We start from the raw sequence: 126779 nt of genomic DNA, 5'->3' as shown, positions 1-126779 counted from the left end.
GGAACGAACCCCAACACCACAGACATACCTACTTATTAACAAAATTATGGAAGTTTCCTTTTAAAATTGTTCATAAATATTATCCTGCCAACCAGCATATGAAGAAATTTAAGGAAAACAAACTCACAAATGTAAATTTACAAACAAAACACCACATTTTCTTACCTTACAAAAAGAAATTGAACTATATTTTAAGACAATTAAATACTCTGCTAACAAAAAAGCTGTTAGAATTCTAAGTGTATATATGTCCCGTAACCTTTCTGAACCACCCATCCCGGATCCGGGATAATTGTCATCAGAAACACTGACTAGCATAGCCTAGCCTAGCGTGAACGGTATATAATAAAATATAATTTCATGAAATCACAAGTGCAATATTGCAAAACACAGCTTAGCCTTTTGTTAATCCATCTGTCGTCTCAGATTTTGAAATTATGCTTTACAGCGCAAGCAATACTTGCATTTGTGTAAATTTATTGATTGCTCGACAACACAATAAGAACACCTAGCGTCAGGTAACTTGGTCACGAAAATCAGAAAAGCAATCAAATTAATCGTTTACCTTTGATGATCTTCGGATGGTTTCACTCACGAGACTCCCAGTTAGACAGCAAATGTTCCTTTTGTTCCATAAAGATATTTTTTATATCCAAATACCTCCGTTTGTTTGCTGCGTTATGCCCAGGAATCCACCGGAAAGAGCGTTCGCGACAACGCCGGAAAAAATTCCAAATTATATCCATAATGTCCACAGAAACATGTCAAACGTTGTTTATAATCCATCTTCAGGGTGTTTTTCAAATATCTATTCGATAATATATCAACCGGGACAGTTGGCTTTTCACTAGGACCGAGAGAAACAATGGCTGTCTTTCACTTTTGTGCAAAAATCCCTCGGAGAGCCCCCACCTATCCACTTACGCAATGTGGTCGTTCACGCTCATCCTTCAAAATAAAAGCCTGAAACTATGTCTAAAGGCTGTTGACACCTTAGGGAAGACATAGAAAAAGAAGTCTGGTTGATATCCCTTTATATGGGCAATAGGGATTCATGGGAACAGAAGAGGTCTCAAGAACAGGGCCACTTCCTGAATGGATTTTCCTCAGGTTTTAGCCTGCAATATCAGTTCTGTTTAACTCACAGACAAAAAATGTACAGTTTTGGAAACTTCAGAGTGTTTTCTATCCTAATCCGACTATTATATGCATATTCTAGTTTCGGTGGCTGAGAAATAGGCAGTTTCAAATGGGTATGCCTTTTTAGCCAAAAGCGAAAACTGCGCCCCCTAGTCTTAAGAGGTTTGGTCCTTGTGTAATGTGATATTGTACCCCCTAGTCCAATTATCCTTTGTATATTATTTATATATACTTATGTTCCCACATGTACTTCCTGTATTGATTTGTTGTTATTATTGTTTTTTTTTTAAAGACAAATTAATTATACAGGCTTTTCTTCTATTGCCTACTTAAGTAGACGGTCTGACATCACCACTACACACCAAATCTTCCCCCCTGTGCCCGCATGTTCTGAACATGGCAAACTATTTACCTGCGCCAAATGTTGTGCAACAGGTAGTTAATATGTTTATCTAAGTAGTTAGATGGTTTGTCATTAAATGTATTAGATAGACATGCTTCTAAAATCCGTTTATTATTGACCCGTGACTGACAATTTTGAAGTCAGTCATGGGGCGACAGGTAACCTAGTGGTTAGAGCAGTCACGGGGCGGCACGTAGCCTTTGATCTAGCAACCAAAAGGTTGTTAGATCGAATCCCCGAGCTGCCAAGGAAAACTGTCGTTCTGCCCCTGAACAAGGCAGTTAACCCACTGTTCCAAGGCCATCATTGTAAATAAGAATGTTCTTAACTGACTTGCCTAGTAAAATTAAGGTAAAATAAAAAAAAGTGACAAATGGAAGGAATCACAAGATGTTACAGCTAGCCACTGCCAGCCGTAGTGAAAGATTTGTGTGTGAGAGGAAAGTGACAACCCTAAATAGTTATTCCAATACCTGAAGTCTAGAACAAATCTTGCCTGATACCAGCTGTTTGGTTGACATAATAAAAAATAAAATCTTATATTTATCAGCTCACTAGCAAATCAAGTGGCCTTGCCTCAAAAGGTAGTGCAGGGTCTCTTCAACCTATATAGTCTAGTCAATAATGAAATTGAAGAAACATGTGCCCCATCCATTGTTGTTGAGTTGGATGGCGAAATGGGACGTCTTAAACTGATTGTCAGAACAGCACCTTCGACAGCTGATTGAAATGGATCTGCCTGTACCTTGCAACTGCTTGGCATCTCAACACAAACTGACCAATGCAGGGATACGGTATCATGGTAAGGGGAACATACAGCCAAATTATAGACAAGGAGCTGGACAATCTGGTGGACACAATCAAGACAAGTTCACCACAATTAGGATGGTGAGAGAATGTCTGAAAGCACTGGGTCATCGAGTCCAGTGGACCCGAGTGTGAGACTCAGTGCATGGTGTCTGCTGTGGGAGTACAGGAAAGAATGGCACGACTTGGATGTGTTGTCAGAAGAACATACACTGTTCGGGGTCCTCTTTCCCTCATACATGTGGACACCAACCACAAGTTGATCAGGTAAGCTAAGACCCCCTTCAGCTCAGGGGTGCACATTTAGTTAAATAACTCATAGCCCATACAATGCTGCCTCTGTTGTATTGTACTGCAAGATTGCTGCTTTGGCAAGTATACAAAACTGTCAAACGGTCTTTCAACAGATATGGCTTCGCCAGCAGCATACCACCCTGCATACCACTGCTGGCTTGCTTCTGAAGCTAAGCAGGGTTGGTCCTGGTCAGTCCCTGGATGGGAGACCAGATGCTGCTGGAAGTGGTGTTGGAGGGCCAGTAGGAGGCACTCTTTCCTCTGGTCTAAAAAATATCCCAATGCCCCAGGGCAGTGATTGGGGACACTGCCCTGTGTAGGGTGCCGTCTTTCGGATGGGACGTTAAACGGGTGTCCTGACTCTCTGAGGTCATTAAAGATCCCATGGCACTTATCGTAAGAGTAGGGGTGTTAACCCCGGTGTCCTGGCTAAATTCCCAATCTGGCCCTCAAACCATCATGGTCACCTAATAATCCCCAGTTTACAATTGGCTCATTCATTCCCCTCCTCTCCCCTGTAACTATTCCCCAGGTCGTTGCTGCAAATGAGAACGTGTTCTCAGTCAACTTACCTGGTAAAATAACGGTAAAATAAAATAAAAATAAAAATATTTGGTGGTATAGACGGCTTCTGAAGAAAGGTAACCGATTGATCTCCCATGGTATTTAAAGTTTGTAATGTTTGTCTGACTCAATGTGGATAATCCAATGTTTTCTATTCAAAATGGGTTTGAATTATACAACAGCCCAGCTGTTTTTGTATACATGTGTTTATTGTTTTGTATTACACAATCCGTTTCATAATGATATCATATAGATCATGTACACAGTGCAGCAACCAACCACAAAGCATCAACTGCACTTGGTTTCTTCCTGGAGTCTGTAGAGAAGCTTGGCTTTCCATTAAGGTAACAGCATCATTCCCTCAGTAGTGCTGTGTGGAATCAGGCATTTGTTTGTAAACTCAGCAAAGAAAGAAACGTCCTCTCACTGTCAACTGCGTTTTATTTTCAGCAAACTTAACATGTGTAAATATTTGTATGAACATGAAATTCAACAACTGAGACATAAACTGAACATGTTCCACAGACATGTGACTAACAGAAATGGAATAATGTGTCCCTGAACAAAGGGGGGGTCAAAATCAAAAGTAACAGTAACAGTCAGTATCTGGTGTGGCCACCAGCTGCATTAAGTACTGCAGTGCATCTCCTCCTCATTGCCAGTTCTTGCTGTGAGATGTTACCCCACTCTTCCACCAAGGCACCTGCAAGTTCCCGGATAATTCTGGGGAGAATAGCCCTAGACCTCACCCTCTGATCACACAGCTCCCAGACGTACTCAATGGGATTGAGATCTGGGCTCTTCGCTATCCATGGCAGAACACTGACATTCCTGTCTTGCAGGAAATCATGCACAGAACAAGCAGTATGGCTGGTGGCATTGTCATGCTGGAGGGTCATGTCAGCATGAGCCTGCAGGAAGGGTACCACATGAGGGAGGAGGATGTCTTCCCTGTAACGCACAGCATTGAGATTGCCTGCAATGACAACAAGCTCAGTCCGATGATGCTGTGATACACTGCCCCAGACCATGACGGACCCTCCACCTCCAAATCAATCCCGCTCCAGAGTACAGGGCTCGGTGTAACACTCATTCCTTCGATGATAAACGCGAATCCGACAATCACCCCTGGTGAGACAGAACCGCGACTCTTTTTGCCAGTCCTGCCTGGTCCAGCGACGGTGGGTTTGTGCCGTTGTTGCCGGTGAGGTCTGGTGAGGACCTGCCTTACAACAGGCCTACAAGCCCTCAGTCCAGCCTCTCTCAGCCTATTGCGGACAGTCTGAGCACTAAGCACTGATGGAGGGATTGTGCGTTCCTGGTGCAACTCGGGCAGTTGTTGTTGCCATCCTGTACCTGTCCCGCAGGTGTGATGTTCGGATGTACCCATCCTGTGCAGGTGTTGTTACATGTGGTCAGCCACTGTGAGGACGATCAGCTGTCCGTTCTGTCTCCCTGTATCGCTGTCCTAGGCGTCTCACAGTACGGACATTGCAATTTATTGCCCCGGCCACATCTGCAGTCCTCATGCCTCCTTGCAGCATGCCTAAGGCACGTTCACGCAGATGAGCAGGAACCTTGGGCATCTTTCTTTCTGTGTTTTTCAGTCAGTAGAAAGGCCTCTTTAGTGTCCTAAGTTTTCATAACTGTATCCTAAGCTTTCATAAGCTGTTAGTGTCTTAACGACCATTCAACAGGTGCATGTTCATTAATTGTTTATGGTTCATTGAACAAGCATGGGAAACAGTGAAGATCTGTGAATTTATTTGGATTTTTAAGAATTATCTTTGAAAGACAGGGTCCTGAAAAAGGGACGTTTCTTTTTTTGCTGAGTTTATAATAATTTACAATCATTTAGTCCAGGGCATTTTTTTACTTTAAAAAGAAAAATCTCAATTTCACTGTAGATCATTTTTTCTTGGTTCCATTATGCAGTTTTATGGGACATTCACATGCTATCGGAGTTATCAGACCTTCGTAGTTCCAGCCGGAAGGTTTCATTCAACGACCCTGCATTCATGACCTGTCAGCACTAGGAAACTCTGAATGTCCCGAAGCTGATTGTAGAAAGGCTTGGAAACAATCCAAATCAACCAATAGGAAGCTCTACGCAAATAACTTACTTTCATTTCAACACAGAAATAAGAAGTTCTGACGAGCACATGAACGCCCCAGTAATCACAAACGGGAAACTCTGTTACACAAGTTGCCTAGTTGTGACATTTCACACTGACTTACCTTTTCAACAAAAAGATGACAACAAATCAGTTTTTGATAATCACCACCTTATCAATATGGATCATGTAGATAGGGTGACCATATTGTCAATGTTAAGCAAGCTAGCTAACTTTATTATGAGCAATGTTTGCTAGCTTATCAAGCTAGCTAAAAAATGTCTTACTTCAAAAGCACTTGAACACAATCTTGTTGGATGTATGACTTACGATACACTTTATTGTCCCTTAAGGGAAATTTGACTTGGACATTAGAGAGTGCTGCTGCTTCCACATAAATACAGTTTCAATTGACAGAACATACTGTGCATAGAATAACACCCCATCATACACCCATCCACACAAGAAGTTAATAAGTTCATGCCAGACAAGGCTGTGACTAGTTGGCCCTTCCACATGACGAAGGCCTACAGGACTTCCCACTTCTCAGTTTTCAACTTCCCACGAGCATGTGAATGCCCCAGTAAATCAAATGATACACGTGTGAACATCAAATGTTTATCAATTTATTTATTTTAATTTTTTTTACTTAAAAAAAAATGTAGAATCAAGCAAGAGTCCCAATATATTAGCACGCAACTGCAGTGTTCCCCCTGGATTTATTTTTTAGCAATGGTGGCATAGGTTGCAAAGGGCCAGGGCAGGGGGGTTCTGTTGGCATGCATAAGACATTCTATTCCAAAAAGAATACAAATAAAATGTTCCATTCCAAAAATGAGCCCATTGTAGCTCTAAAGCTCTACTGTCATTATAAGGCCTAGTGCTCATAAAGGCTATTCACAACTACTGAGTTTTGTTCAGTGGCTCATTAAAGGATTTAGGATATGGTTTTATAAGTGTCATTCGGTGGAAAAGTGGCAGGTTCTATGGTCTGGGTTGAGCAGGCAAAGCAGAGGCAGACAACAAAAATAGTTTCAAAATGTAATGCCTGGTTTTCAATAGTCACCGTTTCAACAATCAAGTTTAAACACATTCTCAATTCGTTTTCAGAGTTCAATTATAATGCTTCATTTCAGTAGGCATATACCCTTTTCTTTTAGAGGAACTGTCCAGTGTTTCCAGATTTGTATGATTTGACCATAATTAATTACAATATGAGTGAAATAGTTTCCCTTCCAAAAAATAGTAATTGAGCATGTTAAAAAGCAGCTTTTCTGTGTTGGAGTGGTGTGGGCATACCTAAAAAACAGAATGGTGCGGACGTATACCGGTCATTAAAAATATTAATGTGAGTAGACAGCTGATTTTAAATAGCAAGCATTTTTAAATGGTACGTATGTTCAAGATACAAGTTGAGGTGGAGATTTTTTATTTATTTATGCTTTGGCCACAAATATGAGTATAGGATGAGTCAACAACATTATTTGGGTGTGAGTTAACAGAATATGAACTTTTAAAATCATCAGACACACATAAAACATGAAGAAACAAAGGGGCACAGACAGTGACGCAGGCAAACAGGCAGGTATCCGTATTTTCTCAGATTTAGTAGTACAGCACAAAGTCCATTTGCCCTGTGCTCTCAAACATTTCAGCCATAATATCTAGTGTCAACGACTATCCACCATGCCTCTGGACTGCATCTCTTCCTGTGGGCGGCAGCCTGGAAACATTGAACCTCTTCTTCGTTGGGGTTTAATGGCGGTTGGCATCCAATATGTTGCATTACCGCCCCCAACTGGACTATAGTATAAATCCATTATACTTTGTGATAACTAACCCTACACTCATTAAAACCCACCACCCAATTCCACTATTCTACCTCTCTGATCCAACACTAGGCCAACGTTCTGGGAGGACAGAACACCACCACTCAGCACATCCTGTAACTCTTCTAAAGTCAAATCTCGTACACCCAAGTACTTTTCTGCAGCTGGCACCACAACATCTATTTTCTGTGACTCATGTTCCATCTCTGCAGTACAGCTGATAACCATTGCTATGAACGTTCAGAAGCAAACCTATCCCTTTGTGCTGGCAGAGATCTACTACTCACAGTGATCCTCTCAGAATCCCTCACCTTTGATCCATCCTCCTCAACTTTCTTCACTGCCTCAACATACGACACCTTCTGCACATCTCTGACCCTGGCCACCTCAACCTGCCTCTCTCACACCAGACACCTCCGATCCCCAGCAACATGGGCACCCCTACAGTTAACACACAACTTTTCCCACTGAAACAGGATAACTTATATATCCTAACATGACTTTGTTGGGTAAAGACTCAAAAGAACAGAATGTGTCACCTCTGTTTCAACAGGTGTCACAAACACTAGAAATCTTCAACATCAATTGCTCCACCTCCACACTTAACGCTACCCTAGAAATCACTCCCTTCAATGGTGCCCTGTTCCTAAGAGCAAAGCAAGATACAGATCTTGCCCAATGTTGTGTTGCACGGAGCGCCCGCACCCTCTGGGCAGAATGTACACAACAAACATCACAAGTCCACTAGTCCACCTTCACCGGCTCAACAGCACTCATCTTTTCCATCCAACCTGATACCACATATGGATCAGCCAAAAGGCTTGGATCCATTTTCTCCAAGAATCTCACTCCCACTGGGTCAATCTCATCTTAATCTTAACCACGTCCACCGATGCAAGGCTCGGGCTCCAAGCTCCTCACCACAACTTACACCTCACTTAAAATCTCCTTCATTCACTTCCATTTCACCTCCAGAACTCAGTCTGGCAGACATCTCACTCTGTTTTTACTTGACCCCAGTCTTCTTCGACACACCATCTCCCTTTTTATCAAAATCTTCATCAAATCCAAACTCTTCTTTCCTCATTCTCTTCGACCTCTTCTTTCTCCTCCATTCCTCCCCCGAAATCCACCTTTCCATGTCCCTGGCCCAATATTCCTCTTCTCCCAGCTTTGCTAGCGGCCCGGTGGCATCCCGACGTAACTCCATCTCATAATAATTTTTCCATCTTCTTGGGGAAGTTCCATGTCAGAAATACAATATTCATTTACCTCCAAATCTAGAACATTCTTCTTCTTCTTCTGTGATTTTTAAATGGCAGTTGGCAACCAAAAAAGGTGCATTCCCACCACCAACTGGACAGGAGTGTAAATCTATAGCACTTTCTGATACTAACAGGGGAAAAGGAAGAACATTGGCTGCCTGGGGGGGTGTCTTCTAAGAATTATACCATCCTACTGTACATAACTGTAATTGAATGCCATGGAGAGAGCCTTCACCAATTGTAGTCCTATATTACTCGAATGGTTGAGGGATAGCTATTGGGGAACTGTGGGGGGGATCTTGGAGGGTTCGGGTTCACGTTTTTTGGCCTGGTGGCAGATTTGTCAACGTGTCCTTGAGCAGGGCATTGAACCTGGATGCTTCTGTGTGTCGCTCTGAATGGGAAACTGTTGGATGGCTGGTATGATGTAGTTGTTGAGCAGCTACACTGCAAGTATATTGTATGTTTCGGATATTCATTAATTAAATAACAAAAAATAAAAAAATTATAAACTTGCTCACCGAGTCAGCGCATACATCAACGTTGTTGTCTGAGGCTATCCGGAACATATCCCAGTCCACGTGATCGAAGCAATCCTAAAGCGTGGAATCTGATTGGTCAGACCAGCGTTGGACGGACCTGAGCACGGGCGTTTCCTGTTTTAGTTTCTGTCTATAGGCTGGGAGCAACAAAATTGAGTCATGGTCAGATTTGCCAAAGTCAGGGCGGGGAAGGGCTTTGTATGCATTGCGGTAGTTAGAGTAGCAATGATCCAGAATGCTAGCAGCCCGTGTCGCGCATTCGATATGCTGATAGAATTTAGGAAGTCTCGTTCTCAGGTTAGCTTTGTTAAAATACACGTGATATACACGGGTGTGACTATAATCGAAGAGAATTCTCTTGGAAGATAATGTGGTCGGCATTTGATTGTAAGGAATTTTAGGTCAGGTGAACAAAAGGACTTAAGTTCCTGTATGTTGTTGTGATTACACCATCAGTCGTTAATCATAAGTCATACATCCCCGCCCTTCTTCTTACCAGAAAGATGTTTGTTTCTGTCGGCGCGATGCGTGAAGAAACCAGGTGGCTGTACCGACTCTGACAACATATCCCGCGTAAGCCATGTTTCCGTGAAACAGAGAATGTTACAATCTCTGATGTCTCTCTGGAAGGCAACTCGTGCCCTAATTTTGTCCACCTTGTTATCTAGAGAATGGACATTGGCGAGTAATATGCTTGGGAGCGGTGGATGGACTGCTCGCCTTCTGAGTCTGACCAGTAGGCCGCTCCATTTGCCTCTCTTGCGGTGACCGCGTTGTTTTGGGTCAGCCTCTGGGATAAGATCCCATGTCCAGGGTGGAGGTACGAACAAAGGATCCGCTTCGGGAAAGACGTATTCCTGGCCGTGTCGTTGGTAAGTTGTCATCGCTTTTATATCCAATAGTTCTTCCCGGCTGTATGTAATAACACTTGAGATTTCCTGGGCTAACAATGTAAGAAATAATACATTAAATAATACATTAAAAAACAAATAACTGCATAGTTTTCTAAGGACCTGAAGCGAGGCGACCATCTCTGTCGGCGCCATCTTGCATCAAGAAGAGTGCATGTGTGCGTGTGTATGTGCAGTGGTGTAAAGTGCTTAAGTAAAAATACTTTCAAGTACTACTTAAGTAGTTTTTTGGGGTATCTGTACTTTACTATTTATATTTTTGCCAACTTTTACTTTTACTGCACTACATTCCTGAAGAAAATAATGTACTTTTTACTTCATACATTTTCCAGGGCACCCATAAGTACTCATTACATTTTGACAGGAAAATGGTCCAATTCACACACTTATCAAGAGAACACCCCTGGTCTCCCTCTGATCTGGTGGACTCACTAAACACAAATGCTTCGTTTGTAAATTATGTCTGAGTGTTGGTGTGTGCCCCTGGCTAGCCATCAACAAAATACATTTTAAAATGGTTCCGTCTGGTTTGTATAATATAAGAATTTGTAATGGTTTATACTTAAGTATATTTAAAAACAAATACTTTAAGACTTTTACTCAAGTAAGATTTTACTGGGTGACTTTTACTTGAGTCATTTTCTATTAAGGTACCTTTACTTTTATGCAAGTACTTTTTCCACCACCGTGTGTGTGTGATGGGAGGACCTAGGCTACAGCCAGGGAGTGGGCGGACTCGTCATATCATCATAACAACCTCCTTATGATTTTTCTCTCTCTTACAACTCTCTGGAGGCAGAAGAGGAGAGAGAGGAGGGTTCTTCGAAAGCAGGGACAAACTACTAATCCAGATTAAATCAACTACGAGCTCCACTAGTGTGTTTGTTGAAAGTCTCTGTATGTGCAATAACAAAATAAGGTAAAAGAGAGGGAGCGACCTGTTAACGCCGGGAAAAGCATCATTCGTTCGTTGTACCGAAGCCCCGTGGACATGGAGCGCTTATGCGGACCAAAGCTCCCGTTCTGGGTAAGTAGGGCTTGTCGGTGGCAGTCAGTTGAGTTCGCGGTTGTGATCACCTCGTGCATATCACAAGGATCTGAAACAAGGCCATTGCCTTGGCCACAATGTTTACTCTGTGTTCCTCACCTCAGATATAAGAATATTTGTTTCGCTTTAACAACCCCTTTATATAGTTGACTTCTAGCAACGTTTCATGGTTCTTGGGTTTTTAGCCTAAAGTTAGAGTATAATACCCCTGCGTTGGCGATTTAAACATGACAACGAGCGCAGCTGAAAAAATAGATATTATAAGACAAGGAAATAAATAGTCGGTCCTGGATGCTTTCATAAACTCAACCTGGAGCCCACCTACTAAGCAAAAGTATTTTGAAAATTTGTTGAAAATACGTATTTTGCAGACATTGAGAAGACATTTGCTTTGGTCGTTGTTTCTAGGGCCAAATTTCAACAGTAATAATTTCACTGTAATGTTCATGTCAATGAAGAGAGCATTATTCCACATTCAACAGTTTTATTTCCTATTTAAATAGCCAAATTGAGTTAATGTTCCAAGTTTGCTGGCAAACAGAACACTAACTACAACAACATTTTCAGTAATGGTTACAGAAATGTTTTACATCCTATGTAGTTGTTTGTCTACCAGTTAAATCCACTGACTGTAAATCAGTCTGAATAAAAGCGTCTGCTAAATGACCAAAATGTAAAAATGAACACTTGCAAAGCACACTGAGTATTATTTAAATTGGATTTGCCCCCAAACAAGACCAAATTTGAACCAAACATATTTGGACCAATTATAGATGTCTATGTTAGGTCCATATCAAGGCCTGTCCAGAGCGGTCCAAAAAGCGTAATATCAAAACGTAATTGTTACAATGTTGATGAACATGTAACCTACCCTTTTAAATCAATTAATCTCTGTGTGAAACCACACAGTGACCTCAGTCAACCTGACCTTTTTAAAGTTCACAGCGCATGAGCACAATATAGGTCAATTGTGCTTGTCTGTTTTGGTATGAGACTAGGCACCTGATTTCCCTCACTCTGGTGCTTATTCCACAAAAACGCTTTGGTTATGAGGTCAAGAGAGAAGAAGACCTCAAGTGTTTGTGCTGCCTGCCTTTGCTTGGTCTAGGTTACTGAAAAATGCCTTGTAATCCCCCTGGACTCAGGGTCTAGCTCTCATGGTATGAGAGCAACACATCACTGACAGATCTTCACATTCAAGGACCCGCCTTACATTTGGTTCCTTAAAATATTTTGGGTCTTGGCAGTTGGTTGCCAGTGTTCTGCTCCCCAAAGTCAACAGGAGAACACATTTCTGGTCCAGAGATTGTTGACTTTAGAGGTCTCAGTCAAGGTTAGGACTCTAATACTGTACCTTACAAGTTCAACTAGTTCAAGCTAAATACACCCAGCCTATTTAGACTCTTTATTGGTCTGTGTGTGTCTGACAGATAGTGGCATTGACATTTCTTGGACTACTTTTATTTTTATTTATTTGACCAGGTAAGTTGACTGAGAACACGTTCTCATTTGCAGCAACGACCTGGGGAATAGTTACAGGGGAGAGGAGGGGGATGAATGAGCCAATTGTAAACTGGGGATTATTAGGTGACCATGATGGTTTGAGGGCCAGATTGGGAATTTAGCCAGGACACCGGGGTTAACACCCCTACTCTTACGATAAGTGCCATGGGATCTTTAATGACCTCAGAGAGTCAGGACACCCGTTTAACGTCCCATCCGAAAGACGGCACCCTATACAGGACAGTGTCCCCAATCACTGCCCTGGGGCATTGGGATATTTTTTAGACCAGAGGAAAGAGTGCCTCCTACTGGCCCTCCAACACCACTTCCAGCAGCATCTGGTCTCCCATCCAGGGACTGACCAGAACCAACCCTGCTTAGCTTCAGAAGCAAGCCAGCAGTGGTATGCAGGGTGGTATGCTGCTGGCTATATGCTGCTACTGTGCTGAGGGACAGTTTTTGCTTATATTGGGAATGCTCTCAAAAGGCCGTTTAGAAATACCTTGATTGCCTCTTTCACACAACTCCATTCATTATACCCCTCAGCTGGGTTAGAGACAGACTTTTGTTTATTATCTACTTCACTTGTTTTGGCAATGTTAACATGCCAATAAAGCCCTTGAATTGAATTGACGGACAGGGAGAAGGAGAGGAGAGTGAAAGGAGAGTGAAAGGGGGATGGGGTTGGCTGGGAAGTGAGAGAGAGGGATTTAGAGAACATGATTTCGGCCTCGATCACACCTACAGCATCATTGCGTTTAAGTACACCAGATGTACATTCATTTCCAAAGGAACGCTGCGTTTGCCTTGCAGCATTGCAGAGCGTTCAGTGTGGTGCATTCAGGAAGTATTCAGACACCTTCACTTTTCCCCATTTTGTTACTTTACAGCCTTGTTCTAAAATGGATTCAATTGTTTTCCCCCCTCATCAATCTACACACAATACCTCATAATTACAAATAAAACAGGTAAATATATTTTTGCAAATGTATTAAAAATAAAAAACATACTTTATTTACATATGTATTCACACCCTTTGCTACATTACTCGAAATGAGCTCAGGCACATCCTGTTCCCATTGATCATCCTTGAGATGTTTCTACAACTTGATTGAATTTTCCACAGGTGGACTCCAGTTAATTGGACATGATTTGGAAAGGCACACCTGACAGTGCAAGTCAGAGTAAAAACCAAGCCATGAGGTCGAAGAAAATTGTCCGTAGAGCTCAGAGACAGGATTATGTCAAGGCACAGATCTGGGGAAGTGTACCAAAAAATGTCTGCAGCATTGAAAGTCCCCAAGAACACAGTGGCCTCCATCATTCTTAAATGGAAGAAGTTTGAACCCACCAAGACTCGAGCTGAAGCTGGCCGCCCAGTCAAACTGAGCAATCGGGAGAAGGGCCTTCGATAGCCACTCCTCAGTAAATGGCACATGAAAGCCCGCTTGGAGTTTGCCAAAGGGCACTTAAAGGACTCTCAGACCATGAGAAGCAAGATTCTCTGGTCTGATGAAACCAAGATTGAACTCTTTGGCCTGAATGGCCTCTTTGGCCTGAGCATCTAGAGGAAACCTGGCACCATCCCTATGGTGAAGCATGGTGGTGGCAGCATCATGCTGTGGGGATGTTTTTCAGCGGCAGGGACTGGGAGACTAGTCAGGATCGAGGGAAAGATGGACGGAGCAAAGTACAGAGAGATCCTTGATGAAAACCTGCTCCAGAGCGCTCAGCACCTCAGACTGGGGTGAAGGTTCACCTTCCAACAGGACAACGACCCTAAGCACACAGCCAAGACGGCGCAGGAGCAGCTTTGGGGACAAGTCCCTGAATGTTCTTGAGTGGCCCAGCCAGAGCCTGGACTTGAACACGATTGAACATCTCTGGAGAGACCTGAAAATATCTGTGCAGCGACGCTCCCCATTCAACCGGACAGCGCTTGAGAGGATCTACAGAGAAGAATGGGAGAAACTCCCCAAATGCAGGTGTGCCAAGCTTGTTGCTTCATACCCAAGAAGACACGAGGCTGTAATCGCTGCCAAAGGTTCTTCAACAAAGTACTGAGTAAATGGTCTGAATACTTTTGTAAATGTGATTTATTTTTATATATTTGCCAACATTTCTAAACCTGTTTTTGCTTTGTCATTGTGGGGTATTGTGTGGTGATTTGATGAGGAAAACAAACAATTTAATCAATTTTAGAATAAGGCTGTAATGTAACAAAATGTGGAAGAGTCAAGGAGTCTGAATACTTTCAGAATGGATAAATCAAAGCTATGCGTCAAATTGTATGCGTAGACGGCTTGACAGAAATGGTAGCAGAAGGTGAATGTTAAACTTTTTTTGCACACATATCCAAATGATGCTGTGTACCGTTTTGCCCAATAACGCTGTAGGTGTGTTTGAGGTGTTAGATTATTAACACAGAAGCACACAGGGCATATAAGGTTCTCCCTGTCCTGCACTCCTCCCCTTCTCACCTTCCTTCCCTCGGCTTTCTCTGCTCTCGTTCTCTATCGATCTCAGATCTTAGATGGAGTCCTGCAGAGTGTGTAGCATGTGGCATGTGCTCATCATACCAATGATGTTCTCAGCAAACGAACAAGTATGATGTCTGACCAGAGAATTTCTGTCTCTTTCTCTCCCCCCACTCTCCTGTTCTCTCTCTCTCTCTTTCTCTGAGTGTGTGTGTGTAAAGTCAATATACAGTATGTTACCTCCTCCTTTATTCAGTAGACTAACCTAGTTCTTAAGAAACCTTATGCTATGAGAACAGACGGAGAGGAGCGAAAGATAAATAGAGTGCATGTGTGTGAGAGGGAGATCTGAAGGGCTTTAGTACAGTGCAGTAGTGGCTGCTAAGGCCTAATTTGAAACGAGTTCAAGGTGGTTTTAGGCTTGTAGGCTAGGAAGGATTACAGTAATGTCTTTGACACAGGAGGACAGCGTGTAACTCCACACCTACAGCTTAATTTTACAGCTACGTAGTATGGTTTCAGTTTTTCATCACTTTAATTCCCTATATGCTGCAACAGGTGTACTGTTGACATGCGGTAAAGCTAATCCTTTGGTTCACTCATCTCACAATTTGTAAAATTGTGAGCCTTAAAGTAACTGTCCAGTGAAAATCTCACTTTTAAAAGTTCATATTTTGTTAACTCATACCCAGATAATGTTGTTGACTCATCCTATACTTGTATTTGAGGGAAAAACGTTTTTAAAAACCCATCTCAAACTTGTATATCAAACATACTGTTAAAAAATGTTTTCTATTTCTTCAGAAGAGGATGTCTGGCCAATCAGCGTTAAACTCACGTTAATATTTTTAATGACCGGTATACGCCCACACCATTCCAACCAGGGTTTTGACTGGCAACATTTTAATTTACCGGAAATTTGAGAAATTTACCTGACAGATATGCATTGGGTGTGTAACCTAATCAAATCAAATTTTATTGGTCACATACACATGGTTAGCAGATGTTAATGTGAGTGTAGCGAAATGCTTGTGCTTCTAGTTCTGACCGTGCAGTAATATCTAACAAGTAATCTAACAATTTCACAACTACCTTATACACACAAGTGTAAAGGAATGAATGATTAGGGTGACCAACCAGTGGTGAACATGTTAGAATAACTGTGCACAGTTACTTTTCATCAGCCAACAAGACAAGTAACAAATAGAAAAATCACTAGCCTATGTCAATCTACTAATGTAAAAAAGTCCTATGGATCAGCTTGTCAAAAAAGAAATGGCCTATTCCGAACAGACTCTGGGACAGTTGTGGGACGATAGATCACACTTTCATAAAACTAGTAGGCCTAGGCTACATTTTCTTTTTAAAGTTCAAAAGCAGAGTCTGATGCAACAGATGAGAAAGTTTAGCTTCCAATGTTGATAAATGATTATTTCTTCATATTATAAGCTCAGCAATGTGCACAAGGCAGTAGGCTACGTACAAATGTTCATTCCATAATGCAGTCAGCGGGAAAACACTGTTGTCAAAAGGGCACTGCTCATGCGAGCGGTTTCATGTGACCGAGATGAAAATATTCATTAGAAATGTAGAAAGAGAGGAGATCTAATAGGCAACTTTGAAGCAAGGTAAGGCCTCGTATGTATTAAAACGTCCAGGTTTCAAACAATGAATTATGCGTTTCAAAATGCATACTGCCTCCAGCTCATTGCAAAGTGTTCTGTTGCTGAAGCCTGCCTTCCATTGCAGTTAGATGCCGTGTTCAGAACAACTGGGAACTCGGAAATCTGACTTCTCTATTTTTTTGGAGGCCAAAAGACGGCTATTACTGACTCACGGAAACCCTGATTCCAACACAGAACATCTGCTTTTTAACACAAGTGTTAGGGAGCTTTTCTGAAAATATAATTTACCAAGCTACCAATTACTTCACAATGGAATAAGTTAAGCTGCACTAAAGTTACCCTTAAGAAAAATACAGTTTACTAGTAACTTTGAAAAAGTAGTTCACAACATCCATACTTAATAAAACATTTTTGGATGGATAACAATTTCACTCGTATTGTAATTAAAGGCCCAATGCAGTCACATTTTATTTTACACACATATATATGTATGTTTCAGCTCCATTAACTTTGTAATGTATTTAATTAAGGGAAATAGTTTTCTGAGCAGCAAATAATATTACATTTACCTTCTTTCTACAACACTCATCCATTTCATCAGGTATAGAAAGACTGCTGGTCAATTGAGATTATGTATAACCGCAATCTTACTGTAATCTTTTGTAATTCTAAAGTGACCCACTTATTCAGTCCTGACTGGCAATTTGTGGTTGTTGAGTTATTAAATATATATTGTGTCATGAAGGGCCAGTTTCTCAGACACCATGGAGCATGGCTTTTAGTCCATAAATAGAGGCTTAATCTATGTCCAGGAAACCGGCCCGAAGAGTACACCATGGATGTTTTAATTGGTCATTTGTTGATTTTTTTGCAAATGTTCACCTTACTTTGATGAAAATATTTTGTCAAGTATACATCTTGTCATGTAGAGTACACCATAGATGTTTCTTTGGTTAATTAATGACCAGTGAAACATCCATGGGTGTTGTCATGGTAATTTCCTGTATTACTCAATAAAGAGAGACAGAGAGAGAGCCAACCACACACAAGTCAGAGTTAAATTATATATATTCCATCTTTAATATATATACAAGCTTCACCAAAGCCCTTTTTTGACTCTCAGATCAATTCAGTGTCTATAAATGAATTTTCTGAGAGTGCTTATGAAACAATTCTTAGTTTCATTTATAGCCAAGATACACCCCTCTCAACTTACAAAGAATCCATTGCCCGAAAGAGGAGTATCCTATCGCTAGACGGCATCAGCTATAAATCATTGTTCAGTTTGATCTCTCAAGACAAGGTTTCAATCTCGTGCTTGATACTTCACTGTCTACCAAAACATTACCTCATCCAATGGCATATATCAATTGTCATTTCTAGATACTCCCAAACCTGGACAAACTCAAAATCAGACAGTGAGCCTCTTAGGTCAAATACTAGGTCAAGATAAGGGCAACCTCAGAGGGGAAATACAATGGTTCCAAACACTGCCAAACTCCTTCCCCCAATGAGAAAAGTAGGGAGTGACTGGCGTACAGACATTGTATGAGATAACTAACTGGTTCCGCATTAATAACGCCATCCCGTCACATGATTTAAGAATAGTTACAGATACATTGACTTATGAAGACAAGCCTCACCTCTCCCCTCTGGCCCCAAGTTACTAAGCCCTATCACAGAAGGGGAAAATGCACTGCCAACCCTATATTCCAAAGGGCACCATTCTAATGACAAGTATCTCACAAGCATATGATGAAAATAGCATCTTATCTATCTATGTTACTTAGCTAAATCTGATTCTGCCACGACAGTGTGTCCAGTTAACCTGGCCTTTATTACACAATGGGGGACCAAGAGGTACTATTTCTATTGTTAGGACCCTGTTAATGTTGCTCACGTCTATATTTTATTTGTGTTATTTTCATTCATTCATTCATCGTTTCTGTCTTGGGAGACAAAGCACTGAAAATAAACTAACAAAGGATGTTTTCTAGAAAGGAAATCAGCCCTGTGCTGATTAGCTCAATGACTCATCTAATAACTGCCAGCTCCCTGCTCCTAACCTTCCCCCTATGGACGGATCGTATTATCATTCAGTCACTGTATGTCATGTAAGTGTGCTATTTTTCCTTTGATGATGTCCAAACGCTAATCTTGTCTATAATTATATTTTCACATTTATTTTCTATTGTTGAGAAATGTCGACTTTCCAGTCTTGCTGTTTCTGAAATGTACATTTTTTACACCCTCAGTTTACACTTCCTCGCCGTGGCTTATTTTCTTTCGTCAATAGCAACGTTTTCTGAACTCTTGAGATTCTGCTGATCTGGAAAAACATCAGGAAATTAGATTTGCTGACGTTACAGTCATACTCATACCTCCAGAATGACCACAGTTTCACTGGGTCATCTTCTCATGAAAATACATATGAAGCACGCATACATACGTTTTACTATCCTTGTGGGGACCAAACAGTTGTTTCCTATTCAAAATTCTATTTTCCCTAACCCTAAGTCTAACTCTAATTGCCCTTCTAGCAGTTATGCCTCTTCTACCCGGCCCCTACTGTATGCCTGCAGCCAGCTCTCAGACCCAAACCATACAAACAGCCAGCATGGCGACGGGCAACTTCCTCTATTTTATCAGGGCCTATGTATAGTGGTCCTCCTTAGACATACAGTTGAAGTCGGAAGTTTACTTACACCTTAGCCAAATACATTTAAACTCAGTTTTTCACAATTCCTGACATTTAATCAGAGTAAAAATTCCCTGTCTTAGGTCAGTTAGGATCACCACTTTTATTTTAAGAATGTGAAATGTCAGAATAATAGTAGAGAGAATGATTTATTTCAGCTTTTATTTCTTTCATCACATTCCCAGTGGGTCAGAAGTTTACATTACACTCAATTAATATTTAGTAGCATTGCCTTTAAATTGTTTAACCTGGGTCAAACCTTTTGGGTAGCCTTCCACACGCTTCCCACAATAAGTTGGGTGAATTTTGGCCCATTCCTACTGACAGATCTGGTGTAACCGAGTCAGGTTTGTAGGCCTCCTTGCTCTCACACGCTTTTTCAGTTCTGCCCACAAATTTTCTATAGGATTGAGGGCAGGGCTTGGGATGGCCACTCCAATACCTTGACTTTGTTGTCCTTAAGCCATTTTGCCACAACTTTGGAAGTATGCTTGGGGTCAATGTTCATTTGGAAGAACCATTTGCGACCAAGCTTTAACTTCCTGACATTTTTTTTAAATGGTCGAATTAATAAACTAAAGATGTCTTGAGATATTGCTTCAATATATCCACATACTTTTCCTCCCCCATGATGCCATCTATTTTGTGAAGTGCACCAGTCCCTCCTGCAGCAAAGCAACCCCACAACATGATGCTGCCACTCCCGTGCTTCACGGTTGGTATGGTGTTCTTCGGCTTGCAAGCCTCCCCTTTTTTACTCCAAACATAATGATGGTCATTATGGCCAAACTTCTATTTGTTTCATCAGACGAGAGGACATTTCTCCAAAAAGTACAATCTTTGTCCCCATGTGCAGTTGCAAACCGTAGTCTGGCTTTTTTATGGTGGTTTTGGAGCAGTTGCTTCTTCCTTGCTGAGGTGCCTTTCAGGTTATGTCGATATAGGACTCGTTTTACTGTGGATATAGATACTTAAAAAAAGAAAAAGAATTATACTTTGTTTTTATTGTAGGAACACAAAGAAAGTACAAATAAAGTAAAATAAAATAACAAAAAAGATCTGGCAGTTACAGTTCACTTCATACCTTCATCATCATATTAGTTACATTGGCATCTTTGAATTAGACCTTTTCCAAGTACAAAACCCATTTCTCCCAGTATTCCTGACCTCTCTCCTGTTGAGTTCTTAAAGCAAAGGTCATACGCTCCATGTGGTGTATTTCTTCTACAATGTCTATCCATTGTGTCACTGTGGGAGGGTCTTTTTGTAGCCATTTCCTAGTGATAGCCTTTTTACTGGCTGCCAGTAGGACCTTCAAGAGGTACTTTTCTCTATTGTGCAAGTTATCAGGTATTTCACCCAAGTACAAAGAAATTAATGTTTGTTCTATGTCAAATCCCATTATTTTTCCAATGTTAGATCTTAATTCTCCCCAGTAAGTTTTGATTGCGGGGCAGGACCAAAAGATATGAGAGTGGTCCGCCCTCAATAGACCGCATTCTCTCCAACAAGGGTGTGGCGAGCCAGTCTGTTTTGATTTCAGTTTAGGTGTTATGAAGAAACGTATAACATTCTTCCAACAGAATTCTCTCCATGACCTTGAGTTGGTGGAGCTTTGTTGAGGATATAGATACTTTTGTACCTGTTTCCTCCAGAATCTTCACAAGGTCCTTTGCTGTTGTTCTGTGATTGATTTGCACTTTTCGCACAAAGTACGTTCATCTCTAGAAGACAGAACGCGTCTGCTTCCTGAGCAGTATGACGGCTGCATGGTCCCATGGTGTTTATACTTGCATACTATTGTTTGTACAGATGAATGCGGTACCTTCAGGCGTTTGGAAATTGCTCCCAAGGATGAACCAGACTTGTGGAGGTCTACAATTTTTTTCCTGAGGTCTTGGCTGATTTCTTTTGATTTCTTTTGATCAGCCACCAATTGTGCAAGTTCTCCCACTTAAAAAGATGAGAGAGGCCTGTAATTTTCATCATAGGTACACTTCAACTATGACAGACAAAATGAGGGGAAAAAATCCATAAAATCACATTGTAGGATTTTTTATGAATTGATTTGCAAATTATGGTGGAAAATAAGAATTTGGTCACCTACAATCAACCAAGATTTCTGGCTCTCACAGACCTGTAACTTCTTCTTTAAGAGGCTCCTCTGTCCTCCACTCGTTACCTGTATTAATGGCACCTGTTTGAACTTGTTATCAGTATAAAAGACATCTGTCCACAACCTCAAACAGTCACACTCCAAACTCCACTATGGCCAAGACCAAAGAGCTGTCAAAGGACACCAGAAACAAAATTGTAGACCTGCACCAGGCTGGGAAGACTGAATCTGCAATAGGTAAGCAGCTTGGTTTGAAGAAATCAACTATGGGAGCAATTATTAGGAAATGGAAGACATACAAGACCACTGATAATCTCCCTCGATCTGGGGCTCCACGCAAGATCTCACCCCGTGGGGTCAAAATAATCACAAGAACGGTGAGCAAAAATCCCAGAACCACACGGGGGGACCTAGTGAATGACCTGCAGAGAGCTGGGACCAAAGTAACAAAGCCTACCATCAGCAAGGGCATTGGAGATGAAACGTGGCTGGGTCTTTCAGCATGACAATGATCCCAAACACACCGCCCGGGCAACGAAGGAGTGGCTTCGTAAGAAGCATTTATTTTTTTTTTTTTTACTTTTTGTAAAAAAAAAATATCCCCTTTTCTCCACAATTTTCGTGGTATCCAATCGCTAGTAATTACTATCTTGCCTCATCGCTACAACTCACGTACGGGCTCGGGAGAGACGAAGGTCGAAAGCCATGCGTCCTCCGAAGCACAACCCAACCAAGCCGCACTGCTTCTTAACACAGCGCGCCTCCAACCCGGAAGCCAGCCGCACCAATGTGTCGGAGGAAACACCGTGCACCCGCCCCCCTTGGTTAGCGCGCACTGCGCCCGGCCCGCCACAGGAGTCGCTGGAGCGCGATGAGACAAGGATATCCCTACCGGCCAAACCCTCCCTAACCCGGACGACGCTAAGCCAATTGTGTGTCGCCCCACGGACCTCCCGGTCGCGGCCGGCTGCGACAGAGCCTGGGCGCGAACCCAGAGACTCTGGTGGCGCAGCTAGCACTGCGATGCATTGCTCTAGACCACTGCGCCACCCGGGAGGCCCGTAAGAAGCATTTCAAGGTCCTGGAGTGGCCTAGCCAGTCTCCAGATCTCAACCCCATAGAAAATCTTTGGAGGGAGTTGAAAGTCCGTGTTGCCCAGCAACAGCCCCAAAACATCACTGCGCTAGAGGAGATCTGCATGGAGGAATGGGCCAAAATACCAGCAACAGTGTGTGAAAACCTTGTGAAGACTTACAGAAAACGTTTGACCTCTGTCATTGCCAACAAAGGGTATATAACAAAGTATTGAGAAACTTTTGTTATTGACCAAAAATCCTACAATGTGATTTTCTGGATTTTCTTTTCTCATTTTGTCTGTCATAGTTGAAGTGTACCTATGATGAAAATTACAGGCCTCTCTCATCTTTTTAAGTGGGAGAACTTGCACAATTGGTGGCTGACTAAATACTTTTTTGCCCCACTGTACATCCACAGGTACATCTCCAACTGACTCAAATGGTCTCAAATGGTATCAATTAGCCTATCAGAAGCTTCTAAAGACATTTTTTATTTTTATTTTTTATTTTTTTATTTTCTGGAATTTTCCAAGATGTTTAAATGCACAGTCAACTTAGTGTATGTGAACTTCTGACCCACTGGAATTGTGATACAGATTATTTCACTTATAATTAATTCACTGTATGTAAACAATTGTTAGATAATTACTTGTGTCATGCACAAAGTAGATGACCTAACCGACTTGCCAAAACTATAGTTTGTTAACAAGAAATTTGTAGAGTGGTTGAAAAACGAGTTTTAATGACTCCAACCTAAGTGTATGTAATTTTTCGACTTCAACTGTAGATCTAGGATCAATTTACCCTAGCCAAGTCTTACCCTTAACCATTAAGGGGTGGAATGTAAAACTGACCTTAGGTCAGTGTCTACGGGCAACTCCCGGTACAGTAGTTAATAGCCCATTTCCCCAGCAGAGAGCTCTCTGGTCTAACACAGAACAGATGGTGCCGTGCACAATTAATTTTTTTACAACCTCAGACGATTTCATAACATCCAGCCTAAAGAATGTTGCCCCTAACACCACGTACTCACGAGTAGAAAAGTGAACGTTCAGAGATGATTCACATTTCTTTGATTACTTTATTATTATTGAAAACTTCCAGTTTTTCAGATGATGACTTCAGATGAATTCTGTAAGTAACCAGAGTACAACATCCATTGGAGGGTTCTACTTTAAGTAGAAAAGTGAGCTTTAAAGACACGCTTCAACATTCTTTGATTCTAAACTCTGAAAAACATAATCTGTGAACTCCACCTGACCCGGGGTTGTCAGTGTTTACGGTGTAGTGCTAACCATCTGGTAGGGCTTACAGAACCCCCACACAACACATCTGATTAACAAAACGCCTCCGATTACATACTATCTGGTTATAATGTATGGAAGGGGGAGAGTGAGTATAGTCTGTACAGACAAGCTGGCATACATACAGCTGGCATACAAGCTGGCATTCAAACACCAATCATTATGTTCATGCAACATCATACTAAGTAATTATATGCCTATTGTTCATAACGTATGTTGAATGTTCATTAGATGCTGTAGAGACAATCCCTCTGAGTGACGGAACTCATAAGGGGCACATTTAACTTGAGTTGAGACAGAGATGCTGATAACAAGGCAGCGTTTTACTGTACTTCATATCAGATCCCAATCACACACATATCAGACAGATCAATGCTTTCTTCCAATGCCAACAAAACAAATACACTGAGTGTACAAAACATGCTATTTGCATGAGACTGACCAGGTGAATCCAGGTGAAAGCTTATTGATGTCACTTGTTAAATCCACTTCAATCAGTGTAGATGAAGGGTAGGAGACAGGTTAAAGAAGGATTTTTAAGCCTTGACACAATTGAGACATGGATTGTGTATGTGTGACATCCAGAGTGTGAATGGGCAAGACAAGAGATTTAAGTGCCTTTAAACAGGGTATGGTATTAGGTGCCAGGCTCACCGGTTTGCGTGTGTCAAGACCTGCAACACTACTGGGTTTTTCACACTCAACAGTTTTCAATATTAAGAAAGTGTCCACCACTCAAAGGCCATCGAGCCAACTTGACACAACTGTGGGAAGCATTGGAGTCAACATGGGCCAGCATCCCTGTGGAACGCTTTTGACACCTTGTAGAGTCCATGCCCAAATAATTGAGGTTGTTCTGAGGGCAAAAAGGAGAGCAACTCAATATTAGGAATGTGTTCCTAATGTTTTTAATGTCATCATCTCCAGCTCCACCACAAAATCGACGTGTGAAAATGGCTCGTTTCTATATTTTGTAGTAAAAAAGATAGGGAAGATAAGTGTTTCCATTCCAATGACATCAACCAATGAGTAGGCAGTTAGTGGGCAATGCCTACTCATAATTGGTAGAAGAAATCGTCACGATGCGCACTAATGATGTCATTGGAAAGCAGAGATCTATATATAATGACGAGATGCACGTCTTCTCCCTAACAATGGTAGTCCTTGTCCCAAAGGTGGGAAGACAGGCAATGAGCTTCCGTACAAAATAAGCCCATAGAATCGCATTGGCCTTATATTTTGGACAGATTTGAGCTCTTTTAGGTCTTCGTCTCTTCCTCTATGGTTTACACACACACCAAGCCCCTGCCTCTCTCGCCAACAACGTTGAGAGAGATCACATCTTCCTCTCTGACAAGTGGTTTCAACTCGCTATTTGCATTTGAGGTTTAGGCCAACAGAATCGGTCAAATGGACACCAAAACACATTGAGACATTATTTTACTGTAATGGAGGAGAAGTTAACCTTTCCAACGATATCCTTTTATGTGTCAACTCTTCAAATTGCACACAGAGCAGACACTACTAAAACAAGAGTATCTATGAACATTGATTCTGGAAAATGAATGATCAGTTTGTCGCGCAGGGCATTGGGATACCACGTACCGCTAGCAGCATTTCAACCAAATACTGTTATACTAGCAGTCTAGTTTGTGTTTTAGAAAGGTGCAATAAGCATAAAACACAATTGTATAAGGAATTGGCAACTTGTTTTCAATTGGCAACTGATTTCAACATCAGAACAAAGTGGACAGGCTAACATGCTTTTCTAACAGTCGTAGACAGACAGAAGGGCGTGTTCATAGCAATTCAACTGTTCAACCTTGTTAGCTAGAAAATACTGTAGATCCAAGTTGGCTACACTTGAAATATAAAGATTAACTGGCTAATCACTAGCACATGGGCTTGAGAGGTTGTTGATGAAACCTGTGTTTAATTTTCTATAGCCTAATGCCTGCTACAAGAAGTTATCATTAGTGAATGTGCATTATGCATGGTTCTAGTTAAATTTATAAGACAAAAGGGCATTTTCATAGACAGACTTGAAAGCCAGATCAGCGATTATTGCAGCAAAAGAAATGCAGGTTAAACCTATTTGGATAAAACAATTGAGTTATTAGTGGGTCTTATGGTTGTGGAATGCTTACATTTAGCCTAGGTGTAACTTCACAAGCCCTGCATTCATTAGATTATTGCTGGCTGTTTGAAATGCAGTATATGTGACCTTTAATTTTACAACAATGCTTATTTAGAGATTATTATTATTTTTTTTTTTTAGATATACACTACATGGCCAAATTAATGTGGACACCTGCTCGTCGAACATCTCATTCCAAAATCATGGGCATTAATATGGAGTTGGTCCCCCCTTTGCTGCTATAACAGCCTCCACAATTCTGGGAAGGCTTTCCATTAGATGAACATTGCTGAGGGGACTTGCTTCCATTCAGACACAAGAGCATTAGTGAGGTCGGGCACTGAGGTTGAGGGATTAGCCCTGGCTCGCAGTCGGCGGTCCAATCCCAAAGGTGTTCGATTGGGTTGAGGTCAAGCCTCTGTGCAGGCCTGTCAAGTTCTTCCACACTGATCTCAACAAACCCTTTCTGTATCGATCTCGCTTTGCTCACGGGGGCATTGTCATGCTGAAACAGGAAAGAGCCTTCCCCCAAACTGTTGCCACAAAGTTGGAAGCACAGAATCATCTAGAATGTCATTGTATGCTGTAGCGTTAAGATTTACCTTCACTGGAACTAAGGGGCCTAGCCCGAACCAAAAAAAACAGCCCCAGACCATTATTCCTCCTCCACCATACTTTACAGTTGGCACTATGCATTAGGTCAGGTAGCGTTCTCCTGGCTTTCGCCAAACCCAGATTTGTCCGTCGAACTGCCAGATGGTGAAAGGGAATTCATCACTCCAGAGAACGCGTTTCCAATGCTCCGGAGTCCAATGACGGCAAGCTTTACACCACTCCAGCCGACGCTTGGCATTGCGCATGGTGATCTTAGGTTTGTGTGCGGCTGCTCGGCCTTGTAAACCCATTTCATGAAGCTCCGAACGATCAGTTCTTGTGCTGACGTTGCTTTCAGAGGCCGTTTGGAACTCTGTAGCGAGTGTTGCAACTGAGGACAGACGATTTGTTACCCGCTTCAGCACTCGCGGTCTCTTTCTGTGAGCTTGTGTGACCTTCTACTTCGCGGCTGAGCTGTTGTTGCTCCTAGATGTTTCCACTTCACAATAACAGCACTTACAGTTGACCAGCGCAGCTCTAGCAGGGCAGAAATTTGAACTGATTTGTTGGAAAGGTGCCATCCTATGATGGTGCCATGTTGAAAGTCACTGAACTCTTCATTAAGGCCATTCTACTGCCAATGTTTGTCTATGGAGATTGCATAGCTGTGTGCTCGATTTGATACACCTGTCAGCAACGGGTGTGGCTGAAATAGCTGAATCCACTAAATTGAAGGGGTGTCCACATACTTTTGTGTGTGTATATGTAGTTTATATCCTGAATCGCACGTTTTACATTTTTTAAAGATTTTTAGGCCATGTCGCCCATCCCTAATCTTAATGCGGATTTTAGAATATGCGCATGAAGAAAATATGCGCATTTCCCCACCAGTAGTGTGTTTCTACCAAAGTCAGTGGGTTATGACGTAGTGCACACAAAATTTACTTTTTCGCTTAAGTTTTCATGTACTGAATAAAAATCTAAAGTTCAATGTTATTCCACCACATTTTCAAATATACTAATAGTTTTGTCACAAAATGTTGCATTAAATATAACATGTGCCTACTCTGGTTTTGGCACGTACACTCCCGAACTTGGTCCTAGGGCCCCCAATGGAGCACGTTTTGGTTTTTGCCCTAGCGCTACACAGAGGATTCAAATAGTCTAAGCTTGATGATGAGTTGGATATTTGACTCAGCTATCAATTTTAAGCTCTTTTCAAAGAACTGTGGTTGTGTCCTGAATGTATTTTCCACTTCATAGATGTGAAACAGCTACCCATGATAAGTGGTCTCATTCAGGATGTTCACATGAGAAGCACACTGCTCAGTGATCATAGCTATTTCTTCTGGGCATATACAGTATGCTTTACTTATTTTGTCATGTTTTGAAGATTGTGGTGGTCATTGTGAGGTTCAAATACATTTTTATCTCCCCATGAAACACCTTTAGTGTACTTATCAAAGGCCCATTATCAGCAACCATCACTTCTGTGTTCCAATGGCACATTGTGTTAGCCTTTTTAAAATTATTAACTTGGATTAGCTAACTCAATGTGCCATTGGAACACAGAAGTGATGGTTGCTGATAATGGGCCCCTTCACGCCTATGTAGATATTCCATAAAAATGTGTCAGTTTCCAGCTACAATAGTAATTTACAACATGAACAATGTCTACCCTGTATTTCTGATCAATTTGATGTTATTTTAATGGACAAAAAATTAGCTTTTCTTTAAAAAACAAGGACATTTCTTTAAAAAACAAGGACATTTCTAAGTGACCCCCAAACTTTTGAACAGTAGTGTGTGTGTGTGTGTGTGTGTGTGTGTGTGTGTGTGTGTGTGTGTGTGTGTGTGTGTTACTCCGCAAGCATTTCACAAAAAACTCTACATCTGTTGTATTTGGCAATTTTTTTAAACCTTTTATTTTACTAGGCAAGTCAGTTAAGAACAAATTCTCATATACAATGACGACCTAGCCCGGCCAAATCCTAACCCGGACAAAGCTGGGCCAATTGTGCACCGCCCTATGTGGGGTTTTGATATGGTGACAAATTAAATTTAAAGGAACTGTCCAGTCAAAATGTCACTTTTAAAAGTTCATATTTGGTTAATTCATACCCAAATAATGTTCTTGACTCATCCTATACTCATATTCGTGGCCAAAGCATAAATAGGAGAACCCCCCCACAGTGTACGCTCACACCATTCTGTTGTGGTACGCCAACACCATTCCACACAGAAGAGGGGGTTCAGATTTTCCATCTCACTGCGCAATCCACTGTCTTATCAGCCCAGCCAGGCAATTTATAAACTTGATCTCCACTATAAAAAGCATCTAGACATCATCTCACAATTGTTTTAGGCTAACATTTAGTATTCAACAGCGGAGATTTGTTTAAAGCTTGCTGTCTGTCTCTATGACATTTGTAACATTGTTTTAACATTCAAATTCGATCTCCAGCTGTCCCATAGTAATGCCAGTGTCGGGAGTCGGAACGTGACAGATAGGAAGGCAGCGTTTCTCAGCCAGCCAAAATCCTGAATCATCATTTTTATGGATATATACAAAGAAACGTCAACTGAAAAAAGGTACAACAAAACGAAGTGCAGCTAGTTTGCAGTCTTTCCAGCTTCAGTTTGCAGTGATTGTGTTAGCTGTGTTGTTGGATAGCTCCTCTGAACAACAGTGTCCTGACGAGAGAGCACATTTTCTACGCCAGGAAAAATCGCTCCTCATTAGCTCATTCTTATGGATGTATCCAAATAAATGTCACTAGAAAACAGCTTAAACGAATGCAAATGCAGCTACTTTATTATTCTGGTTGCACTGTTTGACGTGACTGTAAGTTAGCCGTAGTTGGCTCGCTAGTAAGCAAGGGATAAGAACGTTGCCAGTCAGTATGGCAATAGAACATTTAGAACGAATGACTGGGTCGCGTCCATAGATACAGAACAAAAAGACTGAACGACTGGGTCATGTCTCTGGCAACCGATTAAATGAACGACCAGCCAGCTTGGGTAGCAAACCTAGATTTGTGTTGGGACTATATCTTGTGGAAGGATGAAATGGTATGAATAAATTCATCGAAATAATGTTTTTAATGAAAATTTGTCAACCATTATTTGAATATGTTGGTAACCCGTTGTATAAATGCCCTCAAAGCCGGTGTTTGGAAGATCTATTGGCACGGTTTACTGGCCCTCGATTTCAGCTCGGGCCTAACAACACCTGTGCCAATATCCTCCAAACAGCGGCTTCTCAGGCATTATCACTTAAATAATCCACATAATCTTTCACGTTTGCTGTTGCTGCAGGTTTATTTCCCCCATCTCTCTCACATTTGAGAAATTTAGCAGATTCTCTTGTCCAGCGTGACTTTTATTATTATTAGTGAGTGCATACTACTCTTATCTGTTTCTGCCATTCTAGCTTTTGGGAGATGGGACTCGTGCTCCGCAAAAGCAATGCTACCTGCTACCCTTTTTTCCTCCCTGTCTCCTTTGCTTTACTTGTCAGCCCATGATTTATTTGCATACACTGCCTTTACAATGCAAAGTTATCAATCATGCTCACAGAGGGTGTTACATACATTAATTTCACTAGAGGGGGATGGGAGAAAAAAAGCCAGTTTATAGACTCACCATGACACTGCCAAGCTAGAACTCTTGACATTGTGATGTGTTGATGTCAAAGAACTATTAATGTTAATTACTACACAAAAATGTAAAGAGTTTGATTTCAGAAATGGTCCCAATGATAAAGTGAGCAATAATGACCGGCCAAACATTTGCATTCATTCTCAAATCAGCCTCGGCACTGGCATCAAAGAAAGGTGACCTTCCTTGGACAAACAGCTATTTATTTACATAATTCAGTATCACCCCCATAATGTAATATTTGTTCTCCTGGACAGACAGGGACACTAAAGTCATTAGCAGAGCGATGGCTGCTAGCTACCTCCCTCAAACTGGTTAACACAACCCAGCATGCCTGATTTTAGATGCAAAACATACAGTAAATACTGACCAGTGCTGCTAACCATCCGCCATCTGTACTGAAGGTTGATGAGACAGGCAGACTCTACAGAAAGGAATGGCTGGGGTATATCACACATGGACCAGCCGGTTACACACCACAACCTACCATCCAACCGTAGCTTCTACTCTACACACCACAACCTACCATCCAACCGTAGCTTCTACTCTACACACCACAACCTATCATCCAATCGTAGCTTCTACTCTACACACCACAACCTACCATCCAACCGTAGCTTCTACTCTACACACCACAACCTACCATCCAACCGTAGCTTCTACTCTACACACCACAACCTACCATCCAATCGTAGCTTCTACTCTACACACCACAACCTATCATCCAATCGTAGCTTCTACTCTACACACCACAACCTACCATCCAACCGTAGCTTCTACTCTACACACCACAACCTATCATCCAACCGTAGCTTCTACTCTACACACCACAACCTACCATCCAACCGTAGCTTCTACTCTACACACCACAACCTATCATCCAATCGTAGCTTCTACTCTACACACCACAACCTACCATCCAATCGTAGCTTCTACACTACACACCACAACCTATCATCCAACCGTAGCTTCTACTCTACACACCACAACCTATCATCCAATCGTAGCTTCTACTCTACACACCACAACCTACCATCCAATCGTAGCTTCTACTCTACACACCACAACCTATCATCCAATCGTAGCTTCTACTCTACACACCACAACCTACCATCCAATCGTAGCTTCTACTCTACACACCACAACCTATCATCCAACCGTAGCTTCTACTCTACACACCACAACCTATCATCCAACCGTAGCTTCTACTCTACACACCACAACCTATCATCTAACCGTAGCTTCTACTCTACACACCACAACTTACCATCCAATCGTAGCTTCTACTCTACACACCACAACCTATCATCCAATCGTAGCTTCTACTCTACACACCACAACCTATCATCCAACCGTAGCTTCTACTCTACACACCACAACCTATCATCCAACCGTAGCTTCTACTCTACACACCACAACCTATCATCCAACCGTAGCTTCTACTCTACACACCACAACCTATCATCCAACCGTAGCTTCTACTCTACACACCACAACCTATCATCTAACCGTAGCTTCTACTCTACACACCACAACTTACCATCCAATCGTAGCTTCTACTCTACACACCACAACCTATCATCCAATCGTAGCTTCTACTCTACACACCACAACCTATCATCCAACCGTAGCTTCTACTCTACACACCACAACCTATCATCCAACCGTAGCTTCTACTCTACACACCACAACCTATCATCTAACCGTAGCTTCTACTCTACACACCACAACTTACCATCCAATCGTAGCTTCTACTCTACACACCACAACCTATCATCCAATGTAGCTTCTACTCTACACACCACAACCTACCATCCAATCGTAGCTTCTACTCTACACACCACAACCTATCATCCAACCGTAGCTTCACCTCTACACACCACAACCTATCATCCAACCGTAGCTTCTACTCTACACACCACAACCTATCATCTAACCGTAGCTTCTACTCTACACACCACAACTTACCATCCAATCGTAGCTTCTACTCTACACACCACAACCTATCATCCAATCGTAGCTTCTACTCTACACACCACAACCTATCATCCAACCGTAGCTTCTACTCTACACACCACAACCTATCATCCAACCGTAGCTTCTACTCTACACACCACAACCTATCATCCAACCGTAGCTTCTACTCTACACACCACAACCTATCATCCAACCGTAGCTTCTACTCTACACACCACAACCTATCATCTAACCGTAGCTTCTACTCTACACACCACAACTTACCATCCAATCGTAGCTTCTACTCTACACACCACAACCTATCATCCAATCGTAGCTTCTACTCTACACACCACAACCTATCATCCAACCGTAGCTTCTACTCTACACACCACAACCTATCATCCAACCGTAGCTTCTACTCTACACACCACAACCTATCATCTAACCGTAGCTTCTACTCTACACACCACAACTTACCATCCAATCGTAGCTTCTACTCTACACACCACAACCTACCATCCAATCGTAGCTTCTACCCTACACACCACAACCTATCATCCAATCGTAGCTTCTACTCTACACACCACAACCTACCATCCAATCGTAGCTTCTACTCTACACACCACAACCTACCATCCAATCGTAGCTTCTACCCTACACACCACAACCTATCATCCAATCGTAGCTTCTACTCTACACACCACAACCTACCATCCAATCGTAGCTTCACCTCTACACACCACAACCTATCATCCAACCGTAGCTTCACCTCTACACACCACTACCTACCCGCAGACTTGGCCATTGTTCTCATCACGTAGAGTGGAAAGGCAAAGGCCACGCTTTGTGACTCACTGAGAGCAAAGTCAATGCGTTTTTTTGTTTTCTAATGCTCAGGGTGTGTGGCTGTTCCCTAGTGTGATATTTATTTGAGCTACTGTAGTGATGCAGCTAAATAATGGCCACACTGGGGAGGCGCCTAGCCTGACGCAACATCCCACGTGGTACAATGGAAAACTAGTAACCTGGTTATAAAGAGTTTGGGTTGTTAGCCAGGCTAGGGGCAAACCTTCACTTGATTTAGTCACACTTCATTCAGTTCAGTCCCTTTTTGATTTACACAACCATACTGTGTAGTCCTGTGTCCTGTCATGCTAATATGATTCAGTCATGATGTTCTGCTCTTTCAGTCATGGTCTGCTCTTTCATCCTGGCCATTAAGCAGATGGGCCAAATGTAAAGGCCAGTCATTCTATGTATAACTATTGTCCTACTGAAGACCAAAGTGCTACCTCCATTGTTGTCAACTGATTTATACTGGTTTAATTGGAAGGAATGGTATGGTTCATGTGTCTAACTGTATTTGAGTTCTTTGGCTTTAAAAGGGCATCTGAACATTTATCAAGTCTGGCAATGTGAATTGTCTCACATTCTCCATGTTGTTCTGAAGACTATTAGGAGGACACCTGGGATGTTTATATACATACATTACAGAAATGGAAACTGACAGATGGGATGGATCAGTCTGGATCAGCCCCCCCCCCCCCCCCCCCCCCCACACACACATCATACAGACACACGGCATGCACACACGTCCACACATACTCCCCTGATGGGTGCCGATAGGCAGAAACATGGGCAGCTGTGTTTATCTAGTCAAGTATCTGGGGTTGGGCCTCTTCTACTCTGTTCCACTGCCTGGTCCGGTCTTTAAAAGCACATTCACCACTGGCTGCCTGCCACACTGCCGATATGAAGTTTGATACGATATGCTTTCATCTCTCGTGTCTTTGAGATATGGCTGCATCCTTTAGCTATTCATGGTAAATACTTTCATAGATACTCTCACTGGCTTTTGGGATTGTTATCGGGCCTCACAGAACTGGTAGCACTTTAGTTGTGTTAGTGCCATGTAGGCATTATAGCACTAACTGTTATAAGACTGTCATAGCAGCTATCATTAGGAGTTATAACAGCTAATGTCTGTTTATGACTATGATGACTTACCGGGTCTGGTAACTTGACTGGGAAATAACCTTATTTGTATACTGTACAAATGCTAACCTGGAATATTATATATTCTCTTTTGAGCCCTAAAATGATAAAAATAAGTATGCCCTGACAGAAATGTAATTAGCAGTCATTTCTCATCATTATGAGTCCTTGCCTTGCTGTCCAGTCTTGCTGGCTGGTTAAATTAAAGTCTCAGTGCAGTCATACATGAGATTGTCCTGTTTTATATATATATTTCCACACTACTGTATGATGTTGGAATAATATTGTGAAAATTATGATAATGCCATTTTAGTGTAAGAGCTGTTTGAAAAGACTTGCTGAAATTTCAGTCTGTTTTGGTGTAATGGAGTTTTGGGCTGCCTGGTAACATCAGGTGGTAAATTAGTTAATACACCAATAAGAAAGAGTTCCAAACCTCTCTGCCAATAACAGCTAGTTTTCAGTTCTCCCCTCCCACTCAGACCACTCCGACAGTCCTATCAAATTCGTGCTTGAGAAATGGCTCTTTGCTAAGAAGCTGTTTTGATATTGAGCTGCATTGGACCTTTAACTTAGTTTTCTCCATTCTACATCAATAAAGCTATACATATATGCTAAATGGCATATACACTGAGTATACCAAACATTAGGAACACCTTCCTAACAATGAGTTGCACCCCCCTTTCCCCCCTCAGAACAGCCTCAATTCATTGGGACATGGACACTCTAAGGTGTTGAAAGCGTTCCACAGGGATGCTGGTCCATGTTGATTCCAATGCTTCCCACAGTTGTGTCAAGTTGGCTGGATGGCCTTTGGGTGGTGGACCATTCTTGAAACACACAAACTCTTGACATAGACCGGTGTGCCTGGCACCTACTACCATACCCCGTTCTAAGGCACTTACATCTTTTGTCTAGCCCATTCACCCTCTGGATGGCACACATACACAATCCATGTCTGAATTGTGTCATTTGTTTAAAAATCCTTCTTTAACCTGTCTCCTCCCCTTAATCTACATGGATAGAAGTGGATTTAACAAGTGACATCAATAAGGGATCATAGACTGACCAGGTGAAAGCTATGTCATGGAAAGATCAAATAATATTTTTATTAGTCACATGCGCCGAATACAACAGGCGTTCACCTTACAGTGAAATGCTTACTTACGAGCCCCTAACCAACAATGCAGTTAAAAAAAATATGGATAAGAAAAAAAAGTAACAAGTACTTAAAGAGCAGCTGTAAAATAACAATGGTGAGACTATAAACAGGGGGGTACTGGTACAGAGTCAATGTGCGGGGGCACCAGTTAGTTGAGGTAATATGTACATGTAGGTAGAGTTATTAAAGTGACGATGCATAGATGATAACAACAGAGAGTAGCAGCGGTGTAGAACGGGGGGCAATGCAAATAGTCTAGGTAGCCATTTGATTAGGTGTTCAGGAGCCTTATGGCTTGGGGGTAGAAGCTGTTTAGAAGTCTCTTGGACCTAGACTTGGCGCTGCGGTACCGCTTGCCGTGCGGTAGCAGAGAGAAATTTATGACTAGGGTGGCTGGAGTCTTTGACAATTTTTAGGGCCTTTCTCTGACACCGCCTGGTACAGAGGTCCTGGATGTCAGGAAGCTTGGCCCCAGTGATGTACTGGACCATACGCACTACCCTCTGTAGCGCCTTGCGGTCGGAGGCCGAGCAGTTGCCATACCAGGCAGTGATACAACCAGTCAGGATGCTCTCGATGGTGCAGCTGTAGAACCTTTTGAGGATCTGAGGACCCATGCCAAATCTTTTCAGTCTCCTTAGGTTTTGTCATGCCCTCTTCACCACTGTCTTGGTGTGCTTTGACCATGTTGGTGATGTGGACACCAAGGAACTTGAAGCTCTCAACCTGCTCCACTGCAGCCCCGTCGATGAGAATGGGGGCGTGCTCGGTCCTCTTTTTCCTTTAGTCCACAGTCATCTCCTTTGTCTTGATCACGTTGAGGGAGAGATTGTTGTCTGACCTCCTCCCTAATAGGCTGTCTCGTCATTGTTGGTGATCTGGCCTACTACTGTTGTGTCATCGGAAACTTAATGGTGTTGGAGTTGTGCCTGGCCATGTAGTCATGAGTGAACAGGGAGTACAGGAGGGGACTGCGTTGATCCTGTGTTGAGGATCAGCATGGCGGATGTGTTGTTACCTACCCTTACTACCTGGGGACGGCCTGTCAGGAAGTCCAGGATCCAGTTGCAGAGGGAAGTGTTTATTCCCAGGGTCCTTAGCTTATTGATGAGCTTTGATAGCACTATGGTGTTGAACGCTGAGCTGTAGTCAATGAATAGCATTCTCACATAGGTGCTCCTTTTGTCCAGGTGGGAAAGGGCAGTGTGGAGTGTAATAGAGATTGCGTCATCTGTGGATCTGTTGTGGCGGTATGCAAATTGGAGTGAGTCTAGGGTTTCTGGGATAATGGTGTTGTGAGCCATGACCAGCCTTTCAAAGTCTTACTCACATCGGCTGCAGAGAGCATGATCACACAGTTTTCCTGAAGAGCTGGTACTCTCATGCATGTTTCATGCCTCGAAGCGAGCATAGAAGTAGTTTAGCTCGTCTGGCATGCTCGTGTCACTGGGCAGCTCTCGGCTGTGCTTCCCTTTTGTAGTCTGTAATGGTTTGCAAGCCCTGCCACATCTGACGAGTGTCAGAGCCGGCGTAGTACGATTCGATCTTAGTCCTGTATTGATGCTTTGCCTGTTTCATGGTTCGTCGGCGGGCATAGCGTGATTTCTTATAAGCTTCCGGGTTAGAGTCCCACTCCTTGAAAGCGGCAGCTCTAGCCTTTAGCTCAGTGCAGATGTTGCCTGTAATCCATGGCTTCTGGTTGGGGTATATTCATATTCCAGTCTGTGCTAGCAAAACAGTCCTGTAGCTTAGCATCTGCTTCATCTGCTTTTTTTATTTTTATTGATCTAGTCACTGGTGCTTCCTGCTTTCATTTTTGCTTGTAAGCAGGAATCCGGAAGATATAATTATGGTCATATTTGCCAAATGTAGGGCAAGGGAGAGCTGTGTATGCATCTCTGTGTGTGGAGTAAATGTGGTCCAGTTTTATTTTTTATTCATTTTTATTTATTTTTATCTTTCTCTCTCTCTCTCTCTGGTTGCACATTTAACATGCTGATAAAAATGTGGAATGAAGTTTCCCTGCATTACAGTCCCCATCTACTAGGAGCGCAGCCTCTGGGTGAGCATTTTCTTGTTTGCTTATGGCAAAATACAGCTCATTCGATGCTGTCTTAGTGCCAGCATATGACTGTGGAGGTATGTAAACAGCTATGAAAAATACAGATAAACTCTCTAGGTAGATTGTGTGGTCTACAGTTTATCATGAGATACTCTACCTCAGGTGCGCAATAGCTCGAGACTTCCTTAGATATCGTGCACCAGCTGTTATTTACAAAATACATAGTCATCCGCCCCTTGTCTTACCAGACGCTGCTGTTCTGTCCTGCCGGTGCAGTGTATAACCAGCCAGCTGTATATTGATAGTGTCGTCATTCAGCCACGACTCTGTGAGGAATAAGATATTACAGTTTTGAATGTCCCGTGTGTATTTAATCTTCCGCGTAGGTCATCGATTTATTCTCCAAAGATTGCGCATTTGCTAGCAGAATGGAAGGAAGTGGGAGTTTATTCAATCGCATACGAATTCTCAGAAGGCAGCCCGCCGTCTGGCCCCTTTTTCTCCGCCTCCTCTTCACGCAAATCACAGGGATCTGGGCCTGTTCCCGAGAAAGCAGTATATCGTTCGCGTCGGGCTCGTCAGACTCGTTAAAGGGGGGAAAAGGATTCTGTAAGTGCGTGGTGAGTAATCGCAGGCCTGATGTCCAGAAGTTATTTTTGGTCATAACAGACGGTAGCGGCAACATTATGTACAAAATAAGTAAAAAAAAATATATATACAAACAACTCAAATAAACAAACAAAAATAACAATCGGTTGGGGACACGTAAAACGTCTGCCGCCTTCTCCGGCGCAGGTGTTCTTAATATTTTGTATACTCAGTGTATTTGTTTTTGAACTATTTCTATTTGATCTTTAATGCACTTTGAGCGTATTCTTGTATAATGAAGTGCTTTAAAAATGTCATTATTATAATTATAATTAAATATGATGTTTGAGAGTAGTGCAGTTTGTTTCTGTATCACAAGATGCTTCTCACTCTCTCGAGTTTCACTACTCAGTTCTTAGTGTCTGTGATTCAGCTCAGCCCCCAAGCTGTGGTTTTCCCCTCTACATTTGCATTGGAAGTTTACAGTATGAACACTGTCCCTTCTACGTAACTAGGCTACAGCAACAAGTACAGCAACAACCTATGGTGTGCCGGTCCCTCTCTCAGCCTCTAAGCCAGCTGATGTCATGCGACATTCCACACAGTTAGACAGCCCCAAATGACCTGGGGTCAGACAGGAGCAAGTGGCTTGACTACTGATAATGTTCAGTACTAATTTATATACAGTACTGGTGTTCTGTCAGAACAAACACTAGACCTGGGTAAGTTCATAATGACACACTATTCCCTAGGCCTATATAGGACACTACTTTGAGCCATATTGATGTCATGGGTTCTGTCCAAAAGTAAAGCACTGCACAGGGACTATAGGGCGCAATATCAGTTGGGCCCCACTGGATATGTGTTTGATGAGTTGACATTTAAAGTGTATTGGTCTCAATCCATTGGTATCCATCTTATTTGATTCCAGGTAGCCAATCAGACGCTCCACACAGACAGCCCAGACCTGCCGGAATGTTTCCAGCTGTCAGTGCTGTCATGGCTGCCTTGTGTGTACCTGTGGCTTGCTTGCCCTCCCTACCTCTTCTACCTCCAGAGGAACAACAAGGGTTATATCATGATGTCCATCCTTAACAGAGTGAAAACGGTGAGGGACCACACCACACACTGGGCTGCTGTATGCGGACATGCATACGCTGTCTGTCCAGTTGTCTCTGTCTCCGTCTTTCTCTCTCGATGCAATACTGTTTGTTGCCTGAGATTCATATCCTGTTTCGTAGCCCTTATTAGATTAGTTAGTTGATGCACGATAGTGGAAATGTTTATCAGACAGGCTAATGACCAGTACTGGAAAACGTACCAGACATTCAAGCTTGTTTAGATTGGTTTGATCAAATTACTCCTGCTCAGTTTTGGGTTTATTTCTTTCTCACCCCTCCCCTTTCATCCTCTAGGTCTTTGGGTTGGTGTTGTGGATTGTGTGTTGGACAGATCTTTTCGGCACCTTCCATGAGCTGCAGCAGGGGGACACAAAGCCACCCATCTACTTCGTCACTCCGCTGGTGGTTGGCATGACGATGGTACTTGTACACAACCAACAGGGCGTGGCGTTGTAAACATGCAGTACAGTCATACAGTACAGTGTTCAACTCACTTCCTGAAAAGTACCTTATTTTTGGGGTCTTGTTGCTTAGTGACCAGTATTTTGAATCCATAACTTGTTAATCAATCATGTATGTATTGTTGCACCATTTTGTGTAATGTCCCGGATGGAAGGAAGCACAGCCTCCGTGACGACCACGCTTCGAGTAGATGTACTGGATGGGTGGAAGCACGGTCCCAATTCATATGACATGTTACGAATTGCAATTAATACAATATGTTACAAATTTGCATTGTGTAGGATATGTTACAAATTCTAATTTGTTGTAGCTAGCATTAGCTAGGTTGCTAGGTGACGAACGTTAATGTTAGCTAGGTGGCTAACATTAGCTAAGTTGGGGTTAAGGTTAGGAGTTATGTTAAAGGGTTATTGGGAAGGGGAAGCTGAAATGCTAAGTAGTTGTAAAGTAGATCAAAAAGTAGTAAGAAGTTGCTAATCAGCTAAAATGCTACAGTTGTCCGTGATGAGATTCGAACACGCAACTTTTGGGTTGCTAGACGTTCGCGTTATACGCTCATCCATCCATAACGACCAACCACCGTTTTTGCCTTAAGTAACCTTCCCTCTTATGTAACCATACCAAGGTAACATATCATACATACTAAGTTGAGTGTCCCAGATTTTTGTTTACTATGTTACGTCTAGTCTATGAGACCAGCCTGATTGTTGTGTTTGTAGATGATTAGATTGTCATTGTATTCCATTAGCCTTTACAGTATGTTGCATGCTCTGAGGTGTAGAATAAGCCTAGTGAACATGCTGTTATTCACAGGCAGTTGCTATGCTGGTTCACAAGTTGTTGTTTTTTCTCTCACATTTCTCTCTCTCATGTCCTATGCATGAGTGAGCGAAGGAGAGAGTAGAGCTGAGATGCATGTTCACCTTTACATGCCCTGTGTGTTTCTGTGCTTATCTAAATCGTGTTCACTCAATGCCTCGCTCCCTCACTCTCCCTTTCTCCCTCCTCTCTTTCTCAGCTGCTAGCTTTGTTTCTGATCCAGTTTGAGAGGTTGAGGGGGGTCCAGTCTTCAGGGATTCTATTTATATTCTGGTTCCTGTCAGTGATGTGTGCCATAGTGCCTTTCCGCTCCAAGATCCTACAGGCCAAATATCAGGTGAGATCAGGGTTTCCCCTAACGTGTACTGTATAGGCGGAGGTGAAGGAGATGTTTAAAATGTATAGATGTCTCCATCTCCCTCAGCTCTCTCCTTCTTTTCCCTCTCTCAAAACATGGTTACCACCCCCCTCTTCCTCCTTCCTTCCTTCCCTCCCTCTCCTTCCCTTGCTAAATAACTTACGGTTGGTTTGTTTTGGAGGTTAGGCAGGGCCGAGGTTGGGTGGAGAGAGCGAGAGAGAGGAGAAATAGTAGGACTGTTGTCCTAGCGACCTGCAGGGCCTTAGCCGTCTTATCTAACCTAGCCTACTGAGGGCTGTCTAATACTCTAACATAGTCTAATGCCCCAACAGCTAGCCAGAGCTACACTGGGGCCAAGCCAGGTCAAACCATGCCAACATCAGTCCTGTGGTCTGCTCTGGCTATTTACTATCCCATTGATCCTACCAATTAGCCCCTAGTTGTGTTTTATATATTTTATTTAAAATGACTGAATGGCTTGTGGTCAGGGAGACAAAGCAATGATTTTGGATGACTTAGTTGTTTTTAGCTCAGCAGGGTTTGGGGGGACTGATCATCGATATGTAAGAGAGCGCTTTAGGAGACTAGGACAGTTAGTGCATTGTCTGTCAGCTTCCTTAAGAAATGGCTTTCATAACAAAATGTCCTCCAACAGGTCAATAAAGTCTTTCTCTGTTCTTGTTTCAGAGTGAGATTTCAGACAAGTTGCGTTTCACCACATTCTATTTCTACTTCAGCCTGATCGTAGCCGAGCTTATCCTCTCTTGCTTCAACGAGAAACCTCCACTTTTCTCCAACATAGACACAGACCCCGTGAGTCACACACACACACACACACACACACACACACACACACACACACACACACACACACACACACACACACACACACACACACACACACACTGTGACCTCTTCTTACTCTGCCATTTTCTCCTCAGAATCCTTGTCCTCAATCAACTGCTGGTTTCCTCTCCACTATGACCTTCTGGTGGTTCACTAGGTAACATGATTTCCCCCATACAACACATACTGTACAACAATTATGACTTGGTGCAGGATTGACTTATCCTATACATTTGTACGGCTTGTAGCTATTTCATGTTCAAGCATGTTATTCCCACAAGTAATCAGTACATTTGATCAATAATCAATGGAACCGCAAACAAGTCTTCTCTCTGTGCCCTGGTTTCCTGGACACGGATAAAGCCTTTTCCAGGATCTTGCACTTCATGAAGTTCCACTAATGTGTTGTGTCCCTCTGTCCCAGCATGGCCATCAAGGGCTATAAGAACCCTCTGGAAGCCAAAGACCTGTGGTCACTGAACAAGAGGGACAGCTCAGAGGTGGTCGTCCCCAAGCTACTGCGGGAGTGGGAGGTGGAGCAGGCCAAGGCTCACAGGTAGGGAGGGATTGGAGATGGAGGGAGGGAGCAATGGAGGGTGGGGGGGTAGAATAGGAAACTGAAAAACTATTATTATACTGAACACAAATATAAACGCAACATGCAACAATTTCATCAATTTTGTACTGAGTTACAGTTCATATAAGGAAATCTGTCAATTGAAATAAATAGATTAAGCCCTAATCTATGGATTTCACATGACTGGGAATACAGATATGCATCTGTTGATCACAGATACCTTTTTAAGAAAAGGTAGGGGCGTGGATCAAAAAAACAGTCAGTATCTTGTGTGACTACAATTTGCCTCGTGCAGATCGACACATCACCTTCACATGGAGTTGATCAGGCTGTTGTTTGTGGAATGTTGTCCCACTACTCTTCAATGGCTCTGCGAATTTGATGGATATTGGTGTAACTGGAACACGCTGCCGTACACATCGATTCAGAGCATTCCGAACATGCTCAATGGGTGACATGTCTGGTGGGAATGCAGGCCATGGAAGAACTGGCACATTTTCAGCTTCTAGGAATTGTGTACAGATCCTTGCAACATGAGGCTGTACATTATCATGCTGAAACATGAGGTGATGGCGGCGGATGAATGGCACGACAATGCGGCACAGGATCTTGTCATGGTATCTCTGTGCATTCAAATTGCCATTGATAAAATGAAGTTGTGTTCGTTGTCCGTAGCTTATACCTGCCCTTACCATAACCACACCGCCACCAAAGGGCACTCTGTTCACAACGTTGACATCAGCAAACCGATCGCCTACACAACGCCATCTGCCTGGTACAGTTGAAACCGGGATTCATCCGTAAAGAGCACACATCTCCAGCATGCCAGTGGCCATCGAAGGTGTGCATTTGCCCACTGAAGTCGGTTATGACGCTGAACTGCAGTCAGGTCAAGACCCTGGTGAGGATGACGAGCATGCAGATGAGCTTCCCGGAAACGGTTTCTGACAGTTTGTGCAGAAATTCTTCAGATGTGCAAACCCACAGTTTCAACAGCTGTTCGGGTGGCTGGTCGAAAACTGGACATTTTAGAGTGACCTTGTATTGTCCCCAGCACAAGGTGCACCTGTGTAATGACCATGCTGTTGAATCAACTTCTTGATATTCCACACCTGTCAGGTGGATGGATTATCTTGGCAAACGAGAAATGCTCACTAACACGGATGTAAACAAATTTGTGCACAACATTTTAGCAAAATAAGCAGTTCTGGGATCTTTTATTTCAGCTGATTAACACTTTACATGTTGCGCTTTATATTTTTGTTCAGTGTGTATTTCTAAGAAATGTAGATTTGAGACCAGCATCCACATTTCCTTTAATCTTTCCTGTAATGGACATATTCCATTTGGTGCTTCTTATCTCAAAGGCTTCCAATGTTTTCACAACTTCTTTTGTTAGAATACATTTTTTCACAGTTTGAAAATCAGTATCCTTATTTCCTTATTTTACTTGTTACAACAACATTGACCCAGCAGTATGACTGTGTAGAGAATGGTTTCCCTTGTTTAAGGTTACACAGCCAAATGACACAGCCTAAGTCAACAGTAGTTTGCCCTTTCACATCATTCCCAGTACTGTGGAGAGCTGAGGGAGGAAGTTGTCTTTATGGGATCTGAGTGTGCACGCTTGTGTTTGTACATGTGCACGTATGTGTGAGAAGGATAAAGTGTGTTTTTCATGTGGCGCCAGCCAGTATCGCTCATATCTGTTCAAAAACTTGTTAGGATAGTAAGCACTGGATTGTGCAGCACCTTTTGAGCATTTAATATGTTGAGTCAGTGTCTGCATCTTTGGTCTTGGGTCTTGGGTGGAAAACACAGTAGTAAAGCCAACATGCTAGTATCAAAGACAGAAATAGCACCACAGATCAGTAAGATGAGTTGGAGGGAAATCGTTACAAAACACACAGATGGAACATTGTGTGTTTTGATGTGTTTACATTAATACATGATGTGTTTACATCATACAGAGAATTCCAACAGGCTGCTAGTGAATTAAAAAAACTGGAATGTGACTGGAAAGCAGTGGAGTGAAAATCTGTCTGGCATAGCCTGGCTGGTATCCATATTAAGCCTGCTTTCTGCTCTGAACACAGAGTAGACGCTTTTTCTCTGATAAAAGACCATTTTATCATTCGTCCCAATCCTACGATATTAATAATTGATTGGATTTATATAAAGTTTCTCTTTGAAAATGTCTTGTCTTCCACTTTAACTTATCAAAGCAGGTGGCTACCACAAAAAACCTTTAACTAGAAAGCTTTCTGCTTAAACTTGTCAAACAAGCTTTCAAGAGCAAAAAACTTTTAGCTGAAACTGCTTTTTGCTTCAGCTTATTAAAGTGGACACACACTACCGTTCAAAAGTTTGGGGTCACTAGTAATTTCCTTGTTTTTGAAAGAAAAGTAAAAAACAATTGTCGATTTTTAACGGGTGTATTTGCTACAATAGTCATTTACAACATTAACAATGTCTACACTGTATTTCTGATCAATTTGCTGTTATTTTAATGGACAAAAAAATAGCTTTTCTTTAAAAAACAAGGACATTTCTCAGTAACCCCAAACTTTTGAACGGTAGTGTATATTTTCCAGGCAACATAGCCATGGGCCCCACAGTACCGTTGTAATTGTTGTTTCTTACCGGCACTGACTTCGCAGAGAGCTGCTTTATTGAGGAAAGTTTCGAAAACTGTGAGATGTGGTTGTTGTACGTAGCTACCTTAAGGTGAATACACTAACTGTAAGAGCGTCTGGGAAATGACAAAAATGTAAATATAAATCTTGTCCAAACACACTTGACACCAGCTTGGGAGTGTCTGCTGAATGCTGAACTCTAACCTCTGTCATTGTTTCAAACGTTCTCTTTGGCTCTCGCTCGCTCTCATGTTCGCTTGCTCTTTCACTACTCTTCAGTTTCTCTGCCAACTTCTGTCCGGTTTTCCTTCAGTGAACAGAAGAACCAGTAAAGTGATAGGAAAGAGAGACCTAAGCCTGTAATTGCTCAAACCTGTTTTAGAGGTGTGAGGGAGAGTTGTTTCATTGACTGTTGGAATCCAACCCCTCCACATTCCGATTGTGTGAGAAACTCATGTGTAAATATACAGTATTTCTGCTAACTTCATGTTCAAGGGTAGAAACTGGATGTGATGAATGCTTCTTCTACTTGGAACCTATTTCCACCCCTTCTCTCCACAGTGCTGAGGATCAGTCCACCCAGGCTCTGTACTCCAAACCTCCGCCAGCGGGAGAGTCCAACCATGTAGGGGGGGAGAGCAGTCCTGAGGAGGTGGAGGTGTTGCTGTCCAAACAAAAAGACCCCAAGAAGCCCTCCTTCCTCCGTTCCCTCATCAAGGCCTTCGGACCCTACTTCCTCATCGGATCTGCATTTAAACTCCTACAGGACCTCATCACCTTCGTCAACCCACAGCTCCTCAAGTAAATAGAGCACTATGCAGCATTATAAACCCTTATGAAGCCTTACCAAGTCTATATGTCAAATGCAGATGAACATGCTGAATGTGGTCTGAATAAAGATAAAGTTCTGAGTAAAGATCAGAATATAAAGCTAATTTAGTACAGCATCAGTATTTCCTGTATCAGACCTATCATAGGGGTGGGTGTTTGTTTCCTTGTAGCTTTACAGAGTGACAGAGTGTCTTTGAGCAGCTTTAACGAGTGTTAAAATACACTATTTTAAAAGAAAAGGAAAAGCTGCACACTCTAGTAGCTACGATGTAATAATGTTTTTACCAATGTGGGCAGGGTAGTAGTCTAGCGATTAAGCTGTTGGGCCAGTAACCCAGAGCTGTCTAATTGAAGCAAGGCACTTAACCCTAATGCTCCTGTAAGTCGCTCCAGATAAGATCGTCTGCTAAATTACTAAAATGTTGAAACAAATATTCTCACTACCACAGTGTTTCCACTACATTAAAAATGTGTCATGGTCTCTTATTTCCAGGAAAAATATGATTTGCATGTTGATTGGTCTACGTCCTTATGGTCCTCCTCGGCTGTTGTTTTATTTGTTTGCGATGTAAAGCCGACGTGCAAATGTGTTCCCTGTGTAGGTTGTTATGATAGTGTGTATTTGAATGATGGGATGCTTTCTGTGAAGCATAAACCCATCTACAGTACCAGCCAAAAGTTTGGGCACACCTACTCATTCAAGGGTTTTTCTTTATTTTTACTATTTTCTACATTGTAGAATAACAGTGAAGACATCAAAACTATGAAGTAACACACATGGAATGTAGTAACCCAGAAATGTTTTTATTTTAGAATCTTCTAAGTAGCCACCCTTTGCCTTGATGACAGCTTTGCACACGCTTGGCATTCTCTCAACCAGCTTCATGAGGTAGTCACCTGGAATGCATTTCAATTAACAGGTGTGCCTTGATAAAAGTTAATTTGTGAAATTTCTTTCCATCTTAATGTGTTTGAGCCAATCAGTTGTGTTAATGTATACAAACTCTTCCTGTCCCGCCCCCCATCTATTTGGTAAAAGACCACGTCCATATTATGGCAAGAACAGCTTAAATAAGCAAAGAGAAATGACAATCCATCATTATTTTAAGACATGAAGATGTCAATCCGGAGGACTTAGAAAGTTTCTTCAAGTGCAGTCGCAAAAACCATCAAGCTCTACGATGAAACTGGCTCTCATGAGGACCGCCACAGGAAAGGAAGACTCAGTTACCTCTACTGTAGAGGATAAGTTCATTAGAGTTGATTGCAGCCCAAATAAATGCTTCACAGAGTTCAAGTAACGCATCTCAACATCAACTGTTCAGAGGAGACTGCGTGAATCAGGCCTTCATGGTTGAATTGCTGCAAAGAAAACACTACTAAAGGACACCAATAAGAAGAGACTTGCTTGGGCCAAGAAACACATACAATGGACATTAGACCGGTGGAAATCTATCCTTTTGGTCGGATGAGTCCAAATTTTAGATTTTTGCTTCCAACCGGCGTGTCTTTGTGAGACGCAGAGTAGGTGAACGGATGATATCTGCATGTGTGGTTCCCACCGTGAAGCATGGAGGAGGTGTGATGGTGCTTTGCTGGTGACACTGTCTGTGATTTATTTAGAATTCAATGCACACTTAACGAGCATGGCTACCACCGCATTCTGCAGCAATACGGCATCCCATCTGGTTTGCGCTTAGTCCCACTATCATTTGTTTTTCAACAGGACAATGACCCAACACACCTCCAGGCCGTGTAAGGGCTATTTGACCAAGAAGTAGAGTGATGGAGTGCTGCATCAGATGGCCTGGGCTCCACAATCACCAGACCTCAACCCAATTGAGATGGTTTGGAATGAGTTGGACTGCAGAGTGAAGGAAAAGCAGCCAACAAGTGCTCAGCATCTGTGGGAACTCCTTCAAGACTGTTGGAAAAGCATTCCAGATGAAGCTGGTTGGGACAATGCCAAAGCTCTCAAGGCAAAGGGTGGCTACTTTGAAGAATATCAAATATAAAATATATTTTGATTTGTTTAAAACTTTTTTGGTTACTACATGTGTTATTTAATTAGTTTTTTTTTCTCACCATTATTCTACAATGTTAAAAATAGTAAAAATAAAGAAAAACCCTTGAATGAGTAGGTGTGTGCACATTTTTGACTGGTACTGTATGTCATGTTTAATGTGCTTGTTTTCCTCATCAGTCTACAGAATCTATGTATTTTGTATATACAGTACCAGTCAAAAGTTTGGACACATCTACTCCTTCAAGGGTTTTTCTTTGTTTTTACTGTCCCATCTTCCTCTCTCCTCCCTCCAGGTTATTGATCTCATTCACGAAGCAGAAGGGAGCTCCCACCTGGTGGGGATATGCCCTGGCCTTCCTCATGTTCTTTGCAGCCTTTCTCCAGACTCTCATTCTGCACCAACACTTCCAGTACTGCTTCGTCACTGGGATGAGGCTCCGCACCTCCATCATAGGAGCCATCTACAGGAAGGTACACACAAGCAGAAGCATGCACACACACACATGCACACACATGCACACACATGCATACACATGCACACACACACACACATACACACACACACACACACCCACACACACACACGCACACAGTGGTGAAAATAGTATTTTTGTCTTTCTCTTCTGTCCTTTCTCTCTCTCCCTAGTCTCTGATCATCACGAACGCGGCCAAACGTACAACTACAGTGGGAGAGATAGTCAACCTGATGTCAGTGGACGCTCAGCGCTTCATGGATCTCACCACCTTTCTCAACATGCTGTGGTCCGCCCCACTTCAGATCATACTGGCACTATACTTCCTGTGGCAGGTGGGTGGGTTCTTTCCATGGAGGTGGGTTTATTAGTCCACCATAGCCAAAGTAGTGCACTGTATGGGGAATAGATCTAATGAGATGAGATCCAGAATGATTGTGCCTGGAGCGTATTCATTAGTGGGATTCCGTTTGCAACAGAAAATGTTTTGCCAGGGAAACCGTTTACTTCAAAACGGTAAACATTTAGCAACAAAAACGAGTTTCTAGGTCCCTCCCTGTTTCATTTCACTCCGTTTGCTTCCGTTTGGTTCCTAAAGTTAACGGTTAACGTTTTGCAACTTAATCCGACTAATGATTACACCCCTGCTCTCTGTGTTGATTAGTCATACGTGGTCTTTCTGGGGTCCATCTCTGTTGTGTTGATTGATCCTGCCTTATCTCTGTGTTGTAGAATCTGGGTCCGTCAGTGCTGGCTGGTGTTGCTGTGATGATCCTGCTGATCCCCTTAAATGCTGCCATTGCTGTGAAGACACGAGCCTACCAGGTATACACACCTCCCTCTGCTTATTGTTTGTGATATGGCGTTGAAGTGATGGTGATGATCACGATTAGAAGGATGGTGTTGATGATGATTGTAATTAAGATGAAGAAGTCTCATAGATTGAACAAACGGCTTCTCATCCAAGTGTGTCAAAGTAGAAACGTGTGCAACTTTTTACCACAAAAATGCTCATGATCAAACACCAAAGCACTGTAAAGATCTCCTGTGAGTTTGTACTATAGTGAGCAGGCTGCTCTTAAAACTAGTTGGCTTGTGGGTGGAAAGATGAGTGAAGTGTTCTATACCTTTTTTTGCGCCTCTTTACTTCAAAAACTCTGTGGTCTGTCAGTTTGCTCGGAAATGTTTGTGCTTTTTTGTTTTTGAGCAGCTATCAAAGCCCCTTTTTAATGAGTGTTAAAGTAAGGTATTTTAAAAGGAAAAGTGACACTCAGTTTATTTATTTTTTTATTTATTTTTTCTTGTTTTTTTTGGGGGGTGGATCAGCTTAATATTGCGGAAAGAATGTTGCTTCCAATGTAATTGTCTGCATCATTTCCAATCCCCCATATTTTTTGGGGTAAATATATATATCCATTCACGTATGCATACATATACACATATATACATACACATACCTACATAGACATACATACTTTTTTAAAGAGTATACCTTTATTATTATTCCCCGCAAACCCTACCACCGATCCCCCAATTGGAGTAAACTGATAAACATTTCTGTTTTTACCTTCAATTTATACATCTTATACACATTTTACAGACACAGTCTACTTTATAATAGTTCTCTCTTGTTTGTTCTTAGTCCTTCCTCTATTTCTGTTGTCCATCCAGTTTGATTTCCACTTGTAACTGTGCTATTTCACAATAGCTCCGCACCTATACACATTTCACAGATCCCGTATGCCCTACATTGTTTATCTTGTTATTAGTCCCACCCTTCAGCTCCACTCAACCTTTCCCATCTATCTTCCAACATCATCCATTTCGGATTTTTATTTGCCATATATTTTTCAACTGTGCTGTGATGCTTCACAAAAGATTTGAATCTTCCTATTCTCATAGCTTCCACGGATTGTAAATTAAAAATAAACATTTTTGCTAAAATAATTATTATATTATTGATTGATTGACTATGGCTTTTCAAATCCCCCAGTATTGCTATCTGTAGCGTTAGTCCTACGCAAATGTTGCAATTCTTCAACCATTCCTGGACCTGTGACCAAAAACGAGCTACATGCGGACAATACCAAAATAAATGGTCTAATGACTCTGCCTCCTCACAGCAGAATCTACAGAGCTGGGAAGATTGTATCCCCCATATATATAACATTCTATTAGTTGCAAGAATTTTGTACAATAATTTAAATTGAAAAATTCGAAGTTTTGAATCCGGCGTTGTTTTGCGTATCAATTCATAAACCATGTGCCATGGAATGGGTACATCGAAAATCTCTTCCCAACTATTTTGCAATTTATATGGTAAAGATCTCCTGTGAGTTTGTACTATAGTGAGCAGGCTGCTCTTAAAACTAGTTGGCTTGTGGGTGGAAAGATGAGTGAAGTGTTCTATACCTTTTTTGCGCCTCTGTACTTAAAACTCTGTGGTCTGTCAGTTTGCTCGGAAATGTTTGTGCTTTTTTGTTTTTGAGCAGCTATCAAAGCCCCTTTTTAATGAGTGTTAAAGTAAGGTATTTTAAAAGGAAAAGTGACACTCTGTTAGATCCGACGCATTCATTTATTTACCAACGTAGACCGCTTGGCTGTCGAAACATCTCTAAACTAGCATTGTTTTGACATGGACAGAGGATATCTCCCACCTCCCCCCCCCTCTCTCCCCCCTCCCTCTCTCCACCCCCCTCCCCTCTCTCCCCCCTCCCTCTCTCCATCCCCCTCCTGTTGTCTCTTAAGGTGGAGCAGATGCAGTACAAGGACGCTCGCATCAAACTGATGAACGAGATTCTGAACGGGATCAAAGTGTTGAAGTTGTACGCCTGGGAGAGCTCCTTTAAAGACAAGGTTCTGGAGATCAGACAGAACGAGCTCAATGTGCTCCGCAAGACGGCCTACCTCGGTGCTCTGTCTACTGTGGCATGGACCAGTGCACCATTCCTAGTACGGGACACACTCCGGCACGCACACACACACACGCCTATATTATTATTGTTGTACGCGCTATATCACTTTGCATGGGGGAAGGAAGGTTAACTCTGACTATTAGCTAGCTATTTTATATGGACAGAGTATAACTGAAAGCTGCAGATCAATGAGCTGTGTAGAGGATCTATTTCCAAGCTTTTCTTTTTTTTTTATGTCTCCTCAGGTTGCCTTGACAACATTTGCAGTGTATGTGACTGTGGATAAAAATAACATTTTAGACGCGGAGAAAGCCTTTGTATCTTTGTCTCTGTTCAACATCTTACGGTTCCCTCTCAATATGTTGCCCCAAGTCATCAGCTGTATCGTACAGGTAGGCACTTCTCCTGCTCTATCGTTCTCTTACTCCTTCTTTTCTCTCCTTGTCTCACTCCTCTCAATTTTTTAATTCTGTCACTTTCTTTTCCCCCTACTTCTCTCATTCCCCTTTCTCTCACTCCTCCTCTTATTACTTCTTTCATTCCTCCTGTGGATGTTGTGCATGCTTTTGCGTTGTGTGCGTGTGTTGACTCTGTTGCTACTCCCAAGGCCAGCGTGTCCCTGAAGCGTATCCAGGACTTCCTGAGTCATGATGAGCTGGACCCAGAGTCTGTGGACCGGACTAACACTGCCACAGGTGAACATTGAACCAGCTGAAGAAGGGACCACCCCAAACTTGGCTGGGCTGGTTTCATTTCACCCCCTAGGCCCTTCCGATACCCCTTAGGTTTTCACTGACATGAAGGGGTGGTATAGAAGAAAGCTAATGGGACGGGGCCTCTGAGGCATTCTAATTGTCTATGTTTCTGCCATAGAGATCCTATTAAATTACTATTGTAATTCCTAGTTCTATGGTTACTGCTGAGTCATGCTTACATGGGCCGTTACCATGGCACCACTGCCTGCCATTACTGTAGGCGGTTAGGTTTTCAATAGAAACTATGAGGGATTATGTAATCAATTTCAGTTTTGCATCGTCATAACTCTTGGCTTTTGTAATAATAACATTTTAGACTCTTAAGTTGAGGTGACTTAAGGGATTTAGATGGACGGATTCCACAGTCATTGCTTTTCCTTCTGTAACTCCTTCTGTTTCTGCCAGTTTGGTAATGCTGTGTCATGGTTCCTGTTTTTGTAACTGCAATGCATTCTCCCCTTCAGATAGCTCAGTGACTGTTGTCAATGGGAAATTCACCTGGGCAAAACAAGATCCTCCTGCTCTACACAAGTATGTTGGCAAGTTGCATCATGCAAAGGACAATAACTATTCAAGGGAAAGAATGCACTGACTGTGTGTGTGTGTGTGTGTGTGTGTCCCAGTATAAACCTGATGGTGCCCCAGGGCTCACTGCTAGCGGTGGTAGGACATGTCGGCTGTGGAAAGTCTTCTCTGGTGTCAGCTCTACTGGGAGAGATGGAGAAAATGGAGGGAGACATCTCTATACAGGTATGTCCACTGAATTCAATTATGCTAACTGAAGGTTGGTTGATTGATTTGATTTTACTGGGGCATTTGCTCGATTGATGAATTGATTAGTGGGTCAATTGCTTTCATTGATTGATTGAACGATTGATAGACTGATTGTTTGGGTCCAGTTATAGTTTTCAGCTGTACTGAGTTTTCTCCCTCCTCTCCTTTCAGGGTTCGGTGGCCTACGTCCCGCAGCAAGCCTGGATCCAGAATGCCACTCTGAGAGACAACATCCTATTTGGCAAGGCCTACAACGAGCAGAAGTACCGCTGTTGTTTGGAGGCCTGCGCTCTGACCCAGGACCTGGAAGTACTACCTGGAGGAGACCTGACCGAGATCGGAGAGAAGGTAGGGAGATGGAATAGAATCTAACCTGGTTTGTTTTTTGGGGCTAAAGGTCATGTTAGCCCACAACTAAAGACATCAGTTCTGGGAGCTAAGATGAGTCTTCGAGTCTCAAACAAAGCAACTGATTTTGAGATCAGTGATTTGCTTGTGTCTGTCTCTCTCCTCTCTTTCTCTCTTTGTCTCTCTCTTTCTCTCCACTCCTTCTATTTCTCCTTTCTTTCTCTCTCTCTCTTTCTCTCCTCTCTCTCTCTATTCCTCCTTTCTTTCTTTCTCCTCACTTTCTCTCTTCTCTCCTCTTTCTCTCCTCTCTCTATTTCTCCTCTCTCTTTCTCCTTTCTCTCTTTCTCTCTCAGGGAATCAACCTATCAGGTGGTCAGAGACAGAGGGTCAGTCTGGCCAGAGCTCTGTACAACAAGGCAGACGTCTACCTGCTGGACGACCCTCTCTCTGCCGTGGACGCCCACGTGGCCAAACACATCTTCGACCACGTCATTGGCCCAGAGGGGGCGCTGCAGGGCAAGGTGAGTAGAAGAGTCACTCTGCTCTGTTCTCCATACACTACAGAAGAAGAGAGACACATGCTGAGTGGTAGCAGAGACATTAACTGGTTAGATATCTTGTCCATTATCAACAATATTTGGTGGTATGGCACTACATGGCCATGTTAAAAAGGACAACAGTGGGAATCTCCTCATAACTGACAAGTACATGAGCTATATTCTGTCTAGTTCACATAGTAAAACCCCATTTTGAAGAGTCCTCGCCTACAATAGAGGAAATGGTAGCTTATCTGTGGTTTATTGTTTTCAATCCTCTACTTGTTGGTTTAGTATCAAATGTACGACTTTATTGCGCTGATAAGAAACGTATGTACAGACTTGGGTGTGTAAATTCAATATCTGTAATACACATCGTCTTCGGTGGGGCTTTCATGTGCAGTGTGTTTGTGGTTGTTTCATTATTATAGTGAGTGTCACTTCCTATATTTGAATGTTCACTGTCCTGCTGCATATGCAACACTAAGAATAATTCAACTAACATGACAGTAAGTGATGGGGGGAAAAATGTATACAGTGTAGTATCACTATTTTTAAATCAAATCAAATGTATTTATATAGCCCTTCTTACATCAGCTGATATCTCAAAGTGCTGTACAGAAACCCAGCCTAAAACCCCAAACAGCAAGCAATGCAGGTGTAGAAGTACCTGAAGATGTTGTATAGATTCTATGACTCCAAATATAAATTCTCTAGCTCAGGTATTTCTCCTTCTATAGTTTGTTCTCATCTTCTTTTTAAATGGTGAGTCAACATGTTTTAAGCAGATTTATTAGAACATCGAATTGCAATAAAATCTCAGTATAGAATCGCAACACATATAGAATAGTGGAACTTATAGAATCGCAACACATATAGAATAGTGGAACGTATAGAATCGCAACACATATAGAATAGTGGAACGTATAGAATCGCAACACATATAGAATAGTGGGACGTATAGAATCGCAACACATATAGAATAGTGGAACTTATAGAATCGCAACACATATAGAATAGTGGAACGTATAGAATCGCAACACATATAGAATAGTGGAACGTATAGAATCGCAACACATATAGAATAGTGGAACGTATAGAATCGCAACACATATAGAATAGTGAAACATATAGAATCGCAACACATATAGAATAGTGGGACGTATAGAATCGCAACACATATAGAATAGTGAAACGTATAGAATCGCAACACATATAGAATAGTGAAACGTATAGAATCGCAACACATATAGAATAGTGGAACGTATAGAATCGCAACACACATAGAATAGTGAAACGTATAGAATCGCAACACACATAGAATAGTGAAACGTATAGAATCGCAACACATATAGAATAGTGAAACGTATAGAATCGCAACACATATAGAATAGTGGAACGTATAGAATCGCAACACATATAGAATAGTGGAACGTATAGAATCGCAACACATATAGAATAGTGGAACGTATAGAATCGCAACACATATAGAATAGTGGAACGTATAGAATCGCAACACATATAGAATAGTGAAACGTATAGAATCGCAACACATATAGAATAGTGAAACGTATAGAATCGCAACACATATAGAATAGTGAAACGTATAGAATCGCAACACATATAGAATAGTGAAACGTATAGAATCGCAACACATATAGAATAGTGAAACGTATAGAATCGCAACACATATAGAATAGTGAAACGTATAGAATCGCAACACATATAGAATAGTGAAACGTATAGAATCGCAACACATATAGAATAGTGAAACGTATAGAATCGCAACACATATAGATAGAATAGTGAAACGTATAGAATCGCAACACATATAGATAGAATAGTGAAACGTATAGAATCGCAACACATATAGATAGAATAGTGAAACGTATAGAATCGCAACACATATAGATAGAATAGTGTAACGTATAGAATCGCAACCAATATCGGCACCTAAGTATTGTGATACTTTACTATCACAATACTTTATTATCATGAGGTCCCTGGCAATTCCCAGCCTTAATGACAGATCCTCTTTTCTCTCAAGACGCGTATCCTGGTGACGCACGGCATCAGCTTCCTGCCGCAGGTGGATAACATAGTGGTGATGGTGGAGGGCAGGGTGTCGGAGATGGGCTCGTACCAAGAGCTGCTCAAACAGAATGGGGCATTCGCTGAGTTCCTCAGGAACTATTCCCTGGAGGACATCATCGAGGAGGACGAGGCAACAGGTAGAACTACTATAGTTACTATAGCACAGGGGTATTTGAATCTTACCCTACGATGCTGGTTTTCTGTTCCACTTCCACCTGGTAATTAATTGCACCCACTTGGTGTCCCTTAAAGAAAAACCACATACATTTTTGGTCACGTGAAATCATGTGAGAACATGTCTTTGGAATACTTCAAATGTTTTCTTATGTGTAGTTAAATGTTTTCATATTAACCCCCCCACCTCAATGGACATTTTACCCTGCCCCCACCCCAATGGACATGTATCATGCTGAATTGCCACCACTAGTCAGCGACCTGTTCCCCCCCCCCCCCGCTCCGACGGGCTTCCGTAAGTGGTCCCAGGTTTAAATTGGTCTCTGATTTAGAGGGGAAAAATGAAGAAAAGCGGTGGAACTGGCTTCAAGGTCCAGATTTGAATTTGAGGGCTAAATCAGAAGAGCAGATTCTATTGATGTTAATGCCCTTGGGGTTCCACTGTTCCCCCTACACCAGTGCGTGCCAACATGTGTCCTTGAAGGCTACTGGGTGTGCAAGCTACTAGCTGATTCAGGTTTGTTAGAGTAGGGTTGGAGCAAAACCCTAAATACCCAGTAGCTCTCTAGGAGGAGAGTTGGCTGTCCCTGTCTAACACCTATAGGAGTGTGTACACCTGCTACATAATTACCACGGTAACACTGTGACTCAACACCCACAGAGGCTTTGACTGACGAAGAAGAAGACTTCCCTGATGACGCCCTTAGCAACCATACAGACATGGTGGACAACGAACCAGTGGTCAATGAGGCAAAGAGACAGTTCATAAGGTACTTATAAGTCTCTGTAACAGTTCATAAGGCAGTCCCTCCAGGATTCTTCTGTGTTTTTTTTTTGTGTGATAGTTGCGGGCCAAAATGACTGATTTTGCTGCGGCAATTCGGACATTTTGCATGCCAATTTGCAATGTTTTTATAAAATGTCACAGTAGGGTCATTTAAAAAACAAACAAATGCGGGTCAATGGGGGCACCTCCCCCGGACAAAAATCCCCCTCCCGCTGCACTAAGCGAATGAATTGAAGTGCACCTCTTTTGCCTCGTGTAAAATGTGGTGATGCAAAAATGAGAGACCACGTGTGATTGTTATGAAAATCTAGGAATATTGGTCGAAGGAAATGTTTCTGGTTGGTCTCAGGGAATGTACAACATTTAGGAAGGGAGACTTTTAAAACGGGATTGAGTGAAGTAGCAGCAAATATGATGAATAAGCAACTAATGGAGAGCGTCACAAGTTAACTTATATCTTTCTGTCTAATACAGCTATTGACTTACTTTTTTAGCTCTTTGTTAGAGGCACACATTTTGTAAGTAGTTATAACTGTCCGCTGGAATTTAGCCTGAAAAGATTTGACAAATGTGACTGGTTGACGATATCACATTGGCGTCTCATCTTGCACTGTGCAGAATATCAGATCTCAACACAGATTGGGGAAGTGTTTAACATCATCAGTACCACATCCTTATGTTATATATCTTGTCATAAGCGCAATGTGACTACAAAAGAGACAGGTTGGAATGTCAATTCTTATCAAATGAATGGGAAGTCTGACTGAAATATGGGCCAAATCCAACCTTTTTTTGTAAATTTAGTTGCGTTTTAATTTGTTGATAAAATGCAGGACATGATTGTTTGGTTGTGGGCCAAAATGCAGGACTGTCCCGTACAATCCGGAACATGTGGTCACCCTAGCTGACAGGGGGAAAAGTTTGTTGAAGTGTTGTTTGATTGAACCATTTTATTGGGTAAAAATGCAGTGTTTCATATTGCAAGCCCTCGCTTAATATGCAGGGGATTGCTAATTTAGCTAAAAGTTCTACGGTATGTTTTACCTCTTTAATAGATAAATGCCATATTTTATGGGGCTTTGGACTTGAGTTGCTGTTAAGCATTTTTTTTAAATGTATGATATACACCACGATTGATTGACCAATCAATCACTTCCTCCCTCCCTGAAGGCAGATCAGCATCATCTCAGGGGACCTGGAGAACCCAAAGAGCAGGTCTGTCCGGAAGCGTCTGTGCAGCGAGAGGAAGCATGCCGAATCTGACTCAGAGAAGAAACTACCCAAGGTGGCGAAACTCATCCATGCAGAGACTGCTGAGACAGGCAGGGTGAGTAGAGCTATGGGCATATATAGTTTAGTAAACTTGATTGAAGATGTAGAATTCTACTCTCTCCTACCCCCAGGTGAAGTTGTTCCGGGTGTATTCCGAGAGAGTACGGCCTCTGATGTCTAACCTCTTAACCCTGACCTTTAACCTCTGTCTCCTCCCTCTCCTCAGGTGAAGATTAAGATGTTCTGGGAGTATTCCAAAGCTTTAGAGCCACTGATCATTAACCCCTGACCTTTAACTGCCCTTTCCTCCCTGTCCTCAGGTGAAGAGCAAGGTGTTCTGGGAGTATGCCAAAGCTTTAGAGCCACTGATCTCTAACCCCTGACCTTTAACTGCCCTTTCCTCCCTGTCCTCAGGTGAAGAGCAAGGTGTTCTGGGAGTATGCCAAGGCAGTAGGGCCTCTGCTGTCCCTCTTCATCTGTTTCCTGTACGGCTGCCAGAGTGCTGCTGCCATCGGAGCCAATGTCTGGCTGAGCCAGTGGACCAATGACGCAGCTCAGAACGTGACCCAGGAGAATGTCAGCATGAGGGTGGGGGTGTATGCTGCTTTGGGCATGGCACAAGGTGAGGAGACCTGCTGTTCTGTACCTTTAGGATAAGGATACCTATCCACCTTAAGATGACTAAAAGTACTCAATATTCAATCATACATTTTGTCTGTGGTGTTTGGATTATTTGTGCCAAAGAGGTTTTGTTGTTGTGGATTTTGCTGTGTATATGACAATTGTATGTTTTACTTTATTACTGTATGATGCTAACTATGAGTGGTTGGTCTTGTGTGAGGACCTCGGCCTCAACACCTCAGGTCCTTTTCCAGTAACACTGTGAGCTTGATTTGAATGAAATTGAAAAGGGTCTCTGCATTCATGAGAGCGGACACATACAGAACCCACTGCCTCCTCAACCCTCATCTCCCCGCTCCCTCCCTCTCTTCCTCCTCCCTCCATCTCAGGGCTCCTGGTCATGGTCTCCTCCTTCACCCTGGCCATGGGGAACATCGGAGCAGCCAGGAAGCTCCACTATGCCCTCCTGGACAACAAGCTTCACACCCCCCAGTCTTTCTTTGACACCACCCCCATAGGCAGGGTCATCAACCGCTTCTCTAAGGACATCTACGTCATTGACGAGGCACTGCCCTCCACCGTTCTCATGTTCCTCGGGACCTTCTTCTCCTCTCTCTCCACCATGATAGTCATAGTGGCCAGCACCCCCATCTTCGCCGTGGTCATAGCCCCGCTGGCTTTCATATACATCTTTGTCCAGGTATTGGTTCTCTTCTGAAGAGCTAATGGTTGGTTGCTCTACTCTCTAGGGCAGGAGTTTATGGTGTCAAGTAATACTTGTTTTTTCCCCCCTCCTTTTCATTTCAATTTCTGCCAAAGTGGGTTGCTTACGTTCCTGAACGCAGCATGCAGCACCCTGATTGTTGGAGCAGTTTTTGTGACCTTTGGCTTTTTGTTTCTCTGCAGCTTTTTGTGTTCCTGTTATCTGTAGAGCTTTTGCTCTCCTCCCTGTCTCCTCTCCCCTAACTATGCATTCACATCCTCTCTCTCCCTCTCAGCGGCCCTATAGCACTTCCTGCCCTGCCTGCAGCCTGTTTACCCACACGCGCAGACACACACAGCAGGGTTGGTTCACCCACAGCCGGTGCTGTGTACACACAGTAGTGAAGGAGGCTTCAGTTCAGCTGATCTTGTTGTTTGTTTACTCTGGTCCTCTTGAGGCGATCAAGCTGAGAGCTCAGAACACTACTGTGCTTTCTTTACCACCCAACATCCTTCTCAGGGGCACAGTGGAGAATGTATTGTAGCTGGAGAACATAGATTTAGACTAGAGTGGCGTAGGATGAAGTTGCCCCTAGACCTGATTTAAAGGCGAGGGTTTTAGGTTTGTGCTTACGGGAAAGATGAGAACTCTGGTGTGCTGCTGCCCTCTGGCGGTGAATGAATGGAAAGGCAAGTAGTAGTCTGATGCTACAGGTATCCATCCGCACATTAGAGAGTTTGAGGTTCTTTTGTTTCTTGTCCGACTCTATAGGGTATTGGTATGCAGGGTTTCCATGCAGTGCCTTTTAGTGTTTGACCCAGGAAGTGAATATTTGGGTCATTACTCTATACTGCCAAAGGCTTCTATACCAGTGAGAGAGAGAGATCCAATTAACAGTAGTGTGGTTGTCACCTGTGCCCCCCCCCTCTCCCAGGTGTGCTGTTGCTGGCCAACTGTCTGCTGTCCAAGGCCTACAGCATGCTGCGGGCAGCCAAACTCATGCACCTCTACATGCTCCAGGGGGTGCTGAGGGCACCCCAGGGCTTCTTCGAGAGCACCCCCACGGGGCGCGTACTAAACCGCTTCAGCAAAGACGTGGACATTATAGACTCGCACATCCCAGACAATATTGATATATGGATGCGCACTTTCTGGTACACAGTGAATGTGCTGATCGTATGCTCTGCCCTCACCCCTCTGTTCCTACTAGTCGTAGTGCCGTTAATGGTGTTCTATTGGTGGGTCCAGGTAAATAGGACACAACTCATTAATAACTCTAATACAGCGTGTGTGTGTGTGTGTGTGGGCTGGTAGATTTCTGCTGTTGTGTGTGCAGTTTGCTGTGGTAGATGTGACCATCATTCTCGGTGTCTTAGTGTTGCAGTGGGGTTTGCTTGGTGGGTAGATACAGTAGCAGACTAGCGAGTGGAGGTTTAGTCTGTAGGCTAAGGCTCCAATCTCTAGTTGTTTGGTTTGTGTGGAACGGCTGTTCTTCTAATTCACACCACCCCAAGGTATATGGATGTGGAACCTCAGCATATGGCATTAGAACCAAGATTGTTGATATTCCATTGACTTGGCTTCACTATGATAATTCGATGCACTGAATTTAGAATTTGACTGAATCAGTGCCGGTCAACAACTGGGGCTAGATGGTGAGCAGCCGTTCGGTATCTGTAGTGAATACTGTAGTGAATACTGTAGTGAATACTGAATGTTCATTCCGCCGTTTATTACTCATCCTAATCAGTTAAACTTCAAAACATCCATTTAGCATCCATTTGTTGTGAATAACTGTTTGGCTATCTTGTTATCTCTACTAACACACTAAGATGATTTGGCTTATTAAGGTCCCTATGACTTTGTAATGTGTTTATTTATTTTTTTTGCGTCTGGAGATTTGACCCACAAAATTACGACACTTGATAGGAGCCACAAGGCTTCTTCAAATTGCTGTTCAATGATAGAATGTGTTGAGCATCAATTGACATGACTGCTCTTGATCTGATTTTCATCAGTTTGAAATGCACCATGTCCTGGCTCCACGCACCTGCAGCACACTGATTTCATTTCAAGAAATCAACAAGCAATCACCTCCTTTCAACCTTCCAATCAGTTTGATTGAGAAGGTCTATTGAGATTACGTGATCCCGACCAAAAAATAGTTTAGTTTGTAGTATCTGCATTTGGATGTTTCCCTGAGGGCTATTGGGGCTTGTGCTTGGTCATAATTTCCTTTAACGATTGTACAGTAGCTAGCAGTTTCCAGACGTTGGAAAATTGATATATTTATAGAGCCCGACCGATATATCAGTTCACCAATATTATCGGCCGATATTGGCCTTTTACAGCTATATCGTTATCAGACGATAATTCAACCATCAACCAATATTCAGTAAAAAGGATTTTTACATCTCATGCTTTTCTGAACAAATGCAGTCATTCTCAGAACGAGGGGACATATTTGTATACATTCTTGTCACGATGTATGAAATCAACATTTGAAGCATAGTTATTGGACAATTGCACTTTTGAATGGCAATTTATGCAAATTCAGTGAGTAAAAATGTGACTTTTAAAAAATTTCCCTGCTGTAAAACAGTATATCGGCAGACATATCAGTATGTTTTGTCCCCTAATAAATCAGAATCTGACCCCCAAAAAACATTGGTCGGGCTCTATATATTTCTGTCGGTGAGACATTTGAAACTAGTTCTTTACGGTGAATGTAAGCAGGGTTCTGTGTGTTCACATGTGCCTCTGTGAGACGCCTGCTAACTGGAACTGCAGCGATGTTAACTGGGTCGCCATGATCTAACATCCGCATATATTCCTTCTCCTTTTTGATTTATCTGCATTGTCTTTCATTTACCTTCTCCATGTGTCTCTCAATCATTGAAAAAAGGGGTATTTCTTGCTCACTGGGACTTTAATTATTCTATATGTATGAATTTGACCATAATAATGTGTTAATGTTTAAAAGCCAAACCGTACACTGCAATATTATGATGGCATTTAAGCACTAATGGAAATTGAAGTGTTAATTTATAAAATGTAATCAAATGTGTTTAGTACTGGATAATTTATAAATTGATTTGATAATCAAATTAAATATACCTTATTTCGTAGAATGGGCCGGGTGGAAAGAGCATCCGCAGAGTTCAAGAACTGGCATTATGATAATTAATGTAAACGCTAGCTAAATATGAATATTAAATATATCTATCACTATGAAATGAATCTATTAGTCTGTCAAAGGAACTCTGCAGATGTTTTGTGAACCCTGACCTTACTATATATCGTGTGTTACTGCAGTGTGCGCTTCCTAGTTGCTTACTGTCACAGCTTTATCCCAGTGTTCAGTTACTATATAATGCGTTGCTCGTCTCTCTTCCCCACGGCTGTAGAGATTTTATGTGGCCACATCTCGGCAGTTAAAGCGTCTGGAGTCGGTCAGCAGGTCTCCCATATACTCCCATTTCTCTGAGACCGTCACCGGCTCTAGTGTTATCAGAGCCTACGGCAGACACGATGCCTTTGTACTAATGAGTGACATGAAGGTGGATGAGAACCAGAAGAGTTACTACCCTGGTATAGTGTCCAACAGGTAGGTGGTGTCTATATCTTACTGTACATTCACTATGGACTCTGGAGGACAGTGGCTGTGTTCCAATTGTCTTTGGGGCGGCAGGTTGCCTAGCCTTAAGAGTGTTGGGTCAGTAACCGAAAAGGCGCTGGTTTGAATCCCTGAGCTGACTTGGTGGAAAATCTGTTGATGTGCCCTTGAGCAAGGCACTTAACCCTAATTGCTCCTGTAAGTCTCTCTGGATAAGAGCGTCTGCTAAATGACTCCAATGTAAAATTCTTAATTTGCTTCCTTTCCTCGCTCCCTTTTTTGGCTACTGCTCTGATCTGAAGGGTCTTGGTAATAATCCCAAGGGTGCTAGGATTCTCTCTTCAAAATGACGGTTTCATTCAGTGTACAGTATTTGTCTGTCCATTGGATTTTGAGAATTGGAACATAGCCACTGACTGGTGCACATGTTGAAAGCATGCTCAACAGGCACACATACACGTTCCATCGCAAAGTACATAAAACATGAGTGTCCCACTTTCCAATAAGTGCTCCTAATACTGCATCGAATCGATGTATTTGCATGGTAATGTATATTGAACAAAAATATAAACGCAACAGTTAACAATTTTATTGGGTTACAGTTCATAGAAGGAAATCAGTCAATTGGAATAAATTCATTAGGTCCTAATCAATGGAAATCACATGACTGGGTAGGGACGCAGCCATGGGTGGGCCTGGGAGTGCATAGGCCCACCCACTGGGGAGCCAGGCCCAGCCAATCAGAATGAGTTTTTCTCCACTAAAGGGCTTTATTACAGACCAAAATATTTTTTAGTTTCATCAGCTGTCCGAGTGGCTGGTCTCAGACGATCCTGCAGGTGAAGAAGCCGGATGTGGAGGTCCTGGGCTGGTGTGGCTACACATGGTCTGCGGTTGTGAGGCTGGTTGGACACGTTCTGCCAAATACTCAAAAAGACATTGGAGGCGGCTTATAATAGAGACATGAACATTCAATTGTCTGGAAACAGCTTTGTTGGACATTCCTGAACTCAGCATGCCAATTGCACGCATGTGTGGTGTTTTGTGACAAAACTGCACATTTTAGAGTGGCTTTTTATTTTCCCAAGCACAAGGTACACCTGGCAAAAGAGAAATGCTAACTAACAGGGATGTAAACAATTTAAGAGAAATAAGAATTTTGTGCATATGGAAAATTCTATTTAATTTCAGCTCATAAATATGGGACCAACACTTTACATTAGTGGAGGCTGCTGAGGGGAGGACGGCTCATAATAATATCTGGAACGGCACGAATGGATTGGCACCAATGACATGGAAACCATGTTTGATGTATTTGATACCATTCCACTGATTCCGCTCCAGCCATTACCACGAGCCCGTCCTCCCCAATTAAGGTTCCATCAACCTCCTGAGCTTTACATGTTGCATTTCATATTTTCTTTCAGTATAAGGCAGGTTCGCTGCTCTAACTGTGTCTTGTGTGTGTGTGTGTGTGTAGGTGGTTAGGGGTGCGTATAGAGTTCATTGGGAACTGCATCGTACTGTTTGCTGCTCTGTTTGCTGTAATCGGAAAAGACAAGCTCAACCCTGGACTGGTGGGACTCTCTGTGTCCTACGCTCTACTGGTACAGTACAACATATCTACTGTCCGTTTAACTGTCTGCTGCAAATGGTGCCCATTGCTTGCCACTGTGATTCTGTAGTGCTAGTGTTAAGGACGTCACGCTGCTTGCTTGGCGACTACCGCTTCTTCCTAATTCAGCTCATACCGAGCCTGGAACCCACCGAAAGCTAGCTATTCAGCAACGCAAGTGGGGACACTTCAGACTGATGGCTAAATGGCGTGCGTGTGTTTTTTCCCATAAGCATCTCTCATGCTACTGTGTTTTCCTTGTAACAGGTGACCATGTCACTGAACTGGATGGTGAGGATGACGTCAGATCTGGAGAGCAACATCGTAGCCGTGGAGAGAGTCAAGGAGTACTCTGAGACCAAGACTGAGGTACAAAAAGTACATACACACGATGCTTACTTGAATGGTACATTACATATGGAAATGAACCAGGTCTAATCGCTCATAAGTACAAGGCAAAGCGACAGTGGAAATGTTGTTGTGGCCTGCTGTTTGTTAGTTACTGACCACCTTTTTTTTTTCTCTCATAAATTGGCGCTTGAAGTGTGTTTTATTTGCTCTTAATAGAGAAACATTGTTCATGCTGTTTTCCAGGAAAATAATCCATAAAAAATCTGGAATTTACACATTCCTTTGACTGTTTGGCTGCCAAGTCAAACTCACAATCACAGCCATAAGACTAATAAAAGTATAACTACATCTATATCTTGGATATGATGTGCCATATAAGGCCTACCTTTGATGTTGGGCGGCTGGGCACTAGTATACTGTACATTTCAGACTTTGTTTTTATTACACCCAACAAATATGTCACCCTCTTTACTGATCATGTGATTGAGTTTATAGTGTTACACTATGCTACAGTATGTGCATGTGTGTTTGTTTATTAAATATGGCTGTCCTCAACCTCTGCAGATGTGGACAGAATTTCAAGTGTGTATCAAGCTTATTGGTGTGTATAATTGTGTATGCTGCTAGGCCCCATGGGAGGTGGAGGACAAGAAGCCTTCGTCTGATTGGCCGTCCCAGGGGAACGTAGAGTTCAGTGACTACAGCGTGAGGTACAGAGAGGGACTGGAGCTGGTCCTTAAGAACCTCACCCTCAGTGTCAAAGGAGGAGAGAAGGTGAGCACAACAGACATATAGGCCTTGATTCTGTAGACTGATGAGGGAAACAAGCACATTAAACATGACATACAGTATCAGTCAAAAGTTTGGACACACCTACTCGTTCAAAGGATTTTCTTTATTTTCTACATTGTAGAATAATAGAAGACATCAAAACAACACTTATGGAATCATGTAGTAACCAAAAAAGTGTTAAACAAATCAAGATAATAGTTTTATTTGAGATTCTTCAAAGTAGCCCACCTTTGCCTTGATGACAGCTTTGCACACTCTTGGCATTCTCTCACTTCATGAGGAATGCTTTTCCAATAGTCTTGAAGGAGATCCCACATATGCTGAGCACTTGCTGGCTGCTTTTCCTTCACTCTGCGGTCCAACTCATCCCAAACCATCTCAATTGGGTTGAGGTCGGGTGATTGTGGAGGCCAGGTCATCTGATGCAGCACTCCATCACTCTCCTTCTTGGTCAAATAGCCCTTTCACACCTTGGAGGTGTGTTGAAAAACAAATGATAGTCCCACTAAGCGCAAACCAGATGGGATGGCGTATCGCTGCAGAATGTTGGGATAGCCATGCTGGTTAAGTGTGCCTTGAATTGTAAATAAATCACTGACCGTGTCACCAAAGCACCCACACTGTCAAAGCACACCTCCATGCTTCACGGTGGGAACCACTCATGCGGATATCATCCGTTCACCTACACTGCGTCTCACAAAGACATAGCGGTTGAAACAACCAAAAATCTCTAATTTGGACTCATCAGACCAAAGGACAGATTTCCACCAGTCTAATGTCCATTGCTCGTGTTTCTTGGCCCAAGCAAGTCTCTTCTTCTAATGGGTGTCCTTTAGTAATGGTTTCTTTGCAGAAATCTGACCATGAAGGCCTGATTCACGCAGTCTCCTCTGAAAAATTGATGTTGAGATATGTCTGTTACTTGAACTCTGAAGCACTTTTTTGGGCTGCAATTTCTGAGGCTGGTAACTCTAACAAACTTATCCTCTGCAGCAGGGGTAACTCTGGGTCTTCCTTTCCTGTGACGGTCCTCCTGAGAGCCAGTTTCATCATAGTACTTTATGGTTTTTGCGACTGCACTTGAAACTTTCAAAGCTCTTGAAATGTTCCAGAATGACCGACCGTCATGTCTTAAAGTTTTGATAGACTGTCAGTTCTATTTGCTTATTTGAGCTGTTCTTGCCATAATATGGACTTAGCCCTATTTGGTAAAAGACCATCTTCTGTATGCCACCCCTACCTTGTCACAACACAATTGATTGGCTCAAACGCATTAAGAAGGACAGAAATTCCACAAATGTACTTTTAACAAGGCACACCTGTTAATTGTAATGCCTTCCAGGTGACTACCTCATGAAGCTGGTTGAGAGAATGCCAAGAGTGTGCAAAGCTGTCATCAAGGCAACGGGTGGTTACTTTGAAGAATCTCAAATGTAAAATATATTCTGATTTGTTTAACACTTTTTTGGTTACTACATGATTCCATATTTACAATGTAGAAAATAGTTTTAAAAAATAAAGAAAAACCCTGGAATGAGTAGGTGTGTCCAAATTTTGGACTGGTACTGCAGATCCTGCAATAAGGCTTTCATTTCAGTCACACATGAACAGAGAAACTTGACACCAAGAAAACACCTGGCAGATGTTCATTTTGAGGTGAAAAACATTGCTTCATATGCCAATCAGAACAAGTTAAATGCTTGTTTAACACACTATTTTATAGAATGTAGCCCCATGAAAGAACGCTGTACTCCTGCCATCACATTTCATACACATTTTATACACAGATAAAGTTCTGTTAACTTTATCAGAGCTGGCACTGATGTGTGTGTCGAGCATGCAGATATCCAGAAAAAAAATATTTAACCTTTATTTAGCTGGAAGAAGTATTTGAATTGAGACTGGTGAACTACGATGAACTACACTGAGTATGGGAGCATCTCCAGCGTGCAGTTTTTTATTCATATCAAATGTATTTATAAATCCCTTTTTACATCAGCAGATGTCACAAAGTGCTATACAGAAACCCAGCCTAAAACCCCAAACAGCAAGCAATGCAGATGTAGAAGCATCTGCATTGTGGTTAGGAAAAATTCCCTAGAAAGGCAGGAAATGTTCAAGTTTTATTGTCACATGCACAAGTACAGTGAAATGCTTAACTTGTCAGCTCTACCCAACAATGCATTAATACTTATCAAAATAGTGTAACAAAAAAATACAAAATACATATAATAAAGAAAACACAAGAAAAAGAGAGGAGGCTATATACATATATGCAGGGATTATGAGAAAGTGACTGGTATCAGGATAAATAATAGTAAACAGTATGGCTGCAGCATAAGTGGTGGGTGGGTGAGTATGTGTGCAAGAGTGACAGTGTAGATATGATAGACGGATATACTGTACAAAATAGCTGTGCAGTGATGCTCCCATCCAACCTGACAGAGCTTGAGAGGATCTGCAGAGAAGAATGGGAGAAACTCTCCAAATACAGGTATGCCAAGCTTGTAGCGTCATACCTGAGACGACTCGAGGCTGTAATCGCTGCCAAAGGTGCTTCAACAAAGTACTGAATAAAGGGTCTGAATACTTATATAAATGTCATGTTTCCATTTTTTGTGTAGATTGATGAGGGGAAAAACAATTGAATCAATTTTAGAATAAGGCTGTAACGTAACAAAATGTGGAAAAAGTCAAGAAGTCTGAATACATTCTGAATGCACTGTATACATGTAAAGGGAGTAATAGTGACCCGTAGCAGGATAAATAGATACTAATGGTAATGGGAAAAAAATGGACAGTAGCGTAGTGGTAGTAAAACATCTCATCAATAATCATTATAGCAGCAGCGTAGGTGTGAGGGGGGGCAGTAGTTATTAGCCATTTAACAGTTGCCTTGTGTATGCCTTACAGATAGGTATCGTGGGTCGTACTGGGGCTGGTAAGTCCTCTATGACACTGTGCCTGTTTCGGCTTCTGGAGGCGGCAGGGGGAGAGATCACCATCGACGGGGTCAAGATATCAGAGATAGGACTGCATGACCTGAGATCTAAACTCACCATCATACCACAGGTAAACACACACACACGCATACATACACGTACACACACCCCACACACCCTACACCGTCCTCACCTCCACCTTCATTACCCTCTCTCCCTCCCCAGGAGCCAGTGCTGTTCTCTGGCAGTCTTAGGATGAACCTGGACCCCTTTGAGAAGTACAGTGACGGTGAGGTATGGAAGGCTCTGGAACTGTCCCACCTCAACAAGTTTGTCAGCAACCAGCCGGCTAAACTGGAGATGGCGTGTTCAGAGGGAGGAGAGAACCTTAGGTAACCTAATCCTAACCACTTAACAACTGCATGCTTTGATTTTCATTTGCATTCACACATGTTTGCACCTGTACAAGGCCTTTACCTGTATATTCAGGTGGGAATTAAACACTGAAAACATGTGGAATGCAAACATGTCTTTATTAGGATTTTCTCTTAAGAACGTATTCCTTCTCTGAATATTTCTTTTAGCTTTTTATGTCTTTCATATTTTACTCTTCTGAAAAATAATGTAATGCCTTTGTGTGTTCAGTGTGGGCCAGAGGCAGCTGGTGTGTTTAGCCAGGGCTCTTCTGAGGAAGACGAGGATCCTGATCCTGGATGAAGCTACAGCTGCCATCGACCTAGAGACCGACGACCTCATCCAGTCAACCATCAGGACACAGTTTGAGGACTGCACCGTCTTCACCATCGCTCACAGACTCAACACCATCATGGACTATACTAGGTAATGTACAATACATAACACATGCACACACGCATAAACCGACAGACAGACATAGAAATACATATTTTGATCTAAGATGACATGTTATTGTGTTGTGTTTGGTCTTATTCTCTCCAGAAACCTAATAAAGTTATGAAACATTCTACTAACCCCTCTTCACAGAGTGCTGGTCTTGGACAAGGGACAGATTGCTGAATTTGACACTCCTACAAACCTCTTATTCCAGAGAGGAATCTTCTATGGTATGGCTAAAGATGCAGGACTTGCACAATAGCACTGCCTCTCCTCTACACACCCAGCCCTGTACCTACATAAAACCTATAGTGCCTTGTGTCAGAACACAGAGCGCCAGTGAATGTATCCTTTTATACTCTGCAGTCCGCTGCAAAACCAGGATAAAAACTTTCGTTTTTTTAAATGTTACTTTTTCTAAAAAAGAAAAGACAGAAAAACTGTGTCACTGTAATTTCCACGAGTGAGTTTCAGGATGAATCCAGCTATTTTTGTACTGTATCATTTTTATTATTTAAGCTATACTTTTTATTATTAAGAGTTGTCTGATTGGGAAGTTTGCTCTGTTCAATGTGTGACTCCTTTGTGAACCAAATCTGTAAAAACTTGAATTCTGTACTACCAAAATATGAGAGATGGTGATGCCTTTATTAAAACAAGAAAGACATTAAGACTGCCTTCTAGATGTTTTTGTGAAGCATTTTATTTTTATATACATATAGATCATAGTACATGTTAACTACTCTGTTATAGCATACACTACAACCGCAACATAGTTAGCAATGTAGGAGGAAAACAATATTAAGAATGTAGAACATTTAGCTGAAAGATAGGAATTAACAGGATTTATGGTGTGGCTTAAGGTTTGATAAATATGGCCTGTCAACACAACAGAGCATACATACATAGAACGTATGGCCTAGATCTATTCAACTATATTCTTACGTGGGCCAGAGATTATTTTTATTTTGGAAGAACTGTATAAAAAAAGCAACACACCAATAAAGCACTTTTCTACAAATGAAATGTCGCTGAATGTTTTTACGAAAATCATAATTTTATCATAATTGAAAAAGAAGGCGCAAGGCTTGCATTATTTATTATTTCAACAACTATTGAAAGTTTCTTAAAACTAATTAGGTAATTTTAAAATCATCTGAAAACTAAGCATCTCAATAAATAACAAAGATATGTCAAATCAGGTAATGCCAAAGTCCAGTCTTAAGGAAGTATGCTTTGATTTCATTTCCCTCGGTCATTAGGTGCATTTTGTCAACCTCCCTTCTAAAGAGTCCGTGTCAGCATCAGAGAAGGGAACAGAAGGCAGGTCCATGTTCCTGAGAGTCATAGCTTTCAGAAATAATATTTTGTAGCTTACACCGTTCACACGCTAGAGACAAATTTATATGAAGGAAAAATAATCTGCACTAGAAAAAGCAAAACACTAAACTACAGTATAGACAACCACCAAAGTGCTTATCATTTTGGCACTGACTTTAGGATTTTGGCGGGGATTTTTTTGCAGATATTTTATTAATGTTCAGAATTGATCAAAGGGCCAGTCTAAATTAATAAACGGGGTGGATCTGGCCGCGGACTGCCAGTTGAATAGCCCTGGCCTAGATTAACATTGACATTTTAGCGAACCTATTAGCCTTCTGCATGGAATATCTCACTGACTAGTACAATGGACTCCTTGTTACAAGCAAAGTGAGAGGCTGTTGTCACTCAAAGGTGAGGTAGTGGTGCCAAAACCACCATCATAATTGATAGTTTGATTCATTTTAGCGTCAAAAGGTATTATCCAAGCCTTCTCACCTTGTAGCTCTCCGGAACCAGGGTTGGCGACCAGTGAGGTAAATACATGCATCTAAGCACTAGAGGGGGATCTTAAATCACGCTGCATCATTCCTCAGACTCAGGCTTCAGTACTGATGGGAGCTGGTGTTGTCTGAGTAAGGGAAAGGGGGATACCTAGTCAGTTGTACAACTGAATGCATTCAACTGAAATGTTCCCCCTTGGCATTGCTAGTGCCACGTGCTTTCCAACTGAGCCACAAAGGACCACATTTACCCTTTAAAGACTCCGTAGCAGTATTGTCGTGAATGCAGAAAATAACCCAATAAACATAAACAGTCATTTGAAATGTCAAGCATTTCATTAAGTATATTTGCGCAATGAAAGTGAATCTATCCCACAATCATCCTGAGAGCTCAGCTGCTATTTTTACTCTTTTATAATTAACCTGAGTCATGACTGCTGCAGTGTGATGGATGGTTGATGTGGTCACTCAGGATGAAGTTGCTTCCAGAGCTTCCCCCCTAATTGTTATGCTAAAGATTTGGGGAGAGTAAACTGATCCTAGATCTGTGCCTAAGGGCAGAAAAGCCGCACCAAACGCTGACAGGTGATTGGTTTAGCTGACGATGGATGAGCTCAGGGTGCCAGGAATCAGGATGCTGAGTAACGTCTCAGCCTATAGGGCAAAACCACATGAGAGAGAAGCTGGTTTGGAGCTCCACTCCTTGCTACCCACCACAGAGATTACACCTCGGGCACTAGAGTCAGAAGTGAGATCAAGATTGAAAACAACTCAAGTGAAGTGGTGACAAAGCAAGAAGTTTATCTGGGATCGAACAAAGCCAAGCTTGTTTTTCTAAGGCCTTGATTTCTCTGCTTTGTCAGTGTATTGCCAAATATAGGATGTCTGTGGTAGCAGAGAAATGCCAATATGTCAGTTTTGGCACGGTAGATATTTTCTGGGCTGCTTTTGGATCAAAGAGCTGCTTTCTGAAAGCCTCCCAGGTGGAGGTGGTGGTGTAAGGACACTGACAGTTGCAGACATATTGCTTTAGCAGGATCTGATATTGATAGGACTTATATTGCCAAAGGGGAAGTTGATGGATTAAAGTATTTATCAGAAGCTTGACAATTGAGTGAGTTGTGCACCATTGTCTGTGATAACTTAATCAGGTGTTCCAAGTATAGATCACACGTGTACTGTGTAGAACTCTCACTGTCAAGGAACGCAGTCAGTGTCTGGATTTTGATATTTTCTTTTATTGAGAGACTTAGTAAACCAGGTATATGCACGCTCTAGTCTAGGCAATCTGTCATTCATCGTTCAATTTAGGTCAGGGAGAAACAAAAATTGGCAGGATTGCGTTTTGGATTTTAAATCAAATGTTTGATATGAGGCAACAGTACAGAATGTCCTATTGTTAAACATATCTGTTTTACCGTTTAGAAATAAAAGCACTTTATGCATGTTCTCTCCCCATTTTTGAAAAAGTCCTAAGTATTTGGACAAATTCACCTATGCCTTTAGTGTATTAAAGTAGGCAAAAGTTTAGTATTTGGTCCAATATTCCTAGAAATGACTTCATCGAGCTTATGACTCTACAAACACTACAATCCGTCTGAGAGGATTACAATGGTTAGACCTACTTTAATTCTTCATACTGGCACGCAGCTAAGGCTTGATTAAATACACAGTAGGGCCGACTTTTGTTGCAGTAAAATGCACTCATGTGGCCCTTGTATCCTTATTAGAATGACTGTGTAGAAATTCAGCCTGAATAGTTGATACTTCTAAGGGAATTGAATGTGCATTCCTAGAACATTTATTTTACGTCAATGCCTTTGTTGGTGACAAGCATTTGTTGGTCATCTATATCTGAGTTGTGACTTCCTCCACTGAAAGAGACAGAACTCTACAAACTTGTTGGATGTATTTGCAGTTTATTTCGATTGTGTTTTGGGTTATTTTTTGCCCAATAGGAGCTGAATGGTGAATGATGACTGGAGTAATTTTCTTTGAGTGGATAAGATGTTTCTCAACACCTTTAAATGAATCCTAATAATGTCATGATTAAGAAAAATCCTGATTTTACTGGAATATAGAGCCACATTTAAGTATAGCCTCACTGTCCAAATGGAAGTGCATTCAGAAAGTATTCAGACCTCTTGACCTTTTCCACATTTTGTTACGTTACAACTTTATTCTAAAATGGATTAAATCGTTTTTTTCTCATCAATCTACACACAATACCCCATAATGACAAAGCAAAAACTTTTTATTTTATTTTTTTATTTAGATTTGAGCAAAAGTTAAAAAACAACAACTGAAATATCATATTTGCATAAGCATTCAGACCCTTGACTCAGTACTTTGGTGAAGCACATTTTGCAGTAATTACAGCCTCAAGTCTTCTTGAGTATGACACTACAAGCTTGGCACAGCTGTATTTGGGGAATTTCCCCCATTCTTCTCTGCAGATCCTATCAAGTGCTGTCAGGTTGGATGGGGAATGTCGCTGCACAGCTATTTTCAGGTCTCGCCAGAGATGTTCAATCGGGTTCAAGTCCAGGCTCTTGTTGGGCCACTCAAGGACATTCAGAGACTTGTCCCGAAGCCACTCCTGCATTGTCTTGGCTGTGTGCTTAGGGTCATTGTCCTGTTGGAAGGTGATCCTCAAATCAAATTGTATTTGTCACATTTACATGTTTAGCAAATGTTATTGCGGGTGTAGCGACATGCTTCAAATACTTATGACTTGAATCACCCCAGTCTGAGGTCCTGAGTGTTCTGGAGCAAGTTTTTAATCAAGGATCTCTCTATACTTTGCTCTGTTCATCTTCCCCTCGATCCTGACTAGTCTCCCAGTCCCTGCTGCTGAAAAACATACCCACAACATGATGCTGCCACCACCATGCTTCACTGTAGGGATGGTGCAAGCATTCCTCCGAATGTGATGACTGGCATTCAGGCCAAAGAGTTCAATCTTGGTTTCATCAGACCAGAGAATCTTGACCAGAGTCCTTTAGGTGCCTTTTGGCAAACTCCACGCGGGCTGTCATGTGCCTTTTACTGAGGAGTGGCTTCCGTCTGGCCACTCTACAATAAAGGCCTGATTGGTGGAGTGCTGCAGAGATGGTTGTCCTTCTGGAAGGTTCTCCCATCTCCATAGAGGAATTCTGGAGCTCTGTCAGAGTGACCATCGGTTCTTGGTCACCTCCCTGACCAAATTCCTTCTCCTCTGATTGCTCAGTTTGGCTGGGCAGCCAGCTCTAGGAAGAGTCTTGATGGTTCCAAACTTCTTTAATTTAAGAAAGGTGGTGGCCACTTTGTTCTTGGGGACCTTCAATGCTGCAGAAATGTTTTGGTACCCTTCCCTGTGCCTCGACACAATCTTGTTCCGGAGCTCTACAGACAATTCCTTCAACCCCATGGCTTGGTTTTTGCTCTGACATGCACTGTCAACTGTGGGACCTTAAATAGACAGGTATGTGCCTTTCCAAATCATGTTCAATCAATTGAATTTACCACTGGTGGACTACAATCAAGTTGAAGAAACTTCTCACGGATGATTCATGGAAACAGGATGCACCTGAGCTCAATTTTGAGTCTCATAGCAAAGGGTCTGAATACTTATGTAACTAAGGTATCTTTTTTAGTTTGAATACATTTGCAGAAATTTCTAAAAAACTGTTTTTGCTTTGCCATTATGGGGTATTGTGTGTAGATTGATGAGACTTAAAAAACATTTTTTTTTAGAAGAACGCTGTAACGTAACAAAATGTGAAAAGTGAAGGGGTCTGAATACTTTCCGAATGCACAGTTCTGAGCACCTTAAATAACCTATTCTAGCTGCTAGAGCGATGTCTAATGATTTTATTCTATTTAGAGTTTCATTCCATTTTAAAGCTGCCTGTGTTGACTTTTTCATGTCTTATAAAGAATCACCCTGTTATTATATACCTGTTTTAGCCTCAAGATCCATCCATCCTCACCTGTGTGACAGGAGTTTATTAATTTCGGCTCCAAATGAAACATTGCATTTGTCAATGACAGATGGAGTGGAGGAGGGCATGTAAGGTAAAAGATCTTTCCTATGTGGGGTACGTGACAGATTGTATTATGTTGTTCCTTCCTCTTTATCCATCAATCACACTTTGAGTTGCTTTGACTGGTGAAAGAGGGTGTTTCAGCACATCTATCCCCCCATCCAAACACACATACACATACACACACACACACCCTCTTGCTTCAGAAATGTGTCATATCACTGCTTTAGGGCATTCTGGCCTGAACTTGAACCTGCAGTGCTAGATGTTAGATTATCCAGTGACTAGACAGTACCTGTGGCCAAACTCATGAAATGATATGTGACCAGCCTAGGTCTGATTCAGAACACCAGACTGTAGATTAGAATTGTTAATTGGGAAAAACAAAATATGTTTGTTTGTTGGTTGGTTGAAAACATATTGTAAACGCTACAATCCGTCTGAGAGGATTACAATGGTTAGACCTACTTTAATTCTTCATACTGGCACGCAGCTAAGGCTTGATTAAATACACAGTAGGGCCGACTTTTGTTGCAGTAAAATGCACTCATGTGGCCCTTGTATCCTTATTAGCATGACTGTGTAGAAATTCAGCCTGAATAGTTGATACTTCTAAGGGAATTGAATGTGCATTCCCAGAACATTTATTTTACGTCAATGCCGTTGTTGGTGACAAGCATTTGTTGGTCATCTATATCTGAGTTGTGACTTCCTCCAGTGAAAGAGACAGAAACATTGTCCCCGTATCTTTCGGTTCGTAAATCAAGCTGTCCTGACGAAAGAGGTTCATCCAACTCAGCAAGTAGTCCATCGTATTTCCAGCCTCACCTGATGGCAATCACAGTACCAAAGTGCTATTCTACCTAGACTCCGACAGTAAGAATGATCATCTGTATTATGCAGACACCAGACTGCCTGATAGGATTATAGTAACACCTCTGTTGTTGTTGGGCTGTCACTGTCCATGTGTCAACTCTGAGCATCACAGATCAGACGTTTTTATATTTTCTCTCAGAAGTGCAGTAAGCTGTTTTTCAGAAAGGTGTTAAGAACAAGTAATGTTCCAGGAACCCCTGTAACGGGGACGGATGGGGTTATTTAGAAGCACGCCTGATCCACGGCACAAAGGCAGGTTTTGGAGGATGTGTTGTGTGTACTGTAAATTGGAGGGAGCTCAATGTTCTTGAGGGAGTTTCATCTCAAACGGCTAGGCAACGTGAGTCACGTACGGTCTGGCGCAGACACTAAACCCACAACACAGTACAACAAGTGCTATTTAACGGTACACAGCCGCATCTCCAATTAAACCCCTCAAATGATCATGATAATTCATTCTATTCACATATAAGACATCAAGGTTGTAGGAGAACATAATCATTTGCATGGCTAAACATCATTTACAAAACATTCAATATTACCTTATAAGGTCATAGGTTGGATATCATAACCAATCCATCAGTAAAGAAACAGACAAGACAGACACGGTGTACAAAGCACAGTAATCCCTTTCAAAAGGAGAGTCTAAAAAATATCCATTAGTAACAAGTATGGGCACCATCCAGTGTCCTCAGCAGAACTTTGCCTGTAGTCGTCCAGCTGGCTTGTTTTACTATCGTTGTGTGTACCCGAACACTCCACTAGTCCTCAGCAGAACTTTGCCTGTAGTCGTCCAGCTGGCTTGTTTTACTACCGTTGTGTGTACCGGAACACTCCACTAGTCCTCAGCAGAACTTTGCCTGTAGTCGTCCAGCTGGCTTGTTTTACTACCGTTGTGTGTACCGGAACACTCCACTAGTCCTCAGAAGGATGGTAAAACAAGGCCAATTATCCCTCCTGGGGACATTTCCCAGGTCTAATGATAGTCTATTTTAGGGTTAGAATTAGTGTTAAGGTTGGTTTAGGGAAATTTTGAATGGAAATACATTTTAGGTGTGTGTGTGTGTGTGTGTACTAATAATGCCAGCTCCTAGTGTTATACCTGATCCACACACATTTGAGTGCTGATATCCACCAGCCTCATACTTCTGGGCTTGGAGATGGAGATGAATGTGAAAAGCACTCAGGTTCCTCATAGAGATAAATGACAAGCACTATTAGTCCCTCTTCTCTCACCAAAATAAATCACAGTAGGCCTAGTCGATGCATTAAAACGGATTCAAGAAATGCAAAAAGTATGTCAATATGTTCTCTATTCAAATAGATAATTTCCACAAAGGTCATAATTGCGCATTGACAGTAATTGTTAGCCAAATGAATAAACGAATTCATCCCCTAATAATTTAATACAAAATAATTGACTATTTATATATCGCAGAAGTATTGGCATTAACGGTTAGAGGGGATGACGGTAGTTTCATGTAGACTTAGGCTATCTATCATCAAAACTCATCAAAAGCAGTCACACGCAAGAACAAATGGTCTACAAAACATATCAACAAAATGTATTTTATTTAGAAAATACATTTTTCACAGAGTGAATTTTTGTTAAGATTATACAAGTAGGCCTATAGTTTCAATCTCTCCAAGTAACTCGTGCGTATTTTTTCCTCCAGTGCGCAAGTCTGTATCCCGGTGCATACAAGGCGCATACTGGGTTAAATGGGGATACCAGCTCAATTCTTCTAACAGACAGGTGCCCCGCCAGTCCCAGCCCAGCTTTACCACTCTTTCAACATCTCATAAGCAATTCATAACTGTCACTTGCGAGCAAGGGCGAGTTATGTGGTCAGGAGATCGCCGGGGAAGAAGCCGATTGGATATTTTGGAGGAAAGTTCTGAAGTATAAATAGAGCATCTTCATCTCTCAAGACTTCAGATACCTGATCGAACAGGAACTCGACAGATTAATTTCACTCAATTGAACTTGTAGGTTACTGGAGACTTTTTTATTTTAAATCTTTTGAACTTTGAATTTCAAACCTCAATAATAGACGGAGACATTGAAAAATCTATATTTTTGCATCAATAAATAGGCTACATACATTTTTCTCTCTACATTTTTATTTGAAACTGGTACACGCTGGCGATGTGGTGGATGCTGTTTCCCCAGTGGATCTGGTTCTTGTTGGGGCAGTGCCTGGTTCTGTGGTTGGACCAGCGGGTCAGGGCCATGTCTGTAGCCGGAGTAGCCTACTCCCATGCCGGCATCTGCCCCAACGAGATGAACCCCAACCTTTGGGTAGACGCCATGAGTACCTGCATGCGGGAGTGCGAATCTGACCAGGTGAGTGTTCCCTGTCACCACGTCCTACTCTACTCAGTGAGAAATAACATATTATTGTTTTAATTCAAGTTGTTAAATTATAGGTTTTAAAATAATTAATTCATGATGGGATATGAGTAATTTGTAATTCTATATGATGTATAATTCAAAAAGTGCATTGCAATTTGTCTCTCAACACCTGCTTTTGTATTAAATGAGAATAAACATTATTATTATTCAAATAATTTTTAATACATATTTTTACGATTGCTTCTCTAACATGTAAAATTCTACAGTAACCAATCCTTTTAACCCCTCCCCTCTCCCTACAGGAGTGTGAGAAATTTGAGAAGTGTTGTCCCAACGTATGTGGGAACCAGAGCTGCGTGGCGGCACGCTACATGGACGTTAACGGGAAAAAGGGTCCAGTGGGCATGCCCAAAGAAGCTACCTGTGCCAGCTTCATGTGCACCCAACAGGGCTCTCAGTGTGACATCTGGGAAGGCCAGCCTGTGTGTAAGTGCAGGGACCGCTGTGAGAGAGAACCTCACTTCACCTGCGCCTCCGACGGCATGACCTACTACAATAAGTGCTACATGGATGCTGAGGCCTGCTCCAAGGGCATCGCCCTCTCTGTGGTCACCTGTCGCTTCCACCTCACCTGGCCCAACACCAGCCCCCCGTTGCCCCTGGAGACCACCCTCCGACCAACCACAGCCCCCCTCCAGGAGACGCCCCCACTCCCGACGGAACCCCAGCCGCCAGTCATGGCCAGCAGCTCATCACAACAGTTGGTTACCGTGGGAGACACGGCCAGCTTCCTGTGTGACGTCACGGGACACCCGCGGCCCGAGATTAGCTGGCAAAAGCACCAGGTGGAGGGAGATGGAAGGGAGAGGGTTGTGATGAGACCCAATCACGTGAGGGGGAATGTGGTGGTCACCAACATTGGCCAGCTGGTGATCTACAACGCCCAGCCTCAGGACTCTGGTGTCTACACCTGTACTGCAAACAACCCCTCTGGCTCGGCTCATGCCCACCATGCCCTCACCGTGGTGCCCAGAGATCCCCTAAGGAGAGAAGAGCCCAGGAACATGACCCACTGCCAGGCCGAGGAGTGCCAGAGGCCCCCTGACACGGTAGAGGAGTGTGGTGGGAAGGAGAGTGTGAGCTGGTACTATGAGCCCAAAAGGAACAGCTGCTTCTCCTTCACCCATGGCAGCTGTAACAGCAACAGGAAACCATTTGAGACGTATGAGGCGTGTATGTTGTGCTGTGGTCCAGAGGTGTCTGCCCTCTGTGGCCTGCCCAGCCTGCAGGGTCCCTGTAAGGCCTACGAGCCCCGCTGGGCCTACAGCAGCAGCCAGAGGCAGTGCCAGTCCTTCATCTACGGAGGCTGCAGTGGCAACGACAACAACTTTGAGTCCAGAGAGGCCTGTGAGGAGATGTGCCCCTTCCCTAAGAACCACCACTGTAAAACATGTAAACCCAGAGGCAAGATGGTGACCAGCTTCTGTAAGAGTGACTTTGTGATCCTGGGGAGGTTGTCTGGACTGATGGAGGAGAGGGACTCGGGCCAAGCCCTAGTCACAGTGGAGGAGATCCTGAAGGATGAGAAGATGGGCCTCCGGTTCTTCGGCAAGGAGCCTCTGGAGGTGACCTTCACCAACATGGACTGGAACTGCCAATGTCCCAACATCAGCGAAGGTCAGGTCATCGTCATGGGAGATGTGAGGGACGGCATGGCCGTGCTGCAGTCGGACAGCTATGTGGGAGCGTCGAACACACGCCGGGTACGGAAGCTCAGAGAGGTCATCACTAAGAACACCTGTGACATTCTCAAAGAGTTCCCCGCCATTCAGTAGACCAGGGGTAGAGGGATGGGGGTGCTTTGATGACAATTGCACACACACATACATTTATTTTTTATTTAAATGTTTTATCCTTTTTCCTACCCAAAAGATTGCATTCAACGCAGACGTCAAAGTTCAAAGCAGAAAGTAAATAAAACCGAAAAATGTAACACAGCTCTGTACATAATGTACCTTGCTCTGAGAGTTTCACTTGAACAAAACATTCTTAAAGCGCCCTGCCAGCCTGTCTGTTTATCCCAATGCTCTCTGTTGTGGTCTGACTGTTGGCTTCTAATTGAAAAAGCATGTATCAGAACAGAGGAGACATTCATCAAACCCTCTAGTTGTCTAATTCCCTATAGACTCGGGACTTTTCCTCCTCCGCCTCTCCTGGTGCATCTGGAAATCGACCAAGCAGACTTTTGCTCTTTGGAAGCACTGCACAGAAACAAAATGTTCTGATGTTTGTGTATATACTTTACTTTAAGATTGTTTTTGTTGTTGTGATGTTTGTTTTCGTGTTATTGATCTTTCACTGTGGATGATAAAGCTTTTTCCTTACCTCTCTGGTAGAACCGATGACAGTGTGTCTGTGTAATATACTGTATGATTAAGTTGTCAGTGCACCTGATTAAGTTGTAATATATTCTCTCAATGGTTGATTGCTACATTTTCCAAGAATCAGAATGATCTATTAACAATAAGGTACGTTAATGCTTCCTTTTGATATGTTGCTATTTATTGTACCGTAATCTTTTTGCTCTGCTGTTGACTTGCTTTTATACTTTTATCCCAAAGCACATTCTCTTAATTTGTTTTCTTGTTGGAATGTATGTTCCTTATTTGTATTTTGTGTAATATTTTATGATGTCTTGTATAAGATCAAACAGGGATATCCATATCCCTGCGTTGTCATGTAAGTATATAATAAAATATTAGATTCTGTCTCTACTTTGATATTTTACTGTTTCATAAAATGAAAGAAATGATTGGAATATACCGCAGGAAGTAATAGGGGGGGAAATTACAGGAGAGAATGAGGAAATACCTTCACACATTTCAGCTATAATTATACTGAATAAAAATATAAACGCAACATGTCAAGTGTTGGTCCCATGTTTCATGAGCTGAAATAAAAGATCCCAGAAATGTTCCATACGCACAAAAAGCTTATTTCTCTCAAATTGTGTGCACAGATATTTTAATTGCAAAACATTATGACATGGTTTGCTAGTGTGACGTCCCTGTTAGTGAGCATTTTTCCTTTGCCAAGATAATCCATCCACCTGACAGGTGTGGCATATCAAGAAGCTGATTAAACAGCATGATCATTACACAAGTGCACCTTGTGCTGGGGACAAAAGGCCACTGTAAAATTTGCAGTTTTGTCACACAACACAATTCCACAAATGTGCTGAGAAGTATTTCAATCTGTAATGAGGAAAAACTCACTCTGATTGGCTGGTCCATGGCCCCCCAAGTGGGTGTGCCACTGCCCAGTCATGTGAAATCCATCGATTATTTCAATTGACTGATTCCATCTATGAACTTTGACACAGTAAAGTCTTTTAAAATTGTTGCCAGTTGTGTTTATATTTTTGTTCAGTATACAGTACCAGTCAAAAGTTTGGACACACCTAGTCGTGGGGGGGTTTTTCTTTATTTTTACTATTTTCTAAATTATAGAATAATAGTAATGACATCAAAACTATGAACTAAGACATATGGAATCATGTAGTAACCAAAAAAGTGTCAAACAAATAGAGCTGACAGTCCATCAATACTTTAAGACATGACGGTCGGTCATTCTGGAAAATTCCAAGAGCTTTGAAAGTTATTTCAAGTGCAGTCGCAAAAACCATAAAGTACTATGATGAAACTGGCTCTCAGGAGGACCGTCACAGGAAAGGAAGACCCAGAGTTACCTCTGCTGCAGAGGATAAGTTCATTAGAGTTACCAGCCTCAGAAATTGCAGCCAAGTCCATATTATGTCAAGAACAGCTCAAATAAGCTAAGAGAAAGGACAGTCCATCATTACTTTAAGACATGAAGGCCAGTCAATGCGGAACATTTCAAGAGCTTTGAAAGTTTCTTCAAGTGCTGTCACAAAAACCATCAAGCGCTATGATGAAACTGGCTCTCATGAGGGCCAACACAGGAAAGGAAGACCCAGAGTATAAGCCTCAGAAATTGCAGCCCAAATAAATGCTTCACAGAGTTCAAGTAACAGACAAATCGCAACATCAACTGTTCAGACGAGACTGCGTGAATCAGGCCTTCATGGTCAAATTGCTGCAAAGAAACCACACCTAAAGGACACGAATAAGAAGAAGAGACTTGCTTTGACCAAGAAACACACAAGCAATGGACATTAGACTGGTGGAAATCTGTCCTTTGGTCTGATGAGTCCAAATGTGATATTTTTGGTTCCAACCGCTGTGTCTTTGTGAGACGCAGAGTAGGTGAACGGATGAACTCCGCATGACGTTTCCCACCGTGAAGCATGGAGGAGGAGGTGTGATGGTGTAGGGATGCTTTGCTGGTGACACTGGCTGTGATATATTTAGAATTCAAGGCACACTTAACCAGCATGGCTACCACAGCATTCTGCAGCGATACGCCATCCCATCTGGTTTGCGCTTAGTGGGACTATCATTTGTTTTTCAACAGAATGACCCAAAACACACCTCCGGCTTTGTAAGGGCTATTTGACCAAGGAGAGTGATGGAGTGCTGCATCAGATGACCTGGCCTTCACAATCACCCAACCTCAACTCAGTTGAGATGGTTTGGGATGTGTTGGACCGCAGAGTGAAGGAAAAGCAGCCAACAAGTGCTCAGCATATGTGGGAACTCCTTCAAGATGGTTGGAAAAGCATTCCTCATAAAGCTGGTTGAGAGAATGCCAAGAGTGTGCAAAGCTGTCATCGAGGCGAAAGGGTGGCTACTTTGAGGAATCTAAAATCTAAAATATATTTTGATTTGTTTAACATTTTTTTGGTTAGTACATGATTCCGCAAATGTTGTTTCATAGTTTTGATGTGTTCACTATTACTCTACAATGTAGAAAATAGTAAAAATAAAGAAAAACCCTTGAATGAGTAGGTGTGTCCAAACTTTTGACTGGTACTCTATATATACACTGCCACATGCATACATTGTAAAGGTGAAACGAGGTAGCAGTTAGACCCTGATACAGCATTTCTCCAGTTGTTTTTTCTCCACCGCCATGAGCCACTCAGACTGTAAAGTAACAGAGACCATGCGTGCGTCTATACAGTAAAAGTGCTGTACCTGGGTGGTTTGTCTGACAGGAGTGATGAAAGAGAGAGGGGAATAGCGTGTCCCCAGCCCACCCTGGTCGCTCTCCTCGCTCCTCTCCTTCGCCCCTCTTTCCGCCCTCTTTCCTCGACTCCCACCCTCCCCCTCAAACACACACACACAGCCCCCAGTGGCATAGTAAAAACTCCACTGTGTTTGTTTAGCCTCTCCAATTCCTGTGTAATTGGGTAGAGCAGCTAAGCCGTAAACCTCAGGTCCACTCCCATTCAGGAGTTATGTCTTCCAAGGTCTGCCAGAAGCCTGTTCTGGGCCTGGGGTTCGACAAGGGTGTTCCTCCACTGCTGCCTTCCTCTGGTTCTCCCATCTCAGCTCTGAGCCCAGAGAGGGAGGGAAGCAGTAGATATCCCCAGGTATGGTGCTCCAGTACAAGCTGAATCCCCTGGGACCTCAGGCCTACAGTGGAACTGCTTTTGTTGGTTTAGAGAAGGACAAGTAGATGGTGAGCTTTAGAGCTATCTATCAGGAAGATATATGCAGGATCTATTACCTGTTGCTTTATTTCATTCTCACCATTGACTTAATAAAAGATTGATAATTTTTTAGATGTACTGTGGTTCCTTCTGTAATTATTCTGCACACTATTCACAGCCCACTCAAAGAGCTGAGATTGAACCAGCAGTACGGCAGGACAAGCACATTACCTGATGTTCTGTGCCATAAAGGTCCAGACTTCTCTGCAAAGGCTGTAGTACACTTCCATAGACCCCGTCCATACACATTGGTGTTGGAATTCAGATTTACCACAAGTTTGACAGAACTGGACAACCAATGTTTTGACGAGTGTGTTTGCTCAAAAACAGTTGTGCAATGGTTCTGGCAAAACTAAAATATTTTACAAAATGTCACAAAGAAACAAACTTTTGCTTATTTCGTGTGTGTGTGTGTGTGTGTGTGTGTGTGTGTGTGTGTGTGTGTGTGTGTGTGTGTGTGTGTGTGTGTGTGTGTGTGTGAGAGAGAGAGATATTCACCCTTGACTGTCCTTGTATATGTGGTGATATACAGTGAACTCCAAAAGTATTGGGACAGGGATTATTATTATTTATTTTTTACTCTGTCCTGCATTTTTTGGGGGGGTATGATATTTGTGCAGCTGTAACTTTCTCACTCATCATTACTCACGATTCATGCAGGGCTATCCATAATCATGGTAGCATCCACATCAATGTAGAAGTGTTTAGGAAACTATTATGTTGTTATTTACATAAAAGTGACTCAAAGGACACAATACATTATTTACCATTCATTTCTATTGGGCACAAAATAATCTGAAACACAACCAAAACAAACAACAAATGCAACCAAAAAGTTTGTAGAGTCACACACTTGATGTAATCATTGAGTGCTAGGAATATGGGACCAAATACTAAACTTTTGACTACTTTAACACACAAGTGAATCTGTCCCAATACTTTTGATCCCCTAAAATGGGGGGGGGGGGGGGGGGGGACTATGTACATAAAGTGGTGTAAACGGTTCACTCGATATGGATGAAAATCCCCTCAAATTAAAGCTGACAGTCTGCACTTTCTGTATAATTTAAAATGCTGGAGTACAGAGCCCAAACAATGTGTGACTGTCCCAACACTTTTGGAACTCACCGTAATTAGCCAGAGTCAGTACTCTGTAGTGATCTACGGCCGCCCTCTGTACAGTGCTCAGTTCCTTACTCAAGGGCACATTTACTGTACAGATGTTTACCTTTTCAGCTTGGGGATTTGAACCAGTGACCTTTTGGTTACTGGCCCAACACTCTAACCACTAGGCCAGTGTTACCTAACTCTGGTCCTTGAATAGCCCCAACAGCACACATTTTTGTTTTAGTGACAAAAACACCTGATTCAAATGGTCAAGGACTTGATGATTAAATTACAATTAGAATCAGGTGTGCTTGTCAGGGGCCACAACTGAAATATGTACTGTTGAGGGTACTCGAGGACCGGAGTTGGGAAAGACTGCACTAGGCTATCTGTTGCCCTAACAAATCTCTCTGTGTGTGTGTGGACTTATTACAACGGATGTTGAGAATAGAGTGTCCTCTCCACCGTTGGGATGTGCGTTGGTATTACAATGCATGTACACCCGAATATCACAACCAATCTGTGTGGGGCCATATAAAGTTGCTACAGTAGCACTGAAAACACAGTTTACAGAAGCACCTGGATCTAGATGACAATATAAATACCACTTACTCAATGATAATGTCCCCCCTTTGGCAAATATCTCTCAATTCCATCAGCAAAACCATTAAAAGGATAGCCTATACATTGTGGAATGTCTTGGCAGACACAATTCCATGTTCCCCAAGGGAGAAATTTACAAGATGTACATATAATAAAATGTACGAAATGTACATATAATAATAGTCTGACAGCTTATGTTTGAAAGATATACTGTCTCTTTCCCTCAGTAATTCATATGCACCCTCTTGTGTTTAAATATACACTACCAGTCAAAAGTTTGGACACACCTACTCATTCAAGGGCTTATCTTTATTTTGACTATTTTCTACATTGTAGAATAATAATGAAGACATCAAAAATATGAAATAACACATATGGAATCATGTAGTAACCAAAAAGTGTTAAAACTAATTTTAAATTGTTCAAAGTAGACAACCTTTGCCTTGATGGCAGCTTTGCACACTCTTGGCATTGTCTCAACCAGCTTCACCTGGAATGCTTTTCCAACTGTCTTGAAGGAATTTCCACATATGCTGAGCACTTGTTGGCTGCTTTTCCTTCACTCTGCAGTCCAACTCATCCAAACAATCTCAATTGCGTTGAGATCGGGTGATTGGGGAAGCCAGGTCATCTGATGCAGCACTCCATCACTCTCCTTCTTGGTAAAATAGCCCTCCATAGCCTGGAGGTGTGTTGGGTCATTGTTCTGTTGAAAAATAAATTCTTGTCCTACTAAGGACAAATCAGATGGGATGGCATATCGCTGCAGAATGCTGTGGTAGCCATGCTGGCTAAGAGTGCGTTGAATTCTAAATAAATCACAGACAGTGTCACCAGCAAAGCACCATCACACCTCCTCCATGCTTCACGGTGGCAACTACACATGCAGAGATCATCCTTTCACCTACTCTGCATCTCACAAAGACACAGCAGTTGGAACTAAGAGTCTCAAATTTGGACTCATCAGACCAAAGGACAGATTTCTACCGATCGAATGTCCATTGCTCGTGTTTCTTGGCCCAAGCAAGTCTCTTCTTCTTATTGGTGTCCTTTAGTAGTGGTTTCTTTGCCGCAATTCGACCATGAATGTTTGATTCACGCACTCTCCTCTGAACAGTTGATGTTGAGATGTGTCTGTTACTTGAACTCTGTGAAGCACTTATTTTGGCTGCAATCTGAGGTGACGCTAACTCTAATGAGCTTATCCTCTGCAGCAGAGGTAACTCTGGGTCTTCCTTTCCTGTGGCGGTCCTCATGAGAGGCAGTTTCATCACAGCGCTTGATGGTTTTTGCGACTGCACTTGAATGCACATGTCTTAAAGTAATGATGTACTGTCGTTTCTCTTTGCTTATTTGAGCTGTTCTTGCCATAATATGGACTTGGTATTTGTAGAAAATAGTAAAAAGAATGAAAAACCCTTGAATGTGTAGGTGTGTCCAAACTTTTGACTGGTACTGTACAAAGGCAAAGTTTGGTACATTGTTTTATGTTACAAACGGTACAATTTAATCATAGCATGCGTGAAAAATAAAAAGGTTGTGGAAGACCATAAGAACACCTTCCTTCCCTTCCCATTCCAACCCCCACTCCCCAGCTTCCACCCGCCAGGAAGATAGTGAGATCCCTCCTGGCTGTCCCCCCACCACTCACTCTCCCTCACCTCTACCCGACACCCATCCTTCCTCCGCCCTACCCGCCAACCACCTATCCTCCCTCCCACCATTACAAGTTTCTTTCTCCCCCACCTGCCAAACTTAGACCATCGATTGAGCAACCCTCCATCCTGCCCCCCTCCTCCCCACTGCCCACCTTTCCCAAATGCAACCTCTTTAAGGATACATACCATTCTATAGAAACCACTTATTGTGTATACACTTCATCTCCTAACAAGCCAAACTTAGTTGGATCGACTCCAACTAATTAATTACATAGCATTTATGGGAATTTTGGAGAACATGTAGGGAACAACCCACTGGGAACAGATGTGAATTGAACATCTATTCCACGTTGGTTCAACATGATTTCATTGAAGTGACGTGGTAACAACGTTGATTTAACCAGTGTGTGCACTGTGGGAACCTATTGAAGGCTAAACCAGTTCAATGTACCCAGTGAGCCAGATAGAACAATTGTAAAACCACCACCAATTATGTTTTTATCCTTCTCTCTTTCCAAATCGGCAATTAAAACAACACTTTCAAAAACAAAAATGCATAGTTTGGATCTACAATAGCACTATTTATTTCCAATTAAAGGACGGCATATGAGGAACACGTGTGAACCTTGTTTTAATAGTGCCTCGTTTTTACTATTTTCTCTGCAGGTGATTTGTTCTACATCTGATTTAGTTATTGTTATGTTTTGGTATGCTAGGTTTGAAGTGTTCTCATTGTAATAATCATTAGCAACTCTTATTAGGTTGATTGGGTTCAAAAGCCCACTGCAACTCAAGCATAGGCACACTGGCTGTGTTTACACAGCCACCCTTAGAACCCAAATCTATATCCAATCTTTTTTTCTGACTGTCCACACTGTTTTAAATGGGACCTTTATCAGATTTGCGCATTCACATTGATGTAGCCTCTGAAGTAGCACACAGATTCAATGCTCATTTTCTGTCACTGTTCCTTTTGGGATGGTTGTCGTGGTAACAACAGGTCATGTGCAACAACAACAAAAAAACACAGAACAAAAAATCTGATCTGAGTGTCCAGACAGAGGTCACATATGGAGGATCAGGTTTGTATCAAGATTCAGATCCGCATATTGTGGTGGTATAAATAGGAAGTCAAAATATCAGATTCCATGGGTTTTACTCTGTTTACAAATTAGGGAAAAGATCTGAATTAAGCTGCCTGTGTAAACGCAGCCAATGTTGTTGCAAGTATCTGTGCATAGCCATGTGGCTGTAACAGATGCTCCTGCCCTGAAACAAACATTTCTAAAGCAGTATTTTTCAGTTCTGGTCCTGGGGATCCACAGGGAGGCTTTTGTTCCAGCCAAGTTCTAGGGTGTGGAGGCTATCTGAATTAGATTAGTTAGTGCGGGCTGGTACAAAAGCCTGCACACCCTGTGTGGGTTTACAGGACCAAGATGAAAGAACAGAACACTACCCCCAGGAGATTAATAAACTTGTATTGTATTCTAATTTAATGAGGCACATCACAGATAAAGATGAAACAAAATGTACATGATTGCCTGTCATGAAGATTTGATAGAAATATACAGGTCAGAGAGGACTATCTGCCTCTGCATTCTCCCCTGGGATATGTTAGTGTCTGCTGAACAGATCAACTAGCAGGGTGGTTTTGGCCCCCAAGATTCATCATCTACATCTGGTATGGCCATATTACTGACAAGTTATGTTGAAAAGATACTGTAGTTAACTCATCTGGTATGGCAATATTAGGAAATATTGAAAAGGTGCAGAAAAATGATGTTTACTGAGAATATACTGTACAGTGGCTAATGTTACTCAGGTGCAGTTTAAATTAGATTCAAATTGGATCCATTCCTAATCCTATTTGGTGGAATAATGAAGAATAAAAGAAAGGTTAGGGTTATGCTTAATTATAAACTGGGTGGTTCGAGCCCTGAATGCTGATTGGCTGACAGCCATTGTATATCAGACCGTATACCATGGGTATGACAAAACATGTATTTTTACTGCTCTAATTATGTTGTCAACCAGTTTATAATAGCAATAAGGCACTTCGGGGGTTTGTGATATAGGGCCAATATACCACGGCTAAGGGTTGTGTCCAGGCACTCCGCGTTGCGTCGTGCTTTAGAACAGCCCTTAGCCGTGGTATATTGGCCATATATCACAACCCCTCGGGACTTTTTGCTTAAGTATAATGTATTGCTGGTGCTGTTGTCTGACTATAGAGAGAGTTGGTTCCACAGCATCCTCTAGTGCAGGGGTCTCCAGCAGGTCGATCGCAAGCTACCAGTAGCTCTACCAGTAGCTCTACCAGTAGCTCGGCAAACAATTCCGAAAGTACATGCAATTTTTCATGTGTTCCATTGCAAACTGTCTGAAACAAAGTATCCAAAACCGCAAGGTTCCAGCTGCTATAATCAATGCATCATTGACATTATCCCACCCCTGGTTAGCCACTATTGGCTTAAAAAGCCAAACCTAACACAATATCTGCCTATTCATTTCCAGCAATATTGCCTTTGTCTGTCTGTGTGGTGAGTTTGTCAACCACTCAGCGTGTAGCCAGTTGACGTGATAACCTTCTTGTGGGTTGACAGAAATACTTTCTCCAAAACCTTCTCAATGAAATGTTAACTGCAATCATGAGTAAGTATATAATATGTATCTATTATTTGTTGTTTGGAAACTTTGCCATGAAATGAGCAGCAGCAGTACAGAACCAACATTAGACGGCACATTTCTCACGCAATTAAGGGCCAGATGCACAATTAAAGGGGAATTACAAATATATATTTGTTCGTTTTCCTCCAGACCAACAGAAAACAGGCCTTCTAGTGTGATTTATTTTAACTATTGACATGGACTCAGAACATCCAATCTCATCCAACATCAAATCTCAATCACGATGAACAATTGTAATTTTGGGAGTGAAAAATCAACAGCAGGAAAAATACAACTTTGGGAAATGTAAAACCTAATTTGAGAAAAAAAAATCACAGATTATAATTTAAAATAATTTGAATTAGAAAAAAAGAGTAGTTCACAACATGTTTCATTTTTTAAAAGTAGCTCTCATGTTAGAAAATGTTGGAGACTCCCCTGCTCTAGTGATTGTTGGAAAGGCTCCTAAAGAGTTTGGTTTGTAGAGAACTCCCCCCCGCCCCCCCACTCACCATAAATACGCATAAAATTCCTCTTATTTGCTGTGTATATTTAATTAACAATCAAACATGATCTATAATATTTTAACAGTATTACCTAAGTCAACTAAGTGCTGAATTCAATCCGTATCGCGGAAGATCCTCGTTAAACTGTAGAGGTAATTTCAAGATTGAGCGGACATATGCATGGTGTACTGTGAACGCAGTCTCCGCGAACGGCCGAACATTACCTTTACATTTCAATCGAGCTATAACGCAGAACCTTCTGACGTACAGTAGAGGGATGCAATGAGGATTTGTCTCCACTAGGTGTCAGTGTAGGACTGATGTATTCTGATGTATTCTGTGTACACAGACGATAGATGACACCATAAGGCTTCGTTTACACAGTCAGCCCAATTCTTAATGGGAAAATAATCAGAATGGGGATGCCTTTGTAAACTCAGCCTAAGGACCTCACTATTTAAGCCTTTTAAGTTAATGAGCCCATGGTCACTTCCACTTCACTGGTGTTGTCCTTATTATGGAATTATGTGATGACCTGGCATAACCTAAACAACACACTGTCTCACACATACATACACACACACACACACGGCGCACACACTTGACGCATACGCCAACACATTTACGGAGACACACACACACACACACACAACTGCCCTCGACCTTTAGTACTAGAAACAATGACCGGTGAAAACTTAGTCCGAGATTTGGACATCACTTTAACATGCCCCTATGCCATTTAGTTACTGTACAACCACATTAGTTAACCAGAAAAGGATTACAACTAAAGAAGTGAATTAAAATACATGTAAGACATTTGGTTTTATTTATGTAGTTAAGCTACTAGCTTAATAAAGCAAGGCATTAAAATCGCATGTCAAAATGCATAGTTGTGACGTTTCATCAACATCTGAAGAGCATTTTCAAGCATGAGTGAATCATAAAGCAGGCCTTGCATGCGTGGTGATCCACTGAACAGTCAAGGACTACATCAACAAAGCTGCTACAGTAAGCTCTATTACATAAACACATCACAGAAGTAACAGGGAAATATTTAAGTATGGGTGTTTATGAGAGCAGTAGAAATTAGAGAGTGAGTGTGGCTCTTAGTGGGATTTTTGCTTTAAGTTTGCGCTAAGATGCTACCTCAAAAGAGACCATTTCAATAGCACACAAAGTGTGTGTATGCGTGTGTGTGCATGTTCCTGCGTGTGTGCATATGTGTGTGTGTGTGTGTACCTGCGTGCGTGCATATGCGTGTGTGTGTGTATGTTCCTGTGTGTGTGCATATATGTGTGTGTTGTGTGGGTGCATATGATTGCTCTCGCTCTCCTCTATGGGGTTTATTTTTGGAGCAGTACACACAGAGGTTAGGATAGAACAGTCCAGCAGAGTGGAATGGACCGAACAGCTCGTACAACCAGCCATGCCTCTGGCCCTGGGCAGGACAAGGTTAATCTCGCTCGCTTCTCCCATAGCCGGAGCCTGTCCATTTGAGTGTCTGGTCTAATCAGTCACACCAGCACTCCACCCCTCGACCTGAATCCATCTCTACTCCTCTCTTACGTAATCTTTCCATCACAAACAGAGAGAGAGAAGCGGGGATGGAGGGAAAGAGAGAGAGATTTGCTCTAAATCTCCACTGCCCCTGTTCCTGTTCCATGCCTTGTGCAATCTGCTTTATCAGTTGTTGGTGTTGGTGTTGATGCACAAGATAAAGAGAGGGAGGGGGTCACAGAGAGAGAGAGAGAGAGAGAGAGAGACCGAAGATACAATTAATACACAGTAATCTATCTGTCCTGTTGTAGGTCCTGCTCAGTCTAATACAGACCAATTTTCCTCTACTTACAGTTCTATTGCTTCTGGATCACTTGCCTTGGAATTCACAGATGTGTTGTTTTGTTTGTCTCTTCAGACGAGAGCATTTTCATTACGTTGATTATCTGTCAGTCAAGCCTTAGAATGGAGAGAAATCTAGCACGTCCTAGCTACCACAACAATAACCTCCTAACGCTTTTTTGTGTTTTTATGCGTTTACAGTATCACCTCCAGGGACTCCTTGAGATCTGAAGTTAATTGATATGTGTGAAGCACAGGCATACCGTAGGTGTCGGCTGACCCCCTTGGTTCCTCTTGCTTTCTTATTGGCTTTCTTCTTTTTGGGTGACGGCAATGAATGTGAATTAGCAGTATACAGTATAATATAGCGTATTTGCTATCTTTGGTCTAGTGTCATAGGGTCTGATTTGAGGCTGTATGAATGAAGCATGAATAAGTAATACAAATGGAGTCTTAGTACCTATGTAACTAAACTTTTATGGATTTGCACAGTTATAATTGCATGACAAAAATCATTATTTATAATCAGTAATTATAATAGCAAAATAGATCCGAGGCAAAGGAATATGACATTTTTATCCAAATACAATTATAGGAGTAGGGCTCAGGCTCGGCTCTTAGCCTGTAAAATCCCTCATTGGTGTATCGTCTGTCTGAGAACTTCATTAATTCCTACATGGTCACATCTCGGCTGACTTCCCTCTCTCCCTCTCCCATTGTTTTGAGGCTACGTATAATTTGCTCCCTTTAAAGAACAGCAAAGCTCTTAAACCCTGATTTCCCTTGTTCATCCATCATTCATCCTCTCCCCCCTCTCTCTATCTTTCTATTTCACTCACTACCCTACCCCTCTGTCTCCCCCCCCCCCCCCCCCTCCCTATTAGTCTTGTCTAGGGACCAGAGAGTGGGCTCAGAGGAGGGAGAAGCATTCGGATCAGAAGCTTTGAAGTAGAATTACATAAGAATTCTGAACAGGTGAACAGCCTCTTTCTGTGTGATCACACTGAGCAGAGATACACACAAACACACACACACACACACACACACACACACACACACACACTCGCACGCACGCACACACGCACACACGCACACACGCACACCGAGGAGGGTATTGCCGGCTTTGAAGAACAGAGAGTGGTAGACTTTAGAGGAATCAGAAGCATGACTGTGGAATGGGGCTGAAAATGGACCAAAAACTTGAGGCGTCGCTTAGAGGTTCCATCCTAGTTGTTTCATGGCTTTTCTTTCCCTTTTTAACCTAGTTTATTTTGGGGATTGTCAGTTAATTTAAAAAAGGGGCAATTTGGGACTGTCAGGTAATTTAATACATTATAAAGACGCTTTATTCAAACAATTGACCACCCTTCTGGTTTCATGGAATTGGACCTTAAGTTTTAATATTGGCCTCCATACAGCTACATAAGTGTTAATACTTGCCTCCATATAGCTTCATAAGTGTTAATACTGGCCTCCATATAGCTTCATAAGTGTTAATACTGGCCTCCATATAGCTTCATAAGTGTTAATACTGGCCTCCATATAGCTTCATAAGTGTTAATACTGGCCTCCATACAGCTATATAAGTGTTAATACTGGCCTCCATATAGCTTCCTAAGTGTTAATACTGGCCTCCATATAGCTTCCTAAGTGTTAATACTGGCCTCCATATAGCTTCATAAGTGTTAATACTGGCCTCCATATAGCTTCATAAGTGTTAATACTGGCCTCCATATAGCTTCATAAGGCCATAACAGAAGGTACACAGATTGTACTCACCAACACACCTCATGCTCCCATGTTAGAGTCTGGTTAGACTACAACAGTGTGTTCCTTTCCCACAGAGTCCTTGGCTGGTGGAAGTTGTGCGTGCGTGAGAGAGAGAGAGCGAGAGAGCGAGAGCGAGCAAGATAGAGAGAGCGAGAGCGAGAGCGAGATAGAGAGAGAGAGCGAGAGAGAGAGAGCGAGAGCGAGAGAGAGATAGAGAGAGAGAGAGAGAGAGAGAGCAAGAGCGAGAGAGAGTGTGTGTTTAGGTTATGCCAGGTCTTCACATAATTGTGTTCGTGGGTGCGCACGTGCATGTGTGGTGTTCTGGTGGAAAAGTTTTAAGCATTGTTTCTGTGCTACCGGCGCCAGCCTGCAAGCTTGGCACAGCAAACGACATTCTCCTCACATGACCTATTCCACTACACCACTCAGATACTAGAGGACACGGCGGAGAGAGAACGAGATAGAGAGACAAAGAGGGAGAGAGAAGGCAAGATAAGTAGCAGGGGTAAGTAGAGGGGGATGGAAAAATTAAAGGTGGAGAGAGGGAGCAGGGGGTTGAAAGGGGTAACGATGGGGAGGCTGACAGAGGAAGGGGGAGAGATGGGGGAGAGGGGTGAGGACGTGAGTGTCGGTGACCCAGAGGCACATAGCTGCATGCAGACTCCTGTAGCTGAACACGGGCCAGGAAAACTGTCAGGGTACACCGTGTTCTCCCCCCTGACACACACACACACACACACACACACATCAGTGCAGATGATCGGGATGACTCACTCATCCCTCTCTCCTGCCCTTCTATTTTGGGATTTATCTCTAGGCTTTCAGTCAAACATTAAAATTGGGAAGAGGAGAGGAGTGGAGAGGTATAGAGATGGAGAGATTACTGAGCGTACACAGGGAAAATAGACATTTTACTCAACCAGCTATCATCAGGGTGTTCAACCCAGTGATTACGTCACTTGTTTGGCACAAAGCACTTCATGACAATGCTACTTGGTTTAGATATTTGTCTGGCTTTTTTGTGCGGTTATATTGGATGCATAGTTATCATAAAAAGGATTAGTTCTACTGTTTGTGTCACCAGGGGATTGTGACATACTGGTATGTACACAAGATTTGTCATATAAGTACAAATGTAGGATCTTAAATCGATAACCTTGTTGCAAGAGAACATTCCTGCATTGTAGGACATTTAAAACTTGTAGTGTATTTGAGGTTTAAAAAGGCGTCTGAAGTTAGTAATTTCCACTTTGAAAATTCAGACGTGAAATGTATCAACCCCTACAAAAATGTCCTTTAAGTATAATCCACATAACAACTCACATTTCCTGTTGCTGCAGGATTACTTTCCTGCTATAGCAAACTGGCTCAAATTAAGATCCTACATCTGTATATGAAATATGAAACATGTTCATAAGTTTTTAAATGATGACTAGCAACATATCAAAATTATGCTATGTTTTTTGTTTTCTTTATGCGTGTCTGCATGCTCTGTCTCTCCTGACACAGTGAGAATTTGATTATTTATCTGGTGCAAAACCAGTCGACAAAAAAAAGCTGTTTTCTTAACAACACCCAATGTTGATCTCCACAGCACTCAAACAATCGAAATGACCTTACACAATTTCACAACTTCCGTCTAAATTACACTGAGTTGAAACGTGTATGCACTTTGACTTTGCCTAATATAACAGCAATAAATGTATACGACAGAGATAAGTTGTTAGTTTTAATGTAGTATATGACACTATCGTTTCAACACAGTTGTAGAGAATGAGAGATAGAGATCATAATGAATGCTGAGTCAGTGACGTTCACATTCTTATTTGTGTGTGTCTCACTGTCCCACTGAGGATTTTCTATGAAGCTTTCCTCTGTAATGTCAGTGGCCAGTCAGACTGAACAGTAGCCATGGCTAACCACGCTCAGCTTAGCTCATTAACCCATACAGATTACTGACTTAGCTATATACAACTCACTGATCTACCTCACAGGCACTCTTGCTCTCTCTCTCTCTCTCCATCTGAGTGTGTGTTTCACTCTCTGCTTTTTCTTGCCATTCAACGTCACTGGTTACCGTGACGAGCACAGTGCTGACATCACAGACATTACACAATCTCATCAACAACTCCAGGAGGAGTGTTCCCTTTTATAGAACCCCTCCAGAAACGTGGGGTCAAATCAGGCTTCATTTCCAGTTCCAATGGATAAGGCTGTGCGTGTGTGTCCTTGTGTGTGTCTGTGTGTGCGACTGTGCGTGCATTTGTGTGTGTTTGTGTGTGCACATGCATGCATATGTGTATGTCTGTGTGCATATGTTTGTGTCTGTGTGTGTTTGCGTACGTGTGTTTGTGTACGTGTGTGTGTGTACGTGTGTGTGTGTGCCTGTGTGCATGCGCATGCGTGTGTGTTTGATATTAACGCTTGACTGAGCTTGTATTGTGTGGTGATATAATTAGCCAGTGTTTCCTCAAGACAGTCTGTACTCTGTAGTGACCTATGGCCGCCTTCTGTACAGAGTAAAGCAAAGGAGATGGTATACAACAGAACACTACACTTACACACACTTAATCTTCAACTCACAGTGGTTAAATGGAGTCTCAGGCTACAGAACAGTATATAAACATACAGTATGTGAAGCATATGGGAGCTGTAGCATCAACGAGAAAGATGCATAGTTCCGCCCCTGCATACTGCGTCGGTAAACTATGTTGTTACCATCCACAGTTTGTGCTGGTAAGTGGTATTGCGGCAAAGCCATGCTATAAATTGGACGATAAGAAATACATAAAGTTGCACTACAGAAACACAGAGTCCTTGGCTGTAATTATCAGACAGTTTAATCAATACAGTGAACGCTACTGATACTTCCATCTTGTTTGGGCGTATTAGCCATGGGACCCTGGGCTCAGCAGAACGGAAATACGATTTATGGAAAGATTGAGTGTTTATAGCTGATTGACTCTACCTGTTTTTCAGCTGGGCTGGAATCCCATTTCACTAAATGAGCTACACTGAAAGAATTCAAAGGCAATCTTTCCAGGCTTGTAAACCATATAGAAACCAATCTGCCTGAGGGAGAATTATGTGGAGTTTGTGTCTTTAGAGGTGTATGGTAGTTACGGACACAATCATGGTCATACCCTAGACCCGTCTACTGCAGCTACTTCTTATTTTACCCCTGTCATGTGATGACGCAGTGAAGTGGTGTCTTGGGTTCTTTTTTCCAGGGAGAGAAAGAGAGAGAGAGAGACACACACAGAAACAGAGAGGGGAGGGTTTGAGAGAGAGAGAGAGCAAGAGAGAGAGTTGATGTAAAACTGAAGGGAGAGCAGAGGGTGATTCATGGACAACTCTGGTCAACAACAGCAACTCTATTTCTGTACCTCTCTCACATTCACACACACACACACACACACACACACACACACACACACACACACACACACACACACACACATTTACAGCTGCTGTGGTGCCAGTGAAGAGCTGATGCCCCATGCCAGGGAGATCACTCTGGTTTGAAGTCAAAGTTAGACGTCCTTCCAGGTTCCAACAACGTCTAGAATTGCATTCAAAACCGGCACTAGGGTCAAGGGTGAGCGTTATTACCTTCAACTAGGTCGGCGGCTTGCTAGGGCGTTTTGGCCAAGCAGGCAGGCCCACGCAACCAACATTCCAAACTCCTCACACATGACATGCGGACCACAAACTGAGCCTCAGGAGGGGGGATTGTGTGAGGGGTTAGAGGGGACATCTTCAAATGTTTGCAAAGGAACTCAACAACAGTAATCCAGTGTACCCCTGATCCATCAGAGTAGGAAGACAAACTCTATATTTACTCTCTCCTCTTTATATCTCTCTCTATATCTCTCTTTCCCTCTCTCTCTTTCTGAAATTCCTCGCTCTCTCCTCTCACACCTTGCCCTAATAGACATATGGCTATATACAGTATGACTGTCTATATTTAACAGAAGATATATTTTCAGGATTTTACTGCCATTTCTGTGTCCATTACCTCACATGATCAAATTTCTGACAGTATCAGGTGTCATGTAACGATACGCCCTTATATGGATATATCGGAAACTATGGATCCCTTCTGCTACTAGTTGACATACTGTATTGTTTTCGGACTAGGTACTGTGTGTGTTGGTGTAAATGGGATCCCCTTTGAAACAGGATACACACACCACCTGCCAGTCAGTCACGAGACGGAACTGACAGCATATTCAGGCCCATGACTCATGAATAAAAACAACCTCTGTCGACCGCTGGCCTGCTGGCACTGCAGTCTGGGATAGCAGTCTATAATGGCCACCTCCAGGGCTAAAATACATTATACACTAACTGACTGTTGTACATGGAGCTGAGCGTGGCTGGTTTCTGTACGGAATGGTTGGTGGTAGAAGTGCTACTTAGCTCATAATGTTAGATGGTAGTAGAGAGGGTGCTCTTTGGATTCAAAGGCACTCCTTTATTGTTTTGGTATATCTTAATAGAAAGGGTTAACAGCCATCATTTTTCTCATAGAGAGACAAAATGTTTCTATTGTATATCCAGTGTTCCTAGAATAGGATATAACCCGATCGTGGCTTATAAAGGCAGTGTTACCGCATTAGTGGAGATTGCATTCACGGTAAAAAGCTGCAGATGTCAGCTCAATCGGAAAGTACCTTTAACCCTTTGGCGCATTGACTGTCACACGCAATCAGATTGAATCCCCAACCAACTGTGTGTATGGCTTGAAGCACCTGTGTCCTGCTGCTCAGTGTTCAGTTTGCATTGTGATTCGTTCTGGTCTCCCAACGCAGGAAAACAAACAGGAGGGTACAACATCTCTGTTTACAACCAGAAGCCTGTCTGTCTATCCACCAATTAATCACACTGCAGCCAACTGGCCTGCTAATATTACAGAGAGAGAGAGGAGGGAGGGAGAAAGAGAGAGAGAAATTACAGCTGCTACAGCAAATATGGAGCGTGTGAGGAAAGGGCAAGGGAGAGAAGGAGAATTGAAAAAAGGAAAGGGTACGGGAGTGAGAGATCGATACATAGGGAAAGGAGAAGGAAAGAGTACATCGAGGCAAGAAAGAACTGAGGGATAGAGGCTTCAGAGATGGTGTGTGAACCACCCTACAGCCCATGTCTTCTACCCTTAAAATAACGAGGCATTGAGGGGCGACACAAGTACAGTTCTATTTTGGGGAGCTTGAAAAGTACACAGGGTTATGTGAAGGACTCGCATGTGACATGCTCTGCCCCCCAACTACATCACACACGCACAGGCACACACACGCAGGCATAGACACCCACACACACACAGGCATATTTGTGCATGCGCCAGTATGTGTGTTGTTTTTTTCCACATGATGCGACTTCTGGATTTTCAAATGAACAATTATGAATTAGTACTTAATTGCCTCTTGCAGTTGAACTGTGGTGTGACATGTTTCAGTCACAGCCAGAATAATAACAGTCTATCAGGTCTGGAGGCTGTGTTAAATGTTAGCATCACTAAAGACAAAGAATATCTCAGTGTTAAAACTGCTGCATTCAGGTTATACTAAACTGACCATGGGACGAAACCCCAGGGCTCACAACCTGAATTCACCTGTTCCTGAATACATACTAACTAACAGGTGTACTGTCTGAGTGGAGGGCTGGGGCATGAGTGGAAACATTGACCTAAACAGCTGAGACCTGAGCTGGTGTCTGTTGAACCTGTTCTTCTCTGGTTACTTCCTACCTCACCTGACACCTACTGACACCTGACCTGCCTGGGCTAGCACTCAAGAGTGTTAGTAGAGAACGCTCCAGTGTGTGTGTGTGTGTGTGTGTGTGTGTGTGTGTGTGTGTGTGTGTGTGTGTGTGTGTGTGTGTGTGTGTGTGTGTGTGTGTGTGTGTGTGTGTACGTGCATGTGTGCGACTGTGTGTGTCATGCTAGACTCCTACATTCCACAGTATCCTCTCCTCTCATCACACCATGGCATGGGTCAACTTACTGTTGTTGTTTTCCCACCTGTGTCTGATGCTAGATGCCCTCAATCTCACACAAATTATCAAGGAACCTACCAGGTACAACCCCAAATCTGTAAACATGGGCACCCTCATAGATATCATCCTGACCAACTTGCCATCTAAATTTACTTCTGCGATCACTGCCTCATTGCCTGCGTCCGTTATGGGTCCACGGTCAAATGACTACCCCTCATCAGTGTCAAGCGCTCCCTAAAACACTTCTGCGAGCAGGCCTTTCTAGTCGACCTGGCCCGGGTATTCTGGAAGGATATTGACCTCATCCCGTCAGTAGAGGATGCCTGGTTGTTCTTTAAAAGTGCTTTCCTCACCATCTTAAATAAGAAAAATGTAGAACTAAGAACAGATATAGCCCTTGGTTCACTCCAGACTTAACTGCCCTTGACCAGCACAAAAACACCCTGTGGTGTACTGCACTAGATTCGAATAGTCCCCGCGATAAGCAACTTTTCAGGGAAGTCAGGAACCAATACACACAGTCAGTTAGGAAAGCAAAGGTTTGCTTTTTCAAACAGAAATTTGCATTCTGCAGCACTAAATCCCAAAAGTTTTGGGACACTGTAAAGTCCATGGAGAATAAGAGTACCTCCTCCCAGCTGCCCACTGCACTGAGACTAGGAAAAACTGTCACCACTGATAAATCCATGATAATCGAGAATTTCAAGAGCATTTCTCTATGGCTGGCCATGCTTTCCACCTGGCTACTCCAACCCCGGCCAACAGCTCTGCACCCCCGCAAAAACTGGCCCAAGCCTCCCCCCTTCTCCTTCACCCAAATCCAAACAGCTGATGTTCTGAAAGAGCTGCAAAATCTGGATCCCTACAAATCAGCTGGGCTAGACAATCTGGGCCCTCTCTTCCTAAAATTATCCGCCGCCATTGTTGCAACCCCTATTACTAGTCTGTTCAACCTCTCTTTCGTATCGTCTGAGATTCCTAAAGATTGGAAAGCGGCCAAGGTCATCCCCCTCTTCAAAGGAGGAGACACTCTAGACCCAAACTGTTATAGAACTAGAACTAGATCCTGCACTGCCTATCTAAAGTCTTCAAAAGCCAAGTGAACAAACAGATCACCGACCATTTCGAATCCCACCGTACCTTCTCCAATATGCAATCTGGTTTCCGAGCTGGTCATGGGTGCACCTCAGCCACGCTCAAGGTCCTAAACGATGTCATAACCGCCATCGATAAAAGACAGTACTGTACAGCCGTATTCATCGACCTGGTCAAGGCTTTCATCTCTGTCAATCACTGTATTCTTATCGGCAGACTCAACAGCCTTGGTTTTTCTAATGACTGCCTCGCCTGGTCCACCAACTACTTCTCAGATAGAGTTCAGTTTGTCAAATCGAAGGCCTGACTGACCTCTGGCAGTCTCTATGGGGGTGCCACAGGGTTCAATTCTCAGGCTGACTCTTTTCTCTGTATACATCAATGATGTCGCTCTTGCTGCTGGTGATTCTTTGATCCACCTCTAAGCAGACGACACCATTCTGGATACATCTGGCCCTTCTTTGGACACTGCGTTAACAAACCTCCAAACGAGCTTCAATGCCATACAACACTCCTTCCGTGGCCTCCAACTGCTCTTAAATGCTATTAAAACTAAATGCATGCTCTTCAACCGATTGCTGCCTGCAACTGCCCGCCCGACTAGCATCACTACTCTGGACAGTTCTGACTTAGAATATGTGAACAACTACAAATACCTAGGTGTCTGACTAGACTGTAAACGCTCCTTCCCAGACTCACATTATTAAGCATCTCCAATCCAAAGTTAAATCTAGAATTGGCTTCCTATTTCGCAACAAAGCCTCCTTCACTCATGCTGCCATATATACCCTCATAAAACTGACTATCCTACCGATCCTTGACTTTGGTGATGTCATTTACAAAATAGCCTCCAACACTCTACTCAGCGAATTGGATGTAGTCTATCACAGTGCCATCCGTTTTGTCACCAAAGCCCCATATACCACCACTGCGAGCTGTATGCTCTCTTTGGCTGGCCCTCGCTACATATTCGTCGCCAAACCCACTGGCTCCAGGTCATCTATAAGTCTTTGCTAGGTAACGCTCCACCTTATCTCAGCTCACTGGTCACCATAGCAACACCCACCCGTAGCACGCGCTCCAGCAGGTATATTTCACTGGTCATCCCCAAAGCCAACACCCCCTTTGGCCGCCTTTCCTTCCAGTTCTCTGCTGCCAATGGCTGGAACAAATTGCAAAAATCCCTGAAGTTGGAGTCTTATATCTCCCTCACTAACTTTAAGCGTCAGCTGTCAGAGCAGCATACTGATCGGTTCATCTGTAAATAGCCCATCCAAACAACTACCTACCTCATCCCCATATTTGTTTTTGTTTTTCTGCACACCAGTATTACTACTTGCACATCCTCATCTGCACATATATCACTCCAGTGTAAATTGCTAAATTGTAATTTCTTCGCCACTATTGGCCTATTTATTGCCTTACCTCCTTACTTAATTTGCACACACTGTATACAGATTTCTCTATTGGGTTATTGACTGTACATTTGTTTATCCTCTGTGTTGTTTTTGTCGCACTGCTTTGCTTTATCTTGTCCAGGTCGCAGTTGTAAATGAGAACTTGTTCTCAACTGGCCTACCTGGTTAAATAAAGCATAGCTAACGTTAGCCAGCCTGTGATGTAAGTGAATGGGTTTTCCAATGTTCTGAATATTTCTTTACCTTTAGTGGTTTAAAAAGAGCGCCACCATGTAGCGGTCTCTGATAGAGGCGCTGGTTTAGATTATAGGTGCAACTGTCCCAGCATCCTGGTAAGAGGACAGAAATGACCAGTAGGAGACAGGTGTACAGAACACGTTTATTGCCACACAAGACAGGCACACACACAGCAAACAGGAAGTGGACTACGTGAAAGTGACAGTGTTTAGTGATAGTGGTTTTATGGTCATTCACACAAAAAGATTTCAGCTCGCCAATTACGAGACACTTTATAGAACAAAATCATTATTTTAATGAATTGTGTTGCGTTAATCCACCACGCAGAGGAGCTGATTCCAGCAACAAATTACTCAAAAGAGAAGCCATGTGGATATATATATTGAATTCTATATCTCTACACAGTTTTAACAAGTAACTAGATTTAAGCTCCTTCCTACAGGCCAAATTGAGACTGTTACACAAGAACACTGTCCATATCAGATTTTGCATGTAGTTTATGAGTCAGTCCCACATATTTATGAACGGCTGAGCCTGATGTCCTTTGTGGCAAGCCATCTGATGAATATATATGTGAGCAGACGACTAAGTGAGCAGACGACTACTGTAAGTCAATCGATTCATGAATTTCCCTTTGTGCCCGCTCCCATACCCTATAATTGGGTATTTCTTTGTGACTAACTTGTATACAGGTGGACCAGAAAAGCCAAATCCCTGATTGGCAGATGAGTGGCAACCCTGATTAGAAGCACCTGCTGCTCATCAGTTGTTCCTTACAAATGCTGTTTTTAACTCAAATAAAATTGTACCTACACGCTGAAGAAGGCTGCAAAGCCGAAGCGTCTGTGTACACTATCCCTGATGCAGTAAAACAACAAAAAGGAAGTAAGCTTTATGCAACATCTTTTTGAGTACGGACCCATTTCACCTTTTGTCCATTCACTGCATTCACTCACTTACACATGGTTAGGAGGTCCAGGGTGGAGGCCTGTCCTTCTAGGAAGGGTCCTGTGGTGAGTTGTGTTGAGGTGGTGCAGAGTTCTTCTAGCCTGTTGTCTCTCTGCAGCCCTGTGTCCAACTAAAGAACAGGCAGGAATATGGAGATGTTACTCCACCAGATATGGCCTGTGATTGGCTGACCAGGTCAGCTGACTTAGTAACCTGGCAACCTAGTCCCTAACATAGAGGTGGGAAGTGGCCTATGCCACTGGACAATGGGGTCAGGCTGAGATGGGGGATGGTGGCCTACCTCAGCAGTAAAAGTCACGCAGAGTTTGTCTATAATGTCCTAGCCAGAGAGAGGGTTTAGTGAGGGTTTAATGATTAAAGTCATAGGGTTTGTACAGTGGTCGTCGCTAAAAAAAATGTGCCTCATCGTTGATGACGCATACCTGTTTTCCTATACCTAATATCCATTATACGGCCCTTGAACACCAGAAGCCCCTGAACAAATGTCCCTGTTCAGATAGAATACTAATGTTAGAACAGAAGAATGCTAATGTGTTCTGTTCTGTGTTAGAGAACGGACGTGAGGCTCCAGGTAATCATTAATGGCCTGCCTGCTGCCATATGGAGAGGCCATGGCCTTGTATAAGCACCTCTGCACAATGGACCAAATCTCCCTCACACATGGGATGGATGGAGAGAGAGAAAGAAGAGAAAGAAAGAGAGGTAAAAAAGAGTGTGGGTTGAATAGTGCATTTTATTGTGTAATTCATCCAGCTTGAATAGCTGGTACACAGCCAGTTTCTCACACACACAGAAAGAGAGCGAGAGTGAGAGTGTGAGAGAGAGAGGCTTTGAGAGAATGCGAGAGAGGGGGGGGGGTATGGGAAATAAAGGGGCAAGGGAATAGGTCATCTCAATCTTGCCGTGATAGAAAATATGCAAATACAGCACTTTCCATCCACAAAGGTGATTTCAATTACTAACTCAACTTAAAAACCTCTTGGCTCATGGATCCCTTCAACGGGATTATCTTCGTGAAAAAAATGCTGAATTGCAGAGCGCCAAATAAAAAAAATAAAAAAAAATATTTATTTTCATGAAATCACAAGTGAAATATACCAAAACACAGCTTAGCTTGTTGTTAATCCATCTATCGTGTCAGATTTTGAAAATATGCTTTACAGCGAAAGCAATCCAAGCGTTTGTGAGTTTATTCATCACTAGACAAAACATTACGAACAGCTAGCAGAAATGTAGATTGGTCACGAAAGTCCGAAAAGCAATAAAATGAATCGCTTACCTTTGATGATCTTCGGATGTTTGCACTCACGAGACTCCCAGTTACACAATAAATGTTCCTTTTGTTCGATAAATATTATTTTTATATCCAAAAACCTTCATTTGGTTGGTGCGTTATGTTCAGAAATCAACAGGATCCAGCAGTCATGAAGGGCAGACGAAAATTCCAAATAGTTTCCGTAAAGTTCGTAGAAACATGTTTTTTATAATCAATCCTCAGGTTGTTTTTAACATAACTAATCGATCATATTTAAACCGGACTGTAAACTATTCAATACTAGAGAGAAAGAAAATGTCGAGCAACAACTTTCGCACGCATGAACTAATCAAAGGACACCTGGCCATCCACTGACGCGTTTTGATAAATCTCGCTCATTTTTCAGAATTAAAGCTTGAAACTATGTCTAAAGCCTGTTCACAACTTGTGGAAGCCATTGGAAAAGGAATCTGGTTGATATCCCTTTAAATGGAGGATAGGCAGGCAATGGAACAGGGATCTTTCAAAATAAAAGGCACTTCCGGGTTGGATTTCCTCAGGTTTTCGCCTGCAAAATCAGTTCTGTTATACTCACGGACAATATTTGGACAGTTTTGGAAGTTTTAGAGTGTTTTCTATCCTAATCTGTCAATTATATGCATATTCTAGCATCTGGGCCTGAGAAATAGTCCGTTAACATTGAGAACGTTATTTTCCAAACATAAAAATTCTGCCTCCTAGCGTCAAGAAGTTAACACAATGGACAAGTTCAGATAGTAGGCTGCCTCACCGTTTCAATCCGTTTCATCGTTTCATTGGTTTTCCACCGACTGAACATGACCCTGACTGGGTCAGATTGGGTTCACAACAAGGAAGTGAAATGGGCCTATGTTACTTTTTCTTCACAATGAGATGCAACAGAATCTATTTTTTATTTTATTTTTTATTATTATTTAAAAAGGTTTAGAGGGTGGAGCCGCTTTAATATTGCGGATAGATTGTTGCTTCCATCAATGTAATTGTCTGCATCACTCCCAATCCACCATATATTTTTTGGGGTAAATATATACATCCATATAAATACATACACTACCGTTCAAAAGTTTGGGGTCACTTAGAAATGTTCTTGTTTTTGATAGAAAAGTATATTTTTTGTCCATTAAAGTAACATCAAACTGATCAGAAATACAGTGTAGACATTGTTAATGTTGTAAATGACTATTGTTGCTGGAAACAGCAGATTTTTTTATGGAATATCTACATAAGCATACAGAGGCCCATTATCAGCAACCATCAACCGTGTTCCAATGGCACGTTGTGTTAGCTAATCCAAGTTTATCATTTTAAAAGGCAAATTGATCATTAGAAAACCCTTTGGCAATTATGTTAGCACAGCTGAAAACTGTTGTCCTGATTAAAGAAGCAAAAACACTGGCCTTCTTTAGACTGGTTGAGTATCTGGAGCATCTGGACATTCCTGTAACGGCATTCCTCCTCCTCTTCATCTTCGGAAGAGGAGGAGTATTGAGGGAACCAAGGCGCAGCGTAGAGAACAGACATATTTATTTAACGAAAACACGAACTTGATTAAACAAACAAAAACAACAAACGGTGTAGACAGACCTAAACGACGAACTTACATAAAACAAGAAGAACGCACGAATAGGTAACATAGACTACACAAACCGAACAAACCGTAAACAGTCCCGCGTGGTGTACAGACACAGACACGGAAGACAATCACCCACAACGAACACTGTGACAACGCCTACCTAAATATGACTCTTAATTAGAGGAACGCCAAACACCTGCCTCTAATTAAGAGCCATACCAGGCAACCCAAAACCAACACAGAAACAGAAAACATAGAATGCCCACCCAACCTCACGTCCTGACCAACTAACACACATAACAAACTAACAGAAATAGGTCAGGAACGTGACATAACCCCCCCCATAAGGTGCGAACTCCGGGCGCACCAGCACAAAGTCTAGGGGAGGGTCTGGGTGGGCATCTGACCACGGTGGTGGCTCAGGCTCCGGGCGAGGTCCCCACCCCACCATAATCCATCCTAGCCTCCATCTCCCCCTAAGAATGTCCACCCTCATTTTACCCCCACAAAATCCCCTTAGTAACATCAATGACAGGGACAGCACCGGGACAGAGAGATAGATCAAGACCGAGGGATAGCACAAGACAGAGGGATAGATCAGAATAAAGAGGTAGATCAAGATAGAGAGGGAGATCATGATAGAGGGGCAACTCCGGACTGAAAGGCAGCTCCGGACAGAGAGACAGCTCTGGACTGAGGGGCAGTTCTGGGTATATAGCCTTTTCTGGCTGAAGGGCAGCTCATGGCTGACTGACGGCTCTCGACGCTCATGGCTGGCTGACGGCTCTCGACGCTCATGGCTGGCTGACGGCTCTCGACGCTCATGGCTGGCTGACGGCTCTCGACGCTCATGGCTGGCTGACGGCTCTCGACGCTCATGGCTGGCTGACGGCTCTCGACGCTCATGGCTGGCTGACGGCTCTCGACGCTCATGGCTGGCTGACGGCTCTCGACGCTCATGGCTGGCTGACGGCTCTCGACGCTCATGGCAGGCTGACGGCTCTCGACGCTCATGGCTCTCTGACGGCTCTGGCCGCTCATGGCTCGCTGGCGGCTCTGGCAGATCCTGTCTGGTTGGCGGCTCTGGCAGATCCTGTCTGGTTGGCGGCTCTGGCAGATCCTGTCTGGTTGGCGGCTCTGGCAGATCCTGTCTGGTTGGCGGCTCTGGCAGATCCTGTCTGGTTGGCGGCTCTGGCAGATCCTGTCTGACGGACGGCTCTAGCGGCTCCTGTCTGGCGGGCGGCTCTAGCGGCTCCTGTCTGGCGGACGGCTCTGTAGGCTCATGGCAGACGGACGGCTTTGCAGGCTCATGGCAGACGGGCGGCTTTGCAGGCTCATGGCAGACGGATGGCTCAGACGGCGCTGGGGAGACGGATGGCTCAGATGGCGCTGGGGAGACGGATGGCTCTGGCCGGATAAGGCGCACTGTAGACCTGGTGCGTGGTGCCGGAACTGGAGGCACCGGGCTAAGGACACGCACCTTCATACTAGTGCGGGGAGCAGGGACAGGGCACACTGTACTCTCAAAGCCCACTCTATACCTGGTGCGTGGTACCGGCACTGGTGACACCGGGCTGAGGACAAGCACATCAGGATTAGTAGGGGGAGAAGAAACAGTGTGTACAGGGCTCTGGAGACGCACAGGAGGCTTAGTGCGTGGTGCCGGAACTGGAGGCACCGAACTGGATACACGCACTACAGGGAGAGTGCGTGGAGGAGGAACTCGGCTCAGGAGACGCACTGGTAGCCTAGTGCGTAGTGTAGGCACTGTAGGTACTAGGCTGGGGCGGGGAGGTGGCGCCCGGAAATACCGGACCGTGCAGGCGTACTGGCTCTCTTGAGCATTGAGCCTGCCCAACCTTACCTGGTTGAATGCTCCCGGTTGCCCGACCAGTGCGGGGAGGTGGAATAACCCACACCGGCCTATGTAGGCGAACCGGGGAAACCATGCGTAAGGCAGGTGCCATGTATGCCGGCCCGAGGAGACGCACTGGAGACCAGACGCGTTGAGCCGGCCTCATGACACCTGGCTCAATACCCAATCTAGCCCTACCAGTGCGGGGAGGTGGAATAACCCGCACTGGGCTATGCACTCGTACAGGAGACACCGTGCGCTCTACTGCGTAACACGGCGCCAACCCGTACTCCCGCTCTCCACGGTAAGCCTGGGAAGTGGGCGCAGGTCTCCTACCTGCCCTTGGCCCACTACCTCTTAGCCACCCCCCCCCCCAAGAAATTTTTGGGTGTTACTCACGGGCTTTTTGGGCTTCCGTGCAAGACGCGTTCCCTCATAACTCCGGTTCCTCTCTCTCTTTTCCTCCACTCTCCGAGCTGCCTCCAGCTGTTCCCATGGACGGTGATTCACTTTAGCCCATGGTCCTTCTCCGTTAAATATTTGCTCCCAACTCCACAAGTCCTGTATACTTCCCCGTTGCTCCAAATTACGCTGCTTGGTTCTGGATTCTTGGTGGGTGATTCTGTAAAGGTATTCCTCCTCCTCTTCATCTTCGGAAGAGGAGGAGTAGTGAGGGAACCAAGGCGCAGCGTAGAGAACAGACATATTTATTTAACGAAAACACGAACTTGATTAAACAAACAAAAACAACAAACGGTGTAGACAGACCTAAACGACGAACTTACATAAAACAAGAAGAACGCACGAATAGGTAACATAGACTACACAAACCGAACAAACCGTAAACAGTCCTGCGTGGTGTACAGACACAGACACGGAAGACAATCACCCACAACGAACACTGTGACAACGCCTACCTAAATATGACTCTTAATTAGAGGAACGCCAAACACCTGCCTCTAATTAAGAGCCATACCAGGCAACCCAAAACCAACACAGAAACAGAAAACATAGAATGCCCACCCAACCTCACGTCCTGACCAACTAACACACATAACAAACTAACAGAAATAGGTCAGGAACGTGACAATTCCATACATTTTTTAAAATGAAAATGAAAAAGTATAGTCATTTACAACATTAACAACGTCTACACTGTATTTCTGATAAATTTCATGTAAATTTAAAGGACGAAAAATGTGCTTTTCTTTCAAAAACAAGAAAATTCTAAGTGACCGCAAACTTTTGAACAGTAGTGTACATACAGTTGAAGTCGGAAGTTTACATACACCTTAGCCAAATACATTTCAACTCAATTTAATCCTAGTTAAAATTCCCTGTCTTAGGTCAGTTAGGATCAACACTTTATTTTAAGAATGTGAAATGTCAGAATAATAGTAGAGAGAATGATTTCTTTCAGCTTTTATTTCTTTCATCACATTCCCAGTGGGTCAGAAGTTTACATACACTAAATTATTATTTGGTAGCATTGCCTTTAAATTGTTTAACTTGGGTCAAATGTTTCGGGTAGCCTTCCACAAGCTTCCCACAATAAGTTGGGTGAATTTTGGCCCATTCCTCCTGACAGAGCTGGTGTAACTGAATCAGGTTTGTAGGCCTCCTTGCTCACAGCATCATGTTGTGGGGGTGCTTTTAATTAATGCAAATGAATTACTTAAAAATCATACAATGTGATTTTCTGGATTTTTGTTTTAGATTACGTCTCTCACAGTTGAAGTGTACCTATGATAAAAATTACAGACCTCTACATGCTCTGTAGGAAAACCTGCAAAATCGGCAGTGTATCAAATACTTGTTCTCCCCACTGTATATGGCACAGCTGGCAATTTTCTGATCCTTAAATGAAGCTGGTATATATTTTTATTTATCACAATTTTCTTTAACCATTTTTGGTCTTTAATGTAAGGCTGACAGACAAGTTCCTTACTTTTTCCCCCGTCCACTTGCTGCTTCCATTTTTGTGGTAATGCTGCAATTAGTTGATTGTAATTTTGGGTAGAGCAGACATTTCCATATGTCTGTGTTAGCTGCATGTGTGACATAACTCCACCAGTCCTATTTATGATATAATTATGATATAATTTACAAAGATTATACCTTTTTTAAACATTTTATAGACAAATATTTTTTTTAATCAATTAGTATATTTGAGTTTAACCACAATATTTGTTGTATTATTGTTCTGTATTTTCAGGTGGATTAAACTGAAATTGCAACACACTTTCTAAGGCTTGTTAAAAATATTATGATATTTTGGAGATTATTTCATTTTCATATTACCGAAAGTGAGCAGTTGTAATCTGAATAAAGGGAAATAGGCCATTCTTGAACATGGGGTGAGACATACTTACTAATTTACTAGAGAACCATTTTGGATTTAAGTATAACTTTTGTATGACTGATGCCTTTAGTGAGAGGTCTAATGGTTTAATATTTAATAATTTCTCCCCTCCAAATTCATATTAACTATAGAAATAGGCCCTTTTCATTTTGTCTGGCTTGCACTTCCAAATGAAATAGAATATTTTGTTTACATATATATATACAGCTATTTTTCCAGCCAAAGAGAGGAGTAACAAAAAGCAGAAATAGATATAAAATGAATCACTAACCTTTGATGATCTTCATCAGATGACACTCATAGGACTTCATTTTACACAATACATGTATGTTTTGTTTGGTAAAGTTCATATTTACATAAAATCTGAATTAGGCGGGACGCTACTGTCTCACTTGGCCAAAAGCCATAGAAAATGCAGAGCGCCAAATTCAAATAAATTACAATACAAATCTAACTTTCATTAAATCACACATGAAAGATACCAAATTAAAGCTGCACTGGTTGTGAATCCAGCCAACATGTCAGAATTCAAATAGGCTTTTCGGCGAAAGCAAACGATGCTATAATCTGAGTTAGCACCATAGTAAACAAAGAGAGAGAAGCATATTTCAACCCTGCAGGCGCGACACAAGACGCAGAAATAAAGATCTAATTCATGCCTTACCTTTGACGAGCTTCTGTTGTTGGCACTCCAATTTGTCCCATAAACATCACAAATGGTCCTTTTGTTCGATTAATTCCGTCGATATATATCCAAAATGTAAATTTATTTGGCGCGTTTGATCCAGAAAAACACCGGTTCCAACTTGTGAAACGTGACTACAAAATATCTCAAAAGTTACCTGTAAACTTTGCCAAAAGATTTCAAACTACTTTTGTAATACAACTGTAGGTATTTTTTAACCTGTCTAGGATCAGCGTGGCGCTAGCGGCACCCCCCCCCCCCCCCCCCCCCCCCACTGAAAAACCAGTGCCGCGAAATTAAAAATTTTTTTTTTTTTTAAATATTTAACTTTCACACATTAAAGTCCAATACAGCTAATGAAAGACACAGATCTTGTGAATCCAGTCAACATGTCCGATTTTTAAAATGTTTTACAGGGAAGACACAATATGTAAAGATGTACATCTTTTACCTAAAAACACATTAGCATAATCCACCATCTTTTATTTGTCCACCAACACCAGTAGCCATCACCAATTTGGCTAAACTAAGATATTTATAGCCCCTAACCAACAAAAAAACTCATTAGATGACAGTCTGATAACATATTTATGGTATGGGATAGGTTTTGTTAGAAAAAAGTGCATATTTCAGGTAGATGGCATAGGTTACAATTGCACCCACCGTCACAAATGGAATAGAAAAACTACTTAGAGCAACGTGTTTACCTACTTACTAATCATCAAACATTTCGTAAAAATACACAGCATACACGAATCGAAAGACACAGATCCTGTGAATACAGACAATATTTCAGATTTTCTAAGTGTCTTACAGCGAAAACACAATAAATCGTTATATTAGCATAGCACATAGCACATAGCAGCCCAGCATTGATTCTAGCCAAAGTGAGCGATAAAAGTCAACATCGCCAAAAGATATTCATTTTTTCACTAACCTTCTCAGAATTCTTCAGATGACACTCCTGTAACATCACATTACAACATGCATATACAGTTTGATCGAAAATGTTTATATTTAGCCACCAAAATCATGGTTAGACAATGTGAAATGTAGACAAGCTGGTCAGAAAATGTCCTTGCGCCACTTAGACAGTGATCTACTCTTATACATAAATACTCATAAACGTGACTAAAAAATATAGGGTGGACAGGGATTGATAGACAATTTAATTCTTAATACAATTGCGGTATTACATTTTTTAATTTATCCTTACTTTTCAATACAGTTTGCGCCAAGCGAAGCTACGTCAAAAAACATGGCGTCCTAAGCCACTAAAATGTTTCGACAGAAACACGATTTATCATAATAAAAATGTCCTACCTTGAGCTGTTCTTCCATCAGTATCTTGGGCAAAGGATCCTTTCTTGGGAGGAATCGTCTTTTGGTGGAAAGCTGTCCTCTTGCCATGTGGAAATGCCAACTGCGTTCGGGATGAACTGAAAGCGTGCCCACCTATTCACAGCGTTAAAGAAATAAATGTCCCAAAATCGCACTAAACGGATATAAATTGCTATAAAACGCTTTAAATTAACTACCTTATGATGTTTTTAACTCCTATAACGAGTGAAAAGATGACCGGAGAAATATAACAGGCTAAACTAACGCTTGGAACAGGAGGGGGTCGGTGTCCTCCACGCGCGTTACGCAGCAAGAAAAGACTTGCTAGCCTCAGGGTTTTTTCATTTGTAGTGCCTGTGAACGCGCAATCGACCCCATTGGAATCGTCATCACGTAAAGGCATCCAGGGGAAGACGTAAGAAGTGTCCGTACAGTCATAGCACTATCAGTGCCCTTTTAACTGACTTCAGAACAGTGGCCAACATTTCTGAAATCTGAATCCATGTCAGGGAAATTGCTGTAGAATGGGCTCTGTTCCACTTAGAGACAAAATTTCAACTCCTATAGAAACTATAGACTGTTTTCTATCCAATAATAATAATAATATGCATATTGTACGATCAAGGATTTTGTGGGAAGCCGTTTCAAAAATTACCCAATTAGCATAAATAGTCTAAACAGCGCCCCCATCCCCAACAGGTTAACGTAAATAATCGATAAAATTGAAGACGGGATAATCTGTGTTCAATACAGGATTAAAACAAACTGTAGCTAGCCTCCTGGTCACGCGCATCTAACAAACAGAACACTTCGAATGACCCTCGTTCAAGATGGCCGTACTTCTTCATTACACAAAGGAAAAACCCTCAACGAATTTCTAAAGAACTGCAAGAAGGTCAATTATAAATCTGTATTCCCAATGAAAATCCATTGAAAAGAGAGTGACCTCAAAAACAAAAAAAAACTGAATGGTTTGTCCTCGGGGTTTCACCTGCTAAATAAGTTTTGTTACACTCACAGACATGATTCAAACAGTTTTAGAAACTTCAGAGTGTTTTCTATCCAAATCTACTAATACTACGCATATCTTATCTTCTGGGGATAAGTAGCTGACAGTTGAATTTGGGTATGCTTTTCATCCAAATGTGAAAATGCTGCCCCCTATCCTAGAGAAGTTAATGGACTGGATCTTTATTTAAACAACTTGGATCCTGTTTCAGTAATAATGAAATCAGACCTTCTTGTTGTGTGTCTGATAATCTACCGTTTATATATGAGTGGTTAAAACATGCTAATAATGGTCCTCATGGTCCTAATGCCATCCAGCCCTGGAGTTTTCCCGGACGTAAAGGCTTGAATTGCATAAAGAGGTTCCTACTCTGTAATTTGGCCTCCACATGAGGCTTCCTGTACAGATGTTAATTTTACATTATTAATAGGAAGATGGTTAGTGGAGATGGAGGAGACTGAAAATAAAACATATTCTTAAAGTGCTTTAATTCCTCTTTCAAAATATAGTTTGGTGAATCATGAGTGACTCCATCATTTGTAACAAGTTTCAATAAAACAATGTGCGTAGCATTTCTATGCATTTTTCCCCATATTCCATCCAGTTCGCTTTATTTTTATAATATATTACACTGAATCTTTCTTGAATAAGTTCCTCCATTTCTTTTTGTTTTTCCTCTAACTTACTCTGAGCCTCTATGGTACAGTTTTTATTGCTATCTATATGTACTGTTAGTCCTTCCATTTCCTTTGTTAATATGGATTATTTTGACCTAAATTGCTTTTGTTTTATAGATGCACCGGAACCTTCATTTAAAAGGCTTCATTTAAAAAGCGTTGAGATGCACTGCCTGCGATGGAACTGAATTCAATTATGTAAAAAGTGAGTTGTGGTTGAAGGATGGGAATCAACAAGGTGCACTGATGTTTAATTCATACGGGTACCAAATCTCCTGCATTAAACATGGTTTTCTACAGAGTAGGTAATCTATTCAGCGTTTTATTGTTTTACCTTTAAGACATAGTTTCATTGTGGCAGCAATTATTGTAATTGCAATTACATAATGTTTTTATGATTTTATTTTGGTATTTCCTCAAGCAGTAAACTAGCAGAGTTAATCATTTAAAATCATTAATAATGTAGTTCTTACTTTTCCATATAACATATAAAATGTACTTTGTTGAAGACTAACATTATGCATATAAAATTGAGTGAGGTTGAATAATATTGCTGAATATGAATTTTATAAATCATTATTAATCTAAACCTTGTAAATCTTTGGGAGTTTTGTGTCGTTTGAGTTTTTACCAAACGGTGATCCCAGCTAGTCCTGCCATCTGTGGCGTCAAGCCACTCCATGAGCCCAATGCATGCTGGTCTGCACAGCATGTGACATCACTTTAGAATGCAGGGCAGTGCACTCCACGGCCCCCACGCATGAAACACACACACACACACACAGTTGACAGCTCATTCGTTTTACACTCCATAAAAGCGTGAAGAGCGTTACATCAATAAACTAACAAGGTCACTTTATACCGAGACCGGTGCAATAAAAACCAGCACACATAAACAAACACAACAGTTAATCAACATAATGTAAAGAGATTGTGGACTTGGGTGGTGCAAATGCACTCTGCTTAACTAAGGTCCGTTGAGTGCACATTGGATGTGTACATTGTCTTACTGTATATGGAAATCTGTGATGACAAATGAGACCTGAAAACTTGTTTTAGCACCCGTGCCAAGGCTTAAGTTTAGTTCGATAACACAGACTTGTGGCGTGCAGGAGACCCAGGTTTGAAACCCAGATGTTCACACAAATATATTGACTGAATGTAACGGCTGTCCTCCTCTTCTTCATCCGAAGAGGAGCAGGGATTGAACCAAGGCGCAGTGGAGTTTGAATACATAATGAATTTAATGACAAGACGGAAAAACACGAACTTGACTATACACTAACAAAACAAATAAACGGTGTAGAACAGATCTGAACGACGGACTCACATAACACACGAGAACGCACGAACAGGGAAAAAGCCTACACATAAATGACACTTAACAAACAAACCGAAACCAGTCCCGTGTGGCGCAACGACATACACAAACACAGGAGACATTCACCCACCACGAACACTGTGACAACGCCTACCTAAATATGACTCTTAATTAGAGGAACGCCAAACACCTGCCTCTAATTAAGAGCCATACCAGGCAACCCAAAACCAACACAGAAACAGAAAACATAGAATGCCCACCCAACCTCACGTCCTGACCAACTAACACACATAACAACTAACATAAATAGGTCAGGAACGTGACATTACCCCCCCCACAAGGTGCGAACTCCGGACGCACCAGCACAAAGTCTAGGAGAGGGTCTGGGTGGGCATCTAACCACGGTGGTGGCTCAGGCTCCGGGCGAGGTCCCCACCCCACCATAATCCATCCTAGCTTCCTCCCTCTAAGAATGTCCACCCTCATTTTACCCCCACAAAATCCTCTTAATAACATCACCAATAAGGACAGCACCGGGACAGAGAGATAAATCAAGACAGAGGGATAGATAAGAATATAGAGGTAGATTAAGATAGAGAGGGAGATCAGGATAGAGGGGCAACTCCGGACTGAAAGGCAGCTCCGGACAGAGAGACAGCTCTGGACTGATGGGCAGTTCTGGGTATCTAGCCGTTTCAGGCTGAAGGGCAGCTCATGGCTGACTGACGAATCTCGACGCTCATGGCTGGCTGACGGCTCTCGACGCTCATGGCGCTCTGACGGCTCTGGCTGCTCATGGCTCTCTGACGGCTCTGGCTGCTCATGGCTCTCTGACGGCTCTGGCTGCTCATGGCTCTCTGACGGCTCTGGCTGCTCATGGCTCGCTGGCGGCTCTGGCTGCTCATGGCTCGCTGGCGGCTCTGGCAGATCCTGTCTGGTTGGCGGCTCTGGCAGATCCTGTCTGGTTGGCGGCTCTGGCAGATCCTGTCTGGTTGGCGGCTCTGGCAGATCCTGTCTGGTTGGCGGCTCTGGCAGATCCTGTCTGGTTGGCGGCTCTGGCAGATCCTGTCTGGCTGACGGCTCTAGCGGCTCCTGTCTGGCTGACGGCTCTAGCGGCTCCTGTCTGGCGGATGGCTCTGTAGGCTCATGGCAGACGGGCGGCTTTGCAGGCTCATGGCAGACGGGCGGCTTTGCAGGCTCCTGGCAGACGGATGGCTCAGACGGCGCTGGGGAGACGGATGGCTCAGATGGCGCTGGGGAGACGGATGGCTCAGATGGCGCTGGGGAGACGGATGGCTCAGATGGCGCTGGGGAGACGGATGGCTCAGATGGCGCTGGGGAGACGGATGGCTCAGATGGCGCTGGGGAGACGGATGGCTCAGATGGCGCTGGGGAGACGGATGGCTCTGGCCGGATAAGGCGCACTGTAGACCTGGTGCGTGGTGCCGGAACTGGAGGCACCGTGCTAATGATAAGCACCTTCCTACTAGTGCGGAGAGCAGGGACAGGGCACACTGTATTCTCAAAGCCCACTCTATAACTGATGCGTGGTACCGGCACTGGTGACGCCGGGCTGAGGACAAGCACATCAGGATTAGTAGGGGGAGAAGATACAGTTTGTACAGGGCTCTGGAGACGCACTGGTAGCTTAGTGCATGGGGCCGGAACTGGAGGCACCGGGCTAGATACACGCACTACAGGGAGAGTGCGTGGAGGAGGAACAGGGCTCAGGATACGCACTGGTAGCCTAGTGCGTAGTGTAGACACTGTAGGTACTAGGCTGGGGCGGGGAGGTGGTGCCGGAAATACCGGACCGTGGAGGCGTACTGGCTCTCTTGAGCATTGAGCCTGCCCAACCTTACCTGGTTGAATGCTCCCGGTTGCCCGACCAGTGCGGGGAGGTGGAATAACCCGCACCGGCCTATGTAGGCGAACCGGGGAAACCATGCGTAAGGCAGGTGCCATGTATGCCGGCCCGAGGAGACGCACTGGAGACCAGACACGTTGAGCCGGCCTCATGACACCTGGCTCAATACCCAATCTAGCCCTGCCAGTGCGGGGAGGTGGAATAACCCGCACTGGGCTATGCACTCGTACAGGAGACACCGTGCGCTCTACTGCGTAACACGGCGCCTGCCCGTACTCCCGCTCTCCACGGTAAGCCTGAGAAGTGGGCGCAGGTCTCCTACCTGCCCTTGGCCCACTACCTCCTAGCCCCCCCCCAAGAAATTTTGGGAATTACTTACGGGCTTTTTTGGCTTCCGTGCCAGACGCGTTCCCTCATAGCTCCGGTTCCTCTCCCCGGTAGCCTCTGCTCTCCTCAGTGCCTCCACCTGTTCCCATGGGAGGCGATCCCTCCCAGCCAGGATCTCCTCCCAAGTGTAGCAACCCTTTCCGTCCAATACATCGTCCCATGTCCATTGCTCCTTCTTTTCCTGTCCCTTTCTCCGTTGACTCCGCTGCTTGGCTCTGGAGTGGTGGGTGATTCTGTAACGGCTGTCCTCCTCTTCTTCATCCGAAGAGGAGCAGGGATTGAACCAAGGCGCAGTGGAGTTTGAATACATAATGAATTTAATGACAAGACGGAAAAACACGAACTTGACTATACACTAACAAAACAAATAAACGGTGTAGAACAGATCTGAACGACGGACTCACATAACACACGAGAACGCACGAACAGGGAAAAAGCCTACACATAAATGACACTTAACAAACAAACCGAAACCAGTCCCGTGTGGCGCAACGACATACACAAACACAGGAGACATTCACCCACCACGAACACTGTGACAACGCCTACCTAAATATGACTCTTAATTAGAGGAACGCCAAACACCTGCCTCTAATTAAGAGCCATACCAGGCAACCCAAAACCAACACAGAAACAGAAAACATAGAATGCCCACCCAACCTCACGTCCTGACCAACTAACACACATAACAACTAACATAAATAGGTCAGGAACGTGACACTGAACTGCATAACCGTAGTTAACAAAACAAACCAATAACGTAATGCCAGACCAGTCAGACAAGAAAGAGAGGGATTTTTGATAACCTTTAAAAGACATTGCTCTCCCTGTGATCAAATCCTAGGGTAGGAAACAAAGTAGTAAAAAGTAATGGAACACAGTTCCTGGTCAGAGAGAGAGGTCATGTTTCTAGGTCTAGGTCTCTGTATCCTGTTTCAATGACCTCTTTGTTCCTGATAATAAAGGTTGAGGAAATCGTCCTACAAGATGCTATCTAGAACCTAAAAGGGTTCTTCGGCTGTCCCCATAGGATAACTCTTTGAAGAACCCTTTTTGGTTCCAGGTAGAACCCTTCTGAGTTCCATGTAGTACCCTTTACACAGAGGGTTCTACATGGAATCCAAAATAGTTCTACTTGGAATCTAAAGGGGTTCTACCTGGAACCAAATTGAATGTGACACCTGACTCCCCCTGTACACGTCACAAAGAAAGATGACAATGATGAAGCTGGAGAGAAGTTGAAAGACAAGAATCCTAATTCTATGGGTGAGAGCAGATCCCAAATCCTCTGGCTCAGGACAAGGTCCAGAGTAGGAGTACACACACATATGCCCACACACCATTAGCAGCCATGCAGTGGCCAACAAGGTGTATTGATTTCAAAGCATGAACTATCCTCCATTACACAGAGCAAATAACCTGCTGGAGAAAAGGCCAATGCACATGAGACATGCGGACAGGAGAGAAAAAATAACATTGCACTGATAAACATTTTCAGAGAGAGAGAGAGACATCTGACATCACTTTTCTCCTCTCCACCCCCCGTCGATGGGTCTGGGCAGTGATTTGAACCCTGAGCTGAAAGACTTGGTGCTCTAATGAGAATCTTAACGCTGGGGAACGATTTAAGAACACACACGCATGCACACACACACACACACACACACACACACACACACACACACACACACACACACACACACACACACACACACACACACACACACACACACACACACACACACACACACACACACACACACACACACACACACACACACACACACACAGACACAGAGCTGAAGGACACGCACACAGCCTGGAAGGACAGACACATTCACACGCTTTGGAAGAGTGACTTTACAGTTGCATTTCTGATCTGGTCTGTTTTGGAATTCCGCTGCTGCATTAGGGCTGATTTTAAACGTGCAATTTAAAGGTGCAAGTTCAGACTGTTGCTCGGTGTTGTTGCGGTAGTATTGCATGCAGGCTTCTCCAGCACGTATATTTTTTTATATAGAAGCAAACAACTCACACGGATGTTAAATTGAGCTTGTAAGTGATAAACATTGAATTTGAACGCTCATTAAATGGGGTGACATTTCTGTCACATAACTCAGTTATATTTAGTGTGTGTACAGTGTACATCCTTGAAGCACCGAGAGGCGGGAGGGAGAAAGAGAGAGCAGAGAGAGAGAGAGAGAGTAATGAGGGAGAGAACGACAGAAAAAAGAGAAAGAGAGATAGAAGAAGAGCCAACAACAGTTCCAAACATTTCAGCCGTTCCGGGCCTTCTCAGGTCCATCTGAAATTCCACACATCTGTTTGTCTAAGAGGAGCTCACCGTTCTAGGTCATCACTACCAACTCAATCTCAGATTCATACTGCATATTGATCTAATTTTGACAGCAGAGAGCTCTGAGGATCACCTCCTCCTGAGGTTTTCTTGTTAAATTTCACATCACGCTGTACAGACTGTGGGTCTGCACGACTAAGTTATGTGTTGGATCAATGCTGGAAAGTTCATGTACTCTTCATATCAAACATGATATTAGTCCTGGACAATTTGTCCATTATAACTGATTAGCATTGCAATACCTTGATTCTGATCACGGAATGATGTTGATTATTACTTTTTTAAATGTTTTATTATGAACACAGCAAATACAAAAAAACAGAAATATACAAACAATAGTACATAAACCTAACAGACAGGGGTATTACATATCAAGATGAATTTTCAATTTGTTAAATACTTTTATGGTGCGTATTGCTTTTTTGTTTTTACATTTACTGATCATGTCACGCCCTGGCCTTAGTATTCTTTGTTTTCTTTATTATTTTAGTTAGGTCAGGGTGTGACATGGGGAATGTTTATGTTTTGTTGGTTTTGGGTGTTGTTTATGGTAAAGGGGTTGTGTATAGTATATGGGTTTGTGTGGAGTACATGTTTCTAGTGGTGTCTATGTAGAACGTTTGTAGCCTGTATGTATGTGCACAACGTTTGTAGCTTCACGGTCGTTTTGTTGTTTTGTTCGTTTTGTATTAAGTGTTTCGTGTTTATTTTTGTCATCTTTTAAAATAAAAGAAGATGGCTTATTTTCCAACTGCTGCATTTTGGTCCGTCAATCCGCCACACGATCGTGACAGAATTACCCACCATAGGACCAAGCGGCATGGAAGGCGGCAACAGGACCTACCTACACAGGATTTCTGGAGATGGGAGGACGAATTGGAAGGAAAGGGACCTTGGGCTCAACCTGGAGAATATCGCCTCCCTCGTGAAGAGCTGGAGGCAGCGAAAGCCGAGAGGAGGCGATATGAGGAGGCAGCAAGGAAGCAAGGCTGGAGACCCGTGAGTAATACCCAAAAATTTCTTGGGGAGGGGCTCATGGGGAATGTGGCGAGTCCAGATGGGAGAACTGCGTCAACTTCCCGTGCTTCCCGTGCTTCCTCTAAGAGGGAACCTGAGCCAGTCGGGCTGAGATTGGAGGGGAGCAATGGGAATGATGCAGAGACGGTTAAGGATTTATTGGGGAGGTTGGAAGAGAGTGAAATGAGGGAGCTGCTGTGTTGGTGCGTGAGGCACAAGATCCACCCGACAGAGCGTGTGCGGGATGTGAGGTTACCTGAGTCAGCTCTACATGCTCGTCCTGATGTGCGTGCTAACCGTCTGGAAAGGACAGTCCCACGAACCAGGCCTCCTGTACGCCTCCCTAGTCCTGCACCTCCTATATTAGCCCTATGTACTAACTCTCCTGTGACGGTCCCCAGCCCAGTACAACCAGTGCCTCCTCCACGCACTAGCCTTATGGTGCGTGTCTCCAGCCCTTTACCACCAGTGCCTAAATTACGCACCAAGCCTCCTGTGTATACCCAGAGTCCTGTGCGTCCTGTTGCTGCTCCCCGCATTAGCCCTGAGATGCGTGTCCCCAGTCCGGTACCACCAGTTCCGGCCCCACGCACTAGGCCTAATGTGCGTTCCCAGGGTCCAGTATGCCCTGTTCCTGCTCCCCGCACTAGCCCTGAGATGCGTGTCCCCAGCCCGGTACCACCAGTTCCGGCACCACGCACTAGGCCTAATGTGCGCTCCCAGGGTCCAGTATGCCCTGTTCCTTCTCCCCGCACTAGCCCTGAGATGCGTGTCCCCAGCCCGGTGCCACCAGTCCCGGCACCACGCACCAGGCCTACAGTGCGCCTCAGCCGGCAGGAGTCTGCCGTCTGCACAGCGATGACTGAACTGCCCGTCTCCCCAGCGCCATCTGAGCCATCCGTCTCCCCAGCGCCATCTGAGCCATCCGTCTCCCCAGCGCCATCTGAGCCATCCGTCTCCCCAGCGCCATCTGAGCCATCCGTCTGCCATGAGCCTGCAAAGCCGCCCGTCTGCCATGAGCCTGCAAAGCCGCCCGTCTGCCATGAGCCTACTGAGCCGTCCGCCAGACAGGAGCCGCTAGAGCCGCCAGCCAGACAGGAGCCGCTAGAGCCGTCCGTCAGACAGGATCTGCCAGAGCCGCCAACCAGACAGGATCTGCCAGAGCCGCCAACCAGACAGGATCTGTCAGAGCCGCCAACCAGACAGGATCTGCCAGAGCCGCCAACCAGACAGGAGCAGCCAGATCCGTCAGCTAGCCATGAGCAGCCAGATCCGTCAGCCAGCCATGAGCAGCCAGATCCGTCAGCCAGCCATGAGCAGCCAGATCCGTTAGCCAGCCATGAGCAGCCAGATCCGTCAGCTAGCCATGAGCAGCCAGATCCGTCAGCTAGCCATGAGCAGCCAGATCCGTCAGCTAGCCATGAGCAGCCAGATCCGTCAGCCAGCCATGAGCAGCCAGATCCGTCAGCTAGCCATGAGCAGCCAGATCCGTCAGCTAGCCATGAGCAGCCAGATCCGTCAGCTAGCCATGAGCAGCCAGATCCGTCAGCTAGCCATGAGCAGCCAGATCCGTCAGCTAGCCATGAGCAGCCAGATCCGTCAGCTAGCCATGAGCAGCCAGATCCGTCAGCTAGCCATGAGCAGCCAGATCCGTCAGCTAGCCATGAGCAGCCAGATCCGTCAGCCAGCCATGGGCCATCCCTCAGTCCGGAGCTGCAGTCCCTCAGTCCGGAGCTGCAGTCCCTCAGTCCGGAGCTGCCATTCTTCAGTCCGGAGCTGCCCCTTATCCTGGTGCTGCCCCTTATCCTGGTGCTGCCCCTTACCCTGGTACTGCCCCTGACCCTGGTACTGCCCCTTACCCTGGTACTGCCCCTTACCCTGGTACTGCCCCTTAGTCCGGAGCTGCCCCTTAGTCCAGAACTGCCCCTTAATGCAATGGGGTTAATGTGGAGAGGGGTCATTTTGAAGAAGCTAAGGAGGTGGTTAGGGACTGTGGTGAAGTGGGGACCACGACCAGAGCCGGAGCCGCCACCGTGGAGGGAAGCCCACCCAGACCCTCCCCTAGACTGTGTATGGTGCGCCCGGAGTTCGCGCCTCAAGGGGGGGGTTATGTCACGCCCTGGCCTTAGTATTCTTTGTTTTCTTTATTATTTTAGTTAGGTCAGGGTGTGACATGGGGAATGTTTATGTTTTGTTGGTTTTGGGTGTTGTTTATGGTAAAGGGGTTGTGTATAGTATATGGGTTTGTGTGGAGTACATGTTTCTAGTGGTGTCTATGTAGAACGTTTGTAGCCTGTATGTATGTGCACAACGTTTGTAGCTTCACGGTCGTTTTGTTGTTTTGTTCGTTTTGTATTAAGTGTTTCGTGTTTATTTTTGTCATCTTTTAAAATAAAAGAAGATGGCTTATTTTCCAACTGCTGCATTTTGGTCCGTCAATCCGCCACACGATCGTGACAGATCATTTCAAAATAATATTTTAATTCTATCTTAAATAATGTGAAGAGGGGTTTGTTCTCTGCCCACCTCATTTTATGGATAAAGAATCTTCCATGAAAGATAAACAAATGAACAATGAAAGTTAAATCAGGGTCCATATCATTTGGATCAAAATAAAACATAATATCAGAGTCTTTCAAATTAACATTAATAGTTGTTTCTTTTAAAATATAATCTTCTAACTCCAAAATCTTCTAACATAAGAGCAGTCCCAAAATAAATGGTCAAGAGTTTCTGGGTCACAACCACAAAATACATAGTTGTTATCAAAAGCTATTTTAAATCTGTGTATAATAAAGGTCTTTACAGGTAGATTCTATGGATGAGTTTGTATGATACTTCTTTCACCTTATTAGATAAACAATATTTACCAGACAACAATGAAACTTTGTTCCAGGTCTCTTGTCCTAGGGCTGCATTCCAATTCACTTGACCTAGGGCTGCATTCCAGTTCACTTGTCCTAGGGCTGCATTCCAGTTCACTTGTCCTAGGGCTGCATTCCAGGTCACTTGTCCTAGGGCTGCATTCCAGTTCACTTGTCCTAGGGCTGCATTCCAGTTCACTTGTCCTAGGGCTGCATTCCAGTTCACTTGTCCTAGGGCTGCATTCCAGTTCACTTGTCCTAGGGCTGCATTCCAGTTTCACTTGTCCTAGGGCTGCATTCCAGTTCACTTGTCCTAGGGCTGCATTCCAGTTCACTTGTCCTAGGGCTGCATTCCAGTTCACTTGTCCTAGGGCTGCATTCCAGTTCACTTGTCCTAGGGCTGCATTCCAGTTCACTTGTCCTAGGGCTGCATTCCAGCTCACTTGTCCTAGGGCTGCATTCCAGGTCACTTGTCCTAGGGCTGCATTCCAGGTCACTTGTCCTAAGGCTGCATTCCAGTTCACTTGTCCTAGGGCTGCATTCCAGGTCACTTGTCCTAGGGCTGCATTCCAGGCCACTTGTCCTAGGGCTGCATTCCAGTTCACTTGTCCTAGGGCTGCATTCCAGGTCACTTGTCCTAGGGCTGCATTCCAGTTCACTTGTCCTAGGGCTGCATTCCAGGTCACTTGTCCTAGGGCTGCATTCCAGTTTACTTGTCCTAGGGCTGCATTCCAGTTCACTTGTCCTAGGGCTGCATTCCAGGCCACTTGTCCTAGGGCTGCATTCCAGTTCACTTGTCCTAGGGCTGCATTCCAGGTCACTTGTCCTAGGGCTGCATTCCAGTTCACTTGTCCTAGGGCTGCATTCCAATTCACTTGTCCTAGGGCTGCATTCCAGTTCACTTGTCCTAGGGCTGCATTCCAGTTCACTTGTCCTAGGGCTGCATTCCACTTCACTTGTCCTAGGGCTGCATTCCAGTTCACTTGTCCTAGGGCTGCATTCCAGTTCACTTGTCCTAGGGCTGCATTCCAGCTCACTTGTCCTAGGGCTGCATTCCAGGTCACTTGTCCTAGGGCTGCATTCCAGTTCACTTGTCCTAGGGCTGCATTCTAGTTCACTTATTCCTAGGGCTGCATTCCAGTTCACTTGTCCTAGGGCTGCATTCCAGTTCACTTGTCCTAGGGCTGCATTCCAGGTCACTTGTCCTAGGGCTGCATTCCAGGTCACTTGTCCTAGGGCTGCATTCCAGGTCACTTGTCCTAGGGCTGCATTCCAGGTCACTTGTCCTAGGGCTGCATTCCAGTTCACTTGTCCTAGGGCTGCATTCCAGGTCACTTGTCCTAGGGCTGCATTCCAGTTCACTTGTCCTAGGGCTGCATTCCAGGTCACTTGTCCTAGGGCTGCATTCCAGGTCACTTGTCCTAGGGCTGCATTCCAGTTCACTTGTCCTAGGGCTGCATTCCAGGTCACTTGTCCTAGGGCTGCATTCCAGTTCACTTGTCCTAGGGCTGCATGCCAGTGCACTTGTCCTAGGGCTGCATTACAGTTCACTTGTCCTAGGGCTGCATTCCAGGTCACTTGTCCTAGGGCTGCATTCCAGTTCACTTGTCCTAGGGCTGCATTCCAGGTCACTTGTCCTAGGGCTGCATTCCAGGTCACTTGTCCTAGGGCTGCATTCCAGGTCACTTGTCCTAGGGCTGCATTCCAGGTCACTTGTCCTAGGGCTGCATTCCAGTTCACTTGTCCTAGGGCTGCATTCCAGGTCACTTGTCCTAGGGCTGCATTCCAGGTCACTTGTCCTAGGGCTGCATTCCAGTTCACTTGTCCTAGGGCTGCATTCCAGGTCACTTGTCCTAGGGCTGCATTCCAGTTCACTTGTCCTAGGGCTGCATTCCAGGTCACTTGTCCTAGGGCTGCATTCCAGTTCACTTGTCCTAGGGCTGCATTCCAGTTCACTTGTTCTAGGGCTGCATTCCAGGTCACTTGTCCTAGGGCTGCATTCCAGTTTACTTGTCCTAGGGCTGCATTCCAGGTCACTTGTCCTAGGGCTGCATTCCAGTTCACTTGTCCTAGGGCTGCATTCCAATTCACTTGTCCTAGGGCTGCATTACAGTTCACTTGTCCTAGGGCTGCATTCCAGTGCACTTGTCCTAGGGCTGCATTACAGTTCACTTGCCCTAGGGCTGCATTACAGTTCACTTGTCCTAGGGCTGCATTCCAGTGCACTTGTCCTAGGGCTGCATTACAGTTCACTTGTCCTAGGGCTGCATTCCAGTGCACTTGTCCTAGGGCTGCATTACAGTTCACTTGTCCTAGGGCTGCATTACAGTTCACTTGTCCTAGGGCTGCATTCCAGTGCACTTGTCCTAGGGCTGCATTCCAGTTCACTTGTCCTAGGGCTGCATTCCAGTGCACTTGTCCTAG

At 43.1% G+C, this 126779-nt stretch overlaps 2 protein-coding genes across 10 annotated transcripts; both read left to right on the top strand.

The window, feature by feature from the left end:
* Nucleotides 1-10607: 10607 nt before the first annotated feature.
* On the top strand, nt 10608-69840 carry abcc3 (ATP-binding cassette, sub-family C (CFTR/MRP), member 3). Of its 9 annotated transcripts, none has more exons than XM_055890386.1 (31): nt 10612-10896; nt 38805-38981; nt 39289-39414; nt 40475-40612; nt 41321-41446; nt 41575-41636; nt 41904-42035; nt 45254-45493; nt 47843-48020; nt 48196-48357; nt 48755-48847; nt 50771-50974; nt 51183-51329; nt 51545-51632; nt 52157-52223; nt 52316-52442; nt 52638-52814; nt 53168-53335; nt 55398-55581; nt 56280-56388; nt 57576-57732; nt 58092-58299; nt 59936-60249; nt 62409-62608; nt 64098-64224; nt 64500-64601; nt 65211-65357; nt 68289-68447; nt 68543-68709; nt 68963-69157; nt 69320-69840. In XM_055890386.1, the coding sequence occupies exons 1-31, from the start codon at nt 10861-10863 to the stop codon at nt 69429-69431; spliced, it is 4629 nt and encodes a 1542-aa protein (XP_055746361.1). In that variant the 5' UTR covers nt 10612-10860; the 3' UTR covers nt 69432-69840. The 9 variants fall into 9 exon arrangements, with proteins under 9 accessions (XP_055746363.1, XP_055746366.1, XP_055746365.1 ...); XM_055890387.1 differs by lacking the exon at nt 59936-60249 and adding an exon at nt 58688-58998; XM_055890388.1 differs by lacking the exons at nt 64098-64224; nt 64500-64601; nt 65211-65357; ... (2 more) ...; nt 68963-69157; nt 69320-69840 and having other exon boundaries at nt 10608-10896; nt 62409-62612.
* Nucleotides 69841-77661: 7821 nt separating this feature from the next.
* Nucleotides 77662-81212, top strand: LOC129829001 (WAP, Kazal, immunoglobulin, Kunitz and NTR domain-containing protein 2-like). Its single transcript, XM_055890385.1, has 2 exons — nt 77662-78240; nt 78552-81212. The coding sequence occupies exons 1-2, from the start codon at nt 78043-78045 to the stop codon at nt 80082-80084; spliced, it is 1731 nt and encodes a 576-aa protein (XP_055746360.1). The 5' UTR covers nt 77662-78042; the 3' UTR covers nt 80085-81212.
* The last annotated feature ends 45567 nt before the right edge of the window (nt 81213-126779 follow it).

Source organism: Salvelinus fontinalis, chromosome 30, assembly GCF_029448725.1.
Source record: "Salvelinus fontinalis isolate EN_2023a chromosome 30, ASM2944872v1, whole genome shotgun sequence".
Lineage (NCBI taxonomy): Eukaryota > Metazoa > Chordata > Actinopteri > Salmoniformes > Salmonidae > Salvelinus > Salvelinus fontinalis.
The sequence above is the reverse complement of the archived record's forward strand: the minus strand, read 5'-3'. Positions and strand labels throughout refer to the sequence as shown.

Excerpts from the sequence above, each read along its gene's own strand:
- abcc3 (XM_055890386.1), top strand. The coding sequence starts at position 10,861 with ATGGAGCGCTTATGCGGACCAAAGCTCCCGTTCTGG. Across the intron at positions 41,637-41,903 it reads ACCTTCTGGTGGTTCACTAG|CATGGCCATCAAGGGCTATA; the intron begins GTAACATGATTT and ends CCTCTGTCCCAG. Across the intron at positions 50,975-51,182 it reads GGACCAGTGCACCATTCCTA|GTTGCCTTGACAACATTTGC; the intron begins GTACGGGACACA and ends ATGTCTCCTCAG.
- LOC129829001 (XM_055890385.1), top strand. The coding sequence starts at position 78,043 with ATGTGGTGGATGCTGTTTCCCCAGTGGATCTGGTTCTTGTTGGGGCAG. Across the intron at positions 78,241-78,551 it reads GGGAGTGCGAATCTGACCAG|GAGTGTGAGAAATTTGAGAA; the intron begins GTGAGTGTTCCC and ends CTCTCCCTACAG.